This window comes from Schistocerca americana, chromosome 7 (assembly GCF_021461395.2).
Source record: "Schistocerca americana isolate TAMUIC-IGC-003095 chromosome 7, iqSchAmer2.1, whole genome shotgun sequence".
Taxonomy (NCBI): domain Eukaryota; kingdom Metazoa; phylum Arthropoda; class Insecta; order Orthoptera; family Acrididae; genus Schistocerca; species Schistocerca americana.
Window position 1 is genome coordinate 600,124,218 of NC_060125.1, and position 110,466 is coordinate 600,234,683.

The 110,466-nt window shown below is 41.6% G+C and overlaps 1 protein-coding gene across 1 annotated transcript; it reads right to left on the bottom strand.

Moving 5' to 3' along the window:
- Nucleotides 1-625: 625 nt before the first annotated feature.
- On the bottom strand, nucleotides 626-91,467 carry LOC124622051 (box C/D snoRNA protein 1). The gene is made up of 6 exons (XM_047147613.1): nucleotides 91,331-91,467; nucleotides 91,053-91,234; nucleotides 52,127-52,221; nucleotides 33,880-34,058; nucleotides 32,547-32,833; nucleotides 626-1,055 (listed from the first exon to the last, which is right to left on the bottom strand). The coding sequence occupies exons 1-6, from the start codon at nucleotides 91,357-91,359 to the stop codon at nucleotides 829-831; spliced, it is 999 nt and encodes a 332-aa protein (XP_047003569.1). The 5' UTR covers nucleotides 91,360-91,467; the 3' UTR covers nucleotides 626-828.
- Nucleotides 91,468-110,466: the final 18,999 nt, after the last annotated feature.

Consider the following 110,466-nt stretch of genomic DNA (forward strand, 5'->3'; position numbering starts at 1 on the left):
CACACTATCAAAAGACTCCAGTACAGCAATTAATAGAAGAGCACTATATTACTTACTGCAAATCAATAGTCCAGAACACACAAAAAAAGACTCCCAGAAATGTGTCAAACTATTTGAAAAGATTATTTCTGCATTATTTTAGTTAATTTTACAAGTTATCTAAAGTTATGGAGGGGGGATGAGTAATTAGATGTTAAAATGACTGGTGCTTAAAACATCATTTTGGACCACAGTATCAATTTTTTTCATGTTTTACTTGTGGCACAATGACAGTCCTGCAATCAGGAATGCTGCACATTGTTGTCTTGATTGTTTTCTTTCCGCCGTATTTCACTAATATCCTGCCTGTTTACACTGTCTCATTAAAACTTCTTTGGACTGTGGTACTAAAAATTGTGTATTTAGCCTGATGATTTTAGGAGTGTAGATGTCATTAACTTTTTAAGAGGAGAGCAAAGGTTGCAGCATGCAACAGGGATGACTATCTTTTGACAGTTCACTATCTTAACATAAATGTGTGAAGTGTGTTTATGTAAAATGACCAGGACTGCAGATAATCATATGTGACTGCTAATACAGCTTCTTCCAGACAGACTTGGTAGTTTGCACTAATCAAACTATTGAGTTGTAATGTGAAATATTTATTTACATGCTTGAATTAACAAAAATAAAAACTTATTAATACACAAAAGACATACAGATCACAAACATATTTCATACCGACCAATGAATAACATTAATTATATGACATGTTCACTGGGGCACAATCCACTGACATCTGTATTTACTCCACTTTTAATTTTGGTAATTGCTTCAAAAAGAATAATTTCACCTACAATTTTCTGTACAATGTCGAATAACTGGCTTATCATAATGAGATTTCTTCTCTATTGGTTCTTCACTCTCATTTTCAGATGATGATTGATCAGAATAAGAAAGTAACAGGCTTTTATTCTTATTTCGTAATTCTGCATGCCTCTTCCTTATGGTCAAGAAAGCTTTTTTCCCACTGGTATCGTACGGGTCATCTTCAGCTTCTATCTCGCTTTCTTCCTCTACAAAGAAGGGAAAACAAAACAAATAATTAACTCTTACTTTGATCTTAAATGTACAGAACCTAGAGTTCAAAAGTAGTTTAAATAATTCATGAAGATGACATTTTGCCTCACAATATTAGCTTACTTGCAGCATTTCAGAATGGAAGGATGACGATGTTCACATTAAGAACAGACATAATAAATCTGCACATAATTATACACTGATGAGACCAAAGTCATGGGATACCTCCTAATATAGTGTTGGACCTCCTTTTTGCCTGTCGTACTGCAGCAACTATGTTGCATGGACTCGACAAGCCTTTGGAAGTCCCCCGCAGAAATAGTGAGCCCTGCTGCTTCTACAGAAAGCCACAATTGTGAAAGTGTTGCTGCTGGTGCAGGATTCTGTGCACAAACTGACCTCTCAATTATGTGCTATAAATGTTTAATGGGATTCTTGTCGGGTGATTTGAGTGGCCAAATCATTTGCTCAAAATGTCCAGAATGTTCTCCCAACCAATCTAGAACAACTGTGGCCCGATTACATGATATCATTGTTTGGGAACATGAAGTCCACAAACAGCAACAAATGGTCTTCGGATAGTTGAACATAAACAATTCCATTCCACGTAAAAACAGCCCACACCATTATGGAGCCACCACTACCTTGCACACTGTCTAGCTGAAAACTTGGGTACATGGCTCTGTGGGGTCTGCACCATACTTTAATCCTATCATCAGCTCTTACCAACTGAAATCAAGACTCATCTGACCAGGCCACAGTTTTCCAGTTGCCAAGGATTCAACCACTGTGGTCATGAGCTCAGGTGAGATGCTGCAGGCGATGTTGTGCTGATAGCAAAGGGACTCAAGTTTGTAGTCTGATGCCATAGCCCATAACATCACATTTCACTGCACTGTCCTAACAGATATGTTCTGTGGTTATTTCATGCAGTGTTGCCTGTGTGTTAGCATTGACAACTATATGGAAATGCCGCTGCTCTCAGTCATTAAGTGAAGGCCGCCAGCTGCTGCACTGTCCATGGTGAGAGATAATGCCTCAAATTTGGTATTATTGGCACACTCTTGACACTGTGGCTCTTGGAATATTGAATACCCCAATGATTTCTGAAATGGAGTGTCTTGTGCCTCTAGCTCTAACTACCATTCTGAGTTCAAAGTCTTAATTCCCATCATATGGCCATAATCACTTTGGAAACCTTATCAGATGAATCACCTGAGTACAAATGACAGCTCCCCATTGCACTGCTCTTTTATACCTCATGTATGCGATACTACCGCCCATCTGTATATGTAAATATCATTATCCTATGACTTTCATCTCCTCAGTGTATGTATAACATCTTATCAGTAACAGGGGCTTGAAGTGGACACATTACGTATTGGGTATAGCACTATTTGTACATGTTTATGCATTCCAGTGAGTAAGAAAAAACCAGCAGACTGAAAATCTCAACCTGTAACCAACAAGTTACATGCTGTACAAAGGAATAGGCAATGTGTCAGGTGGGGCGGGTGAAAGAAAAGGAGCCAACATCCCATTGACAATGAGGTAAATGGAGACAGAACTCAAGCTTGGATTAGGGAAGGAAATTGACAGTGTCTCTTTCAATGGAACCATCCAGGCATTTATCTCAAGTGATTTAAGTAAACAAAAGGAACCTAAATCTGGAGAGTTGGGTGGTAATTTGAACTGCTGTGCTCCCAAAAACAAATCTAGGTCAATCTATTTTGGGTGAGAGCAAGAAGAACACGGTAGAGGGGAGGGTGGCACTAAGTCGGTTCCCAACTGGTTCATAATATTTACGGTCTCACTGAAAGTCAGTCTGGAACAATGCCTACAAGAGATTTTATGAATCATTTGTGAAGATCCCATCACCAGCAAGAGGGTCCTTTTTCAAACCTGAAAGTTGATCCACAGTAAATCATAAAAGTGAGAAAAACTTCAAGAGAAAATCTATTTGTGGGCCTTGGTGTGAATAACTATCAGCACTACATCATCTGCTGAATAACAACCACTGAAGACACAATCATAAGTGTAAAGTGGGTTGTCAAAGGTGGCCAGAATCATCATTTGCTGATATGAAACTTCCGGGCATATTAAAACTGTGCATCAGACTGAGATGCGAACTCGGGTTTAAGTCTCATATCAGTGCACAATCTACAGCAGAATGAGAACTCACTCTGGAAACAACCACCCATCCTCTGTCTCCACAATACCCTTTCTTCCTAGAGTGCTAGTCCCACAAATTTCACAGAACTTCTATGAAGTTCACCAGGTACGAGATGAGGTGCTGGCAAAAGTAAAGCCGTGAGGAAGGACCACGAGTTACACTCAGGTACCTCAGTTGGTGAGCACTTGTCCGCAATAGACAAAGGTCTTGGGTACGAGTCCCAGTGCGGCACACAGTTTTAATCTGCCAGGAAATTTCATATCAACCCACACTCTGCTGCAGAGTGGAAGTTCACTTTGGGAGCATACAAATATTAATCTGAAACAATTTTGGCATCGGCAATTTGTTGCATTTTGCAGAAATCCCCTGTAGCTAATCAACACTGTAGGCATAATTTTGCACCAATCATTTGAGATCTGCTACATGCATCCTCATGTTACTTATGTGGGTATCCTTAAAGACTGTCATTTGTCATCATTGTAAAGATATCAATATTTGCAGAAAAGGTGAATGACTGCTGAATAACAACCACTGAAGACACTATCATAAGTGTAAAGTGGGTTGTCAAGGGTGGCCAGAATCATCATTCGCTGATATGAAACTTCTTGTCATATTAAAACTGTGCATCAGACTGGGATGCGAACTCGGGTTTGGAAATTATTGTAGAATTATGTAAACTGCTTTGCAACCACTGTCGTCTGTTACGCACAAATGTGGTCACCCAAAGATGACAAACCTGCCTCCTCCCCAAAGATATTACACCATACAATGCATTTATACAAAATAATTTTGAAATAATGTTACCCACACCAGATGTGCATTAATTCTGAAAGTGATGGTATGTTACAGGATTTGTGTAACTAGCATTCAATTATACTCTTAAATTTTTTGCAGATATATCCTCTCTCCCCTCCCGAACAAAGAAACACTAACAGTTCTGAAAGATAAATAACATTCCCTTTTAGTTTTGTGTGTTTTGGTGGTACTATACATTTCGCCACTTGAAGTTAAGTATCAAATTATTATTTATTCTTCATATTCATTTAATATTAACAAGTAGAACATAAAATTTCTGATAGTTTAAAACTGTGTGCTAGTGTGAGAACTTTGCTTGCAATCTTGCAGTCAAAGCTCTTGACCCATTTTCACAACACTTCTCTACTCCACAGAAGATGGTCGGCACAGATAGCTGGTCTAGTACTCTCAAATTTAAGGATATTAAATGTTCTTAGTCAGGCAACACAGTTTAAATCTGTCTGGGAGTTTCAGAGCAGTGCATACACTGCTGCAGAGTGAAATATTCATCCCTAAAACAAGCTTTGCCCTTGTGGAGGTGCAAAATTTGGCTTCTTTCCCATAGGCATTAAAGGTGCGAAATTTTCTGTATCCTGGTTGTCTATAAATGAACAAGTGTATGTAAAATTAGTTTTGTTACAGTTGTAGTAATTAAATTGGACCAAAGTAGTCTCAAAAGATGTTATTTGTTTCTAGATGATATAAATATTTTCAAATATTGTTTCATATTTTTATTATCTGTTCAAGGTACTTCTTGGGAAGTGTGCAGTGGATGGAGTTTGAGAGCAGACATCTCTACATCACAGAAGGTACTGCATGGAGCGATTTCTTTTTTTTTTTTTTTTTTTTTTTTTTGTGGTTTTAGGGCGCACAACTTCAATGGTCATTAGCGCCCTTACAAGCACCGCGAGGCACAAGTTTAAAACAACAACTAAAAGGGAAAACACGATAAAAGACAGACTGATAGGCAGAGGATTAAAAAACAGCATCATCAAATGTCCTTAGAGAGGTGTGTCAAATTGATAAAACGAAGGACACGAGCAGCTGCTCGTGGGTCATCTGCTAAAATGGCATCTAAAGTACATGGCAGGTTAAGATCGAGACGCAGTGTGTTGAAATCCGGACAGGACATTAAAATGTGGCGGACCATCAGCAATTGCCCACATGGGCAGAACTGCGCCGGCGCAGCCGTCAGCAGATGGCGATGGCTGAACCGGCAGTGTCCAATGCGTAACCGGGCCAAAACGACCTCCTCCCACCGAGAAGGGCGGGAGGAGGACGTCCAAGCAGCGGGAAGAGGTTTCAAGGCCCGAAGCTTGTTGTCTGTAAGTGCAGCCCAATCGGCATGCCACAGCGATAAAATGCGCCGACAAATGACCCTGCTACAGTCTGAGGAAGGGACACAACAAGAAGCTGTCCGAGGCTGGAGGACCGCAGCCTTGGCAGCGGCATCTGCAGCTTCGTTCCCAGGGATACTGACATGGCCAGGGACCCACATAAAGCTAACCGGAGAACCGACGTCCACCAGCTGCTGAAGAGAGCGTTGGATCCGGTGCACGAAAGGGTGAACCAGATACGGATCACTGAGGCTCTGGATGGCGCTCAGGGAATCGGAGCAGATGACATAAGCAGAATGTCGGTGGCGGCAGATGTAAAGAACAGCCTGGTAGAGGGCAAAGAGCTCAGCTGTGAAGACCGAACAATGGCCATGGAGCCGGTATTTGAAACTTTGTGCCCCGACAATAAAAGAACACCCGACCCCGTCATTGGTCTTTGAGCCATCTGTATAAATGAAGGTCCTATTGATGAACTTTGAACGAAGTTCAACAAAACGGGAGTGGTAGACCGAACCGGGGGTAACCTCTTTTGGGAGCGAGCTGAGGTCAAGGTGAACGCGGACCTGAGCCTGGAGCCAAGGTGGCATGTGGCTCTCGCCCACTCGAAAGGTTGCAGAGAGTGAAAAATTAAGGTGTTGAAGGAGGCGACGAAAGCAAACTCCAGGGGGTAGCAGGGCAGAGACATACAACCCGTATTGACGGTCGAGAGAGTCGTCAAAAAAGGAGCAATAAGACGGGTGGTCGGGCACTGACAGTAGCCGACAGGCATACCGACAAAGCAGTATATCGCGCCGGTAGGTGAGTGGCAATTCGCCAGCGTCAGTATGAAGACTCTCTACGGGACTAGTATAAAACGCTCCGATCGCAAGTCGTAAACCCCGATGTTGTATGGAGTTGAGGCGGCGTAAGATGGATGGCCATGCAGAGGAGTATACGAAGCTCCCATAATCCAGCTTGGAGCGGACGATCGACCGATATAGACGAAGCAGGACGGTTCGATCCGCTCCCCACGACATACCACTAAGAACACGGAGGACATTGAAAGAACGGGTACAACGGGCAGCCAAATATGACACATGTGGAGACCAGCTAAGTTTCCTGTCAAATGTAAGACCTAAAAATTTTGTTGTCTCCACGATTGGGAGAGCAACGGGACCGAGTCGTAAGGACGGTGGGAGAAACTCTTTGTAGCGCCAGAAGTTAATACAGACCGTCTTCTCGGCAGAAAAACTGAAGCCATTGGCGACACTCCAGGAGTAATGACGGTCAAGAGAACGCTGAAGACAGCGCTCCAGGACACTTGTACATTGCGCGCTGCAATAGATGGTAAAATCGTCCACGAAAAGGGAGCCTGATACATCAGCTGGGAGGCAATCCATTATTGGATTGATCGCAATGGCGAAGAGAGCGACGCTCAAAACTGAGCCCTGTGGCACCCCATTCTCCTGGCGAAAGGTGTCTGACAGGACAGAACCCACACGTACCCTGAACCGTCGATCCATTAAAAAAGAACGAATAAAAAGAGGGAGGCGACCGCGAAGGCCCCATGTATGCACGGTGCGGAGAATGCCTGCCCTCCAACAGGTGTCGTAAGCCTTCTCCAAATCATAGAACACAGCCGCGGTCGGGCGCTTCCGCAAGAAGTTATTCATAATGAAGGTCGACAAGGTAACCAGATGGTCAACAGCAGAGCGGCGCCTACGAAATCCACATTGTACATTGGTAAGTAGGCGTCGAGACTCGAGCAGCCAAACCAATCGAGAGTTAACAATTCGCTCCATCACTTTACAGACACAGCTGGTAAGCGAGATGGGTCGATAACTGGAAGGCAAGTGCTTGTCCTTCCCCGGCTTAGGAATCGGGACAACAATAAACTCACGCCAGCATGCGGGAACATGTCCCTCAATCCAGATGCGATTGTAAGTACGAAGAAGAAAACCTTTACCCGCAGGAGAAAGGTTCTTCAGCATCTGAATATGAATAGAATCAGGCCCTGGAGCGGAGGACCGTGATCGGCCAAGTGCGTTTTCGAGTTCCCGCATCGTGAATGGGGCATTATAACTTTCACGATTCGAGGAGCGGAAGTTAGGTGGCCTAGCCTGCTCTGCCTGTTTGCGGGGGAGGAAGGCAGGGTGGTAATGAGCGGAGCTCGAAACCTTGGCGAAAAAGCGGCCGAAGGCATTGGAGACATCCTCAGGGGCCACAAGGACGTCATTCGCGACCGTCAAGCCAGAAACTGGTGAGTGGACCTTACTGCCAGATAGCCGGCGCAGGCCACCCCAGACAACAGAAGGAGGAGTAAAACTGTTGAAGGTGCTTGTGAAAGCAGCCCAGCTGGCTTTCTTGCTTTCTTTAATAATACGACGACACTGAGCACGTATTCGTTTATAATTGATACAATTCGCCACTGTAGGGTGGCGTTTAAAGGTGCGTAAAGCACGTCGACGAGCACGTAAAGCGTCTCTACATGCTGCAGTCCACCAGGGGACCGGTACGCGATGTGGAGAAGAAGTAGGGTGAGGGATGGAATATTCAGCAGCAGCGAGAATGACTTCCGTGAGGTGTGCGACCTGACGATCGCAGCTTGTGAAGGTTTGATCCTGAAAGGTCGCCCTGGAAGAGAAGAGCCCCCAGTCTGCCTTGGAGATGGTCCAACTAGAGGAGCATGGAGAGGGGGTATGCTGCAGGAGATGGATAACACACGGGAAGTGGTCGCTCGAATATGTATCAGAAAGTGCATACCACTCAAACTGGCGTGCAAGTTGGGGAGTACATATAGAGAGGTCTAAATGGGAATAGGTGTGAGATGTGTCCGAAAGAAAAGTAGGGGCGCCAGTATTGAGGCAGACAAGGTTGAGCTGGTTGAAAAGGTCTGCTAACAGGGAGCCCCTCGGGCAGGATGCTGGAGAGCCCCAAAGGGGATGGTGGGCATTGAAGTCTCCAGTTAACAAAAATGGTGCAGGTAGCTGAGCAATAAGTTGCATCATGTCTGCCCTGGTAACGGCAGATGACGATGGAGTGTAAACGGTACAAATGGAAAATGTAAAAGTGGGGAGAGTAATGCGGATGGCAACTGCCTGCAGGCCGGTGTGCAACGTGATGGGATCATAGAAAATGTCATCCCGGACCAGCAACATAACCCCTCCATGAGCCGGGATACCTACCACAGGGGGTAGGTCAAAACGCACAGAGGTGTAGTGTGCCAAGGCAATTTGATCGCATGGGCGTAGCTTCGTTTCCTGGAGGGCTACGACGAGCGGACGGTGCAAGCGGAGCAGCAATTTCAAGTCCTCTCGATTGGAGCGAATGCTGCGAATATTCCAGTGAATAAGTGCCATAGTAAGAAAAGGAAGATAAAAGAAGGGGTCACCTCGAAGGCCGCGGAGGGCCTGGCTTCGAGCGAGCACTGCCGCCGCTATCAGTAGGCGGACAGTCTTCGTCCATTGGGTCTATAGGTTCATCGGCCATCTTGGGAAGATGGCCGGGAGGGGGAGCTTCCTCCGCCGGTGAACGGCCAGATGTTCGGCTACCAGCGGTGCGGCCAGGCGAAACGGATGACGGCCTGGGGCGGCAACCGCTGGGTGGCGCAGGAGAAGAAATGCGCCGTGGCGGAGAAGGAGAACTGTGCTTCCTAGGAGCCTTCTTGGAAGGACGTTTGGTGGAAGTACCGGTCGAAGGCTGGGAGGTCGAGGTACGTAGGAAGTCTGCACGGGACGGTTCCTTCATAAAGGCCCGTGCATCTGACTTCTGGGTCTTCGTCTTGGCAGAAGCTGATGAAGGTGCTTGTGTCTGAGGGGTGACGGGAGGAAGAGGAGACGTCGACCGGGCGATCTTAGCACTGGCCGAACGGACGACCGTGGTGCTGAAGGTCAGATCGCATGTCTGAGTTGCCACCTCCCTGGTAGTCCGAGGAGAGGCGAGGACAGTACTGTATTTCCCCGCTGGGAGCAGCGTGGCCTTCCTACTAGCCAATAGCTTGCGAGCAGCCGAGGTGGACACTTTCTCTTTGACCCGAATTTCTTGGATACAGCGTTCTTCCTTATAGACAGGACAGTCGCGGGAGGATGCGGCATGGTCACCCTGACAGTTCACACAACGAGGAGACGGAGGTGGACAGTCACCCTCATGGGCATCCCTGCCACAAGTGACACATTTAACCGCATTGGAACAAGACTGTCGAGTGTGATTGAAATGCTGACACTGGTAACAGCGCGTAGGTGTCGGGACATAGGGGCGAACAGAAATAACCTCGTAGCCCGCCTTGATGCGCGATGGCAGCTTAACACTATCGAAGGTCAAGAAAAGTGTCCGGGTCGGTACAAGGTCATTGTTGACCTTCTTCATGACCCTATGGACAGCCGTCACGCCCTGCTCAGCGAGGAAAGATTGAATCTCCTCGTCAGTCAGTCCGTCGAGGGAGCTAGTATAGACCACACCACGAGACGAATTCAAAGTTCGGTGAGCCTCCACCCGCACAGGGAACGTGTAGAGGAGTGTGGCCCGAAGCAGTTTTTGTGCCTGAAAGGCGCTCTCAGTTGCTAGTAATAAGGTACCGTTACGCAACCTGGTACAAGATTTGACAGATCCGGCTACGGCATCTACACCCTTCTGGATAACGAAAGGGTTGACAGAGGAAAAATCCTTTCCGTCCTCAGATAGAGAAATGACGAGGAACTGTGGGGCAGGCGGTAGTACTTTTGTCACTGATGGCTGGTCACGTTTCCGTTTTTGGGCAGAAGTCGAGACAGATGGAGTGAAATCCATTGCGGAGGAATCCCCCATGATTGCCAGCGTCTCCGACGGCGCGCTCCTTCCTTGTGGGGACCTTCTCAGAGGGCACTCCCGCCTTAGGTGAATGTTTACACCTCAGGTCACACCTCCCGAGAACCAGATGGAGGGACCAATTGGCATGGTCAGAAGGTATCAGCTCAGGCAATCACCCCTCTCCGGGCCTGGCCTTTACCAGGGGGTACGCGCGTGCCTTACATGTCTACCCAGGGCGGGGAATTACGCGTTACCTCGTCACCGGCTACGCGTGCGAACGCGTGGGTCGGCCTTCAGGCACGCACAGGGAGGAAGGAAGAAGAGGAAAAGGAGGAGAGAGAGGGCGAGAGAGGACAGACTGTCTCAAACGCCGAGGCGGAGACCAGAGAAGGCAAGGAGAAGAAGGCAATGAGAAGAAGGCAATGAGAAGGCAAGGAGAAGAAGGCAATGAGAAGGCAAGGAGAAGAAGACAAGGAAAGAGTAAGGAAGACAGTGAGGTGGAAAAGAGCAAAGAAAGGAACCAACCGAAGGAAGGAAGAAACGAGAAGTGAAAAAGCAAAATGACCGCAAATAGAGGTCGTGGAACCGTCCGTCTCCGGACGCAGGCGCTAACGACGCCCTTGAGGAGGTGGGACTCCTTTTAGTCGCCTCTTACGACAGGCAGGAATACCTCGGGCCTATTCTAATCCCCGGACCCGCAGGGGGAGCATGGAGCGATGAATTATATATGGAGTGCCAGGAAGAATCTCCAAGTACTTCATCCCATAGATGTGAAAAACAACGTAAATAAAAATATGAATTTACGTAAAGTCGGTATTCAAAGTATAGCCATTGCTCTGTATTTCACCTCAATACCTGTACTCATGCAATAAAAGTTCATCATTATTTGAAAAGTTTGTAATCTATTTGTAGCACGCAATGACAGAAGATAATTAATTCACTACAATAAAGAGAGAGCTTTTTTCTTTAAACTAGTTAAAAATGAAAAATAAATCTGCAGTAATCAGATGAATATACTAAAGAAACATGAAGACGTTCAACTTTGATAAATATTACATGATTGTTGGTTTTTGAAAATTCAGAAAGGAGAAGAAAATTACTGAAAAGCAAATCCTAATTACTTTCATTCTGACTGATTCACTGCGTGAATTTTTTACCTTTCACCCTGTCGCTGAAATATTTTCTTTCTGGAGTACTAGCCTAGCAAGGTGTGCAAGAGAGCTGCTGAGAAGTCTGGAAGGTTGGAGAGGTGTACTGATGGTAATGAGTTATACGTGAATGCTCAGTCGGCAAAAGTCAAGGTTTTGGGTTTGTGTCCCAAAGCAGCACGCCACTTAAACCTGCCATGAAATTTGAAACCATGCATTTTTCTGCCCAATGATACATTCATTCCATAAAAATGCTATTAATCAGAGAGTATTATGAAAAGAATAGACTGCTACTCACCATATTGTGGAGGTGCTAAGTTGCAGACAGAAACAACAAAAGGGTTGTTAAACAAGTGAGCTTTCAGCCGCAAAGCCTTATTTTAAACACACACACACACACACACACACACACACACACACTAATGTTTCTGGCCCTGGCCATCGAGGGCAGACTCAAAGGTCATGTATGAGAGTTACTTTAGAAGAAGGCCTTTTGGCTGAAAGCTAATTTTTTTTTAGGCAGTTTTGCGCCTGTCTGTGAATCATCTCCACTATATGGTGAGAAGCAATCTAATCATTATTATTATTATTATTATTATTATTATTTTCATTATTCTAGCCTTGGTTTTCAATTGTTTCATCAATCAGATAGTTTCCCATAAGCCCTGCATCAGCAGCAGATCTGCCAGTGGCATAACAGAATTTAACTGCTGCTTTGCCTTGTCACGATTTGTTATAAATTCAGAGTAGTGGTTGATGTCTTCAGCCCGAAGACTGCTTAGATTCTGTTCTCCACACTTGTCTATCCTGTGCAGGTCTCTTCCTCTCTGCATAACTACTGCAAGTTATGAAGGTCTGCCAGATGTCCTGGTTTTCCAGGACAGTTCTGGTTTCAGATTAAAGAAACTGGTGTCCCAAAAAATATTTTCGGGGCAGCAGTTTGTTCTAGATTTCAGACTTCAGAGAAATATGACAGCTGACTGAGGCCCTTAAGTAGTAGTATTGTGTGGTAATGCTGCTGAGTTCCCATTATTGTGTGTTTGGCCGGTATTACACTCTCATATTTCCTTGACAAAGATTTGATCAAAGGTATGATCAAATAGTCATCAAATTTGTTTGACAAAGATATTTGATGTGGCACTAAAATGGGGTATTACACGCTCATATTGTTTGTCATCGAAGTTCAACTTCTTGTTATGCGCAGCAGTTGCAAATACCACAATTGCAATGTTTGTGCATTTGGAAGAGAATTGGGGGAAAATAGAAACGTACCTGGGTGAAGCCATGGGTTTTACGATGAGACGATAAAAGCATTCAACAAAATTTGTTACATGAGCTTCTAGTGGAGGATGTCAAGTTGTACATAAATTACTTACGAATGGATGTGCATACATTTCAGTATTTGCTCAGTGAAGTGTCATCATATCACAAAGCACAATACTCACTTAAGAACTGCTATATCTGCAGAAGACGGGCTCACAGTAAATCATTGATGTCTTGTTACACGAGAGAGTTCCTCTAGATCACAGTGTAGCACTCAAATACCACAGTGCACATGAACTAAAATAATACCTGAAACGTGTGAAGCAATTTATAAAGCACTAAAGGATCAATGTCGGAAAGTAAATAAATGCCCAATACACTTTATGTGCATTTTTATTGTAGATCAAAGTAATAATTACATTTTGTGTTTCACAACTACAAAATTAATAGAACTGTATGAAACTGATGAGGCACTTTACAATGTGAGGCATCCTGAGTACAAAAATAGATTAAGAAGACTGGAGGGCTCAGAATACATATATATAAAATGAAAAGTTTCGCAAAGGTCGATCTCGCATCGAACAGATATGGAGCTCAAAAACAATTTTTCAAATGAGAAGATTTAGAAATACTGTGGTAACTTTTGTCGATTTTAAAATGGCTTACAGTTCAATAGACAGACAAACATTATTTCACACCTTAGAAGAGTTCAGGATTGACAGGAAAACAAGGTCAATTATTCAACAGGCATTAACAGATACAACCTCCAAAGTTAAATTCATGGGAGAAACATCAGATGCATTTCATATCCATACTGTTGTTCACCAGGGAGATGGAATGTCTCCCATTATATTTAACATGGTTCTGGAAAAAATTGTGAGGACATGGGAAAAGGAAATAAAAGGAATTCGGCTTGGGATTAAAAAAGAGCAGAGAATTAGGGTGAAGTGTTTGGCTTTCACGGACAATCTTGTCATTCTAACCAACAATAGAGAGGAAGCCAAACTTGCATTGGAAAAACTACACAAAATCTCACAGAAAACTGGACTACAAATCTCCTATGAGAAAAAACAGTATATGGAAAACAAACCTGTAGATAATTTCCCGATTACTACTCAATACAGGAAAGTGGCACAAGTTGCCCACTTCAGATATCTGGGAGAGAGAATCCAACCATCAGGACTGAATTCAAAGCCAATAAAGAATCTCCAGATTACAAAAAGCATATAAGCTCACTTGGAATCACTATAATAAGAAATATATTTCTGTCAATGCGAAACTAAGGCATTACAACAAAGTAGTCCCACCAGAAGCACTTTATGCTGCAGAAATTACAGTGATTCATAGTCATACTAAGATCAGAGAGATTGAAAAGCAGGAAAGAAAAATTCTGAGAAAAATATATGGACCAGTGTTTCGGGAAGGAATCTGGGTGAAGACGCCAATGAGAGACATTTACAAAGACATAGAAACAATAACGGACACCATTAGAAAGAGAAGGATGAAATTTTATGGACATATCAGCATGATGAATAAAAGCAGGCTCACAAGACAAATCTTTGAGATAGTAAACAAGAGCAAAAACAAGACAAAGTGGATCACTGAAGGAAAAGAAGACATTAAAGAACTGGGGATCACACAAGACAACATAAACAATAGAGAACAGTTTAGAATAATCATACGGAAACACACACTTAAACAAGAACATATATAGAACAGAACGGGAGAAAGATGGTCAGAAGAACGCAAGAGAGAACACAGTGAACGTATGAAGAGAATTTGGGAAGAAAGAAGAAGAAATCATGACTACTCAAGTTCAATCGCTCTCTCAAAAGGGAATAATCGAAAATAATAACAATAAAATGAAAATTTTTTTTTTTTTTGTAATTCTCCATTCTTATAATCTATTTTTGTACTCAGGGTGCCTCACATTGTAAAGCATATCATCAGCTTCATATATTTCTATTAATTTTGTAGTTGACGGCACAAACAAATTAAACTTCGCAACTACATTTACAAACACACTGCTGGTGACAGAACACGGCAGCGATGCTAGCGTTTCAAGTGGTAACATTACACATTGCAGTGAACAGAAGACAAGATACTTTTATGATCAAATCTACAGCGAGGCCCTAGATTGGATCATATTTATTTTATGACAAGTGAGATTTGACAAAGTTCCCTATTACACGGTCAAGTTTCTTTGACATAAATATTTGACATATCAACTTTAACAAAGAAATATTATAGTGTAATCCTGGCCTTATCTCCACTAAGTTTAAGTTTTGCATCAACGTGGTTCTCTGTTTCTCTGTCCAAGTCTTATCACTTAATTTGTTATTGAAGGTGTTTGTTTGTTTCATGTGAACTCAAAACACGAAAGAAGAAGTGTTAATTTCAACAAAAATATTCAGAAGAATTGTCATTCATAAAATGAGGGAGAAGGGACTTTTCTGAGTCATCATTCTTCTCACTGGTTCAATGTGGCCTGCCACGATTTGTTCTCCTGTGCCACCCTCTTCCTCTCATAGTAGCACTTGCAACCTACGTCCTCAACCGCTTGCTGAATGTACTCAAATTTCTGTCTTCCTCTATAGTTTTTACCCTCTATGGATTAGAATATGTAATTTTTAAGTATTATGTTTCCACTGCAAATGTGGCAAGAGCAGATGTTAAAGATCATTTAGCTAGATTAGATTAGAGATTAGATTAGATTAATACTAGTTCCATGGATCATGAATACGATATTTCGTAATGATGTGGAACGAGTCGAATTTTCCAATACATGACATAATTAGGTTAATTTAACAACATACTTCAGTTAATATAACAACTTTATTTTTTTGTGTTTTTTGTTTTTCTTTATTTTTTATTTTTATTTTTTTAATATTTTTCCTTAATTTATATCTAAAAATTTCTCTATGGAGTAGAAGGAGTTGTCATTCAGAAATTCTTTTAATTTCTTCTTAAATACTTGTTGGTTATCTGTCAGACTTTTGATACTATTTGGTAAGTGACCAAAGACTTTAGTGCCAGTATAATTCACCCCTTTCTGTGCCAAAGTTAGATTTAATCTTGAATAGTGAAGATCGTCCTTTCTCCTAGTATTGTAGTTATGCACACTGCTATTACTTTTGAATTTGGTTTGGTTGTTAATAACAAATTTCATAAGAGAGTATATATACTGAGAAGCTACTGTGAATATCCCTAGATCCTTAAATAAATGTCTGCAGGATGATCTTGGGTGGACTCCAGCTATTATTCTGATTACACGCTTTTGTGCAATAAATACTTTATTCCTCAGTGATGAATTACCCCAAAATATGATGCCATATGAAAGCAATGAGTGAAAATAGGCGTAGTAAGCTAATTTACTAAGATGTTTATCACCAAAATTTGCAATGACCCTTATTGCATAAGTAGCTGAACTCAAACGTTTCAGCAGATCATCAATGTGTTTCTTCCAATTTAATCTCTCATCAATGGACATACCTAAAAATTTGGAATATTCTACCTTAGCTACATGCTTCTGATTAAGGTCTATATTTATTAATGGCGTCATACCATTCACTGTATGGAACTGTATGTACTGTGTCTTATCAAAATTCAGTGAGAGTCCGTTTACAAGGAACCACTTAGTAATTTTCTGAAAGACAGTATTGACAATTTCATCAGTTAATTCTTGTTTCTCAGGTGTGATTACTATACTTGTATCATCAGCAAAGAGAACTAACTTTGCCTCTACATGAATATAGAATGGCAAGTCATTAATATATAATAAGAACAACAAAGAACCCAAGACTGACCCTTGTGGAACCCCATTCTTGATAGTTCCCCAGTTTGAGGAATGTGCTGATCTTTGCATGTTACGAGAACTACTTATTTCAACTTTCTGCATTCTTCCAGTTAGGTACGAATTAAACCATTTGTGCACTGTCCCACTCATGCCACAATACTTGAGCTTGTCTAGCAGAATTTCATGATTTACACAATCAAAAGCCTTTGAGAGATCACAAAAAATCCCAATGGGTGGTGTTCGGTTATTCAGATCATTCAAAATTTGACTGGTGAAAGCATATATGGCATTTTCTGTTGAAAAACCTTTCTGGAAACCAAACGGACATTTTGTTAGTACTTCATTTTTACAGATATGTGAAGCTACTCTTGAATACATTACTTTCTAAAAATTTTTGGATAAAGCTGTTAGAAGGGAGATTGGACGGTAATTGTTGACATCAGATCTATCCCCCTTTTTATGCAAAGGTATAACACAATAGCATATTTCAGTCTATCAGGGAAAATGCCCTGTTCCAGAGAGCTATTACACAGGTGGCTGAGAATCTTACTTATCTGTTGAGAACAAGCTTTTAGTATTTTGCTGGAAATGCCATCAATTCCATGTGAGTTTTTGCTTTTAAGCAAGTTTATTATTTTCCTAATTTCAGAGGGAGAAGTGGGTGAGATTTCAATTGTATCAAATTGCATAGGTATGGCCTCTCCCATTAACAGCCTAGCATCTTCTAATGAACACCCGGATCCTACTATATCCACAACATTTAGAAAATGATTATTAAAAATATTTTCAACTTCTGACTTTTTGTTCGTAAACTTTTCATTCAATTTGATGGTAATACTGTCTTCCTCTGCCCTTGGTTGACCTGTTTCTCTTTTAATAATATTCCAAATTGTTTTAATTTTATTATCAGAGTTGCTGATTTCAGACATGATACACATACTCCTGGATTTTTTAATAACTTTTCTTAATATAACAGAGTAGTTTTTATAATTTTTGATAGTTTCTGGGTCACTACTCTTTCTTGCTGTCAGATACATTTCCCTTTTCCGGTTACAAGATATTTTTATACCCTTAGTAAGCCATGGTTTGTTACAAGGTTTCTTACGAGTATATTTAACTATTTTCTTGGGGAAGCAGTTTTCAAATGCATTTACAAAAATGTCATGAAATAAATTATATTTTAAATTGGCATCAGGTTCACGGTACACCTCATCCCAGTCTAACTGCTGTAGGCTTTCCCTGAAATTTGCAATTGTTAAATCGTTGACTGAACGTACTACTTTGGAGGACTGTTTAGTATTGCTGAATGGAGCTATGTCATATATTGTAACTAGCTGTGCACCATGATCAGAAAGACCATTCTCAACAGGCTGAGCATTTATCTGGTTAAACTTATCTTGGTCTATAAAGAAGTTATCTATCAGTGAGCTGCTATCCTTTACCACCCGAGTAGGAAAATCAATAACGGGTGTCAAATTGAAAGAACCGAGTAATACTTCAAGGTCATTTTTCCTATTACCCTCTTTCAGAGAATCTACATTGAAGTCCCCACAAATAATAATTTGCTTCCCCCTGTCTGACAGATAGCACAACAAGGAGTCCAAATTTTTCAAAAATAGACGAAAATTTCCTGATGGGGACCTACATACAGTTACAATTATAAATGTGCCTTTATTTAATTTAAGCTCACGGGCACATGCTTCTATATGTTTCTCTACACAAAACTTTTTTGTTTCTATACTTTTTGCACAATGATAACTTTTGACATATATGGCAACTCCTCCTTTCTCCATATTTTCTCTCATTACATGTGCGGAGAGCTTATAACCACTTACATTTACCTTATCCATATCAGTAACAATGTGATGCGCAGACAGGCATAGTATATCTATTTCATTCTCAGCTTCTAAATCTTCTAAACAAACCAGAAGCCCATCTACTTTATTCTTTAAACTCCCAATATTTTGATGAAATATACTTACATTATTTTTAATTATACTTTTATGAGAACCTTTCCTTATTCTAACATCTGCAGTACTCTCCTGTCTGAGTTTCTCATTGTGCTTAGGCCTAGTTCCTATACCAGTGGTCACATGGTGTTCAGAGGCAGATTATGTCAATTGGGTTGGGTGACTTTAATTCATCAATGCAATTACCTAGGACTGAGATACAACTTGGTGGAGATAAAATTTCTGGTGATTGGTGAAAATTTATAATTGATAGCTGTGATTGGTGATCCAATGTGCTAGAATTGTGCTGTTTAATTTCTTTCCTAAACTGAAGATTTGTTTCAATCCTGACCTCTCGTAGAACTTGACATCTTTCTGTCTTACCTATCCTAAAAAAGGTGCTGCTCCAACACCTGTAACCACTGGTATTTTACCATTCATGGCAGTGCCTCCCCCCCCTTAAATTTCCTGCTATTACCCCAGCCAGTTTCCCCTTCCCTTTCCTGTTGAGATGTAGGCCGTGCCTGGTATAGTCCCACCTACTGAGATAATCAACAGGAACCACACCAATATGAGCCCCCGCACCCGACCCAAGCAGCCGTTCCAACTCCAAATTAACTCTCCCAACAGAAGAGTTCAAATGAGGCCGGTCATGGCGTCTCAGGACAGATACAAATTCAACATTGGTGTGTCTCGATGCCGACACAATCTTTACCAGGTCACACTCTATACTGTACCCAGGATCTCTGTCGATGCTGTTCCCTGGCCCTCCCACAATAACCACGGTGTCTTCCCTGGTAAATCCTTTACAGAGTGAACCTAAATCTTCTGTCACCTGATCCAGACTAGCACTTGGTTTGAAAAAATTTTTGACCTGGTATTCTGGTCCTAATTCCTCCTGCAGAAGTTGGCCTACACCTCTGGCATGAGAACTGCCTAACAACAAAACTTTCTTCCTTTTCGATGACTTTCCTACATTCTTTTTCAATTTCCTATTGAAAGTTTGTTGTGTCCTGTCTACACCTACCTCTGCTAGTGTAAAGCATAAATCAAATGTGTAGTCTGCAAGCATTTCAAAAACAATGGACAGTTATTTTGTTTCATATTCATTCAAACAGGACAAATTAGTAACAGCTGGACATTTAGCAAAGTGCAGTCATACCATTAAAAATCATATGTCTTTGAAATCAGTTGTCTACTTCTGGGCTAAGCTACAAACTTTTTAATAATGTCGAAGCAGCAAAAAATATGATGTTGGGCAGAACGAAATCAACAGCTGTTGTGAAATCAGTGTTAGTTCCAGACACTACCAAACAAACATTAATGATCTTTCAAAGGTCATTTATTTTGGTATAGTTGAAGGAATTTGCATCTCCCAAATCAAAGGGGAAATTTGCTTCCACCTTTCACTTTTTTTAAGTTTAACAGAAGTGTCCCTGTTTGCCCGATTTCTGCTTCCAAAATTACATCCATTTTTAGTCAGTTTAAGAGAAATGTCCCAGTTTGTCAAGCAGAAATTATGGCGATCCTCCTACATCCTCTTGACTGTGTTTATATGAAGTGAAGCTTTGTTACACATCAGAGTACACAAACACCATGAAAATTTGCTCCAAATTACCTATTTTTCATCAAAGTGTACAGTCCCTTAAAAACAGCTCAAAGTTAAAGTACAGTCTCTGAATAGTAAGGTGATAGGCATTATGGAGCACTGGTATAGAGATGACAAACTGCAGCATGTAGTGCTCTCGTTATATGAATGTGCAAGTAGCTACTGTAGAACTACCTTAAAGGATGGGTAATCATGTACTTACATCAGATGTGGCACACATATTAAAGCTAAGAAAGATCTGATCACAATTACTGTAAATGAGCATTTTGAATAGGCAGCCACAGAACTAACAAACATCCATAAGAAGTCAATCATTCTGTGTGCGTGTTGTTCAGCTACTGGCAATGTGGACACTTTCTCTGACACATTAACTGAAGTCTTGGAAAGAGTCTCACTCCCCACAAGTAATATCATCATATGTGGGGACATAAATACTACCACAAGTGTTGGGGGTGAAATCAGTAATAACTTTCTAAATATATTGAACACTTTTGACATGGCAAAAATGGTAAACACTAGAACCAGGTTATTAAAAATTCAGTGTCAGCCTAAGACCTATACTTACAGACATCAACAGGGAAAATTGTAAAATATTTTTAAGATATCTTGGGCTTTCTGACAATTACTGTCAGATAATAATGCTACAGACAGGCTTGGTAAAACCCACAAAACTGCTGCCTACAAAAGGATCTTCTTGGACATAACATACATAGTTTTTCTAGAGAATTGGCAAATCATTTCTGGGACGAAATGTATATGGGAAACAATGTAGATGTTAAGTCCTCCAAATTCTGTGCACTGTTTATATTAATTTTAGAGGAGATATTTCCAAAAGCAGCAATTACGGAACACTGATGGATAACTGCAGGTATCAAAAGGTCCTCCGAGACAAATTTCTCAATTTGTTACAAAAGCACTGCACTAATCTACAGTTTCTAGATTGCTATCACAGGTATAAAAAGATAGGAGGGGGCTGCTTGCTGGAAAAACTCATTCAATGACGAAAAACTATGTAATGCAGAAAACCAAAGCAAAGGTAGGTAGGTTGGTTGGTTGGTTGGTTGGTTGGTTTAAAGGCGGGAGAAGGGTCCAAACTACGAGGTCATCGGTCCCTTGTTCCTAATAAAACAAGTGTGAGAATAAAACGGATGAAACATATAACACAAAACGGAAAGAAAGGAAAAGCCACAAGAACGAAAGGAAGGCAATGAACACTAAAAGGAACAAAAGAGGACAAGAAAACAACAGAGAGACACTAGACACAGACGATAGTAAAACATGAAAGCAGATTACAGTGACTGGCCAACCATGAGAATAAAAAGGGAAAGCCAGCCACTCTGCAACACATTAAAACCTCCACCCTAAAAGCACTAGCGTGGAGGACCACAGAGGGACAGAGGACATGCACTAAAACCTACATAGAAGTATAAAACCCACTCTCACGGATAAAACGTAGAAACACCGAAGGCAGGGTGCTGGGAAAGTTAAGAGGCTGCCGCTGAGCAGCTAAAAGTGGGCAGTCCAGCAAGAGGTGGACGACTGTCATTTGGGAGCAACGGCGACACTGAAGGCGGTCCTCGTGACGGAGTAGGTAACCATGCGTTAGCCACCCCACAGTGGTGCACAGGGTCGAGTAAATGCAATGATGAAGGTCCTGCCGAACCATAAACGACACTCCCATAGTCAATTTGGTATTGGACAAGGGCTCTGTAGAGCTGCAGCAGTGTATCGCGATCTGCACCCCAATTGGTGCTGCTCAGGCAACGGAGGGCATTGAGGTGCTTCCAGAACTTCTGCTTAAGCTGACTAAGATGAGGGAGCCAGGTCAATTGCGCATCGAAAACCAGTCCTAGGAATTGATATGTCTCCACTACAGTGAGTGGATCGTCATTTAAGAGCGGGTTCTGGATGAACGGTACGACGGCGACAGAAAATGCATGGCAAGACTTTACGGCTGAAAACTGGAAGCCGTGGGCTAGAGCCCATGACTGTGCCTTATAGATGGCTCCCTGGAGGTGCCGCTCAGCAACAACAGTACTGGAGCAGCAGTAGAAAATGCAGACGTCATCTGCATACAGAGAGGGTGAGATGGAGGGCCTGACAGCTGCTGCTAGACCGTTAATGGCCACTAAAAATAGACAGACACTCAATACAGAGCCCTGCAGGACTCCATTCTCCTGGATATGGATGGAACTATGGGAGTCACCAACTTGGACACAGAAAGTACGGAGCGAAAGGTAGTTGTCGATAAAAATCGGGAGTGTCCCCAGAGACCCCACTCATACAATGTGACAAGGATATGATGTCGCAAAGTCGTGTTGTATGCTTCATGTAAGTCAAAAAAGACGGCAATCAGGTGTTGCCGTCTGGAAAACGCTGTTCAGATGGCAGACTTGATGGACACAAGATTATCAGTGGTATGGCGACCCTGGCAGTAGCCGCCCTGACATGGAGCCAGCAAACCACGTGACTCCAGGACCCAACCCAATCGCCGACATACCGTATGTTCCAGCAGTTTACAAAGAATGTTGGTGAGGCTGATGGGCTGATAGCTATCCACATCAAGTGGGTTTTTACTGGATCTGAGCACCGGAATGATGGTGCTCTCCCTCATTCTGATGGGAAGACGCCATTGCACCAGATCCGATTGAAGATGACGAGAAGATGTCGCTTGTAGTCAGATGAGAGATGTTTAATCATCTGACCGTGGATCCGATCTGGCCCAGGAGCTGTGTCGGGGCAATGTGCAAGGGCACTGAGGAGCTCCCACTCTGTAAATGGGGCGTTATAGGATTCACTGCAGCATGTAGTGAATGAGAGGATGTTCCCTTCCAGCCGACATTCGAGTGTGCGAAAGGCTGGGGGGCAATTCTCCGATGCAGAGGCTTGAGCAAAGTGCTCGGTAATCACATTTGCGTTGGTATAGAACTCGCCATTTATGTTAACACCGGGGACAGTTGTTGGGGCCTGGTACCCAAAAAGATGTTTGATCTTTGCCCAGACTCGGGGAAGATGTGTGGCACCTAATGGTGGAGACATATCTCTCCCAACACTCCTCCTTCCGTTGCTTGATAAGGTAGCGAACACGGGCACAGAGCCATTTAAAGGCTGTGAGGTGCTCCCAGGAAGGGTGCCGCTTACGCCACTGTAGAGCTCACTGATGCTCCTTAATTGCTTCAGCAATTTCCGGTGACCACCATGGGACTGCCTTGCGACTCGGGCACCCTAAAGAGCAAGGGATCGCATTTTCACAATTGTGCTAGTAGCCTGCTCAACCATCACATCGATGTTACCATGTGGGGGATATGTAGCGGTGACAGCAGAGGTGAAAGTTCCCCAGTCCGCCTTCTTCAAAGCCCATCTGGGCAGGCGTCCATGCGCCTGACGTTGGGGCACTGACAGGAAGATGAGGAAGTGGTCACTACCACACAGGTCGTCATGTCATCTCCAGTGGATAGATGTGAGAAGTCCTAGGCTGCAAATTGATAAATCAATGGCCGGGTAACTACCATGAGCCACAATGAAGTGTGTGGCGGCCCAAGTATTTAATAGGCAGAGGTCAAACTGCGACAGTAAAGTTTCGACATCTCTGCCTCGGCCATTAAGCTCGGTACCACCCCACAAGGGGTTATGGGCATTAAAATCCCCCAGAAGTAGGAAAGGTTTAGGGAGTAGATCAGTCACTGCAGCTAATACATTCAGAGGTACTGCACCATCTGGAGGAAGATATACATTGCAGACAGTTACTTCCTGCGCCGTCCTTATTCCGACAGCCACAGCTTCAAGAGGGGTTTAATGGGGCACATTTTCACTACAGACTGAGTCTAGAACATAAATGCAAACTTCACCTGACACTCAATTATAGTTGCTATGGTTCCTGTAATATCCCTTATTAGCTGCGGAGGGCAGGTGTCCGCATTGCTGGGAACCAGGTTTCCTGGAGGGCAACGCAGATAGCAGGTGTAAAGCTTAACAGTTGCCGTAGCTCAGCCAGGCGGTGGAAAAAACTGCCGCAATTCCACTGGAGGATAACATCGTGAGACTGGGAAGGCATGGAACATTCAATGAGGCTGTTTACGCCTCAGTGTCAGCTGCTGCCACCGATTTATTGCCTGAGCAGCCTATATCCATTGCGTCTTGGGTTCTGGCGAGATCTAGGTCCTCAGCAGATGCCAAAATCTCCATCCCATCATTAGCCGCAGAGCTTGTAGGTAACGGTGGCGTGGGTGCCACCGCAATTTCCTTGGTCTTAGAGGTTTTCTTTTTGGATTTCTCTCGCTGCTCCTTGTGTTTCCCTTGCTGGGAGGTCATCACTGGCTCAGTCTCCAGAACTGAGGAAGCGAGTGAAGCCCTACGACCAGCTGCTTTTGGGCTCTTCAGCCACTGACGGGTGTCATCTTTCCCACTAGAAGACTTACGCTTCTCCGGCTTAGAAAGGGGGATGGATGTCCCGAAGTAGGTGGTGCAGGAGCAACAGGGAAATGCCCCCACCATCAAGGGGGCAGGTGTAGCCTTCCAGCTCTGAGAGGTGACCTGGGTTTTCAGAGCGGCGGCGTAAGATGATGTCATACGCACAGGATGCAGGCCTCAGTGTAGGTCAGTCTGTCCAGGGTCTTGTACTCCATGATTTTCCTTTCTTTCTGAAGAATCCTGCAGTCAGGCGAGCAAGGCGAATGGTGCTCTCTGCAGTTGACACAGATGGGAGGCGCGGCACATGGAGTATTGGGATGTGTTGGTCGTCCGCAATCTCAGCATGTGATGCTGGAAGGACAGCGGGATGACATATGACCGAACTTACAGCACTTAAAGCACTGCATTGGGGGAGGGATATATGGCTTGACATCACAGCAGTAGACCATCACCTTGACATTCTTGGGCAATGTATCACCCTCAAAGGTCAAGATGAAGGCACCAGTGGCAACCTGATTATCCTTCGGACCCCAGTGGACACGCCGGACGAAATGTACAACTCGCCGCTCTAAACTGGCGTGCAGCTCATCGTTGGACTGCAAAAGGAGGTCTCTGTGAAACATGATACCCTGGACTATATTTAAGCTCTTATGGGGCGTGATGGTTACAGAAACAACTCCCCCCACTTGTCACAAGCGAGTAACTCCCGTGATTGGGGGCAGAGGATGCTGTTTTTATCAAGATTGACCCAGCTCTCATTCTGGCTGGACAAGCCCTCCATCTCCCCAAACTTCTCCTCTAAATGCTGAACAAAAAACTGAGGCTTCATTGTCATGAAAGATTCCCCATCAGCTCTCGAACATACAAGGTACCGAGGCGAATAAGATCCACTGCCATCTTTCGCCTGACGTTCCTCCCACGGTGTGGCCAGGGAGGGGAATGATTTGGGATCGAACTCCTGTGCGCTGAATTGAGCTCGTGATCGCTTAGAGTCTGCTGGTGTTTCTCCACAAGCAAGAGATGATGCACTATACTTCATTGCGTTTTCATCCGCCCTGGTGCCACCCACTCTGACCAGGGGCCCTCCCCAAGGGCGCCACCCCGCTGCAGCAAAGGCCACCTGGCAGGATGGCCATTGCCGGGAGTCCCAATGCCCCAGGGGGTTAGGCATCTACCCCTTGGCATACGTGGGGAATTAACGACACAGGCATCAGCAGAGCAATCCCTGTGTGGTCAGGGGGCTACAACCAACAGGGTACATTGTGGCCCCACTAGAACGGACTGGCTAACGTGCTGGATTTCAGGTGCAAAGAAGTCCACGGTCATCGTTGACACAGAAATCGACACTGCATAGCGCATGTTGGAAAACGCACCCAGGAACATGTCTTTGCCCAAGAGATGGAGAGCGGGCAGGACTGCAATGTGACGACAAGAAAGTTGGCTGAAGATGTCAATGCACAACGGACATGATGCACCTTGTAAGGCGCCCTTCCCCAATTGGCTCGCTCTTCGGGAAAATTTTGAAGAATGGAGGTCAAACCCTACAGGGGACCATAACATAAAGCCCGAAACATGCGAGACTCCTTTTAGTCACCTTGCACGACAGGCAGGAATACCTCGGGCCTATTCAAACCCCCAGACCTGCAGGGGGGCCAAAGCAAAATAGTGTGGGATGTCATACAACAACAAACTGGGAAAGGCAGGCTCAAGTATAACAGCATGCAAATCAATGGCGGAGGTAGAATGATAGCAAATCCTCAGAATTGACAAATTTTGTAAATGATTATTTCTCTGGTACAGTGGAGCAGTTGCAACAAAATCTTTCTAAAACAAATTGTTGCACCCACAATGACTTACACAGCAAGTACAATGATTTTTTCGAAACAAGTCTAGAAGGCAGAAAGACAACACAGAAATTAAGAAGTCAGCAGGTAAAATTTAGTTTCCAGTCTGTTCTGAACATGTGCATAGAGAGCATATGACCCCATGAATGAACATAATAAATGATTCCTTTAGTCCAGCTACTTTTCCTGAGAATCTAAAGCATGCATGAGTTGTGTCCTTACTAAAGAGAGGCAATGTGTTAGTCCTGAAAACTACAGGCCAGTTTCATTACTGTTGGAAGGGTTAAGTACGTCTTGTCGCATTACAGTGCTGTAGTACATTAAAATGAAAATCATTTGCTAAGAACTATAGTGTATGAAAGTAACTTCTTGTCTTTTCCTGAGTTCAACATCTCACTCTTTGTGGGTGGATGCTAGCTTAGTTTCCTATGTAGACTAAAGGGAGTACATGGAGATGTGCACGACGAGTAGCCACCCATAGTGTGTGCAGTGTCAGTGTAGGGAGATGGGAAGAAGCATTGCAAAACTATTTTCCAAACTATAACTTATATCGTGCATATTGTGTATGAACGGAAGAAAATTCTACAATAGGATTCATGATTTCCTGTTGGAAACTATGCAGTTATCAATGCAAAATTGAGTGAAACAGAATTGATATCTGTCATTCCCCAACAAAGTGTTATAGGGTCTTTGCTGTCCCTAATCTATACAGGGTGGTCAGAAATAGTCTGCAAATCTTGTAACAGTGTTGCAAGGGACACTGTGATGAGAAATAATTGTTTGAAAAAAATTCATTTCCGAGTCATTTAGTGCTGAAGATAGCCAATTAGTTCATCATGGGTGCAAATTCGGACACTTGCATGCACTAATGCATTGACATCTGTGGGTCCATTGGTTACCACTTGTTCAAATGCTCATTGCCAGTTAAAATGTGTGTTTCTAAAAAGTGATAAATTGAAATTAGCAAGCCAAACAAAGAACATTTTTGGCACTGAAGAGGGCAGAGGGGGTGGGGTGGGGGTGGGGGTGGGGGGTAGAGGGGAAGAGGGGAAGAGGAGCAGGGAAGAAGAAAGATGGGCAGAGGGGGTGGGGGTAGAGGGGAAGAGGAGCAGGGAAGAAGAAAGATGGGCAGGGGCAGTGGCAAACAGTGGAACAACAAGAGGCTATGGAACGAGAATAGAGACAAGATGATAAGATACAGGTGGTGGCAGTAAGTTGCCAGTAGGTTGAGGCGAGGATAATTTCAAGAGCAAAGAATGTGTTGTAAGGATGCATACTTCAGAAAAAGTGGTGGTGGAAGGGAGGATCAAAATAGCTTGGGTAATGAAGCAACCACTATAATCAAGTATGTTATGTACAGCTGCATGTTGTGCTGCAGGGTGGTCTACTTTGCTCTTGGCCACAGTTTGGGTGCGGCTGTTCATCCTGTGGACAGTTGGGTGGTAGTCATACCAATTTGAAGAACTGTGCAATGATTACAACAGAGCTGGTATATGACATAGCTGCTTTCACAGGTGGCCTGGCCTTTGCTGTGGTAAGATAAGCCTGTGACAGGACTGGAGTAGGAAGTGCTGGATGGGTAGATTGGGCAGGTCTTGCACCTGGGACTCCCACAGGGATATGATCACTAAGGCAAGGGTTTGGGGTTGGGAATGGCATAGGGATGAACTAGGATGTTGTGGAGCTTGGGTGGCAACGGAACACCACTTTAGGGGGGGGGGGGGGGGAGATCTTGGGTGGGGCATGATGATAGGTAATCACAGGCCTCATGAAGGGTGTGGTTCAGTTAGGAGCTGTAGTGGGTGACGAAGGGGACACTCCTTTGTAGCTGTTTCTTGGGAGTAGTGGGAGGGTTGGGAGTGTATGGGAGAAAACAGGTTGAAAATTTGTTTGCAAACTAGGTCTGGGGGATAGTGCCTCTCTGTGAAGGCCTTGGTGAGACTTTCAGCATACTAGCAAGGGAGTTCTTGTCACTGCAGATACACCACCCCAGATGGCCAGACTGTGTGGGATGAATTTCTTGATGTGAATTGGAGAGAAGCTGTCACAATGCAGGTACTGTTTGTGGTTGGGGTGTTTAATGTGGATGGAGCCCTCAGAGAGTCAATGTCCACGAAGGTGGTATGCTGTGTTGAGGAGAACAAGGTGAAGTGAATGGGAGAGGTGTTGAGGTTGTGAAGGAATAAGGACAGGGTGTCTTGGCCCTGAGGTCAGATCTTGAGGATATCATCAATGAACCTGAACCAGACTAAAGGTTTGGCTTTTTGGTAGCCTAGGAAGATTGGCATAGATAAAGTCAGTGAGGAGCATGAGGAATGAGGCAGTGGGTTTGGACTCTGAAGGATGTTGGGAAAGGTATTTTTCAATAGGCATTAGGGATGTTGGTGTACAGGTAAGTAGCATCAACAGTGATGAGTAGGGATCCAGGAGGTAAAGGAATGGGGATGGTGGATAGTTGTGAAGGAAGTGGTTGGTATCTTTGATGTGGGAGGCTAGATTACAGGCAATTTGGTTGGATGTGTTGGCCAATGAGGGCCAAAAGTCTTTCAGTAGGGGGAGGGGGGGGGGGGGGGGGGGACAAAAACTGACTACAATGTGCCATCCAGGATTGTTGGGTTTGTGGATTTTTGGAAGCATGTAGAAGGGGTGTGTATGGGGTGTTGTAGGGTTAAGGATGGAAATGAATTCAGGGGAGAGGTTCTGGAAATGGCCTAACCCTTTAAGCATGGGATTGGAGTTTATGTTAGCCTTATGGGATAGGATCACTCTTGCTGAGTTTATAGGTGGAGGTGTCATATGATTGGCAGAGGCCTTCTGCCAGGTAGTTGTCTGCAGATATGATAATTACACCTGGAGTTGTTTTGAGGATATTTACGGCTGTCATTTCTTTTACTGGAAGGTTGGTATCCTGGGGAAGGATGGTTATGCCAAGTTGGAGGTAAGGAGGTGACCAGCAAATAGTTAGGTCGAAGAGCGGAGGATCGAAGTTGGATTGTGATAGTAACTGCGAGAGCAGCATTCAGTGTTGGGATTAGGTTTTGGCTGGACGCATTGGCAGCAAAGAAATGTTTCCATTGCAAGGATTAGAAGAAGGAGAGTAGGTCTTTGACAAGTCCACCATGGTGAAATTCGGATGTAGGGCTAAGGTGAGTTGAGGCTACTGGATAGGACAAACTTCTGTGGGGCTGAGGATTTTGGTGGAAAAGTTAACAAGAGCATTATGGGAAAGTTTTGGCTCAGGATTTGCTGGAGTGTTGGTGGCAGTTTTGGGGATTTTTTCCCAACCCACGCACACTCCCATACCTCATCTACCCCAATCTGGATCCAGCGCCAAGACACCCTATCCTAATTCCTTCACAACCTCAAAACCTTCTCTCACATACAGTTCACCTGGTCCTCCTCAACCCACATGCAACCTTCCTGGACAATGACCTCCTCCTCTCTGATGGCTCCATCCATTCCTCTGTCTACATTAAAACCATCAACTACTAACAGTAATTGCATTTTGACAGCTGACACCCCTTCCACACCAAAAAATCCCTCCCATACAGTCTGGTCACCTGGGGACATAATGCCAGCAGTGAAAAGAACTCCCTGGTCCAGTGTGCCGAGGGTCATACCAACGTCTTCACTGACAGGCACTATCCCCGAGATTAGTTTGCAAACCGATCTCCCATGCACTTTCCCTGCACACTCCCAATCCTTCCACTACCCCCAGAACTAGCCACAGAGGAGTGCCACCTTCGTTACAAAATATCATTCTGGACTGGAACAGCTGAACCATAGCCTTCATCAGGGTTTTGATTATCTATCATCATGCCCTGAAATGAAGGATATCCTACCCAAGATCCTTCCCAGGCCTCTTGAAGTGATGTTCCATCACCCATGCAAGCTTCGTATCATCATAGTCCATTCCTAGGCCACACCCAGTCCCTACCCTTTGGCATAGGAATCAAGACCTGCTCAAACCACCCACCTTACTCCAGACCAGCCATAGGCTTTTCCTACCCTATCAGAGGACGGGCCACCTGTGAAGACCCAGGTGCAAGACCCGCTCAAACCACCCACCCAGTACTTCCTACTCCAATCCTGTCACAGGCATTTCCTACCCCATCAGAGGATGGACCACCTGTGAAAGTGTCATATACCAGCTCTGCTGCAATCATTGTGCTTTATATTGGTACAACTACCAACCAGCTGTCCACAAGAATGAACGGCCACTGATAAACTGTGGCCAAGAGCAAGGTAGACTACCCTATAGTACAACATGCAGCTGAACAACATGTTTGATTTCAATGGCTGCAGCCATCTGTATCCTCTCCTCTACCAATAATTTTCCTGAACCACATCGATGGAAGCTACCCTCACAGCACAATCTCTGCTACCTAAATTATTCTAGCTTCAAGCTGTGGCAACCTACTGCCCCCACACCCACCACCCAACAACTTGCACCCCCTCTAAATAATCATCTCTACCGCATTCTCATCCCCCACCCTCTGTGTGCTGACCTCTGCCAATGCATCTCACCTTCCCCGCTCCTCGTCTTTTTGCTCCCTCCCCCCTTGGACTCACAGCCTCTGGATGCTGCACTTTTGGTGGTTGTCTAGTCCCTGCATGCTCCACCAGACAGTGCTCCTCCTCCCTGCTCCCCCCCCCCCCCTCCCAATCTGTACGCTGCTCTCCTTCTTCCCCACCCCCTCGAGATTCAAGATTGCTGCTTCTGTTCTATGTAACAGCTACATTCTGACCTGAGCTGCCAGAGATGGTGATCACATGCTCGTGAGGTGTTCTTGCTTGTGTGAATGATTGCGTGTGTTTCCTTTTCTGAAGAAGGCTTTGGCCAAAGGCTAATGTGTAACTGCCTTTTTGTTGTGCCACTCTGAAACATCTATCATCTTATAGTGAATAGCAATCTATATTTTATTTATATTGATGATATTCCTCTCTGCATAAACAATTTACAACACAATTTGAGCAGCCTTCATCAACTGTTCGCAGATGATGGTGTCATTTACTGTATAGTGAAGTCATCAGAAGATCAAAACCAATGGCAAAATGATTAAGACAAAAATATCTGTATGATGCAAAAAGTGGCAACTGTCTTTGAATAAGGTGAAGTGTAAGGTAACTCACAAGAGTATGAAAAGAAATCCATTAAATTTCAGTTACAAGATAAATCTGGGAATTGGAAAAGTTGTGGTAAGTTCTATGGGACCAAACTGCTGAGCTTACAAACTACTTAATCCAACTTAAACTAATTTATGCTAAGGACAACACACACACCCGTGCCCAAGGGAGGACTTGAACTTCCAATGGGGAGAGCCATGAGAACCATGGCAAGACTCCTCAGACCATGCAGCTACCCTGTGCAGCAGTTACACGATAAACCACATTACTCTAAAGGCCATAAACTCAACTAAATATCTAGGAATTACAATTATGAACAACTTAATTTGGAACAATCACATAGATAATGTTGTGGGGACAGCAAACTTAAGACTGTGTTTTAGTGGCAGAACACTTAGAAGATCTACTATAGAGACTGTCTACACTTAGCTTGTCTGTCCTCTGCTGAAGTATTCCTGTGCAGTATAAGATCCTTAACATATACAATTTATGAGGGACACTGAAAAAGTCCTAAAAAGGGCAGCTCATTTTGTATTAATAGGGAAGAGAGTGTCGTGGATATGATACGCAAGTTGGGACGGCAATCATTAAAACAAAGGCGTTTTTTGTTGTTGTGAGATCTTTTTACAAAATTTCAATCACCAACTTTCTCCTCTGAATGTACATATATTTTACTGTAACCAACCTACATAGGGAGAAATAATCATTGTAATACAGTAACAGAGATCAGAGTTCATACTCAAAGATTTAAAGTGTTCATGCACTTTAAGAGAGTGGACTGACAGAGAAAGTCTGAAGGTGGTTCAAAGAACTCTCTGCCAGCCACTTAAGTGTGAAATGCAGAATAATCATGTAGATGTAGATACCAACCAGTGAAACAGTGCAGTTGATAAGATGCTGACCTCATGCTCAGGAGGATAGAGTTTTTTCTCTGTCTGATCATCCCAATTCCAGTTTTCCTAAATCATTCAGGCAAATGCCAGGCCACAGCTGACCAACTATCCTATCCTCATAAAACATACTTACATATTCTACGTGTGTATACGTTTTTGAGCTTTTGTTTTCATTGTATTATGACGACAAATCCAGTGTCATTGTAATATGATACCTGGATAAATAAATGAAATGAACAGACCTATTGGTGAGTCAACACATATACCATTTGGTGAGTTATTGCCTTTAGTCATTTCATAACTTCAAATAACTTTTATGGTATTCTGTCTATACTCTTATGTTAACACACATATCACATATAATGTTATCTTATCTTACCTATATCCACAATGTTGAACATGTGTTTGTTGTGCCTCTTCACAACGTATATTGTTGGATACTCAATAACAGTCTTCCCCTTCAAATTTTCTCTCAAACTTTCATGCGGGTCAAGTTCAAAGAACTGTGTTTCCTTCTTACGACACAGCTCTGCCTTTAGAAGTAACAACAGCCCTGGAAGTCCTATTGCATAATAAGACTGCAGTTTCTGTTGATCTGACAGTGGAGTGTTGTCACGTACCAAGAAGCTACTAGTGAAGTGTGACAGAAGCTCAGTCTCAAGGCACCTAAAAACCCAAATTTTTTTTTTGGAAAAATTCTTTCAAATAAACACAAAGAAAAGAGAGTTAAAATAAATGACATATAAGATAATCCATAGTGTGATATGTTTACTTCTTCAAAATGATAGAAGAAAAAAACTATAGTAGTGGTACCATTCTAAATATCCTCCAGTGTGTATCAGCTCAAAACCTATTGTATCTATCACATCACAAGAAATACTGTACACATCTGTGGTATATCTTCATGTGTTTTAATGAATTTTTAATAAACTCCAGCTTTTTAATATAAAGTAAAAAAATTAAAATCTTATTATATACATAATAAAATTACTTGGAGGCAGGATGCGGGCCAGTGCTTCCCTTTAGAAGCCAAAAATGCTAGTACTGCTTATAAACACATCGGAAATAGCATTAACTATTTCTAACTCTCAGAACTATCAGTTCTTTTGTCAGGAAAGTTGCAAAGAAAAGCCAAGCACTCAGACCATAGCTTAAGAGAAACCCATCTGTTTGAGAATAAAAGGAAATATAAATGGAGGGAAGCATGATCAAAGATAGCTGGAAGTCAACAACAGTACTCTGGTTAGCACTATAACAGCTGCAGCTAGAGAGATGATAAAAGGAATGAATGAGAAGTAAAGATGGGTTAAGAGGGAGAGAAGTGAGAAGTGGAATGAACAGCGCAATTTCGAACTTCCTCTAAATCATCTCTGGATTGAAACCTGGTCCATTACTTGCCAGGCACCAACTCTGACCCCTTCTCCCTAACACCTCCCTATTATACTTGCCTTCCTTTGTCCTCACAACAGTTGAGCCCATCTTGACCTCTGCCTGAGTGACCAGCCCTTCCTTCAAAAAATAACCCACTTTCATTCCTGAGGAAGGAACAAACAGTTCCAAAAACTAGGAATAGTTTTTTTCAGTTATTCAGGCTCCTTGAAGGTTTAAATTTTTCCCAAATGAATTTTTCTTTGATACAGACATTGTGCACATGGTAGTTTAAAGATGGTGTACTTCAATTTAGTTTTGTCAAAAATTTACTTATACTTAACTGGTCTGATGATATTTTCAAATTATCACACTCAGGAAATATCCAGTCTATTCTCCATTTTATTAGTTGTGTTTTCCAATTAAAAAATGTAGTGTTTTCCTTATGTCGCGTAAAACACTGAGGTAAGAAACAGAGATGAGTACCCCTCCTGGTGGCTGCAGCTCTAAGTTTAAAAAGGTGCTGTAAAGGAAATGCAGAAACTACATACATACATACATGCATGCATAGATATACATACACAACATAGCATACAAATGGGCATCTTTAGTAGGCGTGAAAAATAATATGTACTACACCACAGAATAAGTGCAAAGTTGTAGAAAATAGAATGCTTGTTGTGAAACTTCTCTTACATTCAACTACTGTATAATGAATAGATCAGATTTTAAATACTTCTTTCTGACAAGGTTAATCCACTGTCCTAATATTTTCCTGAATTCAGACTGCCATATGATTACCATTAGTTTTCATAAATTTGTACTTTTTGTACACACTGTGATCATATAAAGTGATACCAATGTCTTATACGAGCTGAAACAATCTCACCGAGTTCAACTGTGTATTATACACCATGAAGCATTTGTCCATGTGAAATAGAACTTTACATCTGCTGCATTTAAAGGATGATTCTACAAGTTGGCATTATCCGTACCAGAACTGACTGAATATCATCTTTGACCAGGATTAGTCATAAGATAGATGACACTAGCACTGAGTAGCAAACAGAAATAAACCATCTTACCCTGCTAATAAAGGGAGTACTGGTAAATGATCTCTACACAGTTGAGGTTTTGCCTGGCTTGGATGATGTATATGTGAGTCTGTGTGTTAGCTCTGAAAAGGGGCATTACCCAAATGAGCAGCAACAATTTCAATCTCTTACAAGTGCCTGTCAGCTGTTCCTTATGAGCTAAAACACACACACACACACACACACACACACACACACACACGCACGCACGCACGCACCCACGCTTCCCACATAGCCAGGTTACCTGTGCATGCCATATTTACAGTAATAAGAATTCCCTTGCCCAGTTTTCTAAAGGTCTCAAGGGGGGGGCCTTCACAGGCAGGCACTATCACCCAAACCTACTCTGCAAACAGATGTCTTATGCCATATCCCCTCAAACCCTTAATTCTCCCTCCATTCCCCAGAACCAGCAGCAACAGAGTACCCCACTCATAATCTAATATCACTTGGAGCAACTGAACAATGTCCTTCACCATGGCTTCGATTATCTATCACCGTGCTCTGAAACAAGGGACATCCTACCCATAATTCTTTCTGCTCCTCTTAAAATGATATTCTGCCACACAAGCAAACTATACAACATCCTGGTCTGCCCCCATGTCACTTCCACTTTCAACCCCTTGCCAGTGGAAAATCATATTCCTGTGGAAGACCATATGCAAAAACTGCCCAATGCCTCAACCCAGAGCGTCCTACTCTAGTCCTGTGAGAGGGTTACCCTTTCCTATCAGAAGTATGTGTACATAACTGCAATTTCTGCACAAAATTTTATGTGGGCATGACCACCAACCACCTGTCCACCAGAATGAATGGCCACTGCCAAATTGTGGCAAAGAGTGATGTTGCACGCCAGCGGCAGGACAACACTGCTAACCACAACATGCTCAATTCCAATGGCTACTTCACAAACTGCTTCATCGGGACCCGCATCACATTTTCTGAGCTACATATGGGAGTTATCCTTGCACTACATCCTTTGTTCCTGTAATCCTCCGGGCCTCAATTGCCGACTCTCTGCATCCAAACCCCCTGCCCAACAGTCTGACCTTCCTCTCTCCTGCACCACCTACTACTCCACTCCTCCATATTGCAATCAAGGCACACTGCACTAACTCACCAGCTCCACAGACTGTGTGTCACATTGTTATCCCATGCAACTGCTGACCTCACCTTCCACAGACATGGAGCCTCAATCTGGCCACAACCACACTTTCTCACCTCTTCCTCCCAGTTTCCATCTCTTTTTCTGCTTCTACCCACCCCAACTGACAACTCCTAACGTCAGTCTACCTGCTGAATTCCAGCCCAGCATTGTGTGTTCATCTGGCACAATGTAGCTGCAAAGGTGTGTGTGTGTGTGTGTGTGTGTGTGTGTGTGTGAGAGAGAGAGAGAGAGAGAGAGAGAGAGAGAGAGAGAGAGAGAGAGAGAGAGAGAGATAGAGATAGATATCAAGCCTAGGGAACTGGCCATTTGTGCCATTATTTGAAGTGTCACTGGTACGTATGTAGGAGTAATACACAGTAAAAGAAGACCAAGCCACGAGATTTTGTTTTAATACTTACCTTAGTTCTTTGATAGATTATAAATATTAAAATAATGATTACAGCAAGTATAATTATCCCCCCCCCCCTCCCAAAAAGTGGGAGATGAGTTACTGAGAAATTTCCTCCACTTGAGCTTTAAAAATTTCTTGCTCACTCAACAAACATGACATATTTGTAGCAGAATTACAGCAAACTGCAAAAACTAACAAGTACACATACAGAATTATATTAATGCGATAATATTGGCTCTGTTGTTTGCGACAGCAACTGTTACATTTGCTAACTTTCTTTCAAAATAACTCTAGAAATTGACAATAGAAGGCAGCACCAGTCAAAAGATACATAGTAACGTGCCCATACATCGTTCTCATAGGCAATGAGTCTAGTTTTCAAGTGACAGAAGGCTCATGCACTGAGGAATTCGCAGCCTGACCTATACTCGGATACATTCGATTGAACATGAAGTTGTAGTGCACCCTACGCTTCGGCGTGGTCTACAAAGTATTAAAGGATTCATCCAAAAGCTAGCAAAGTTTTCACTTTTTTTAATGTCCCTATTGACAGCTATACACCTCCACTACATGATGAGTTATCCCTTTTATTCCTAAATTACTTACATTTCACCAGAATTTTCCTTACCATATTTACACAAAGACTGGTTAGCCCATGACTGCAATTGAGGGCTCCACTTCATTAACTTACAATGCCCCCTGTTGGCACAACTTTAGTGCAGTTGTGAAGATTCTCAGTTAAACATGAAGCTACAACAGCAATGCTTGAAAGAAGTAACAGACTTGCTGAATACTAAAACGAACCAAATCAAATGTGAACTATGTTTCACAACCACCACCAGAATAAACTAATCGTCAGTGGCAAGATTTTCCTTGGCTTGGGTTGGAAATACATAAATATCTGCAATGGAACTGCCACACAATTAAAATCACAAAGGTTGCATCCTCTTATTTCATTTCACCTATACTCTGTATGTATATGGCAGAGGATTTCCATCGATTACATGCTACCACTCTGATGTCAGCTTATATTTCTGGTTATTCCATGTGACTCAGAAGTGTGATCTACACGCCAGTCGCTAATCTTTTGTACCCCCGAATATCCTAGAACAAAGCTTTTCTTACAGGTACATATCTAATACAAATGTTAAGAGTACAAGTAGGGCAACCATCTACCTAATCCAGCATTCAGGAAGCTGGTCAAATTTTACAAGATATCACAAAATTTGCTCTACAGTTCCAAAAAATTTTTAGTGATGAAGCCAATGATGTTTCTTTTAAAAGATAAAAACTGACCCTCTTAAGCCACAATAATGAGTAATATATCCCACTGTGCACCACATAAATCACTCATTCATCTCTGCTCAACTTTTTAGACTATCTAGCACAGTCTGGCGTCAGACTATGGCAGCTTCAATACTACGTAACATTTTGACTGAGTGAGCCACAAAAGAACCAATAGCATTTTGATGACTATACCTGCCATTGTCTTTAGAACAGACAATGGTAGGGGTAAAATACAGGGAGCGAAAGGCTATTTACAATTTGTACAGAAACCAGATGGCAGTTATAAGAGTCGAGGGACATGAAAGGGAAGCAGTGGTTGGGAAGGGCGTGAGACAGTGTTGTAGCCTCTCCCCGATGTTATTCAATCTGTATATTGAGCAAGCAGTAAAGGAAACAAAAGAAAAATTCAGAGTAGGTATTAAAATCCATGGAAAAGAAATAAAAATTTTGACGTTCGCCAATGACATTGTAATTCTGTCAGAGACAGCAAAGGACGTGGAAGGGCAGTTGAACGGAATGGACAGTGTCTTGAAAGGAGGATATAAGATGAACATCAACAAAAGCAAAACGAGGATAATGGAATGTAGTCGAATTAAGTCGGCTGATGCGGAGGGAACTAGATTAGGAAATGAGACACTTGAAGTAGTAAAGGAGTTTTGCTACTTGGGGAGCAAAATAACTGATGATGGTCGAAGTAGAGAGGATGTAAAATGTAGACTGGCAATGGCAAGGAAAGCGTTTCTGAAGAAGAGCAATTTGTTAACATCGAGTATAGATTTAAGTGTCAGGAAGTCGTTTCTGAAAGTATTTGTATGGAGTGTAGCCATGTACGGAAGTGAAACATGGACGATAAATAGTTTGGACAAGAAGAGAATAGAAGCTTTCGAACTGTGGTGCTACAGAAGAATGTTGAAGATTAGGTGGGTAGATCGCATAACTAATGAGGAGGTATTGAATAAGATTGGGGAGAAGAGGAGTTTGTGGCACAACTTGACTAGAAGAAGGGATCGGTTGGTAGGACATGTTCTGAGGCATCAAGGGATCCACCAATTTAGTATTGGAGGGCAGCGTGGAAGGTAAAAATCGTAGAGGGAGACCAAGAGATGAATACACTAAGCAGATTCAGAAGGATGTAGGTTGCAGTAGGTACTGGAAGATGAAGAAGCTTGCACAGGATAGAGCAGCATGGAGAGCTGCATCAAACCAGTCTCAGGACTGAAGACCACAACAACACCATTGTAGGCACTGGGTTGAACTGGCACAGTACTTTTCCAATTGCCACATCAACAGACTCTTAGATTACTGATGACATACTGTTTTAGTGTGGAATGTGAATGTAAAGTTGTTCAAATATAAAATAAAATATAGCTATGCCTGCAGAGGTCAATTTGTGAACCAGTCTTTCAGAATGTACTTACCAAACAACCACAGGCCGGGGCTCAGGTTACAGAATAACTGTATCATGGGCTAAGGAGACTTTGACAAACTCCCTATTGGCTTCTGTCTCGGGTTCTTCGGCCAACGTTCATCTAATGATTTTTCTGACGTTTCGCCAGCACGAGTGGCTGGCATTGTCAAAGCTTCACCCTCCATTGCCGGTGGTGAACTGGAGCCGAACTCGCAGCCGCAGACTATATGTACCTGGCACGCCAACGTCCGAGGGCTTCTCCGCGGTCATTTCCGGTGCGGTTCTCCTCTTGCTACCTGCGACGATCATTCTCTACAGCTAAGCACTATCACACGTGCTTGTTCAGAAAAGCTGTAGAAATACAAAAACATGCGAACAGTTTCAACAAGAAAGAGGAAAGCCTTAAGGTCAGCGGATCCTGGCTTCCCGTACTGCAGCGAACGGCCGTCGCAGGTAGCAAGAGGAGAACCGCACCGGAAATGACCGCGGAGAAGCCCTCGGACGTTGGCGCGCTGGGTACATACAGTCTGCGACCGCGAGCTCGGCTCCAGTTCACCACCGGCCTTGGAGGGTGAAGCTTTAACAATGCCAGCCACCCGTGCTGGCGAAACGTCAGAAAAAACATTAGATGAACGTCGGCCGAAGAACCCGAGACAGAAGCCAATAGGCAGTTTGTCAACAAGTGGCCACGAACGCCTTAACAATTTTGTATTACGCCTCTACGGGGAGGAGATTTGCAGATTGTACCGACGCCTTGACCAATGATGGAAGAAGAAAGCGCGACTGATGTCCTCTCTCGCCTTTCTGTCACGGTGCCGAGATGAATGTGCTACACCGAAGTTCTTGAGATGTAAGCGCCTATTCACCACCGCCCAAGCACATCGTATCTACGACAGAATGGAACGAGCTTTTCTTCGTGAGCAAATACATACAACACGGAGAGACTTGGCAAGAACGGATCAGGAACTTCCGGTCATTTTCTATCAACTAAGTAGCAGAATGCATCGAGACGACTGGGACAAGATCGACAGCATCACTCACAGGAGCATGCAGAACAAACTCGAGCGCTGCACCGAGCGACAGAAGAAAAAGTTTGAAAGATGCCGGAAGCAGACCGACAAGGCGATTCCCGACATGTCACACACAGTGGTCAACCTCACTGAACGAAAATTGACCGAAGAGGAAGTGTCTGTTCTTCAAAAAGGAGGGAATTTCGCTATCATCCCGAGAACTATACCTATGGAGGACATCATTGCCAACACCGAAGCAGCCATTCGGACCCTTCCTTGCGAAAGGGCAGAGGAAATATGCACTGAAACAGCCAGGAGACTGTGCCGAGCAAAACCACCAGCTTGCAACCTGAAGAAAGAAGAGGTACAAGCCATTAAGAATCTCAACGCCGACAAGAGTATATTGGTACTGCCTGCCGATAAGGGGAATGCGACCGTCGTAATGAAGACCGAAGATTATGAGCGAAAGATCCGAGACCTATTAGATCTGACGACGTACCGAAAACTAAGCGCAGATCCGACGCAGTGTATCACACGGAATACGAATTGATTAATCACAGCGTCTTCTCTGCCGGCGGACATGCACAGAAACCTGCGCAACACAGAAGCCCTACCACCTCGGTTGTATGGATTACCCAAGATCCATAAGAACAACGTTCTACTGCGACCAATCGTTAGTGCTCCTGGCTCACCGACATATAAACTGGCAAAACACTTGGCCTCTCTGCTCCAGCCACACGTGGGGAAGACTGACACATAAAATTACGGACTCAGGACATTTCATTGAGAAGCTGAAGAAACTGAAACTTGCACCAAACGACATCCTGGTCAGCTTTGATGTTGTTTCGTTATTTACGGAAGTGCCACTCAGTGACGCTCTGGAGCACATCGGTTCCATTTTCTCACAAGACATCAGAAAGCTCTTCCATGCATGTCTCACCACGAGCTATTTCACGTGGAATGGCGATTTCTACGAACAGCTGGAAGGCGTCGACATGGGTAGTCCTCTCAGTCCAGTGGTGGCCAACTTCTTCATGTAAAAGTTCGAAGCACAGGCACTGGACTCGGCGACTTGCAAACCTAAGGTGTGGTACAGGTACGTCGATGATACTTTCGTGGTGTGGAGACGTGGTGAAGAACAGCTAAGTGACTTCCTAAGACACTTGAACAGCGTCCATGCCAACATAACATTTACCATGGAAGTAGAAAAGGACAAGAAACTGCCATTTCTAGATGTGCTGGTCACAAGGGACGGCGAAAACCTGGGACATGTTGGGTATGGCCTTTCTGCCATACATTCCCAGAGTGACGGACAGAATCGGCCATATATTGTGCAAACATGGCGTAAAGACGATTTTAAAACGGACAAGGAAGATCAAAGAGTGTCTTAGATTGGCGAAGGAGAAAAGAGACCCACTTGCAATGTCGGGAATATACCGTATACCATGCACATGCGGAAAAGTTTATGTCGGAATGACTGGACGATCCATTAACACCAGGATCAAAGAGTATAAGCGGCACTGCAGATTGGGGCAGGTGGAGAAATCGGCCCTGGCAGAGCACGCACTCAATGAGACCGACCACGTAATAAAATTCACCGACACGGAAGTTCTGGCTGTAGAGAAGCACTATCACACGCGCTTGTTCAGAGAAGCTGTAGAAATACAAAAACACGCGAACAGTTTGAACAAGAAAGAGGAAAGCCTTAAGGTCAATGGATCCTGGCTTCCCGTACTGCAGCGAACGACCGTCACAGGTAGCAAGAGGAGAACCGCACCGGAAATGACCGTGGAGAAGCCCTCGGACGTTGGCGCGCCAGGTACATATAGTCTGCGCCCGCGAGCTCGGCTCCAGTTCACCACCGGCAATGGAGGGTGAAGCTTTGACAATGCCAGCCACTCGTGCTGGCGAAACGTCAAAAAAATCATTAGATGAACGTCGGCCGAAGAACCCGAGACAGAAGCCAATAGGCTGTTTGTCAACAAGTGGCCACAAAAGCCTTAACAATTTTTTAAGGAGACTTTGCGTGTGCGAATGAGTTATTTGTAGTGTTGGCAAAAGATTTCAAATACATACTGGAGGAAAGAGCTTTTCCGGCACTGAACTGTATGCAACAATGGCATTGTGAGGGTAGCATTATTGATTCCCTAACCAGGGATTGACAGAGCAGGGTCATTTCAGGACAGTGTTTCTACTTTCAGATACTTCATCTTTTTCATGGCAAAACATCTTCTTATGTGTGGTTTAGGGCTATTATATTTTGACGGAGATTTAGGAAAATTTGAATTAAATCAAACCTCAGGTGGCTGTCCTTTTATTTATAGTAGGCACCACTCACAAGGAACCCCTCGAGTGCGGGGTCACAAAAGGCCCATGATGTTTACAGCATTTGATGCCCCACGTGTTGTCTGTGACCATGCAACCATAATATTGACTTACAATGGTAACAGGGGCAGGACTGGAGGTATCCAATGATGAGCACACCACTGAGACTACAGACTGTAGTTGAACTGCTTGGTCACCAATTAACTCACAACAATACTACATCGCTGATGGTGTTGATACAAAGCAGAGCAATGGCCATAATCAACAAAGCAAACATTTCATTGTATCTACAACAGCAGTTGCTGAAGTTGACATCTTGTTAGAAAGGACGCCAGAATTTCACACAGTGAGAAAGGAGTGGCAGATGAAATATTAGCATTTATGCAAGATGAGTCAGTGGAATGTGTGGTGTCATATATGCTCGACTGTGTGGACAATGTACATGAGCAGTACAATGACGACAATACATACTTAACCAGGGAAAGGAGTATTGAAACCGGTGTCAAACAATTTAGTTCATCATCCTTGTCAGACAGGGAGGCACAAATTCTGTCTCTAGTGAAATGTAGTAAAGGACACGTGCTGTCCAAGAAGCAGGTACTAAACATAATTGTGTACATAGAAGATCCTTCACAGCATAGTACAGAAACAATTATGAACACACTTTGAATAAGGCCACAGCAATACGATCATAAAGTGCATTAGAAAAACTGAGGATATTCAAGGGAGGACAAGGCACACTTGTTACAAAAACTGGTGTTGGTATGTGTCAAGGATGCTCAATACAATTTACAGGAAGTGCACGAGCGTGAACTACTACATTATGCACTTCAAACAGTGTGCAACATAGATTACAGCGATTTCAAGGGCAGCAGTGGATTCTCACATAACTTCAAACATTACTACAGAATTGGAAGATGTAAGATAACAAATTTTTTTCAAACAAAGGGTCAACTTGACAATGTACAGCAAACTGTAGAATCGGCCCGAAAATTTGTAACTAAGATGAACAAATTTCTCTCATCGTTCAGTAAGGAATGTGTTTTCAACTTCGACAAATCAGGATTTGAAGAGTGAATGCATATGAAAATTAGAGATACCAAGAGAGTTGTACCAAGATCAACTAACATCAACGCCTTAACACAGTCATACACTATTAAGCCAACTGTTAATATGGATGGTCAATTGGCTGAAAAATTATTTATTGGGCTGCAAGAGATGGGAGTGCTCTGGTCCCTGAGATTCTTTCTTGCAAGGGCATTAAGGAATATTTACGTCACAGACAGTAAGAGTGCAGTAATAGCACAGGTCCTGGCCATGAGCTGGTCAAAATAACTTGCTTTTGCTTGATTATTACTTTGCGTATACGAATTATACTCCTTTAGAGCAAACTATCCCTCCTGAATTCACTGCAATTCATCCCATGTGGAATGATTGGGCAAATTCAGCCTCTGGATGTTTGTTTCTTCTGTGCCTATAAAACATAGTATCACACCATCTGCAGCTATGCCTTAAAAGTCAGACAGATAAAAATAAAATCTACTCAGCACGCAGTGGCATGGGAAAACACACACACACACACACACACACACACACACTCACTCTCTCTCTCTCTCTCTCTCTCTCTCTCTCTCTCTCTCTCTCTCTCTAAAGGATTTAACTTTTACAAGCTCTCAGAGTCGGTGGCTCCTCCTCCTGGCGGAAGAGTTGAAGGGGAAAGAAGTAAAAGAACTGGTGACGTCTAGGGAATGAGGTACAGTTTAGAAAAGTCACCCAGAACCCCGGGTCAGGGGAGATTTATCAGACAGGATGAGAAGGAAAGACTGATTGTTGGGGACTGCACTGGATGAGATTTGAAAACCTGAGAGCTTAAAGGTGGAAGACAGGATGATATGCAAGAGAGAGATTACTACTAAACTTCGTGCACAAGTCAATAAGAGTGCAAAGTTAAGTGTATTGTACACAAACAGATGAGGGAGGGGGACAGTGAAAATTAAAGTCAAAAAATGAAAGATGTAGGAAACTAAAATGTAGTGAAGAAAGGAGTGAATAAATGCCGATACGGAAGGAATGAACATAAATTAAGGCCAGGTGGGTGGCGAGAACCAAGGACATGTAGTGCTAGTTCCCACCTGCGAGGTTCTGCGAAACTGGTGTCTGGGGAAAAAATCTAGGTGGTGCGTGTGGTGAAACACACTGAGGTCACGACTGTCACGTTGTACAGCATGCTCTGCAACAGGATATTGTGTGTTGCCTGTATGTGCTCTCTGCCTATGCCCATTCATCCTGACTGATAAGTGGTGGTAGTCATGCTGATGTAAAAGGCTGAACAGTGTTTACATAACAGATGGTATACGACATGTGTCGTTTCACATGTGGCTCTCCCTTTGATAGTATATGTTTTGCCAATTACAGGGCTGGAATAGGTGGTGGTAGGACGGTGCATAGGGCGGGTCTGACAAGGATGTTGCAGAGACTGGGAGGGAGATGAAAAGCTATTCTAGGTGGGGTGGGCAAAATCTGACAGAATGGATCTCATTTCAGGGCAGGATTTTAGGAATTCATGACCCTGCCAAAGTAGCTGATTGATACATTCAAGATCAGGCTAATACTGGGTGACTAGTTGTGTGCTCCAAAGTTGTTTTTTGGAGGGATCAGTAGTACCAGGATTGAGTGTGAACGCCCAGGAAATCTGCTTCTGAACTAGGCTGTTGGGATAATTACATTCAGTGAAGGCTGAAGTCAGAGTGGTGGTGTATTGCTGTAAAGAATCTGCATCTGAAGAAATACATTTGACCCGAACCCTAAGGCTGTAGAGGAGGGAATGTTTGACATGCAAAGGATGGCAACTGCCAAAATCTAAGTACTGTTGTTTGTTAGTGGGTTTGATGTGGACAGAAGTGTTTGCCATTGTTTCCATGTCAAACGTTCCCTCCCATACAGCCTGGGCATTTGAGGAATCACTGTCTCCAGTTGGTCTCTACCAGAAGTTGAAGAGAGTGCATCTTCACTTAGGAAACATCACTGACACTGTTTTGCCTCATTAAAATGAATTATGTATGGGTGCTGGAACTTAAATAGTGGCAACTATTTATTCACAATCGATACAAAAGAGTTACATGTTTGCACCTGTTACTGTCCTTCAAAGTAGTCACCAGTGTTGTGTAGACCCCATTGCCTGCGATGTGGAAGGTGTAGTATACCATTCGCAGAGCCTGTTCTGTTGATGGTGCGAATGGAGTGGTCTACTGCCTGTCGAATCTCTGGAACAATTCTGAAGCGAATGCCACGAAGTGGTTCCTTCATCTTCAGAATCAAATCAAAGTCATGAGGACTTAAGTCCAGGAGTATGGTCGATGGTACAGTACTTCCCAGTCCCATCGACCGAACAGAGCAGCCACAGCTTGCGCTGTGCGTTGTATGTGCCAGTGCATTGTCGTGCAAAATGATGGGTGGGTTGCTCAGAACGTGTTGCCGCTTCTATCGCAAAGCTGATCGCAGGTGATACTGCCCGGACTTAAGTCCTTGTGACTTTGATTTGATTGCGAAGATGAAGGAACCACTTCATGGCATTCACCTCAGAACTGTTCCAGAGATTCGACAGGTAGTAGACTGCTCCATTCGCACCATCAACAGAACAGGCTCTGCTAAAGGTATACTATGCCTTCCACATCGCTGGCAACAGGTTCTACACAACGCTGGTGACTACTTTGAAGGAAAGTAACAGGTGCAAACATGTAACTCTTTTGTATCAGTTGTGAATAAATAGTTGACACTATTTAAGTTTCAACCCTCATATAACGATAAAAAAATGCGTTATTTCTCTGGTCACATAGAAGATATCAAAATAAGTAACTGAAAAATAGTTTGAAATCCATGAAAATAAAAAACTGCTCAGAATGTTTGTATGAAATGTGAAATTAAAGTATGAGTAGAGTATTCTTTACGATGTGCTCAATGTATCACTGGATAGTGAAACTCTTACGAATAACAGTATTGACAGCAGCCCAGAAAGCTGACTGCATAGTACTGGCAACACAGAAAGGGTTAATTGGCAAAGTGGCAAGTATTTTCCCTTTCTGTCTGCACAAAATGCTTCAATCAGATGCAGGCATACCTGCACCCCAGTAGAGTCATTCCCTTTCATTTTCCACTTGCAAATGGAGGAAAGGAAAAATGACTGTCTATACGCTTTCATAAAAGCCCTAATTTATCTTGTCCAATCTTTGCAGTCTTTACGAGAAATGTATGTTGGCATCAGTAGGATAGTTTGGCAGTCAGCTGCAAATGTCTGTTCCCTGAAGTTTCTCAATAGTTTTGAGGAAAGAATGATGCCTCCCCTCCAGGAATTTGGTTTCATGGAACATTTCTGTAACACTCGCATGTTTATAAAACCTACTGGTAACAAATCTAGTACCGCACCTCTGAATTGCTACAAAGTCTTCCTTCAATCCAACCTGGTGGGGATCCCAAACGCCCAAGCAGTACTCAAGAAGGGGCTTTGCTAGTGTTTTATATGTGGTTTCCTTTACAGATGACTCACACTTCCTTAGAATTGTCCCAATAAACTAGAACTGACCGTTCGTCTTCCCTATCACAGTTCTTATGTATTTGTTCTGTTTCATATAACTTTGCAACGTTATACCTAGATATTTAATTGACATGACTGTCAAACAGCGCAGCACTAAGATCTCATTCGAACACTAGAAGAATTCTTTCCATACCCATCTCCATTAAATTAAAATTTTCTACATTCAGAGCAAGCTGCCATTCGTCACATCAAATATAAATTCTGGCTATATCATTATGTTTCCTCTTACAGTCACTCAGAGACAACACTTTCCTGTACATTACAGCATCGTCAGCAAATAGTCATATTGCTGCTATTCCTTTCTGTCAGATCAAGCATGTATATAGAGAACAAGAGTGGTCCTATCACTACTTCCCTGGAGTGCTCCTAATGATGCCCATGTCTCTGATGACCACTCATTGTCTGGGACAATGTACTGAGTTCTGCTAATTAAGAAGTCTTGGGCCACTCACATATCGGACAAGTAAACATAGTCCATTTTGATAGGCTTCGAAAATGCTGTAGTGTAGAGCAAAATAAGAGGTCTTTTTTTATACATAGCTGTACAGCTGCTAAAGGGGTGAAACACCCCTTTAAAAAACTGAGTTTAATATTTCTAAATTCATACTGCTGAAACGTTAACAGATATGGAAGAAAACTTAAATTACAATTTCTATAGTTTTTAATGTATTTTACAATGGTACATGCAGATTTGTCAAAAAAGTTCATTTTTTTCTGACATCTCTCTCTCCCCCCCCCCCCCCCCCCCCCACACTACTTTGTTTTTCATTTCAGCATTTGACTAGCAGTAAAATGCATAGCATCAATAGTACCCTATTTGGTCATATATGATGAAGTGGTATTCCAAGGATGCATTTGCCAGAAATAAACCAGAAATAGATCTGCATCACTGTGTGCACATCCAAAGTCTATCCGCTTCAACGCCAATTCTTATGCTGGGTCGTTTGATAAGTCAAAACTGGATGCACTGTTGTTACATACATAAAACTTTTACTTAGAGTTTTTTATATATATTACCATTTCATTGGTACTCGTCTGGAAATATTCAACTCTTTTTTTTTTTTTTTTTTAATGGGGTGTTTCACAGCTTAATGACCGTATGGGTACGTATAAGAGAATGCCTGTCTCTTACTTTGCTCTACACTACAACATATTCAAAGCTGTTCAAAATTAAAGTTACCCCTTGGCTAGATTTACTTGTGAGAACCTATCCCATACAATCGGACTTTTGTTGACGGTCTATAGTGGTGTATTTTGTCAAATCTTTCCCTGAAATCCTGCAATATGGGCTCCCTGTTGCCTTTATTCACAGTTCACAGAACATTTTGTGAGAAAAAGGCAAGCTGAGTTTCACACGGGCAATGCTTTCAAAATCTATGCCAATTAACTGCTTTTATGCCTCAAGTGCTTAGAATATGCTCAAGAATACTGCACGAAACCGATGGCAAGGATATTGGTATGTAATTTTTTGGGCTTGTTCCTTTATCTTTCTTATATATAAGCATCAACTGGTCTTTCTTTCAGTCACTTGGGGCTCTGGGCTGTGTAATAGATTTGAGATAAATGCAAGCCAAGTACAGGGCCAATATCGAAGCATACTCTCTGTAAAAATGAATTGGGATTCCTTCCAGATCTGGTTAAAGTGAAGTACACGATACATGAATATTTTGTATTCAAAAGTTTGTCTTCTTGACAGTCCGACATTTCAATATGCTAATTAGTAATGCAAATGAGAGGTTTTTAGCTTATTTTAAAATTTCTTAACATAAAGTTGTGAGTTAGTTATGTTGTGTTACACAGTGATAACCAGGTAATGGATACTTCACTGTCTAAACACGAAAATAATGTTAACTGAAAGAAGTACACTACGACATAAAAAAATATTACCAAATTATACAAGGAATTGTCACGACCCTACATAAGTAGTAAACACCTGTATCACAAATATAACATCAGTTAAAAGTAAAATTCATTTATTAATGTAAAAAGAACAATTTTCATGAAAGTTGTAGGAAAGTTCATGTAGAATGTAAATACAATAGGATAAAAGGAGACCACTCACCGAACAGAAGTGTTTAGTTGTTACTAACCATTTCCTTCACTGACTTTCCACCATCCCCACCCTTTTACCTCTTCGATCTCTACTCACTAATGCTGATTCCATCTCCCTACGCAGCAATGTCCCTTATGCCCATGGCCTTGTCTCTATCAAACACTACCTCTCCTAATGTCCTTTGGACTCCACACTCACCACCTCATTTCTTATACGCCTTAGCAACTATATCCTGACCCACAACTTCTTTCCCTCTGAAGGGAAGGTTTACAAACAAATCTGCGGCACAGCCATGGGCACTCGCATGGCACTCTCCTATGCCGACCTGTTTATTGGCCATCTAGAGGAAATTTTCCTAGCCTCCCAAAACTCGCAGCCCTTAGTCTGGTTCAGATTAATTCATAATATCTTCATGATCTGGACCCACGGCCAACACACCCTCTCCACATTCCGTCACAACCTGAACACTCTCTCTCTCTCCCATCTGCCTCACCTGGTCCTCCTCTACCCAATGCGCCACTTCCCTGGACGTCTACCTCCACACCTCTGATGGCTCCATTCGCACCTCTGTCCACATTAAGCTGACTGACCATCAACAGTGCTTACATTTCAACAGCTACCACCCCTTCTACACCAAAAAATCCCTGCCGTACATCCTAGCCACCCATGGATGATGTATCTGAAGTGAAGAGAACTCACTAGCACAGTATGCAGAAGGTCTCACTAAGGCCTTGACAGACATGCAATACCACCCAAACCTAGTAAATTAAAAGATTTCCTTTGTCGTATCCTAACACACCCCCAGGAATTAGCTACAATGGAGCACCCTCCTTGTTACATAATATCACCCTGGACTGGAACAACTGAACCTTATCCTTCGCCAGGGCTTTGATTATCTCTCGCTCTGCCCTGAAATGAGTGACATCCCACCTAAGATCATTCCCGCCCCTCCTAGAGTGGTATTCTGTATCCCACCTAACCTACACAAAGTATCAGTCCATCCCTATGGCAGACAAAGTCCAACATCTGCCCAATCCACCCACTCAGGACCCCCTACTCCAGTCCTGCCATGGGCTCATCCTGTCCCAACACAAGCCAGGCCACCTGTGAAAGCAGCTATTTCATATACCAACTCTGCTGCAAATACTGTACAACCTCTAACATTTGTATGACTACCAACCAGCTGTCCATTAGGATGCATGGCCGCCACCAAACTGTTGTCAAGAAAAAAGTTGAGCAGCCAGTGGCACAATATGTTCAATTTCAGTAACTGCTTCACAACCTGAGCCATATGGATTCTTCCCTCAACCACCAGTTTCTCTGGACTATGCATCTGGGAGTTATCGTTGTAACACATCCTCTGCTAACAATCATCCTGACCTCAATCTCAGGTGACCCATTACCTCCACATGCTTCATCCAATAGTTTCCCTCCTGTCACGCCTTCCCAATGCATGTCCGCACTTTGCCTTTAGCATGTGTCACTTCAGTTGTGCCAACCCATATAAATGCCACCCCTCCTTCCCACAGTCTTAGCTGGCAAGCCAGCCACCTCCCTCTCAGACAATACTCACCCACCCTAGTCTCTTCCTCTATCCACCACAACCAGTGCAAAATAGCACTGGCACTGTTAGCCTAGCAGGCACTGTGTGTGTGTGTGTGTGTGTGTGTGTGTGTGTGTGTGTGTGGGCGCGCACGCGCGTATTTTACACTCTCACATCATAGGGTAACTCTGAAAGCTAGCAAGTTTTTTCTTTCTTTTGTGTGTGTGCGCCTATCAATAACTAACACTTCTGCTTTTCAGTAAGTGGCCTCCTTCAGTCCAATTATTTTCATGAAATATCTGTATGTTATTAATCATGAAATGAAACACTGAATAATTCACTATGAGAAGTAAATTACAAAATTAAAATTAACTGAAATTGTTTGTCAACTGTTAGAACAATATAAATAATTTTGTGGTGGAGAGAGCAGGGCTTGCTTTGTTGTTAAGTTTTGTCAAGGCTGGCTATGTAACTGCACCGCTTGCAGTCTGAATCAATGTGAGTATGATATTAATATTTCTAAACATTTGTAAGTGAAAGAAATGTTAAAGGGGGCATCACCGATATTGCCAAACGCAGACAGGGTTCCCCAGATGCTGTTCTGCCCTGTGTTTCACCCTGTGTTGTGGGTGGCTTATCAGTTTTAACTGAGAATGAATAAGATGAGTTAAGGGGTGAGAAAATTATTCAGCCACTTTGCTCTTCAGACTGTTTTGTCAGTAGTATTAGCTCAGAGAGCTGCACACAAACTTCAAAGTGTGATCTCGCAAGGTAATGACTGTGCATTGACTGATCAATTAAGATACTGTTGGTTAAGTCAGTACTGCAACTGTCTATCAAAGTCCACGCATGATAGTAAGAACGCTCCTGAAGTGCATAACAATGCCTCGGCATGATGTAAAGACAGGAATATGGTGTGCACATAGTGCAACAGAAATTATTGGACTGATCTTTTTCCACAAATCCTTTAATTTCTGATAGGTATGTTAACAATATACTGCAAACTTTTTTGAAGACCTAACAATTGATAAGAACATCTACATTTAGTTTCACATGAAGCAATCAAGAGCACACACAGTCAGTCAGTTGGTGACAGTATTAAGAGGTAACAATTTTCTCAGAATCATCATTTAATACTGTCATAGGTGCAACGATTAGCAATATTTCAAGTCTTATTCACTTTATTTTTCTGCACTCTACATCTACAGCGATACTCCACAAGCACCTTAGGTTGCATCTCCATCTTGTACCATTTCTAGTCGTTTCCTTTCTTGTTCCACTCGCAAACAGAGCAAGGGAAAAACGACTGTCTGTATGCCTCTATATGAGCCCTAATTTCTTGCCTCTTATCTTCATGGTCCTTACGCCCGCAGTTCTCTAAATTTCCTCAACAGTGTTTCTCGAAAATAACATTGCCCTCCCTATTTTAGTTCCTGAAGCCTCTCCATAACACTTATGTGTTGTTTGAACCTATTGGTAACAAATCTCACAGCCCGCTTCTGAATTGCCAAAAACTATAATTTAGGAAATACATCATTTTAAAGTACCTTAACACAAATTGAATCCAACGATGTGCTGTCATAAAATCTATACTAAAAGTGAGTAAAATTATAGTAGGTGTCATTTCAAAGCCTCCCAACTAAAACTACATTCACAAAAATAGAACAACTATCACACGACATGTAAATGCATTTTAACTCAGAACTGTGCAATAATCTTACCGGAGGCAATTCTGTGGCCAAGCGTGTAAACCGTTTTGTTGGGTCTCTTGAAAATGTTTCAACTGATCTTGTCATTTCTTCTAAAAGCATATAATCTGTAATTAGAAAAAAAAATGCAAAAAACACATTTTTCTTCACTTCTGAGAAGATAATATGATAAAAACAGAATTAAGATTTATTACGCATTTGCGACTATACTGTCCTACAGGAAAAACTCGACTGCATCAGACCTAACATTTTATATATTAAGAAACTGCTACATCCAAACAGCTGGATAAAGGAGAGAGACTCCAGTTCTTTAGTTGTAAATGGAACCTTGTGTCTGCTGCTACTGCCTACAAACTGATCATGAGGACAGAAAAGGAGAGCAATTACTACTAATAAAAATACACTGATCTACCATTAATCATGAAAGAGTGATTCTTCCATTTGAAAATGGCATAATCTCCCAAAAGTCATTATCTTGAACCTTCCCTGTCTCCTAGTGTAGTAAATGAGAATTTTTCACTTATTTCTGTCCAGACAGGTGTCTTCCTCCACAATCTGCTGCAAATCCAGACCTTGTCCTGCTCGATCATTTCTGATCTATCAACCAGTCTCTTGTAATTTCTTGGGTTTCCTTGGCACGACTGATTAACCCCTTAATGTACTGATAGCAGTATTTTTTTTTGTTTTTCCCATGGACATAAATTTTGGAGAAGCTGGCTGGAGCACAGTGGACCTATTTATCTCATACCATTGGTGAGCACTTCTCACTCATCTGATGAACTCAGGATCACTATAGCCATTATTTTTTGCAAGCACTGCCTACACAACAATACAGAAGAGAGCCTAAGAGTGAGCGGTTTGTTGCCGAGTTTCCAAAGCTGCACAAAGTAAAGGCGATAGTGGCAACCACTTCAACCAAAACACAACAGCAGGCTACAAATATAGGACCTGATGCTTTCTAGCAGCTGAACACTTAACTATCAGTGCTGAAACAGATGTAAGTGGGGTCTCATTTTTTTCGGTCTGTTCTTAAGTGCCTGAGTGCACCAGGGATTTTAGTTTCTGTCAAAATAATAAAAACGAGATAACTCGGGCTTTTATGTTATGGTGTTAATGGTGTGCTTCCAGGTATTTAGCAGAGCTCTTGATTTCATTTTTATGCACAATACTTCATAGTCTGGTTGAAGCCCAGGAAAGAAGTACTCGTAACAACACAACTCACAGTACTGAAAGAAGATGTTGTGCATAAAAATGTAAACAATGCAACTGAACACCCAAAAGCACACCATAAATCCATCTCTCTCTCTCTCTCTCTCTCTCCCTCTCTCTCTCTCTCCCTCTCTCTCTCTCCCTCTCTCTCTCTCTCTCTCTCTCTCAACATGTTGTCTTCAATATCTTCTCAAATCATATTCAACACAGTCTCTGAGAGACCATCTTTTCAAGGCGACTAAAGCATTTCAGTCAGGTTTCAATGCACTGCCTACAAGTTTCCTTCCTATTTTTTAATTTGGTCCCACCTCAGTTTCCAAGTCATAATTATTAAGAGCTTCATCCCCAATTGTTTTAGTTTTCTGATATTTCTTTCGGTGCAGGTTTCTAGAGTACTATTATGTGGTAACTCTTACAAAGAAGCTCTTCTCTCTTTTGGAAGTGTGACAATATTACCATTTTTCTTCCTGGCAGATTAAAACTTTAAGCCCGACCGAGACTCGAACTCGGGACCTTTGCCTTTCGCAGGCAAGCGCTCTACCATCTGAGCTACCGAAGCACAACTCGCACCCGGTACTCACAGCTTTACTTCTGCCAGTATCTCGTCTCCTACCTTCCAAACTTTACAGAAGCTCTCCTGCGAACCTAGCAGAACTAGCACTCCTGAAAGAAAGGATATAGCGGAGACATGGCTTAGCCACAACCTGGGGGATGTTTCCAGAATGAGATTTTCACTCTGCAGCGGAGTGTGCGCTGATATGAAACTTCCTGGCAGATTAAAACTGTGTGCCTGACCGAGACTCAAACTCGGGACCTTTGCCTTTCGCAGGCAAGTGCTCTACCATCTGAGCACTTAAATCTATACTCGATGTTAAAAAATTTCTCTTCTTCAGAAACACTTTCCTTACCATTGCCAGTCTACATTTTATATCCTCTCTACTTCGACCATCATCAGTTATTTTGCTCCCCAAACAGCAAAACTCATTTACTACTTTAAGTGTCTCATTTCCTAATCTAATTCCCCCAGCATCACCAGACTAAATTCGACTACATTCCATTATCCTCGTTTTGCTTTTGTTGATGTTCATCTTATATCCTCCTTTCAAGACACTGTCCATTCCGTTCAACTGCTCTTCCAAGTCCTTTGCTGTCTCTGACAGAATTACAATGTCATCGGCGAACGCCAAAGTTTTTATTTCTTCTCCATGTATTTTAATACCTACTCCGGACTTTTCTTTTGTTTCCTTTATTGCTTGCTCAATATACAGATTGAGTACCTTCGGGGATAGGCTACAACCCTGTCTCACTCCCTTCCCAACCGCTGCTTCCCTTTCATGTCCCTTGACTCTCATAACTGCCATCTGGTTCTAAAATGTAGACTTTCACGGCCAGAAATATCATGTCCATTATAATTATCCGGGCTGTTATGCCGTGGTCGGTTGATGAATCCTGTGTCAATTTCAAACGTTTCGTCTCCGACTGCGGGAGACATCTTCAAGGGGGTCCGTCGCTCAATGGAAGGTCCAACACAGCCACTGGCTTGCAGTCAGTAGCGAGCCAGTGGGTGTGTTGGACCTTCCATCGAGCGACGGACCCCCTTGAAGATGTCTCCCGCAGTCGGAGACGAAACGTTGGAAATTGACACAGAATTCATCAACCGACCACGGCATAACAGCCCAGATAATTATAATGGACATGCCATCTGGTTTCTGTACAAATTGTAGACAGCCTTTCGCTCCCTGTATTTTACCCCTGCCACCTTTAGAATTTGAAAGAGAGTATTCCAGTCAACATTGTCAAAAGCTTTCTCTAAGTCTACAAATGCTAGAAACATAGGTTTGCCTTTCCTTAATATATTTTCTAAGATAAGTCGTAAGGTCAGTATTGCCACACATGTTCAAATATTTCTACAGAATCCAAACTGATCTTCCCCAAGGTTGGCTTCTATTAGTTTTTCCATTCGTCTGTAAAGAATTCGCATTAGTATTTTGCAGCTGTGGTTTATTAAACTGATTGTTCGCTAATTTTCACATCTGTCAACACCTGCTTTCTTTGGGATTGGAATTATTATATTCTTCTTGAAGTCTGAGGGTATTTCGCCTGTCTCATACATCTTGCTCACCAGATGGTACAGTTTTGTCAGGACTAGCTCTCCCAAGGCCGTCAGTAGTTCTAATGGTATGTTGTCTACTCCCGGGGCCTTGTTTCGACTCAGGTCTTTCAGTGCTCTGTCAAACTCTTCACGCAGTATTGTATCTCCCATTTCGTCTTCATCTACATTCTCTTCCAAATTCCAGAATATTGTCCTCAAGTACGTCGCCTTTGTATAGACCCTCTATATACTCCTTCCACCTTTCTGCTTTCCCTACTTTGCTTAGAACTGGGTTTCCATCTGTGCTCTTGATATTCATGCAAGTGGACCTCTTTTCTCCAAAGGTCTCTCTAATTTTCCTGTAGGCAGTATCTATCTTAGCCCTAGTGAGATAAGCCTCTACATCCTTACATTTGTCCTCCAGCCATCCCTGTTTAGCCATTTTTCGCTTCCTGTCGATCTCATTTTTGAGACGTTTGTATTCCTTTTTGCCTGCTTTATTTACTGCATTTTTATATTTTCTCCTTTCATCAATTAAATTCAATATTTCTTCTGTTACCCAAGGATTTCTACTAGCCCTCGTCTTTTTACCTACTTGATCCTCTGCTGCCTTCACTACTTCATCCCTCAGAACTACCCATTCTTCTTCTACTGCATTTCTTTCCCCCATTTGTGACAATTGTTCCCTTATGCTCTCCCTGAAACTCTGTACAACCTCTGGTTCAGTTTGTCCAGATCCCATCTCCTTAAATTCCCACCTTTTTGCAGTACTTAATAATCTGAAAGTAATTGCACTTTATAAATCTGTGCTCAGTTATTTTGTCTATCGGCATAAGAGAACTGGACAGGAAATGCTGGGGAGGAGTAGTCTGTCGGTGAATTGAATAGCAAGCAGCACCCATGACGGGAGATGTTGCCTTTCCCAGAAGAGCACTACAGCTCCGCAAGACGATGACTAGGAGTGAATTCCCCCTCTAGCAATGTAGAACGTGTGCAGATCTTTAAGTACATGTTGACCATATGCTTTACTTGTGTTAGTATTATTAGTAATTCACATTAGCATTCCATGTTGTGTTAATGCAATTTGTGGAAAATAAAAATCGCTTAGTCGCGTCTGTGCAAAGAGTCATCAGAAATTCATATGATACATTGTGCATGACTTTTCCCCTAATCGACCTGGTCTAAAAGGAGAACTATCATATCTAGTATTTGCTGGACTAAGTCTTTGCTAAAGAGCTGCTTCTTGCTGTGTGTACACAATGTTAGGGTATGTTTATGCTGTATCTCACAGCTGGCACTTCACTGCTCGCCAGCAGCCTTGTCGCATTTTTGCACCATCCTCCCTGATTGCTGGGAGTAATTACCCTGCAGCTGTTCACAGCTAGCAGAGCCAAACATGGCACTGGTGGAGTACCCTCGACGCAGCCAATCATGGTTCAAGTTTCAGGACATATGGCGATGGTTGTGGTGCTAAACACAAACCTGCTCGATATCAGTGCTTGGTGAGCAGTGATGGTGCAGGTTAAATGGGCTGGCATGACTCAGTGGTCTTGTTTCGCCATTGCTGTGCAACGCCAGTGAGCAGCTAGGTGGCAGCATATACACACCCTTACATTCGCTCAAAGAAAGGCAGATGTACAGTTGTTTGAAGTACCAGAAGAAAGTATGATGGCATCTGCTACACCAATTTCTGAATGTTTCAAACTGTACAATGTTTTGGGTATAAGACTGATGAATAAGAAATCTTGTTGAATGGTCAACTCGGGAATATTTCAGTATTATATAAATGTAAACACTGACTACAAAAAGGGCTTGAAGGTACGGCTAGTATTTCAGGCCTTGATATGGTAGGCAAAAATAAAAATGTGGTGGAGTGTGCATGTATGTTAGGGCTGGAATAAAAATAAAAAGAAATTAAAAGTTAATAAGGTGAAATTATTGAACAAGACCGATTATCTTCTTCATCGTCCCATCACATTTCCCTCTCCCCTGTGCTGAGTCTTCTCCTCTCTTCTTCACATATCTTTTTACCTCAATGATCCATTTGTGTCTCGGTCTGCCCCTAGGTCTCTTGCCTTCTACTATCATTTCATGGGCCTGTCTTGATATTCAGTCAACTCCATAGAAAATCCTATTCTGTTTTTCCTAAATTTGATCTCGCAGGCCTGTATCCTGCTGACTTGCCATTTCTTCATTACTGACGTTTCTGATGCTATGCGCTATGCAAGAACTGGGGCATAATACGTCTGGTATAACATTTTCTATTTTCTGGTGATACTCCTTTGCTCCAGATAACGCTGGTGATACTCCTTTGCCCCAGATAACGCTTCCTACACTCTACAGGAAATCAAAGATTTGCCTTCCCCTTTCATTAAGCATGCAGCTTTACTGTATGATTAAATGATGGTGGCGTCCTCTTGGGTAAAATATTCTGGAGGTAAAATAGTCCCCCATTCGGATCTCCGGGCGGGGACTACTCAAGAGGACGTCGTTATCAGGAGAAAGAAAACTGGCATTCTATGGATTGGAGTGTGGAATGTCAGATCCCTTAATCGGGCAGGTAGGTTAGAAAATTTAAAAAGGGAAATGGATAGGTTAAAGTTAGATATAGTGGGAATTAGTGAAGTTCGGTGGCAGGAGGAACAAGACTTTTGGTCAGGTGATTACAGGGTTATAAATACAAAATCAAATAGGGGTAATGCAGGAGTAGGTTTAATAATGAATAAAAAAATAGGAGTGCGGGTTAGCTACTACAAACAGCATAGTGAACGCATTATTGTGGCCAAGATAGACACAAAGCCCATGCCTACTACAGTAGTACAAGTTTATATGCCAACTAGCTCTGCAGATGATAAAGAAATTGATGAAATGTATGATGAGATAAAAGAAATTATTCAGGTAGTGAAGGGAGACGAAAATTTAATAGTCATGGGTGACTGGAATTCGTCAGTAGGAAAAGGGAGAGAAGGAAATGTAGTAGGTGAATATGGATTGGGGGGAAGAAATGAAAGAGGAAGCCGCCTTGTAGAATTTTGCACAGAGCATAACTTAATCATAGCTAACACTTGGTTCAAGAATCATGAAAGAAGGTTGTATACCTGGAAGAATCCTGGAGATACTAAAAGGTATCAGATAGATTACATAATGCTAAGACAGAGATTTAGGAACCAGGTTTTAAATTGTAAGACATTTCCAGGGGCAGATGTGGATTCTGACCACAATCTATTGGTTATGAACTGCAGATTGAAACTGAAGAAAATGCAAAAAGGAGGGAATTTAAGGAGATGGGACCTGGATAAACTGAAAGAACCAGAGGTTGTACAGAGTTTCAGGGAGAGCATAAGGGAACAATTGACAGGAATGGGGGAAAGAAATACAGTAGAAGAAGAATGGGTAGCTCTGAGGGATGAAGTAGTGAAGGCAGCAGAGGATCAAGTAGGTAAAGAGACGAGGGCTAATAGAAATCCTTGGGTAACAGAAGAAATATTGAATTTAATTGATGAAAGGAGAAAATATAAAAATGCAGTAAATGAAGCAGGCAAAAAGGAATACAAACATCTCAAAAATGAGATCGACAGGAAGTGCAAAATGGCTAAGCAGGGATGGCTAGAGGACAAATGTAAGGATGTAGAGGCTTGTCTCACTAGGGGTAAGATAGATACTGCCTACAGGAAAAGTAAAGAGACCTTTGGAGAAATGAGAACCACTTCCATGAACATCAAGAGCTCAGATGGAAACCCAGTTCTAAGCAAAGAAGGGAAAGCAGAAAGGTGGAAGGAGTATGTAGAGGGCCTATACAAGGGCGATGTTCTTGAGGACATTATGGAAGTGGAAGAGAAGGTAGATGAAGATGAAATGGGGGATACGATACTGCGTGAAGAGTTTGACAGAGCACTGAAAGACCTAACTCGAAACAAGACCCCGGGAGTAGACAACATTCCATTAGAACTACTGACGGCCTTGAGAGAGCCAGTCGTGACAAAACTCTACCATCTGGTGAGCAAGATGTATGAGACAGGCGAAATACCCACAGACTTCAAGAAGAATATAATAATTCCAATCCCAAAGAAAGCAGGTGTTGACAGATGTGAAAATTACCGAACTATCAGTTTAATAAGTCACAGCTGAAAATACTAACGCGAATTCTTTACAGACGAATGGAAAAACTGGTAGAAGCGGTCCTCGGGGAAGATCAGTTTGGATTCCGTAGAAATGTTGGAACACGTGAGGCAATACTAACCTTACCACTTATCTTAGAAGAAAGATTAAGAAAAGGCAAACCTACGTTTCTAGCATTTGTAGACTTAGAGAAAGCTTTTGACAACGTTAACTGGAATACTCTCTTTCAAATTCTGAAGGTGGCAGGGGTAAAATACAGGGAGCGAAAGGCTATTTACAATTTGTACAGAAACCAGATGGCAGTTATAAGGGTCGAGGGGCATGAAAGGGAAGCAGTGGTTGGGAAGGGAGTGAGACAGGGTTGTAACATCTCCCCGATGTTATTCAATCTGTATATTGAGCAAGCAGTGAAGGAAACAAAAGAAAAATTTGGAGTAGGTATTAAAATCCATGGAGCAGAAATCAAAACTTTGAGGTTCGCCGATGACATTGTAATTCTGTCAGAGACAGCAAAGGACTTGGAAGAGCAGTTGAACGGAATGGACAGTGTCTTGAAAGGAGGATATAAGATGAACATCAACAAAAGCAAAACGATGATAATGGAATGTAGTCAAATTAAATCGGGTGATGCTGAGGTAATTAGATTAGGAAATGGGACACTTAAAGTAGTAAAGGAGTTTTGCTATTTAGGGAGTAAAATAACTGATGATGGTCGAAGTACAGAGGATATAAAATGTAGACTGTCAATGGCAAGGGAATCGTTTTTGAAGAAGAGAAATTTGTTAACATCGAGTATAGATTTAAGTGTCAGGAAGTCGTTTCTGAAAGTATTTGTATGGAGTGTAGCCATGTATGGAAGTGAAACATGGACGATAACCAGTTTGGACAAGAAGAGAATAGAAGCTTTCGAAATGTGGTGCTACAGAAGAATGCTGAAGATAAGGTGGGTAGATCACATAACTAATGAGGAGGTATTGAATAGGACTGGGGAGAAGAGAAGTTTGTGGCACAACTTGACTAGAAGAAGGGATCGGTTGATAGGACATGTTTTGACAGATTCAGAAGGATGTAGGTTGCAGTGTGTACTGGGAGATGAAGAAGCTTGCACAGGATAGAGTAGCATGGAGAGCTGCATCAAACCAGTCTCAGGACTGAGGACCACAACATCAACAACACTTCATTAATTTCGTTATCATTCCATACACTGTTTTCTGTTACATTTCCTAGGTACTTGGAACTTCCCACTTTCTTTAGAATTTGATCTCTAATATTTACATCAATGACTACTCTTCTTTCATTCCTCTTTATCAGCCACTTTGTACTTCTTTACATCAATTTTCAGTTCACGCTGTTCCACCATTTTCTCCCAAACACTATCTGAAAAAAATTATCCCAACATCCCTATGTAATGTGGAATAGATCACTAGATGGCACAATAGAGAGATCCACAAGTATAAAAGGAGACAGGTAGTATTGTGTTGTCAGTAGAGAACCTGTAACAGCAAGATGGGTCAGTCAGGACAGCTTAGTTACTTCAAATGTGGATTGTTATTTGATGCCATTTGAGTAACAATACATAAGGCAAACTCTTCTAAAGCTACCCAAAATTAACAGTTGGTGGTGTGACAGCGAAGTGCATATGTGAAGGAACAATCAAAACTAAACCAAGGTACAAGAGTAAGAGAAGCAATTTCATTATGTTCGAATACAGCACCAGTAGTGTGCTGCTTGACACAGTCACACTGATTAAATTTCTAGGCTAATGTTGCAAAGTGATACGAACAATGGTTGTGAGGAAGATAAATGGTCGGCTTCAGTTTATTGGGAAAATTTTAGAAGAGTTTAACTCATTTATAAAGGGGACTGTGTATAGAAGACTATGTGACCCATTCAGATTGGATTAACGGAAGACATTCAAATGACTCTGAGCACTATGGGACTCAACATCTGAGGTCATCAGTCCCTCAGAACTTAAAACTACTTGAACCTAACTAACCTAAGGACATCACACACATCCATGCCCGAGGCAGGATTCGAACCTGCGATCGTAGCGGTTGCACGGTTCCAGAATGAAGCGCCTAGAACCACTCGGCCACACCGGCTGGCAAAGGAAGACATTGAATCAATTCAAGAACGTGCAGTTAGGTTTGTTACTGGTACGTTCAATCAACATACAAGTATTACAGAGATGCTGCTTCATCTCAAATGGGAACCCCTGGAGGGAAGACGACATCATTTTCACGAGACACACTTAAGAAAATTTAGAGAACCAGCATTTGAAGCTAAGTGCTGAATGACTCTACTGCCGCCAACCTACTTTTATATAAGGACCACAAAGATGAGAAAATCAGGGTATGCATAAGGGCATATAGACAGTCATTTTTCCTTTGCTCTATTCGTGAGTGGAGCAGGAAAGGAAACGCAGTGTTACAAGGTACCCTCCGCCATGCACCATACAGTGGCTTTCCAGGATATGTACGTAGATGTACTTATCCTGAGTGAGTATTGCAGATGATGGTTGTAAAAATCACAAGCTATCAGTGGTAGCAATCATTCCAGAGTTCCAAAGCGCTACCAGCAGTCCAGTTACCACAATGACGGTGCGTAGGAGTTTAAAAAGAATGGGGTGTAAAGGCCGAGCTGCTTCTTGTATGACATTTCTGTTGGTAGTGCTAACCGACATTTGAGGTGCTGCAAAGAGTGGCACCACTGCAAACAAATGATTTAGTGTGATTAATCTTGCTATACTTTGTAGCAATCAGATGGAATGGTTTTGGTTTGGTACATGCCTAGATAACATGACCTGCCACCATGTGTAGTGGCAAAAGTGAAGTTTGGAGGAGTTGGTATTAAGATAGGGGGTGTTTTCCATGGTTTGGGTGTGGTCCCATTATTGTAATTAAGAAAACATTAAATGCAGAAGGCTATGAACACATTTCACATTAGAGAAACCAGTCAGAGACATCGCTTGTGACATCTCCAGGGCAGCAAGTTACATATTTAGCTTTTCCTGTGTTTTCTTGGTAGTATATATTGTTTAAATTTCATACAAGTTTTGGTATTTGAGAGATTTAATCTTGTGTTTTGTAAATGTGAATTCAGGCACAGTTCACTGAAGTATCAGTGTCACTGGTGACATGTCAGGAGGATAACAAATTGCATATCTAGGTTTGTGTCAGCTTTTACTCTTTACATCTTCAGTCAGTCTCGCTAGGATGGGTAGGATGTGTGCAGGCCGTGTGTGGACACAGAAGGAGCTGGTTGCAGTCTGCAAAAACTCAATGTGAATTTGGTTACAATCAGCCACTTCAGGCTGCTGCCTTGGGGTGTAGCGGTGGCGGAAAGTCTGGAACACTGCATGGACACCTTAAGTGTTGCTTTTTTGCCCGCACGCTCAATGCCAAGGCACCTCCTAGTGCATGTGACACTGTGGATCAGCCCTCACAACAAGGTCAGTGGCGGAATGTAATGTGTTCTTATCACTTGAGGTGGGGGTCAGTGTGGAGGCTGGGCACCTGGCCTCATCTATCTGCGCTTGTGAGTGAACAGGTCGCCGTTCCTTCAGCAGGGGCCAAGCAGGCACACATAGGCAGGGTTTGCTAGTTATTGGGAGCTCCAACGTTAGGCAGGTTATGGGGCACCTTAGGAAGACGTGTTCATGGCTGGAGAGAAAGCTAATGTACACTCAAGTATGTCTGCCAGAGGGGGCCTCATCTGATCTGAGATGTGGAAGCAGCCTTGCCTGTGGCTTTCAAGCAAGCAGGGTGCTGCTGTGGCTAATGTCGGCACCAACAACACCTGTCACATGGGTTCTGAGTCTATCCTCAGTTCATACACGCACCTCGTGGAGGTGGTGAAGGCCGCTGGCCTCGCAGGCAGGGTGCAAGCAGAGCCTGCAAATTTGTAGCTTTGTTTCCAGGGCTAATTGGGGTCCTTTGGTTTGGAGCAATATGGAGCGTCTCACCAAAGGCTTCTGCAGCTCGGTGACAGTCTAGCCTGCAGATTCCTAGCCTGCATTATTGGGTGGGAAATTGCAGGACTCCCACTGATAGGTGAGGAGTACACTACACAAAAGAAGCACCTACTCTGGTAACAGAGTACCTATGCAGTGCGTACGGTTTTTTTTTAAGCTAGGTGGTAGTTTGAGGTACTCTGATGAACACTCGCCAGTTGATATGCAGATAGGGACATCAGACCGCGTTCAGAGTAAAGGCACTTCGACTGTCACAATTTTATCAGTAAATTCACGAAGAATAGTTCCCAAATTTACCGCCATCCAGGAAAGTTCTCATGCTCAGATTATTCTTGGGGCCAAGAGCTGGCTAAAACCTGAAGTAGAAAGCTCAGATGTGTTTAGCGATGTCATGGAATGTTTATCGGAAGGGCAGACTACATGTCATAGGTGAGGGAGTGTTCCCTGCAATTGATAAAAATACTGTCTCTCTTGAGATTGAAACTGAGTGCGACAATGAAGTTATCTGGTATCCACATAACAGGTCTAAGTAAAACCAAGTTAAATGTTTGACATTTTTACTGGCCACCCAATACCAATGTGACAGATTCAGAAACAACCAACATCTACGGTCAGGAGCTTGTAAATATCCAGATCATGCAATCCTAGTTGGACATGTCTTTAACCTATAGAGTACGGACTGGAACATCTGTGGATTTATTGCAGGGGCGCAGACAGACAAACTTGCGAAGTACTTTTGAACATGTTTTCCAAAAACTGTCCTGAGCAGCTAGTTTGGCAGCCCATATGCAACAGAAATATCTCAGACCTTGTAACTACAAAGAGCCTGGAGCTTATCGATGGTGTCAGTATAGTGACAGAGGTTAGTGATCATATCATAATGACTATGGTTGCAAAAGTTAGTAAATAATTCAAGAAGGCTAGGAGAGTTTTTCTGCTAGAAAGAGCAGATAAGCAGTTGTTAGCATCTTACTCAGACAACGCATTGCAATCATTACTTTCCAGTATGACGGACATAGAGGAATTATGAGCAGAGTTTAAACAGATTGTAAAGCATGCTCTAGAAAAGTACATGTCTAGTAAGTGGATTAAGGATGGAAAAGGCCTACTGTGGTTTAGCAACAAAATTCGGAAAACGCTGAGGAAACAAAAGCTGTTGCACTCTCGGTTCAAAAGAGAACACACAAGTGGCGACAGGCGAAAGTTAGTAGAGATTAATGCATCTGTGAAAAATATCTATGCTTGAAGCGTACAATAACTATCACCGTCGTACCTTAGCAAAAGATCTGGCTGAGAACCTGAGAAAATACTGGTTCTACATAAAATTGTTTGCGAGTCTAAGGCTTCCATCCAGTCACTTGTTGACCAGGCCAGTGTGGAAGTTGAAGAGAGCAAGACAAAATCTGAGGTTTTAAATTTTGCATTTAAGAAATCATTCAGGCAGGAGAATCATACAAAAATATTGCTGTTTGACCATTGCATTGAGTCCCATATACACGACATAGTAATAAGCATCCCTGGCTTAGGGAAACAGTTGAAAGAGTTGAAAATAAGTAAGTTGTCAGGTCCGAATGTAATCCCAATTTGGTTTTACAAAGAATACTTTACAGCATTGCGCCCCTAACTTCACTTGCACTTATCATGAATCTCTCACCCAGTGCAAAGCCCCAAGTGAACGGAAAAAGTGCAGGTGACTCCTATATGTAAGAAAGGTAAAAGAATAGCCAACAAAATTACAGACCAATATCCTCGGTATCAGTTTGCTGCAGAATTATAGAACATATTCTGAATTCAAATTTAATGAATTTCCTAGAAACCAAAAAGCTTATGTCCACAAATCAGCACAGTTTTAGAAAGCATCACTCATGTAACACTCAATTTACCCTTTTCTCAAATGCCATGCTGAAAACAATGGATGAAAGGCAACAGGCAGATTCCATATTTTTACATTTCTGGAAAGCTTTTTAGGCAGTACCCCAGTGCAGACTGTTACCAAAGGTGTGAGCATGCTGAACATGTTCCCAGATATGTGTGAGTGTGAGTGGCTCGAAGATTTCTTAAGTAGTAGAATCCAGTATGTTGTCCTCCAGTGCGAACGTTACTCAGAGACAAGAGATCATCAGGAGAGCCCCATGAGAAGGTGTTGAAAATGAGTGAATTTTGGATGACACAAGATGACGTATATTAAATTTTTATTTGATGTGATGAATTTCAGCTGGTTCTAAATGTAGAAAAATGGAAGTTAATGTGAATGTATAAGAAAAACAAACACATAATGTTTGGATACAACATTAGTAGTGACCCACTTTACCACAGTCAAGTCATTCAAACATCTGGGTGTAATGTTGCAAAGTGATATGAAATGAAACGAGCATGTGATCAGAATCAGATTTTCACTCTGCAGCGGACTGCGCGCTGATGTGAGACTTCCTGGCAGATTAAAACTGTGTGCTGGACTGAGACTCTAACTCGGGACCTTTGCCTCTCATGGGCAAATGCTCTACCATCTGCAAGGTTAGCAGAGGACCTTCTGTGAAGTTTGGAAGGTTGGAGACGAGGTGCTGCCAAACTACGAAGTCATCGGTCCCTTGTTACGAAGGAAACAATGCCACAAGGGTGAGAATAAGACAATGAGACTTACAACACAAAACAGAATGAAAGGAAAAATCACAACAACAACTGAAGAGCAACAAACACTTAAATGGACAAAAGAGCACAAGAAAACCACAAAGACGCAAGAAACAGGTGGAAGAGGCTAAAACAAGAAAGCAGGTTACCATGGCTGGCTGACCATGAGGATAAAATGGAAAGGCTAGCCACTCTGCAACACACTAAAACCTCCACCCTGAAAGCACTAGGGTGGAGGACACAAAGGGACAAAGGACATCTGGTAAAACTTAGAGCAAATGATGAAACTCACCCACACAAATAAAATGTAAAACGAAAGCTGCTGTTGAGGCATTGTCACCCAACACCGAAGATAGGGTGCTGGGAAAGTTAAAAGTCGGCCAGAGTGGCTAAAAGTGGGCAGTCCAGCAAGACGTGGACGACCATCATTTGTGAGCCACAGCGAAACCAAGGTAGGTCCTCGCAACGGAGGAGGTAACAATCCGTCAGCCACATATGACCAATGCGGAGCCGACAGAGAACCACAGAGTCCATGCGATAGGTGTGCACGGTGGTCCTCCACACATTCATAGTTTCCTTAATGGCACGCAGCTTCTTGAGCGTACTGAGGTTATGCCATTCTGTCTCCCAAAGTCGCAAAACCTTGTGGCGTAATACTGCATGCAGGTCAGTTTCAGAGATACCGATCTCCATAAGTGGTTTCCACATAGGTAGGCTGTTTGGCCAGCCGTCGGCAAGTTCATTACCTGGGATTCTGTCGTGACCTAAGGGTCCAGACAAATACCACTGGATGACTGGACCGTTCCAGGGCATAGATGGACTCTTGGATGGTCACTGCCAAAGGATGACAAGAGTAACACAAGTCATTAGCTTGCAAGCTGCTCAAGGAGTCAGTACACAGGAGAAATGGCTCACCTGGGTATGAGCGGATGTGCTCAAGAGCACAAGATATGGCCGCCAGCTGTGCAGTGAAAACTGCAGCCATCTGGTAAGGAGTGCTGTTCTCCACAAACACAGGCAAAGCCAATGTGACCATCAGCCATCGAGCCATCGGTGTAAACCACTTCATGGCCCTGGTACACATCAAGAATCGAGAGGAAGTGACAGTGGAGAGTCGCAGGGTTAACTGAGTCCTTAGGGCCATGTGAAAGGTCCAGGCGAAGCCGCAGCCTAGGTGTACACCACCGAGGTGTTCGGGAATGAACCTCAAGCATATGTGGTAAAGGCAAGGACCCCGGTTCGGAGAGAAGGGATCGCACACGAACTGCAATTGTAAACCCTGAACTGGGCCACCGATGAGGGAGATGAACAGCCGTGGGCGGGAAAAGGAGATGGTAGTTCGGATGCACAGGAGAACTACAAACATGTGTAACATAACTGGAGAGCAATTGCGCTCCCTTAACGTGCAATGGACGAACTCCGGCCTCCACCAGGATGCTGGTCACCAGACTCGACCTAAAAGCTTCTGTCACTAGGCGAATGCCACAGTTGTGCTCTGGGTCAAGTAAACGCAACGCTGAGGGTGCCGCTGAACCATAAACCACACTCTCATAGTCAAAGTGGGATTGAACAAGGGCTCTGCAGTGCTGCAGCAGCGTAAAGCGATCTGCAAACCAGTTGGTGTTGCTCAGGCCGTGGAGGGCATTGAGGTGCTGCCAGCATTTCTGCTTAAGCTGATGGAGGAGAGGAAGCCAAGTCAATCAGGCATTGAAAACCAGTCCTAAGAATCGATATGTCTCCACTACGGTGAGTGGATCGTCATTAAGGTATAGTTCCGATTCTGAATGAACTGTACGACGCCGACAGAAAGTGCATAACACACGACTTTGCAGCTGAAAACTAGATATCGTGGGCTAGAGCCCGTGACTGCACCTTGTGGATGGCTCCCTGTAGGCACCAATCAGCAACATCAGTATTGGTGGAGCAGTACGAAATGCAGAAGCCGTCTGGATACAGAGAAGGTGAGACAGACGGCCCTATAGATGCCGCTAGACCATTAATGGTCACTAAAAATAGAGATACACTCAATACGGAACCCTGCAGTACCCCACTGTCCTGGATATGGGGTAACTATGGGAGGCACCAACTTGGGAAGCGACAGGAAGTTGTGGATAAAAATCAGGAGCAGGCCTCAGAGACCCCACTCATATAATCTGGCAAGGATAGGATGTTGCCTGGTCATGTAACACGCTTTTCATAAATAAAAAAAGATGGCAACCAAGTGTTGGCATCTGGAATAGGCTGTTCGGATGGCAGACTTGAGGGACACAGGATTATCAGTGGTAGAGTGACCCTGGCGGAAGCCGCTCTGACATGGAGTCAGTAGGCTACGTGACTCCAGGACCCAACACAAACACTGACACACCATATGTTCCAGCTGCTTACAAAGAACATTGGTGAGGCTGATAGCTATCCACATGAAGTGGCTTTTTACTGGGTTTAAGCACTGGACTGATGGTGCTCTCCTGTCATTGTGATGGAAAGACGCAATTACACCAGATTCGGTTGAAGGTGGTGATGAGATGTCACTTGTAGTCAGATGAGAGATGTTTAATCATCTGACCGTGGATCTGATCTGGCCCAGGAGCTGTGTCGGGGCAATGTGCAATGGCACTGAGGAGCTCCCACTCTGTAAATGTGTTGTTATAGGGTTCACTGTGGCGTGTAGTGAACGAGGAGACTTTCCTTTCCACCTGCCATTTGAGGGTGCGAAAGCCTGGGGGGTAGTTCTCCGACGCAGAGGCTCAAGCATAGTGCTTAGCAAGGTGTTCAGCAATCGCGTTTGCGTCGGCAGATAACACGCCATTGCTGTCAATGCCAGGGACACCTGTTGGTGTCTGGTATCCAAAAAGACACTTGATCTTCGCCCAGACTTGGGAAGGGTGACGCATGGCACCCAACACTCCTGTTTCCATCTTTTGGTAAGCTGGCGAATGCAGGCACGGACCTGCTTAAAGGCCATGAGGTGCTCCAGGCAAGTGTGCTGCTTATGCCGCTGTAGAGCTCGCCGACGCTCCGTAATTGCCTCAGCGACTTCCGGCGACCACCAAGGGAACGCCATTTGCCTAAAGAGCGAGGGATCGTGTTTTCTGCCACAGTAACAATAGTTGTGTCACCTGTTCAACCATCACATCAATGTTACCATGTGGGGGAGAGTCAACGGTGACAGCAGAGATGCAAGTTTCCAAATCTGCCTTGTTTAAAGCCCATCTGGACAGGCGTCTATGGGCCTGATGCCAGGGCAGTGACAGGAAGATGGGGAAGTGGTCACTACCACACAGGTTGTCATGTGTTCTCCAGTGGATAGATGGGAGACGTCCTGGGCTGCAAATTGATAAATCAATAGCTGAATAACTACCTCGAGCCACAGGGACCCCTACATTCAGGGATACTACACCATCTCAAGGAAAATATACAGTGCAGACAGTTATTTCCTGTGTCGTCCTTATTCCGACAGCTACAGCTTCAAGAGGGTTTGAAGGGGCACAGGTTCACTACAGACTGAAGTTAGGATATAAATGCAAACTCCACCTAACACTCACTCACAGTCACTACGTTTCCTGTAGTATCCCTTATAGCCGCGGAGGGCAGGGGCCCGCATTGCCGGGAACCAGGTTTCCTGGAGGGCAATCCAGAAAGCAGGTGTAAAGCTTAACAGTTGCCATAGCTCAGCCAGGCAGTGGAAAAAACTGCCGCAATTCCACTGGAGGATGACATCATTGTGAGACTGGAAAGGCATGGAACATTCAATGAGGCAGTTTACCCCTCAGGGTCACCTGCTGCCACCGACTTATTGCCTGAGCAGTCTATATCCACTGTGTCTGCAGTCCCCACCATTTCTCGTAAATATGAGGTACCGGGGTGAATAAGGTTAGCTGCCATCCTTAGCCTGACGTTCCTCCCATGGTGTGGCCAGGGAGAGGAATGATTTAGGGTCATACTTTCTTGCATTGTACTGAGGCTTGGAATGCTTAGAGACTGTTGGTGTTTGATCATCAGCAAGTGATGATGTGGTACGCTTCATCGCGCACCATCTGCCCTGATACCACCCACTCTGATCAGGGGCCCTCCCCATAGGTGCCACCCAGCTGCAGCAAAGGCCACCTGGCAGGATGGCCATTGCTGGGAGTCCCGATGCCCCTAGATGACGGACATCTACTCCTTGGCATACGTGGGGAGTTAATGGCGCAAGCATCAGCAGAGCGATCCCTGTGTTGGAAGGGGGCTACAACCAACAGGGTACATGGCGAACCCACCACAATGGACTGGCTACCATGCTGGATACGAGGTGGAAAGAAGTCCATAGTCATCGTCGGCGCAAAAAGCGACACTGCATAGTGCACGGCGGAAAATGCACCCAGGAAGGCATCCTCGCCCAAGAGATGGAGAATAAGCTGGACTGCAGTGTGACGAAAAGAAAGTGGGCTAAAGATTTCAAGGTACGATGGACACGATGCACCATGTAAGGCGCCCTTCCCCAATTGGCTTGTTCTTGGAGAAAATTTTGTAAAATGAAGCACAAACCCTACTGGGGGCCATCACATAAAGGCCGAAACATGTGAGACTCCTTTCAGTCACCTCTTACGACACGCAGGAACACCTCGGGCCTACTCTAATACCCGGACCCACAGGGAGGTGAGGCAGACATGGTAATCACAGTCGAACTTATTGACAAGGTAAATACAAATGTTGGCAGTGACGGTAGGGGCCACTGTTGGAAAAGTGCGGACAATTGTGCATGAGAGGTTGGATTACTGGAATGTGTGCACAAAGTGGTTCTGAAGAAGCTTAACGAGCCCCAAAAGGAACTGTATATGGGTCTAGCACTACAACACCTGTTACGGTATCACTTTCCTCTAGCTGATTGTTACTGGTGGTGATGAGAGAGGGCACCATCACTTCATACCTGGGACTAAGTGGGACAGCATGCAATGGAAGCATATATCACCTCCCTCAAAAAGATATGCCCTCAGCAGGCATGGTGATCCTCACTGTCCTTTTGCGACGTCAGAGATTCAATGCTCATTAGATTTCTCGAGCACAGAAAATCATTAACAGTGAAGTGTACAGTGAGATGTGCAAGTCCATCAGGAGCAAATGGAGTTGGCTGCTCACGGAGGGAGTGACTGCTCCATGACAACGCATATCCACATGTCTCCAAGGTCACATGAAGTATAATGGCCAAGATCAAGTAGGAGCCGGTTAAGTATCCACCCTACATCCTGGACATGTCACCCTGTGACTTCCATGTGTTTGGTCTGCTAAAAAACACACACACACACACACACACACACACACACACACACCTCAAAGGGTAGCACCTCAGCTCTGGCAATAAACTGAAGAACACAGTGGAGAACTGGCTTCCACAGGAATTCTGAGAATAGGGAATCCTTTGGCTCATCAAATAGTGGGATAGTTGTGCTCAGGCCTCTGGTGATAACTTTCAAATAAAAACTTCAATGATACCCGAAGTGTTGTTTCTGTGAGAGTCTACGGGTTGCAAGCAGCTGTATGGTACGTAGCAAGTGCTCGCCAGCTGGCCTGTCTGGAATGCTGACAATTTGCTTGGTCAGCACGTGTATCCGGACGCAGTGCGGTGCAGCAGTAAGGGAGTGGCTACCGTCCCCAGCACACAATAGTAACTACTGTGGCCTCGGGTGGGAAGATGTCTCTTTTCTTAGCTCACCATGGAGCCTTTCGATACGACCATAATTAGGATGTCAGACACAGTGATGATGGTTGCGCAGAGCATGCGTGTTTTATCATCAGCCTTTGTTAATAAAACTGTTCAAATTTACTTCTCATGTTTGCGTATTGCCATACCTCAAGGACCCATTGCTTACAAATACTGACAAATATTTCGCCTAATCATTATACGGGACAATAACACAAACAACCCCTTATAAAAGTTGTGTCAGCATGGGGATAACTATGGATAATCTACAGTCCTGAAGAGGTGCAGCACAAGGTGAACTTTGAGCAGCAGCATGAACATCTTCTGACTACGTGGGGACATCCAATGCTGGAATTCAGGTTGGACTACTCCAGTTTGGCTAGAACACGAAAGGCACAGATGGATTTTTATTTTACATTTGAGTGACTCGTTGGCGTTAAATTAGACAAAATGTCGCAATCCAGTCAGACTAACATTGTTGACCTACAAACTGTTGTTATTGAACTGCAAGAAGAGATTCGGCTGTTAAACGCAGAAAGAAGCGAGTATAAGATTCCGGAAGACTTGGCAAATGATATTTCACGCAGTACAGGTACAACTACAATAAAGAATTTTTCATTATTGCCATCAATATCAGTGTTTAGTGGGAAAACCGGAGATGATGTGAAGGTGTTTTTTTCGTAAACTTGAAGGTGCCGCCCTGTTAGGATCATGGACAGATTCTCATAATAAGCTAGTGTTTGTCAAATTAAGAATTCAGGGTGCAGCACAAGATTACATTACCTTAGAGCCTACTTGTGTGAAAACAGAATATTACAATGAGTTTAGAATTATTGTTGTTCAGAGATTTAAACATAAAAGCGGGATCAGATTTTACAGAGAGCAGCTTCACAGTTTGCGAATGCGACGAGATGAATCTATTGAGCAGTTTGCCAACAGAATTTGAGACATCAACGTTCAAACGTACAAGTTAGTAGAAGATCAAAATGAAAACCAGATTCGGTTGTTTGAAGCCGACCAGAGAGCCTTGGACACATTCATTCATGGGTTGCATGGAGAGGAAGTAAGCAAAGCTGTTCGACTGGCGCAATGTAGAATGTTTCAGGAAGCAGTAGAATCAGCTGTTGGTTTCGCTGAAGCACTAAGACGACTGAATGAGATGCAGAAACAAGAACGCAACAGTACAATGCTACAGATGCAATAAGCCGGGCCACAAGCGTAAGGATTGTACAGAGAATCGAATCTGCTATCATTGCGGGATGCAGGGTCATGTTTCAAGAGATTGTCACAACAAGAATAAAGGTAATGCGAGCACTAGACAATCTGCCAGATCTTTAAACAAGTATGGGGACGTACGGGTCGCCACTCCGTCCGCTCCTTGCCAGAGACAGTGGTTCCTGTTAGTTCCAGCAAAAATCAGACCGAAAATGACTGTGATAGGTGCTGTATATCATGAGAGAAACATCAAACTACTTTTTGACACAGGAGCACAGACCTCATTAATATGGTGTGCATAGATAAACGGGATAAATTGAAACCGCCGATATTTAGTGCGAGGGTTAAATGGAGGGGAGCTACATAACTATGGAGAAGTTGACATAGAACTAATTCTTGGCCAAGGCCAAGATGAAGGTAAAGATAAAGATAAATACACAGCAAGGCTGCAAGTAGTTTCAAATAATGAAACGCGTTACGACGGTGTACTTGGATTTGATTTCTTGTCCACTAACACGGCAGAGATATATGTCACAGAAAGAAAGATCAGACTAGGCCGTAGCAACTGCAACCTAGGAAATCGTTCTTCAGATTGTACTCAAAGGAGCAGCAATACTGATGTCGTGGGAATGGACTGCCCGAATGATGCATCAGTTCAAACCATCCGAGTCGATGTTCAAATTGATCAGCCTCAGCAAATTCCCAAGGGAGCAGGAAAGACAATCTACGTTGAAGTTAAGTCACCCTAATGCAAGGAAGGAACTTTGTTATTAATTGAGCGATCCGAGAAAAGTGAGTTACTGGATACAATGCATTGTTATGTTGCTAGAAGTGTAGGTATCACTAAAATGGTGAGACAGGATGTCGCAAAAGTCCTGGTTACAATAACGAATATGAGCAATTAGGATGTTGTTTTGCCATGAGTAACAGAAGTTCCTGAAGTGTCAAGCATAAGTAAAAGTGACGTAGTACAGATTACAGATGAGGTAACAAATGCTGCAGTTATAAACACAGATTTTTGTAACAGTACCGCAAAATTACAATGAGGAGACAAAGTTAATAATGAGCTGAAGTGCAAGATTTGGAAGAAGATAAAACATTTGACAGCTGATGAACAGAAGATTTTAGGACCTGTTTTGCTGGAGTATGCAGATTTATTCCTAGAACATGCAAATTTACCTGTCACTCATTTAGTTCAGCATTGTATTCATACAGGGAATGCAGCCCCAATCACACAGAAACCTTACAGAATACCATTCAGTCAAAGAGAGTTGGTACAAGACATGGTTAAAGAACAATTAGAAGCCGGAATGATAAAACCAGGAGATCTTTCAGACCCACCGTGGTGCTCACCTATTGTAATTGTAAAGAAGAAATCAATTTCTGGAGAACCACAGTTCCGTTTTTGTGTTGATTATCTTTGAATGCTGTGACCACACCCGACATTTACCCCTTACCAAATTTAGTGGAAACCTTGGATTACTTGGGCAGATGTAGAATTTTTTCAGTATGTGATTCAACAAGAAGTTATCACCAGTTAACAGTGCATCCAGATTATCAAGCAAAAACTTCATTTGTAACAGCAACAGGAGTATACAAGTATCATCGTATGCCATTTGGACTTTGTAATGCTCCAGCTACATTTCAATGCCTGATGGATTCAGTTTTACGGGGTCTCACCCCAACACAAGCACTTGTTTACCTTGATCATGTAGTAATTTTTGGTTAAAACATGAAGTAGCATACTGAGAGACTACAAGCTGTTATTGAGCGTATAAGAAGCGCAAACCTGTCTTTATCAATAGATAAATGTCATTCTGCATACAGTAAAGTTAACTATCTTGGTCATGTTATAACCAGTGAAGGTGTTCAACCTGATCCAAAATTAAATGAAGATGTAAAGAATTTTCCTAGACAACAGAATTTGAAAGAACTACAATCATTCTTGGGATTGTCAAATTTCTCCAGATGATTTATAGCCGGTTATGCAAATATAGCAAGTCCAATGACACAGCTACTGAAGAAAGGAGCCACATTTAATTGGTCAACAGGATGCAAAAAGGCAATGGAAGAACTTAAAACTGCTCTAACCACAGCCGCAGTGTTAGCCTATCAGGATTTCAGTAAACCTTTTATTCTTTCAACAGATGCATCCAATTTTGCCATAGGTGCAATCTTGTCTCAAGAAGTTGATGGTCATGAACATCCAATCTCATTTGCTTCCGGACAATTAAACAAAGCAGAATGTAATTATACTACCACTGAGAAGGAGCTTTGTGCTTTGGTATTTGGTATAACACACAAGAGATCTTTCTTAACAGGAAGAGAATTTACATTTATTACAGATCATGCCCCACTTAAATGGTAATTGAGCTTAAAGGAGCCAAGTTCCAGATTAACAAGATGGGCATTAAGACTGAGTGAGTGCCAATTTAAGGTTATCCACTGACCTGGTAAACAATATGTGAATGCTGATGCAATGAGTCGAAAAGTCAATGTTTGTGTTGCAATAAGTCGAGAAGAAGAGTTAAAGGCAGCTCAGGAAGAATATCCACAATGCAAATTATGGAAAAATGACCAATGTTTTATTGAAATAGATGGATTATTGTACAAAATCACTAGTAAAGGAAACCGAAAGCATGAAAGAGCAAATCATGAGAGAACAACACGATTCTTTATTATCAGGACATTGTGGTAAAAAACAACAAACATTAAGATAGCTCAAATGTTTTGGTGGCCAAGACGCAAAGCTGACATTTTCGAGTTTGTTTCACAATGTGATTCCTGTAACAGACGGAACAATGTAGAGCACCATTGCAAGAACTGCCAGAGACAAGTGAACCATTTGAACGAGTAAGACTAGATGTTGTAGGACCATTGCCTAAGACTAAAGATGGAAACAAATACATATTGACAATGTTGGATCATTTCTCTAGATACCTTCTCATTATACCAATACCTGATCAGAGCGCTGAGACTATAGCTAAAGCTTTTGTAAAAGAATGGATTCTTAAGTTCAGATCACCATTAAGTACAATTAGTGATCAAGGAATGAATTTTATGAGTGAATTACTTAAACAGACTTGTAAGATCATGCAAATAACTCAGTTAAGGACTACACCAGCACACCGTGAAGGAAATGGAAAAGCAGAGCGAGTCCACAGAACAATTATTAAAATGGTTATCCATTATGTGAGCAGCAAACACGACAATTGGGATGTCTGTTTACCGTACTTGGTAAGTTGTTACAAGTGGACTTTGCACGATTGACTGCCGGAATCAGCAATGAACACGTAAGAGATCTAGCATGCAAGCTAAAGGAAGCATGGAGGGGAGTGAAACAGCGATATGATCAATCCTTTCTTCAGCAAGCAAGACAACACAAACGCCACGCAGCAACACCACAGTATCGAGTTGGAGATCTTGTGTATCTGAGCAACTTGGTGTTAAAGAAGAGTCAAGTCAAAAAGTTTAAGAAGTTTTGGAAGGGACCATATCCAATCTTGGAGGTGTTGTCGCCAGTCACTCTTACACTCCAACTGCCCTTTCGTTAGATTGTTGTTCATGTCAATCGTGTACAGCTGTTTCTGGCTAGATTTCTTGTAGTATCGCAAGACGACTAGGACCGACCAAGAGGCAGACCTGCTATTCTCAAACCCAGAAAGCGAGAATCGCAAGCTTGCAGTCCAGACTTCGAGGCCAAGACATCACCACATTCCGAGCAATCCTGTTCCAGACACCCCTACAATCTGCGTAAATGTGTGTAGTGTGTGAGTGCAATGCGTGTGTTTATTCCAGCCGTGCTTATGTGAATGTGTTGCGAAAATTTAGTGTTGAAGCTATTGCACGAGTGCACAAGTGAAACTAAACCTTTTATTCCACAGGTTACCACAACAAACTCATTTATTTTGTGTTCATTGTTTACTCTAGTATTTAGAACTAATTAACCATGTTCATTTTTATTCTAGTGTTTGCTATGATAGCGTATTCTACTAATGCTGTAGTAATAGTACCACAGTGTACAGGTGTTTTGTTTGAACCACAATCAGACATTGTGGTTTCAACAACTAATGCAAAACTTGTCCTCAAGTACAATCTGAGTGAAATCCAGCAACAGTTCAATTCTATAATGAAGCAAATTGATCTAATTCATTCTGCTAGGGGTAATGACACAATTTTGGAAATGGGCACGTCTTCATATAATAACTGGATCACAGCCAAAATGCAGGTAGAGTCTACATTTGCTAATTATGAACAAGATATTTACTGTTTCTTAAAGCTTCTGCCACACAAAACTTTAATTAGGCGCAAATGTGCTTGGCTTGATTTTAGAGGGCGTATCCTTCGTACTGTATTTGGTACTTTAACTAGTCAAGATCTACTGGAAGTTAAAGGCAAAATATTAGGTCTTGAACAGAGGTCCGGTACAGATTCAACTTACCTCTCTAATGAAAATATCGTATTAAAGAATATGCAAATAACCATTACTAGCCACATAGTTTTCATTGAACAGAATGTAAAGCAATTTATCTCACATTTCCACATAACTCGTAATTAAACGAATGCAAATATCCGAGAACTATTCCAAGGATTAAATGCTGTGAGTGCACACTTAGATTTAAACACTCTTTTGTTAAGGATTACTGATAGTTTATCAAATGCTGGGATTGATGCCCTTAACTTAAGAACAGCCTTAGAAAGTAGTTCAAATGATTGTTTGAGCAGCGTACTACTACATCCAGAACAAATTTTACAGATCCTACTGTCAATTTAACGCAAGCTAGGTGCAACATATATTATGATTTACCCTGTTAACTCTTACAATTTATATTCTTACTACAAGTTAACCACCACACACTCTTTAATGATTGCAGCTGAATTAACTGTTATTGTTTCTATTCCCATTGATAGATCAAAGCATAATTTTGAGATGTATAATATTTATACTTACCCTGTGAAATGGAGACGGGCAGATATTCATGTAAAGTATGTACAGAACGATTATCTACTGATAAGCAAGGAGCGAAGATATTTTGTGTCCCTAAATGAAAACGATTTGCATCTGTGTACACATAGTCTTAAGTTAATTTGTCCTGGATCGGCAGTATTCATAGATAGTAGAGTGTACAGTTGTGAGAAAGAATTGTTTATGAATCATCCCCTAAGAGATGATTGCCCTAGAATTTTAACACATCTTTATCATCCATTTCTTAAACGATGTTCTGAAGGTATAATTTTCTCATTTAACACATCTTTATCATCCATTTCTTAAACGATGTTCTGAAGGTATAATTTTCTCATTTAACTCCACCCTTGATGTCACATTTACATGTAAAAATTATGATACACCTTAGCTACCCTTTCCACTCAAATTGAATAATAGTGGATTAATCTTGAATGCCACACATTGTGATTTATCATGTGAACTGGTTCAAATGGCTCTGAGCACAATGGGACTTAACTTCTGAGGTCATCAGTCCCCTAGAACTTAGAACTACTTAAACCTAACTAACCGAAGGACATCACACACATCCATGCCCGAGGCAGGATTCGAACCTGCGACAGTAGCGGTTGCACGGTTCCAGACTGTAGCGCCTAGAACCGCTCGGCCACTCCGGCCGGCTTCATGTGAACTATTTGATATGCCTAGTGTATTGCCAACTAAATTTCATGCAACTAGACATTTGCCATTAACGAGAGTGTCATCTGTTCATTACAATGATTCATACACATTAACATATGGAAAGCATTCCTTATCAAGTTTTTCTGGAGACAATAATTTAATTAAGGACACACATGAAAATTTAATTTCTTCCAATAACGAGTTAAATTTAATTGAAGCAACAAATAGAATTAAGTCCTTCGATTCGTACAGTAACGTTAATGCATACTTGATTGTCAGTATCGTGTTTTTATTTCTTTTATTAATTTGTCTTTTGTCAACAGCATTTGTCATGTATGAAATTGTCATCCTGAAGACATGCTTCTCTGTACTAAACGTTACTGTGTCTGCAAATGAAATACATGTTGCAATGCCTTCTGATGCCACAAATGGTGAAACAGATTCATAACACCCAGGAGGTCATTTTGAGCCATCTGTGGTTGGTCTTTTTCTCTGGGGAGAGTGATGTAAGGGCCTACGGATTGCGCACAGCCGTACGGTATGTAACACACACTCGCCAGCCGACCTGTCTGGAATGCTGACAATTTGCTTGGTCAGTACACGTGTGTCCAGCCGCAGTGCGCCGCAGCAGTAAGCGACTGGCCGCCGTCCGCAGCGCGCAATAGTAACTAGTGTGGCCTCGGGTGTGGAGATGTCTCTCTTTTTAGCTCACCATGGAGCCCTTCGATACGACCGTAATTAGGATGTCAGACACAGTAATGATGGGTGCGCGTAGCATGTATGTTTTATAATCAGCCTTTGTTAATAAAACTGTTTAAACTTACTTACTTCTTGTATTTGTGTATTTCCATACCTCAAGGACCAACCGCTTACAATTCCTGACAAATATCTCGCCTAATCATCATCCAGGGCAACAACACAAACAACCCCCTTATATTTCATACCTTTTCTATTGAACACCCTTCAAGTTTCAACCATTCCTCTGTAATCACAATTTTTATGACAATGTCTTACCACTTAGGGTATTCAAACAATGCACAATAAGAAAATCGTCCCGTTCATTAGCAAGGGAAAGTGTTCAACTAAAATCATATGCTAAACACAAAAACAAGTAGAGCAGCAAAAGGTTAAACAATGATACGCATATTGTATTGTTTCGAGAATTTCTGAGTACAATCTAGAACCACTCAGCCTTCTACCATCTCCAACATACGCTATTTTAAAAGTGAGTGTGGGATGAGAGAATCCTACATACTGCGTGTCACATGTTTGTGTGTGCAGGTTTGAAATTCAGTCACGAGAAGACTGTAGATGCGGCGGTCGAATGGCAACGACAAGTACTTGTCTGACGATCCATGGAAGTTTTAGTGAAAGTGTATGGAAGAACCATGGGACTTCTATGTTACTCTGTGCTAATTGTGTCACTGACCAATGTTATTATAACGAGAACAGTTGAGAAGGTACTCTTGAGAAAAACATTTGTCTTAGCCTTGTTGATGGGAAGATGTGTATTATGGTTCATATTGAGAATGGACATGGTGTTTATATGTAAATTAGTTTGTTTCTAATGTTTGGAGACACAAGAGGGTTACGAAGCAGTATATATTTATATGAAGATTGGGATTTGTAATACACCTGAAGTTCAAATTACATCGTTAGCTGAAGCAAATGAAATTGGTATGTCTACTTATTTGTATAAGTAGAGAGTGTCTTAAGAAATTCCTGTACCTAGCAACATACTTTGGAGAAGAAAGTGAAAGAGAGTTTGCAGCAGCAGGGTAACTAGCAAGGAAAGTCAGTTGAGCATGTCAAATAAGTCATCTCGTAAAAGAAGCGCAAGTTAGTATATTTACTTTGCACTTAAATTGTCATCCATAGCCGTTAGGATATTAAAAGAGGTATTGATGAATTTGGAAAGTAATAAAGATATGCGAGGGCAATGTAAAAAACAATGAAATACCCTACAGATTGCAGGGAGAAGTACTAAGGATACAGTGTAGATTTCTACAACATTTAATGAACACTATATGAATGTAGCCAAAACTTGATTATAAATCTACAGGATTTCAAATACTAACACAAAAGTTTACACGAAGGAAAGGAATATTTGTATTTCTGCATCCTATAACACAAACAGAAGTAAAAGATGTTGTCTGCAAATTAAAAACAAAAGGGCATACGAATTGATGGTACACTAGACAAAGCAATCAAACATAGACTTAAAACAGCAAACAGTTTCACTCCTTGCACATATTATTAATATACCATTTTACATACAAATATTCCCTGCAGATCTCAAATAATCTGCATGAAAAGTTTTTTTTCCCTTCCAAAAAAAAAAAAAAAAAAAAAAAAAGGATGACAAGTATGATACAACAAATTACAGACCAGTGTCTGTATTATCTGAACTCTCAGGAAAACTTAAAGACTATCAGACTTCGTGAATAAATTACTGTCCAACGCGCATAATGACTTTAGAGGAAAAAAGGTCCACTGCAGCTGCAATATGTGACTTTCTGAAACTGTGGGTAATGATGAACAAAATGGTGGACTGTTTCTACACCATTCAAATGCTGATGTCAGCTGTCATGATCTGTTACTCAATAAGTTATACTGTTAATAGGTCATATAGTTACACAATTGCTTTCCCAGTGGCAGTAAACGCTGCAACCAGGAATAAAATGACCACATACAGTGTGGTTATAATTAAACTTTCGCTACTTGACCCAGTGTAGATCAAAAACTATTTACTGTATGGGCACTCAACTTTATAGAAATGACATTCAGTCTGTGTGCTGTAGGATTTGCGTTGTTAGTAGTGTTAGTGTTCTGACTTGCTGTTAGGCGCCAATAATGTTATGACATGTTTGCAACAGAAACATCAGTGTCAGTGCATATTACAACTGCAGACATTCAATGCGAGTCTGGGCAACATGAGCAGGGATTTACTATTAAAGCTGTTTCATCAAAACAACAGCAATAGTGCTGCTACTATTCACAAGTAGTGACACAGTAAAGGGAAACTGAGTGGTCCTCTTTCCACATTGTCGTTGAAGAACATGACTCAGAAGTTCAAATTAACTGCTGATTTGGGAATTGATCTTGGGAGAGGACGATGGCCAACTGTGTCACAAATTGTTGAAGAAGTTACTGTTGCCGTGGCTGAGAATGGTGGATGTTATGTGCAATATTCAAGTCGTGCATGAGCTGTGTCATGACAGCTGAACATTCCATGATACACCATTCAGAACAGGCTGCAAACAATTATGAAAAGGTAACTGTACAAACTTCACATCACTCATGAATGCAGACGGTGATGTTTGTACACTACACCATAAGCATGGTACACAATTAACAAATGTTACTCATATGGAAATTAAAATATGTTTCTTTCAATAATTTATTTATTACTTCTCTTCTACAAGGCATTATAAATGTTTCCACGAAGTTTCATAATCCTACGCTCACTCATTTTTTGTTGTGGTCCCTCGAGTAGTGAAAGTTTTGCTTTGATCACCCTGTAGACATGCAAAATGTTTACTTGTGCAGATACTGCATGCACCATCAACAGACATTGGTTTCAAAAATACAACCCCTAATCAGACTACAGAATTCATTAGCACACTAAAAAATAGTAATTCTGCTGGCTAGACTGTGTTTCTGGCAGACTATTAAAATCTTGTGTTGATTTGATTATTTCAGCTAGAAGGTGTCCCATATAAAATGGGATGCCTCACATACCAGTTAATCATCTCTTGTCAAATTGCTTCTGAAGTGGCAACACTGTCTCAAAAGTTGGCTACTCTACATTTTATTGGAAAGTGAGTAGTTGTGTGTTCGTGCATCAGTTGTTATGAGAAGCTTGTATTGTTGAGTTGTTACAGAAATGGGGCAGTTTGCATTAGAAGAGCGAACTGATATTGTGGAGTGTTACATAAAATTTGCAATTAAAAGCCTATCGAGTAAGTGTGATGCGTGAGTTGAAATTTGAGGATCATGAAAAGAAAGAAAGAGGTTATTCTCGCAACTAGCTGGTAACATGGACTGCTAATGGTTACTTGGACCTCTCACTCATATGAGGCCTGGTTTCGATAATCAGGTTTTGTAAACTCCCAGAATTGCAGATACTGGTCATTGGGCAACCCACATATTTGGTATTACGACTCTTCTCCACTCAGAGAAGATAAGTGTTTGGTGTGCATTTTCTGATATGCGCATTATAGGCCCCTTATTTTTTAATTATAACTTAAAGAGTGCCAAATATAGAGAGATCTCTTGAGACTTTCTATGCACAATTAACAGATGGAAAGAAGCTGTACACAGTATTCCAAGAAGAAGGAGCAACTCCTCAGACATCCAACCAAGGTATAGCCCCCATCACCGTGTTCTCTGAAGACAGACTACAGTAGAGACCTCTGACCCCTAACATCCTTGAACTTAGCATTGTGTGATTTTTTTTTTTTTTAGGACACACTAAAAAGCAAAGTGCACATTGACAATCCTTGCGTTATTAGAGAAACTAACATCATGCCTTAAGAACTACAGTGTATTCCTGGTATCATCATCACACAAAGTCAGCAATGCCTGGATGCCAAGGCCACCACTTCCGACATCTCTTATAAACAAGTAACTATGTTTCTTTAAAGTTACTATTATCTATTTTTTGTTTGCTAGTTCGTTGTTACTGTTCTGATGTGAGACACACTGGATCCTTGTAATCAACAATTTGATGCACTTTTTCTGACAGACTTAAACATGTCGTAGCACCACCCTCATGCAAAATGGGAATTTAACAAAGCACCTCTAATTAAAGACCTATATTATTCCTTTCTACCTTTTCCAAAGTGATTTGGAAAGCCTTTGGTAGAATAATGAACCATTTAACTAAGCAGAACTTGTTAGTTTTCTTTCATTCTGTCCTTTGTAACAGATGCTCCACACAGAAAGCACTACCAGAGCTTAAAATACAGTTCTGGCAGAGAGGGGTAGAGGAGGGGGAAAGGAGGGAGGGAGGGTGAGGAAGGGAGAGGGAGATAGAGAGAGAGAGATATATATATATTGTTCGCATATTGTGTAACCTTGCCAATCCCATTGTTGTGAGCATCACTAAATTCTATTTAAAAAGACCTGTGTTAAAACATTAATGACATCATTTCTATATGGATGGACTCTTACATTCATAACAGGAAGCAGCGGGCTCACTGATGGACAGTGCCTCAGGTGTGAAGCTAACATCAGAATGGGGGAATATAACATGTAAAGTGCCTCAAGGATCAGCACTGGGTGCACTTTTGTTTGTAAACTACATAAATGATCTAACGACTTTAAAGGACAATTCAAAAATTGCAATACTTGCTCAACACAAGCATGCTAATCAAGAGCCCAAAATCAACTTCAACAGTCAGACAAGAGCTGAATATACCTACAAGTTGTTCACAGCTGGCAGTTTAAGTCTTAATGTCACTCTCACATTATGCAATTTCAAACAAGCAATGATGACCTTTTATCACCAGAAACTGATAATAATAGTCATACACTGAATGAAGTGCAGTATGTAAAATCCCTCAGGGACTAGGAGCATAAAAAGTTAAAAATGGAATCAACATATAGTAAAACTAATTACAAAACTCAGTTCAGCAAGTTAAGCCCTTAAAATCTCCTCTCACTATGTTGACCTAAAGACAAGAGCCTTAGCTTCATTTGCTTGTTTCCACTCTACTGTCTGGAATTATATTATACTGCAAAGTAAATAAAGTGTGTATTCAGCAGCATCATCAGCATCAAGCTGATGTCTAACATCGATAAGCTGCTCTCTAGCAGGAACCTTTTTAAGAATCACAGAAGTCTTACACTCACTTCCCACTACATTTGTGCCATAAGTTTTTGTTGCCGACAAATATCACTGACAGATTAACTGTGATTCACAGTCACAAAAATAATTTGCATGTAGACTTCACATCCTTCCCTAGGGTTTAGAACAGAGTTGAGTAATCTGATGGGAAGTAACACAACAAACTGTTGTTGTTGTTGTGGTCTTCAGTCCTGAGACTGGTTTGATGCAGCTCTCCATGCTACTCTATCCTGTGCAAGCTTTTTCATCTCCCAGTACCTACTGCAACCTACATCCTTCTGAATCTGCTTAGTGTATTCATCTCTTGGTCTCCCTCTACGATTTTTACCCTCCACACTGCCCTCCAATACTAAATTGGTGATCCCTTGATGCCTCAGAACATGTCCTACCAACCGATCCCTTCTTCTGGTCAAGTTGTGCCACAAACTTCTCTTCTCCCCAATCCTATTCAATACTTCCTCATTAGTTATGTGATCTACCCATCTAATCTTCAGCATTCTTCTGTAGCACCACATTTCGAAAGCTTCTATTCTCTTCTTGTCCAAACTATTTATCATCCATGTTTCACTTCCATACATGGCTACACTCCATACGAATACTTTCAGAAATGACTTCCTGACACTTAAATCAATACTGGATGTTAACAAATTTCTCTTCTTCAGAAACGATTTCCTTGCCATTGCCAGCCTACATTTTATATCCTCTCTACTTCGACCATCATCAGTTATTTTGCTCCCCAAATAGCAAAACTCCTTTACTACTTTAAGTGCCTCATTTCCTAATCTAATTCCCTCAGCATCACCCATTATCCTTGTTTTGCTTTTGTTGATGTTCATCTTATATCCTCCTTTCAAGACACTGTCCATTCCATTCAACTGCTCTTCCAAGTCCTTTGCTGTCTCTGACAGAATTACAATGTCATCGGCGAACCTCAAAGTTTTTATTTCTTCTCCATGAATTTTAATACCTACTCCGAATTTTTCTTTTGTTTCCTTTACTGCTTGCTCAATATACAGATTGAACAACATCGGGGAGAGGCTACAACCCTGTCTCACTCCTTTCCCAACCACTGCTTCCCTTTCATGTCCCTCGACTCTTATAACTGCCATCTGGTTTCTGTACAAATTGTAAATAGCCTTTCGCTCCCTGTATTTTACCCCTGCCACCTTTAGAATTTGAAAGAGAGTATTCCAGTCAACATTGTCAAAAGCTTTCTCTAAGTCTACAAATGCTAGAAACGTAGGTTTGCCTTTCCTTAATCTTTCTTCTAAGATAAGTCGTAAGGTCAGTATTGCCTCACGTGTTCCAGTGTTTCTACGGAATCCAAACTGATCTTCCCCGAGGTTGGCTTCTACTAGTTTTTCCATTCGTCTGTAAAGAATTCGTGTTAGTATTTTGCAGCTGTGACTTATTAAGCTGATAGTTTGGTAATTTTCACATCTGTCAACACCTGCTTTCTTTGGGATTGGAATTATTATATTCTTCTTGAAGTCTGAGGGTATTTCGCCTGTTTCATACATCTTGCTCACCAGATGGTAGAGTTTTGTCAGGACTGGCTCTCCCACTGCCGTCAGTAGTTCCAATGGAATATTGTCTACTCCGGGGGCCTTGTTTCGACTCAGGTCTTTCAGTGCTCTGTCAAACTCTTCACGCAGTATCATATCTCCCATTTCATCTTCATCTACATCCTCTTCCATTTCCATAATATTGTCCTCAAGTACAAATTAAAAACATACTTCGTCAACCACTGTTTCTACAAATTATCTGAATATCTGGGTTCTATAAGTTACATAGAAAGTAGTACTGTTTGTTGTAAAGCTGTATGAGTAGTTGTAAATAGGTCTGTCTTGACAGATGTAATTTATTAGAAAAATACCTTTGCAATCAAGTAAATAATAAGCTTTTAAAAGCCGACAAGAGCAGCCTTATAGTATACCTGAGGAGGCAGCAGATTTTTTAAAAGCAGTATCTTTCTTTGCAATTTACCTGATTAAATCGAGATGATATACGCGTGAACAGCATTACACAGCTATTGGCAATAAGGTATGCAGATTTTTTCTATGATTTTCTTGTCTAATGTGCACCTTGATTCGTTCCACACTCCTACAGATTCTTTTTCTTGATTGGATCTACACAGCATGATGAATGAATAGCAAACGGCCTATGACTGGTTAAATTCCTACCTGATGCACAGGTATTGGACGCTAGAAGTCTGTATTGATCACGGAACTTTTGTTCCAGCATAAAGAAAAATTGATTGCATGACTACCTATGTTAGATATTAGGCCCTTTACTGCTCTTAGTAGTTATAAACAAAGTTGGCAAAATTTATTTGAATGGCGAATAAAAATAAAACTACTTGTACAAATATTTATTCAAAACATTATTCAATCAGACAAACAAAAATATTTATTCAACATCTGTGAATAATGAGCATCACAAATAACAGATAAACTTGAAATCCCTAATTCTTTGTAATTTATTAAACAAATCTAGGGCTACTTTTTGCTGCTTTCAAATTAGTTTACAGAACAACACTTTCTTTCAAATATCTCATCCTAAAATTTAACTGATTTCTGAAGAGTTGTCATTGTGGTACAATAAAGAAAATATGTCTTACGCATGCATGAGGACCACAGTGTGCAAATCCCCTGAAATACTCTTCACTTCAAGATAACAAACCTTGAAAATAATGATCTTCAAAAATTGAGAAATAATCAATTCTGCTCAAGTTTTTGACAAATAACTTTTTGTTGGAACTCCACATTATTCTTTGTTATTTCTTGGGTGTTATACGTACATAATTTGTTGTATGCTTCCCTCGGCCATAGAGAGCAATACAGGCTAACTATTTGTCTTTAAATCATAAGTAAGAAACTGCTTCAACAGTTGCAGGTGAAAAAAGTCTTCCAATATTCTTGACACTTCCTCAATAAAAAAGTTGCCAGTTTTTGCTCCAATATTATGAACTCTTAAGTACTTGAACCCAGTCTCTCTCCTAAGATTGTTCAATCCCAATCAGCTCGAAGAAGTATTTCATCTTCTAATGGAAAGCTTACTCAGAGTTTGTCTTAATGCATTTTTGGATGACTCTGGATATCCACCAGCACTCCACAAATGTTTTAGGATATTTTATATTTAAAGCCTGTTAATGTTAGTCATTAGCGATCACTTGCATTTTTACTTTGTTGACTCTTTTTGTAGCACACCAAATACAAATGTACTGCGTTATTATATACACAACACACAAATATTCGATGGTGTTACCTATCTTGGTACAATGAAGGATGGTACTGCAGATTTGAGAGTGTCTGTTCCTTGCATTTTCATCCTTTGCTACTTACATAGCATACAAAGCATATTTATATTACATTTGTTGGGTCGACAGAAGCGTCCGATCCCACGCGTCGGCTTTGACCCGTGACGTAAGGGTGTTGTGTGTGACATCAAGACGGCGCGGAGTTTGGTTTGAGTGTGGCTGTCTCCAGTTCTGTTTTATCTTATTTTATTTACTTTTCTGGTCTGTTCGTTCAATCTCGTGAGATTTTTTTTTAAAATTTAAAAACACTTATTAGTTATTTTAATTATCTGTTTCCTCGCATTTCTGTTTTAGTTTATTATATTTATCTTTCTGATCTGTTCGTTCTATCCCGTGAGATTTTTTTTAAAAAGGCAAAAAACACTAATCAGCTACTGAAGCATCTTTATCTTCTATGGGTTGCAGGGGTTACGACCCCTGGGGAGGTGGGTGGGTATTCATGCATGGCTGTCCTCACTTACACGTTGTAGCTACGCAAGGCGTCTAGATTTGTTTATATTTAGTTTGCCCCCCCACCCAAAACACCCCATTTCCCGCGCTTGTCCCGTTAGTGTCATTAGGCTTCTTGTGGAAAGTGTGTGTGTTGGTTTTTGTTTCCGCCATATTTGTGACGTCATGGGTCAAAGCAGACGGGTGGGGTCGGACGCTTCCGTATTTCCCATTTGTTATACTGTGAAGCAAGATAGTCTGTGTTCAACATAAAGGTTGGTTTCTGCAGACAAAGTATTTCCTTCATTGACATTAGCACTGTGTACAAAGAAGAAACAGAAACCAAGACGCTGGTCCAGGAAATGTTTGAAATTGAGAGATAAATATGCTCACGAAAATCTCATGAAAGTTCATTAGAATCACAGAGCTATGATTATTTATTTATTTATTTTACTGCAATCCCATTTGTATGTTGAACAAATTATATTGATCTTCTTATTAATAATTTCCTGCAACGCTTCTACCATTTTTGTGATTGCCAGAGATCTTTTGTTTTTATAAGGTACTCTTATTGGTCATACTTTCCACAGTTAAATAAACTCACAATACAGTGAGAACAGCTTTCTGATTCAATGTACATGGTGAAACATCAACACAAACAACATTCAACGTCTTGCCAAATCGGCAATCAATCAAAACTTCTCTCACTGACATTCAATGTTTGTAGAACATGTCAAACTATGTCACATAGGCCTACTGCAAAATAATTTGACAAACACACCTGCACTGAGCCAAATACAGTGGTATTCAAAGTTATTTTTTATTTAAGACACAAAAAATAAATAATTATTTGTATTGACTGAAAGGAAGTGTGACAGGACCGTTATTGTTCACAAAATACGCAAATGTTTCAGTAGAATGCAACAGAAGACCTTTAAAATTGTTCGCAGATTGTGCGACTTTGCTTTCTATAAGAAGGCAGCAATGCCAGAAGATAATTTGCAGAAGGACCTACAGACGACTGACAAATGATCCATGTAATAGTAGTTGACCATGGGTGTAAATAAATGTAACATATTGCACAAACATAGGAAAATAAATCCAGTACTCTATAACTACACTATTGATGACCAATTGCTGGAAAGAGTAAACACTATAAAATATCTAGAGGCGCAATCTTAACTGACATGACAACATAAAACAAATAGTAGGAAACACAGGTGCCAGACAGATTTACACGTAGAATCTTAAGGAAATGCAATATTGACAATTTAAGAAGTGGCTTACAAGATACTTGTCTCACCAATTCTTGAATACTGTTCATCAATCTGGGATTGGTATCAGAAAGGACCAGAAGAGAGAGAGAAGGCCCACAACGAGCGACATGTTTTATCAAAGAACTGTTTAGTCAGTGCAACAGATTTACAGATATGCTCAACGAATTCTAGGGCCAGACAATACAAGATAGACAATGCGAATCACAGAGAAGTTCACAGTTGGAATATCGAGAGAGTAATTTCAGGGAAGAGTCAGACAACATATTTCCTCTAACACGTTTCACGAAACAACAACGAGAGTTTCCCTGACAATCTTTCTTCCAACACATCACATACAAGTGGAACAGGGAAGAAGGGCTCAGTATCATACCCTCCGCCACGCACTGGCAGGTAGCTTGCGGAGTTTCGATGGAGGTGAATCATCTATTTATTTGAAAAATTATCTGGATGGATATTTGAATATTGCCCATTTCTGATTAATGATTTTCCACCACAGTTATCAGCAAAAAATGCAGTGCTTTTTGTAGACAATAGCACTTTCTTTTCATTTAAGGATTAAATGAAAAATCTGCAGCAAAAATGTAGTAACACTTGGAGGAAAATGATTCAGTGATGATTGATTGGTAGTGGATGACAAAAAAACAAGGGAGTATGGACCAGAAGCATAAAAGCAATATAAAAATACTAAACAAAAGGTTAAGTAAATGTCACATGTTAAGTACGCTAACCGACATTCAATTCTGAGGTAACTTAAGTAAGAAATAAATTCATAGGTAAATGCACAGAATGGCCACATATAAAGAAGTGTGCCATATGGCACATGTATCAACTTAAAAATTTATTCAGTGCTTTGTCTCTACGCAAAGCGAATTTCATAAGCACGCAGGTTTGCAGAAGAACTAAAAAATAGTGTGGCAACCAACAGCTTTTATAGCACTGTTGAATACAGGGTGCACATGTACAAATCAGATAGTGGATGCACACACTGGCCCTTGTATTCTCCATTGTTTATTCACAATGTATATTCCTAACGTGCATCAAAATACTTGTCTATGAACCAATAGATGTATTCTCAAGTTGTCTTTCAGTTTTTAAAATGAGAAGTATGTTAAATATTGTGTGAACAGTAACATCAGATTACACTACAGGCCAGTCTGTTACTTGACTTCCAAATTCACTGGCTTCACTAACTCACAACCAAATCATCATTCAACCTAACACTACTCTCACAGCTGACAAAATTTCAGAGACGTCCACTACCATAGTTAAACCTATTGATCAGCATTAAATTAAATCCCATGAAAAGTATGCATCATTTTCCCAGTGACATTTCTGTCAGTTATGGCACAGTGATAATTGATAGAAATATAATTTTTAATTCCTTTGCGTCAAATTATATGTATATGCTGGCGAGCATATTGACACCGTAAATCTTGCTTATTCCGACAAATTTTCTTGAAAATATCCTTAGTCAGTATTTTGGTAACATGCGTACAAAATATACAGTAATGGTTGCTCCCTCTTACCGCTTTGAAGATCCATGTTGTTGAATTTTGAAAGTGGTTTATAATCAACTCTGTTTCTTACTCCATTACAATTCAATTCCTTCTTATGTATATTGACACATTTCAAACAACAAGTCTTAACTTCACAGGCCGGGCACGTATATTTGGCATCCTGGGAGTCACAAACTTCGCACCTCCCAAGCCTGAAAAACGTACACATAACACGAATTAATGAAACACTTTCGCTCCTGTAATTTGTATGTCAATAGATAATCTTTTTTCCTTCAGATTTACCCTACCTGCTATTCGAATCATGTTCTGCCGCCATTGAGCCAGACGCCAGTGCGGTTCAATCAACATATCCAAGATCTCAGCAACAGATACGAAATATCGTTGGCCTAGTGTCTTTGAAAAAGGGAACTGACACCACGAATCCTGTAGGGCTGTCCAGAAATCCGTAAAGGTGGGTTTAGACTAGCAAGTCGCTTGCAGAAGTTATTGCTGCAAGTTATTGCTAGCCGCTTGCAGCTGTGTTTACACAGCAGCTCAAGAATTATGCTCGGTTTACACTAGCAAGTTATTGCAGCAATTTACTTGCGCGGAGGAACTCGCCGCGCGATTTGCGAGTGTAAACATATCGCCAAGTCGACTTGCGACCGTAGCAATTTATTGCAGAGGTGACTTGCTGTACGTTTTCCACTTTCAGTGTGAACGCCACGCAAGAAGTATCTGCAAGTAACTTGCAGCTTTTAGGATTTATTTCTATTTCCTGCAAGTAGGAAGCGCAAGTTAGAGTATGTATGTCGTCTGCATAACACTCATATTTAACATTTTACTTACTGTGGTGACTTAATTTTATGCAACCATCTTACGTATTATATGCAAACAAATTTCAGAAATGGAGGAGAAACGGGAATGGATGAAGCAGGATGCAGAACATTTTACTGACGCCGTGGAGAGCTACCCCGAAATACAGAACGTGCATAACCGAAACTTTAAGGATAGAGTGAAGAAGATGAGCGCATTAAATGAAATCTCGTCGATATTCGACACATCTATAAAAGAAGTACTTAGAAAGTAGCATAACTTGAAGACACAACCCCTTTGCCACCTGCATCCACTCGCTTGTTGTTTTAGGAGTCTAGAAAAAGATGATGTGTAATCATTATATGTTCTATTTACTTAGCTTGTCACTTTCCATTTTATGAGCATTAGGAAAAAAAAACAATTTTATAAGCATATCATTCTGTAAAATTCAGTTTGTTTCAATAAAAATTTAATTTCATTGTTGTGTTTTCACATACCTTCAAATAATTTTCCCTTTTCAAAACGTTAAAAATGGCTCTACATACATCGGGTACGATCAGAAAAATCGTGCTGACGGGAGTATGAAACAAGTACATTAGGGACTTGTATGAGTCTCCTACAAAGAAAAGATTTCAAAATTCAAACTTTTTTTGGTTGTGTGTTTCACATAAATAAATGAAATGCCTATTTTATTCGTAGCTCACCGGTGGCTATAAGTCATAGAGTGAGTAGCAAACGTTCCTTTGCTGAAATAGCATTACCGAAGTTTGATATGACGGGCACTATTAACACCAACAAATACTCCAGATCATTTGAGGACATTCTGCAAAAGTATCCATGTTCTCGATACTCAGTTCTTGCAAAAGGTTATTACAGGCACCATTTTGCGATCTTCTCATTATCTACTCTCTAACCCAAATACTTCTCTTTTTCTTTTTCACGTTTTGCATTACAATTACAAGAGCTGCAGCATATCTCACCCGCCTACTTGTCATTTTACACTTTGGCTGACACTCGTAGTGGTACCGAAAGCATATGTAAACAGTATCAGCAAGTTATTGACGCAAGTTTCTTGCCAAAGAACTTGCGGAAGAATCTTGCTTAATTCAGTTGCTGACATATTTGAGAAAATGTTATCTATGAGGCTATTGGAGGTGTTTGTTATTCTAGTTGAATTGTTTATGTATGGTGACATTTTGAAACTCTTTAATATGTCCAAAAATTGCCTTTTTTGTAGACTTTCAACTAGAAGATTAGTATTGAAATCACCACAAAGAATAATCACAGTTTCTTTTTTGTAAAAAGTATTTAGCAACAATTCTAATTTATCAAAAAATACTTCTATGTTTCCATATGGTGACCTATACACTGCTATGACTATAACTTTTTTCATCAGGCCATATAGCTGGACAGCACCTGCTTCAAAAAACTTTTCAATTCTTGAGTTCTCTGCTTCACATCTCTTTTTAAATTCTAACTCTTGTCTAAGGTAATTACCGACTCCACCATCTTTTGCAATTTTCCTACTATAATAATTTGCCAGTTTAAATGGATTAATATGAATACTACTAATTTCATGGTCCTTACACCAATGTTCAGTAGGACGCAAGACATCAGGTTGGGTGTTACTTACTGCTATTTCAAGTTCACAGTATTTGTTCTTGAGGCACTGCACATTTAGAGTCATAATCTTTAGAACAGAGGAGTGAGTACCGACGGTATTTCTCCTTTCGTTTAACACTGTTAACTTGGAGTTTTATTTAGTCCTATTTTTTTTAAATTTAAAGTCTGGTCATTGCAGCTGAACGACTTATGGATATCATGGAACACAAAGTTGACACACACTGCAATGTCATTTTCAGGTGTTTGTTTCAACTCAAAGAGATGTATCATCCACAAGGAGAGTAAATTTGCTAGTAGCTTTTGTGCAAAGTGGGAGATCAATAATGAAAATAAGAAAGAGTAGGGAGCCTGGAACAGAATCTTGCATTACTCCTGTGCTTAGTGTTCCCCAGTCAGGTGAAGCTCTTGCGCCATCTCCATGATTCAGTGATACCCTCTGCTTACTATCAGTGAGGTACGATGTAAGCCACATTCACATTCTGTCACTTACATTGTAATAGACTGCTTTTGAAAGGAGGATTTCATGTTTCACACAGTCAAAGGCTATGGTTAAATCGCAAAATATACCAACTGACGAAAATCTATTGTCCAGTGCTTCTAAAACATTATTTGCAAAGGAAAGGTTAAAGGCCTGTTTGGAATGAGAACTGACAATGGCTAAGAGCCTAAACATTAGAGCCAACATTCAGTTACATTCATCTAGAGCCAATTAAACGTGTCTGATGCACAGCTCGCAGCCTGTGCATTTGCAGTTTGAATGTGAATAACTATATTTTGTCACTGCAAAATAAAAAATGTAAAATATGTAAAAGAAGATAGTTTGCAACATCACTTCATACATGTCGATATCAGGAACTTTTTAAAATGTTACGAGTTATTAGTTACAATTACTAAAATTTCATCAGCTTGATTTTATTTATAATTATTCTTGCACATATGGTGGACATCAGTTATTAGGCACTTGATGCATGAATCCTCGCACAATTTGATAACTTTTGTTGTATGTCAACTACTGACGTATACTTATAGTTACTGTGTAAAGAGCGAGAGAATATGGAAATCTTGCACATAGCGTTTGGAGGCGTTGTGGGTTGCCGAAAACTTGTGGGTAGGGCAGCTGTATCACACTGCTTATTGAAATATTTTATTTAATTTCTTGTCATTGCGAAAATCTAGGCATCTGTCGGCATTGGAGGGTAAAATGTGAAACAAGAATCCGTTTTTAAATATCCATTCAAGTGATGTTACTTATAGTGCCTGCAGTATGCAAAGCAATGTGTGGGACCTTGAAAGACTATGTTAAGATAACGTCCACTTTCAAAATTACATTCAGTAACATTATGTGACAAAAATAGCATTCAGTTCGAAAAGCTTACCTTTCCTTTTTAACCCTCGATTGGGTGCACCTATGTATAAATTGCGCCAACCACAGGCAATATTCTCTCAATTCCATTGTTGTGTAGCAGTTGTAAGGCCATACCTATTATTTCATCATGGCTTCAGCTAACACAGTGACAAGTTGTGTCACCACCCTTCCAAGTGAGCAGCAGTAATACAAAATAAACAGCAAGCTAGGTCAGAAAAAATTTACGATCCGTGAAAGAAAATGACCCAGATTCCGAGCGAGCAGCTCAATTCAGCAATGAGGCAGTTGTCCTCAACATAATTAGTAATTGAATAAGTGTTTGACAGAAATCTGATGCAACTACAGTGTTTAATGCTCTGACGGGGTTGTTACTGTTGGGTAACACTTGTATGTGCAACAGAATGATATAATGGAAGTTTATTTTATTATTGTTCAATTAAGCAGTTATTTAGCTCATATAATTATAGTTTATCTTATCGTTCTTACAACAAGATTAAACTGTGATTGTGCCCAGACTTGTTTGTCAAGGTAACATAAAGACAACTGTTCTTTACATATGTACAAAGTACGCTGTGCGCCTACTCGTTTTACGAAAATCGGTGCGCCCGCTCCAGGGGCAAACATCCCCTCAAGTGATGTCACTGAAAGTGTCTGAAGCTTTTAAAGCCAATATTTCTAGCACTATACGATTCCAATATACAATTTAAGGAAAATTTAAATTAGTGGCACTAAGTATATGGAAAAACATTAGTTAATCGGATAAACAGCACTTTGTTATGAAATGAAATTTAAAGAAGATACAAAATAAGTATTATTTACTATTTCCAAAGATTAAAAATTCCCTTTTTTTCAAGTCTGTTGGCAACAGGCATATTTGTCTCTTGCTAAAGGCTTCGTTTTGTGCCTGGTGCATGTACTGTAAATACTAGGTGTCAGCAGAACATAGATGAACTGTTACATATTGCACTGTCTATTTAATGCATGATTTCTTCTCTACCTTCTTCATCAACTTCTTAATTTTTTTAGCAGTTGGTAATACAAATCAACATCATTAGGCACTGATTCCTTCCTTTGGCATAATGTTTTTAAAATAATACTGCCTGATCAGTTTGCCTCTTAGCTAGTTCTACTTCTGACAGTCTGTGACGTATGTATTTGACTGATGTTTCTGTGGTCTCATGTTCCACAGATTCAGTGTCTTCATTTTCACACCCATTTTCATAGAAAAAGTCTGAAAGAAATACAACACTGTATCTTATTAAGATATACCAGAGTTATTTTGTACTCCAATAGCGAAAATGTAATGTGGCGGTATAGTTTTGCCCCTTAACATACTATTTTAAACACAAAAAACGTTAGCATCAGGCTGAGGAGTTTCGTACCACATATGCCCTATTTTTAGTAAAGTGCTACTAATTTGCCTAATACAGAGAGTAATCATTCATACCTGGCTGGACATGAACTCGATTCTAACAAGCATTCCCTATCTTTCGTGTTAATAGTCACATAGTATCGCAATTACTTTGGACTAAAACGGAGAATCATGTTAATTTAGTATTAGACACTATTAGAATACGTGTGTTGTAAGGACACAAGAATGTTAGAGGTCAATTTGATGTCTGAAGGTGAAATACTTAATGATTTGTGCATAGGGTGTGTTATCTTGTTGAAGTTTAGACTTGTAAATGTTTGTTAGTACGTTTCAGTGTTTCCAATAGTAAGTTTATGTTATTAAATGTCAGAGAGTATTTAAAGTAGCAGCACTTAGTAGGTGTGGCATTGTCTTGTTGTAAGTTAGAAGTTCAGTAACTCCAAACTTTGTTAGATGTAGAAGTGTAATTTAGCGTTAAATGTGTGACTTATTTTTCAATTAAATTAAATTTGATCAAAGAAAGTTTTGAATTCAGTTAAAGTCAGTAGTTAGGTATGCTTAAAATTTTCATTTGTGTTTGGCTGGCACACAGGTTTGTCACATCGCTTTTGGTGTACTGGATTCTGTTCCAAACATTGCTGAAAAAATTCTTGTATTAAACTGAGAGAAAGTGTGGACTGTAAATTGGAATTCATGCAGGACTATGTATATTGTTTTGGAGGTGTGTTAGGCTGTACGATCGCATGTTAACGTGAAGTCAGGGTAGAAACAGCGCGAAGTTCAGAGAGTGTTAGAAAAATCGGAAATGACGGAAGAACAGGGATGCCGACTTATCAAATATATTGGGAGTGGGCCCATACTGGGGGGTCTTGCTCTGGGAAAATCGACTAGCCTGACACATTTTTTGGCTTTGATAAAGCCATGGTGTGGGTTCCTGTAGTCATGTCCTAGTTCATGAACGACGGGCAACGTATGAGTGGCCAAGTAAGTGGTCCCGACAGTCGGGATACCAGTTGCTTTGGAATAAGGCTGGGCATCTCGGACATATTCTGAGTCGTGGTCACCTTTGTGCTCATACGGCAAAGACTACCAAATCCACCGGTTAGTCCCTCAGCCATTAGGGGTAAAACCCAATGGGACTCGGGGCAAGTAAGGCAAGCAACCTGCTTCCCTGGTACTTTAAATATGATGCTGGCAACAATCAGAGCAAAATGCCTCGGACCTTTGGAGGTGACGGAGTCCCACCTCTAACTGACAAACCAGGGACTCTTAAGATACGACTTGGCAAACAAATGGTAATGAGATGGGGAGCTATTAATATCAATGGGGGCTACTCTGGGAAGAAGGTAGAGCTGGCAGAGGCTGCAAGTAAGATGGGGCTGGACGTTTTAGCTGTTAGTGACATTCGAGTAAGGGGTGAGAAAGAAGAGGAAGTGGGAGAATACAAAGTCTACCTGTCAGGAGTCAAAGCAGGAATACCACAATGGGGTGTAGGGCTTTACATCAGGAAGGAAATGGAACCCAGCGTAGTTGCAATAAGGTATGTAAACGAACGACTGATGTGGATAGATTTGACAGTGTCTAGCAAGTAAATTAGGATTGTGTCAGTATATTCGCATTGTGAAGGGACAGATCAAGATAAGATGGATAGTTTTTATGAGGCACTCAGTGATGTAGCTGTTAGAGTAAAGGACAAGGACAGTGTTCTGCTCATGGGTGATTTTAACGCCAGGATTGGAAATCGAACAGAAGGGTATGAAAAGGTTATGGGTAAATTTGGAGAGGATATGGAGGCCAACAGGAACGGGAAACAACTCTTGGATTTCTGTGCCAGTATGGGCTTAGTAATCACAAACTCCTTTTTTAAACATAAGAACATTCACCAGTATACATGGGAAGGCAGGGGAAACAGATCTGTCATTGACTATATAATAATACACTCCTGGAAATTGAAATAAGAACACCGTGAATTCATTGTCCCAGGAAGGGGAAACTTTATTGACACATTCCTGGGGTCAGATACATCACATGATCACACTGACAGAACCACAGGCACATAGACACAGGCAACAGAGCATGCACAATGTCGGCACTAGTACACCTTTCGCAGCAATGCAGGCTGCTATTCTCCCATGGAGACGATCGTAGAGATGCTGGATGTAGTCCTGTGGAACGGCTTGCCATGCCATTTCCACCTGGCGCCTCAGTTGGACCAGCGTTCGTGCTGGACGTGCAGACCGCGTGAGACGACGCTTCATCCAGTTCCAAACATGCTCAATGGGGGACAGATCCGGAGATCTTGCTGGCCAGGGTAGTTGACTTACACCTTCTAGAGCACGTTGGGTGGCACGGGATACATGCGGACGTGCATTGTCCTGTTGGAACAACAAGTTCCCTTGCCGGTCTAGGAATGGTAGAACGATGGGTTCGATGACGGTTTGGATGTACCGTGCACTATTCAGTGTCCCCTCGACGATCACCAGTGGTGTACGGCCAGTGTAGGAGATCGCTCCCCACACCATGATGCCGGGTGTTGGCCCTGTGTGCCTCGGTCGTATGCAGTCCTGATTGTGGCGCTCACCTGCACGGCGCCAAACACGCATACGACCACCATTGGGACCAAGGCAGAAGCGACTCTCATCGCTGAAGACGACACGTCTCCATTCGTCCCTCCATTCACGCCTGTCGCGACACCACTGGAGGCGGGCTGCACGATGTTGGGGCGTGAGCGGAAGATGGCCTAACGGTGTGCGGGACCGTAGCCCAGCTTCATGGAGACGGTTGCGAATGGTCCTCGCCGATACCCCAGGAGCAACAGTGTCCCTAATTTGCTGGGAAGTGGCGGTGCGGTCCCCTACGGCACTGCGTAGGATCCTACGGTCTTGGCGTGCATCCGTGCGTCACTGCGGTCCGGTCCCAGGTCGACGGGCACGTGCACCTTCCGCCGACCACTGGCGACAACATCGATGTACTGTGGAGACCTCACGCCCCACGTGTTGAGCAATTCGGCGGTACGTCCACCCGGCCTCCCGCATGCCCACTATACGCCCTCGCTCAAAGTCCGTCAACTGCACTTACGGTTCACGTCAACGCTGTCGCGGCATGCTACCAGTGTTAAAGACTGCGATGGAGCTCCGTATGCCACGGCAAACTGGCTGACACTGACGGCGGCGGTGCACAAATGCTGCGCAGCTAGCGCCATTCGACGGACAACACCGCGGTTCCTGGTGTGTCCGCTGTGCCGTGCGTGTGATCATTGCTTGTACAGCCCTCTCGCAGTGTCCGGAGCAAGTATGGTGGGTCTGACACACCGGTGTCAATGTGTTCTTTTTTCCATTTCCAGGAGTGCAGATCACGAATTCAGGAAGGCTGTGAGGGACACACGTCTATTCAGGGGATTCTTTGATGACACTGATCATTATTTAATCTGCAGTGAAATTGGGATTGTGAGGCCAAAAGTGCAGGAGGTCAGGTCCATATGTAGGAGGATAAGGGTGGAGAAACTTCAGGATAAGGAAATCAGGCACAAGTACATAACAGCCATCTCAGAAAGGTACCAGTTAGTTGATTGTAGTCAATTACAGTCATTGGAAAAGGAATGGACAAGGTACAGGGACACAGTACTAGAAGTGGCTAAAGAATGTCTTGGAACAGGTGTGTGTAAATGTAGGATGAAGCAGCAAGCTTGGTGGAATGATACAGTCAAGGCAGCCTGTAAAAGGAAAAAGAAGGCGTATCAAAAATGGCTACATACCAGAACCCAGGTAGACAGAGAAAGTTATGTTGAAGAAAGAAACAAAGCCAAACAGATAATTGCAGCATCCAAGAAGAAATCGTGGGAAGACTTTGGAAACAGGTTGGAGACTATGGGTCAAGCTGCTGGAAAACCATTCTGGAGTGTAATTAGCAGTCTTCGAAAGGGAGGTAAGAAGGAAATGACAAGTATTTTGGACAGGTCAGGAAAACTGCTGGTGAATCCTGTGGATGCCTTGGGCAGATGGAGGAAATATTTTGAAGAGTTGCTCAATGTAGGTGAAAATGCGATTAGTAATGTTTCAGATTTCGAGGTAGAATGGGATAGGAATGATGATGGAAATAGGATCACATTTGAGGAAGTGGAAAATATGGTCAATAGATTGCAGTGCAATAAAGCGGCTGGGGCGGATGAAATTAAGTCGGAACTCATCAAATACAGTGGAATGTCAGGTCTTAAATGGCTACACAGGATAATTGAAATGGCCTGGGAGTTGGGACAGGTTCCATCAGACTGGACAAAAGCAGTAATTACACCAATCTTTAAACACGGAAACAGAAAAGATTGTAACAACTACAGAGGTATCTCTTTAATCAGCGTTGTGGGTAAAACCTTCTCAGGTATTGTTGAAAGGAAAGTGCGAGTATTAGTTGAGGACCAATTGGATGAAAATCAGTGTGGGTTTAGGCCTCTTAGAGGTTGTCAGGACCAGATCTTTAGCTTACGGCAAATAATGGAGAAGTGTTATGAGTGGAACAGGGAATTGTATCTATGCTTTATACATCTAGAAAAGGCATATGACCGGGTTCCTAGGAGGAAGTTATTGTCTGTTTTACAAGATTATGGAATAGGAGGCAAACTTTTGCAAGCAATTAAAGGTCTTTACATGGATAGTCAGGCAGCAGTTAGAGTTGACGGTAAATTGAGTTCATGGTTCAGAGTAGTTTCAGGGGTAAGACAAGGCTGCAACCTGTCTCCACTGTTGTTCATATTATTTATGGATCATATGTTGAAAACAATAGACTGGCTGGGTGAGATTAAGATATGTAAACACAAAATAAGCAGTCTTGCATGTTCAGATGACTTAGTTGTGATGGCAGATTCGATTGAAAGTTTGCAAAGTAATATTTCAGAGCTAGATCAGAAATGTAAGGACTATGGTATGAAGATCAGCATCTCCAAAACGAAAGTAATGTCAGTGGGGAAGAAATATAAACGGATTGAGTGCCAAATAGGAGGAACAAAGTTAGAACAGGTGGACGGTTTCAAGTACTTAGGATGCTTATTCTCACAGGATGGCAACATAGTGAAAGAACTGGAAGCAAGGTGTAGCAAAGCTAATGCAGTGAGCTCTCAGCTACGATCTACTCTCTTCTGCAAGAAGGAAGCCAGTACCAAGACTAAGTTATCTGTGCACCGTTGAATCTTTCGACCAACTTTGTTGTATGGGAGCGAAAGCTGGGTTGATTGAGGTTACCTTATCAGTTACCTTATCAACAAGGTTGAGGTTATGGATATGAAAGTAGCTAGGATGATTGCAGGTACTAGTAGATGGGAACAATGGCAGGAGGGTGTCCACAATGAGGAAATCAAAGAAAAACTGGGAATGAACTCTATAGATGTAGCAGTCAGGGCGAACAGGCTTAGATGGTGGGGTCATGTTACACGCATGGGAGAAGCAAGGTTACCCAAGAGACTCATGGATTCAGCAGTAGAGGGTAGGAGGAGTCGGGGCAGACCGAGGAGAAGGTACCTGGATTCGGTTAAGAATGATTTTGAAGTAATAGGTTTAACATCAGAAGAGGCACCAATGTTAGCACTGAATAGGGGATCATGGTGGAACTGTATAAGGGGGGCTATGCTCCAGACTGAACGCTGAAAGGCATAATCAGTCTTAAACGATGATGATGATGATGATAAAATAAACAAAACATAAACGTGCATGGTATTTTCGTAAAAAGCTAATTTAATTTACAGTAATAATCATGCTTATAGACAATTACATAGCAATGAATATATAGCTCTGAAAAGACTGAAATTATGTTTAAATAAATCCTAAACTATCATTAAAAGAATAAAACATAAAATATTGCTGTTGCACAGTAATAGCACTTTGATAAATAAGTGAAATAGCTAATTTAAGCTTACTTTGAATAAGGGTCAGGGTTCATTAAATAAACACATCTCAAAGTTAATGCTTTAATACAGTTAATAAATTTAATACAGTATGCCTAGTACTTTCAGTCAAAAAGTATATAAATAATGGGTTTTACTTGGGTCTTACACCATAACAATATTTAAGTATTTGAAAATAACTAATACAGTACTATAGTAATATAATAATAAAGTACTAAACTAATACCAATATTTCGAAACTGAAAATTTAACATTATATATGTATTTAATTCTCTATTTTTTAAAGATTTTTAATATTGCTCTAAATGCCATTATTAGGGCTAGAGTGTCTTTAGAAAGGTGTTAATGCCGACCGTCTGACTGAATTACTGAATAGAATTTGTTGATGACTGGTCGGATATCCAGTTCATCCAAAACATCTTGGTGGGCATGAAGAACAGTCAAGTTGTTCAATCGCTTCTGTCTCATTGTTGATCAGAGTTGACTTCAGACGTCTAAGGGTGCTAAATGACTGTTTCTGCTGTTGCTGTCGTGATTGGAACTACTTAGAGAAGCTTAATGCACTTCACCACTTCACATAACATTTCTCCAACTGCAGGGTCTTGTGTAATGTACTTTCTTACATCACGCATGTTTCTTAAGACCAGCTGCTTTTTATTAACGATATTGGCTAACATATTCAAGGGTAAGCGCAGTCTCTCAATGTCTACATCATTTTTGTAAAACTCAGTTGATTTTTCCAAATTTGTTACACCTCTGTTTACTAAAAGCAAGCACTCTTGTTCAGCTGCAATGACCTGTGTGAGTCCAGTTGAACCAACCCGCTCAGTAATGCAAGATAGAACCGTTTCACAAATTTCAATGTAAATAGCTTTGTAGTATTCCTTTGGGGTTTTGTAAGTGTGCCATGAGCTGGCTTTGTTGTTTTCATACTTCTTTGGTATACTTCGATTCCGAGGAAGTGAAGGATCATCAACTCGTGGATGTTGTTCTTTTAAACACAATTCCCAAAAGTGTTCAAAACTATCATGCCTTCCATTCAATATACAAATCAAGTCCTCATATATTTTTTTCCAGATCAGCATCACTTAGATGAGGGCACTGCATTTTTTCATTGACATCTTCTACTGGGTTCTTTCCATGGCAATAAAGATGTAAAAAGAAATAAGTCTTTAATTGTAACATTGACTAAAGGTAGCCTGCACATTTGTAACCTACTTCTGTTTTATCCTGTGCAGAAAATGTTTCAAAAAACTCTATAAGTTTTTCTAAGTTTTTCAATATTCTCAAGATACTAGAAGTTCGCGTAGTCCATCGAATTGGGCAAAGGGGCTGCAGACCAACTTGGTCGTTGGCGCTCTCACAGCATATGTTTCTGAAAAGTTCAATCCTTTTATTGGATTCCAGTACGGTTTTTATTATGTCCTTGGCGAAAGCCATAATATCACTCATAGGCCTAAGATGGCAGAGACTGTCTAGAACTGCCAAGTTTAAACTGCGAGCAGTGCAGTGCACATAAAGTCCTTTTGGTTGTATATCCAAAAGTAACTTTTTTAGTCCTTTGAACTTACCTCTCATATTCGAGGCACCATCATAGCACTGTCCTCTTAAGTTATCCATTGACAAATCAATACGATCAAAAATATCTTTTAAAATACTGAACAGACTTTGTGATTCAGTCTTTGTTGATGATTAAGAAATCATCGACAGTACGAATACAAAATGACACTTGTTCGTGAATCGAAGAATCAATTGTTTCATCAACCATAATAAAAAAATGTTCAGTCTCCTTGATTGAAGCCAATACCTTTCTCGACACAGACTTCCCTAGAAGATCAATAATCTCGTTTTGAATATCGTGGGACATCCACTTATACCCCGAATGCTCCAGCCAATATTTAAACTCAGGTATGTCATTCTTTTGGAGTTACAACTGAAAAAAGTTGAGTTTACATCTTCATGCCCTCTAATTGCTAGTCCTCGTTGGAGTAGAAATTGCACAGTAGCAAAAATTGTCTAAAGAGCTAAACGGCCTTTCTTCATATCACTATCTAACTGTTCATTCAATTGGGAGGCCACACTTCTGTTAGTGATAGAATTTAGTTTCAGAACACCTTTATGCGTAAACGTATTTTCCTGAAGACGGAATTTTTCCAAAGCCTTTTTTCCAGTTAGAAAACCCTATGGAACTAAATGCATCTTCTTTTTTAGAAGAAAATTGTAATAGATTTTTAGCATGTGCCTCTTTGCAGGTTTTGTAAAAGACTTTTTCGGTAGATGCTTCATATTCTAACCATGTATATCTGATCAACCAAGACTTCTGAAATGATCTTCCCTTACCAGATTGTCCTGGTTTTGGCTGCGAATGGTTCTAGCCTAAAGATGACGAAACAATTGACGACACAATAATTGTTGGAGATTGACTTGCAGTGTCATCAACTTCCAAGCGCGCCTTTTTGGTAACAAATTTATCCATTGCAAACTTAATTCACGATACACTAAGAGACTACTGTAAACGAATAAAATATAGTCATATAAAATAGTTCATTGGACACTAAAGTCGGAACACTAAACGTGTCTGTAACATGCACTGAATGAAAATATCCATACTGAATGACTGCAACAGCAGTGTGGGCTTTATATCCCCGCGGCGTCGTAATGATACGAAGCATCAAGGAGACGCACGGCGGAGGGTTCCAGGCGCTTCTGCTCCAGTTCTTTTGATGTCGCCACGGCTGCAGTGCTGGCCCGCTGGCGCTAGACTTTACTCGATGGTTCACGCACCGGGACAAATTCTAAGTGTGCCCGCAGCACTGTAACACTATCATGATTCACAGCACTCCTTTTCAGTTAACCTGCTTACAACCGTAATAATATTCGTATTTTAAAAGGTAACTATCGTCAAACAAGGAGAATAAAAAATTCCATCATAATTTTATGATTTTACAAAGCATAATGTAACAAATAATTTTCTTAAATTATTCGTTGGCTCCGCCCCCCCCCCCCCCCCAAACAAATGTTTGACGAGGCTAAGCCCCCTCAGAACCCATGGAGTCGGCGCCTGTGCAGAAGAACATAGGACAGATCAAAGCCAAGTGTTAAACAAGATGTAAGGGGTGGAGCATGTGTCACAGGCAGAACAGTTGCGTGAACAGCACAACATAGCAGCCACAGCGTCACGTCATGAACGTCACGAAAGTGAGACAACTTCTAGGCACTCACATAAAGGAACTCATGATGAAAACGGTGAAGGGCAGATCGAGACAGAGACTTAATTTCAGATGATGCCCTGGTTGGACTATCTCGAACCGATTGTGATCGTAAGCGACCAATTGTCACGTGATAGGACGGAAAGAATGAGTGTCAGTGCACCTACACTTTTTTCGCAGATTAAAGAATCACTACAGGAGAGACAGGGAAGGGAGAAGTTGAATCAAATGGCTACCGGTAAAGATCCAAATGTATCTAATAGTATGTTCGAAATATTGCAATAAATGATCCAACAAGGTACACAAACGAATGTGTACATGCTGAATCTAAGCGCAGAAACGCCTTCGAATATGCAGAACCTGAGTGCAGAAACGCATTCGAACATACAGAACCTAGGTGAACAGACAAACAAAGCCATACGAAAGTTAGAACAAGCGCGAGATCTGATGCGAAAGTAGGCCCAAGGATCACGAGAGGTGACTGGAGCTCTAATGGTAGGTCACACACAGATGCGCACAGATATTGACGAGGTACAGAAAGATATGGCAAAGTTACGTGACGAAGCTCACCAGAGTTGAGATCTCTTTACGACAAATACATCTCGAAAAACACAGCAGGTCATTGAAGAGTTGACAGTTCAAAGAAGGTTTACCAAAGCAGTGTTAAAGAAAATCGAATCGAAAACCAAGAAACAGTTCCAAACACTGAGAGCCGAATTATTACAAAAGTATTGAAGGTCGTGGTGACAACGACAGTGTGTGTCCAGAGTCAATTACGATGTCTGAGTCCACGGTAAAAACGAATAGGGACACTATGAATATCACAGGAAGGTCATCTGGAGCAGCTAACGAGACGGAAAAAGATCGCTACAACGTAGAATGCCGCGCTTGTAGCGGCATATCTGAATGCACAAATGTGCAATGTAACAAAAAGGGCAAAAAATATATAAATATTTCGATGCACACAATGGGTTCAAATAGGTTCCAAATGAATGTACCAAGTGAACAGAGACAGAGTATACCTAATTTAGAGACAGAATTACGTGCAGCACATCAAAACCCAATACGAATGGTATAGAATGTGATGTACGGTGATCAAAATTTAAGAGAACAGTATTCCATACTGCACTATGTCAGTCAGGTACCAGCAACTTCTTATGCAGAACAGTACAGGCTATACCACAATCCGAAGCCACTGGCAAGAATGGACACAGATCTGTAATCTACAGTATGTGCCAAAGTAGAAAAAAGGTACAATGACGGGGAATGTAGGTTATAGGGCTCAACATGAGCGAAGATTTGATACTCATCTACACGATAGCGGAAGTGTGCAATACTCAATGGCAGTAGAGAGCACAAACGAATTTGACAGAGGTATGATTGGAGGGAGGAGTGGCATAGAACAAACACCGTATGGTACAATTTTTGACAGAGACCACTTTCTAACAATAAGGAAATTTCAACACTACAAAGAAGATGGAAATTTCTTACATACAAGAACGTTTATTAATCAATTTCAGGTCAGTTAACATGAACACCGGCCATTATCTTACAAACTAGATTTTATTTGTGTACATATGGATGGAAAAATTGCAGAAACCATGTCCAACTCTAAGTCGTTGGTGGAGTTTAAGTTTTCATTTCTGTAGCGATATTGGTCGCCTGAAGCACAAAACAGAATTAAATATGAGTTGCTTCAGAAGACAATGTGTGACAATTCGGAAGATAAGAGTCCAGTTAAGTTATTTGAGAACATGGTCAAGAAGAACCAATGCTTAGACAATCCGTACAGTGGCGGAGAATTAATATGATTGTGCACGATGAAACTCCCATTAAGGTATCAACAATCATTAGTGGGTAGAACAGGAGATAATGTGCAAGCCTTTAAAGGAATTCTTCGTGAATTAGACTTTATATTCAGTGAAGATGACGCACGAAGACGTCGAAATCAGCAGGGCAACAATAGTCATAGGCAGAAGTTAGGAAACGGAAACAATGATAATGATAATGGGTATAGGCAGAACTCAGGACGTAATAATGGACGTAATCAAGGATATGGGAATTCAGGTCGGAATAATAATGACAACAACACTAGCTTTTTTCCGGAATAACAGAAATGGAAATTGTCGAAATGGTGAAAGTGGACCAAATTGGTTTCACCATCAAAATCAGAGTTAATCGAATTCGAACAACTCTCAAGAACCAGTTAAGGACCTGCAGAATCCGAAAACATCTGATGATCAGATGAAGAACGATCAAGCTGAGGTTGAGATTAGGCCACCTAACCGAGGGAAACGTAAGAAGTGACTAGTTGTAGAAGTGGGGGACCAGGAGGATAACACTCGACCCACAGACGATTGTATATTTAACAACAAACAGATTAATAAACTTGATAAAGTTGTATGTGTTTCAGGGGAAGAGAAATCAGTAATAGAGCCTGAAAAAATAGGATTGGAAATAAGAGTTACAGGTTGGGACACGACTGACTGGGACTCAATTGATGATGAGACAGACTTCCCATCAGGTGAAGTAATAACGACAGAGGATGATGAAGCATTACATTGCTTAAGTAATACCGTTAGAGGATGATGAAGCATTACATTGCTTATATCAAATGTTTGACACAGAGAGTAGAATGAAGTCAGTTCAGGAGGATAACATGCCATTGAGTGAAACCCCAGTTGGGCCACCACTGGACAGCGAAGTTAGCGTTTATAATTCGGATAACTATGACGCGAATGTGCAAGCATACAGAGAAAAGTCTGGCAAAATTAGATCAGTACAGACCAGAAAAGCCATCCATTATATAGGAGAGGAAGTTATTGTCGTACCTTCATCACCACGATTGGTGTCTGAGAGTACACAGATCAATAGGCTCGAATATGATTCGATTGAGGATGCGCTCATGAAAGAGAGAGACCGAAATGTGCCACTCGAGATACATATAATAATTAGGACTCAAGTGGGAGATATAATGAACAATGCAATCATTGACATTGAAAATGAAATGACAACCATTTCAGAAAAGCTGTTTGATCAATGTAATGGCGAAAATGAACTGCCAGTGGTCGAAACACGAAAAGTGAGAGTCAAAGGACCAATTATGGGTCATTCCACAGATGTCACAAAGCAGATTAGGATAGCATTTACGTTTAAAGGACACACTACAGACTCTAATTTTGTAATTGTACCAAAATTATCAATAGAGATGATTCTTGGGGCCGATTTTTTGAATCAACAACTAGCAATTTTGGACATGGGAAGAGGGTTGCATGACATTAGATGATGTTACTCTTTTCTTTGAAGAGAAGCTTGGACAGGATAAGATTCCCGATGTGTACATACAATTATAAAGTGTTTCTTGAACTACACAAAATGATGGAAAATCTGATAATTGAACCCAAATCATCAACCTACAATACTCCTGTAAGGATTGTAGATAAGAAAGATGGTAGTATTCGTCTTGCACTAGATACGAGAAAGATCAACACAATAATTGTTACTGAAACAGATCGACTGGAAAAGTTAGAGGAATTACTTCAGAAATTTCATGGGGCAAAGTTCTTTTCATCCCCTGGTCTAAGATAGAGTTTTTGGCAAATTGAGTTAGCACCAGAATGTAGGAAGGGTACAGCCTTTATAGCATTTGGGCGTTCCTACCAGTTCAAAAGATTGGCATTTGGGCCTAACATATCATCTACAGCTTTTATAAGGGGATTAAGAATAATTTTAAATGAAGAATTACAGGAAAAACTGACATCTTATTTAGATGTATTAATTGCAGAATCATCATGGAAACAACACGATGAAATTCTAGGAAAACTACTCAAAACATTAAAAGACTGTGGTGTTGCCATAAATGTTGCAAAATCCACATTTGTGAAAAAGCAAATATAGTTCTTGGGTCATATAATACCACCAAAAGGGATAGAACTACATCAAATAAATTACAAGCGGTTAGGGATTTCGAAAGGATTTTTAGATCTGATCAATTTTTACAAAAAATTCATTTGGATTTACACATTAGCAGCACCACACTTACGTCAGCTCACTGGCTAAAATACACCATGGGTGTGGGACCACCATGCAAAGGAGAAATTTCAATTAAAGATTGCTCCGACAAAAGCACCCATATTATTCCATCCCATCTAAACTTGGGTTTTTTCATGGCTAAGAACAGCGCAAAAACGGGATTGCGAGAAGTACTATTTCAGGAATGTGAACATGACGGACAAATTACTAATAAAACTATTGCTTTGGCAAGCAGAGTACTGACTAAATATGAACGGAATTACTCCATCACAGAATTGAAAGCATTAGCGATTGTGTGGGGATTCCAAAGGTTTGAATACGTTATATTTGGAATACAAGCAAAAGTTTTTAAGGACCATAATGCGTTAGAGTTTTTGTTAACAGCAAAGATAGCTCATGGCAGACTTGATCGCTGGATAGCAATACCGCAAGAGTATGATCTCTCAAATACTTATGTACCAGGACAAATTAACTTTGTAGTAGATGCACTATCAAGATCTCCTTGAGGTGTTGGTAATAGCACAGGAAGCGATAATGAGGAAAATCGGTTTGGAATTTATCGTATGAAAAATGTACCATTTGAAAATCAAACATAAGTGGAAAGATCGACATTCGCCTCCATTATTTCGTGAAAGATGACTTTCTGTTTTATAGAAGGAATGTAGACACAAGTTCATGGCTATCGTGTATTCCAGAAGAGTTAAGTAATAAATACATATGGTATACATATCTTAGCAATGGGCATTATGACCTACGAAAATGTTACTTGAAATTAAAACAGTCATGTCATTTTTCCAATATGAAGAAAAACAATTAGAAAAGTATTAGCCAAATGAAAGATTGTCAGAGGGCTAAGCACATAAAATTTCAAACCAGACCACCTATGAATCCAATAATTATTGAAAAATTAAAACACATCCCAGCAACCGATTTAATGAGTCCGTCACCACAGAGAAATAAGGAAAATACATATTTATACATATTTATATTCGTTGTGGTAGAATTTACATCTAAGTTTGTTACCCTTACCCCATTGAAAAAGGTAACTAAGTGCACTATTACAGAAGCACTCAATCAGGATTTCCTAAAGCAAGTGTGCAGAGTTGACAAAATATTGTCTGACAATGGGCCACATT

Excerpts from the sequence above, each read along its gene's own strand:
- LOC124622051 (XM_047147613.1), bottom strand. The coding sequence starts at position 91,359 with ATGGCGGCAGAACATGATTCGAATAGCAG. Across the intron at positions 34,059-52,126 it reads TGGCCACAGAATTGCCTCCG|CACCTTTTTAAACTTAGAGC; the intron begins GTAAGATTATTG and ends TTTCCTTTACAG. Across the intron at positions 1,056-32,546 it reads GTTCAACATTGTGGATATAG|AGGAAGAAAGCGAGATAGAA; the intron begins GTAAGATAAGAT and ends CCTTCTTTGTAG.